Source organism: Phocoena phocoena, chromosome 5 (genome assembly GCF_963924675.1).
Source record: "Phocoena phocoena chromosome 5, mPhoPho1.1, whole genome shotgun sequence".
Classification (NCBI taxonomy): Eukaryota; Metazoa; Chordata; class Mammalia; order Artiodactyla; family Phocoenidae; genus Phocoena; species Phocoena phocoena.
The window spans coordinates 103,668,714-103,812,892 of record NC_089223.1 but is presented as its reverse complement, the minus strand read 5'-3'; the positions used below and the strand labels follow the sequence as shown (position 1 = coordinate 103,812,892).

The window sequence follows — 144,179 nt, the reverse complement described above, 5'->3', positions numbered from 1 at the left end:
TAGCATCTGCCCAGTATCTTTTGACATTGACTCTAAATTACACAATTCTACTCAATATTCACAACCACCCTGTTAGGAAAAATCCTGTGGTCAGTTCAGCAGCTCATTCTAACAGTACGACACAAGCTATTCAGGGCACTAGATTTTGCCTGAGTCCAAGCTCCAGAAACCCAGTAGTCTGTACTGAGAACATATGGGGAACCAGAAGTTCCCATATAACACTGTTGGGATGCAGTGGTACTGAGAACATGATAGAAGTAGGGGCACAAAAGAGTCATTTGTGATTTACACAAAAAGACCACATAGTATAGACCACAGGAACATGGAACCACAGATAGAGTCTGTGCTTGAGTCATGTCCCCCACTTCCAGTCTGACAGAGGCTCATGAAGATTCATTTTAAAATAAATACTTTTCGGGAGTTCCCTGGTGGGCTTAGTAGGCTTCCATTGCCATGGCCTGGGTTCAATCCTTGGTCCAGGAACTGAGAGCCTGCAAGGTACCTGGCATGGCCAAAAAATAAAAGTAAAATAAAATAAATGCTTTTCAATTTCTTCGCACATCTGAGTTCTGGTGTGAAAATATCAATCCCCTCCCAGAAGTATCTTCAAGAATACATACCAAATAGGTTATGGGAGTAGCGTTTCGGAGAGTTGGTATCTGAGGGCTTTTCCTTTTACCACTGCATCCTGCGAGCACCTGCATCCTTACGTCTGCCTTTCTTCCTGAATGTACATGAAACATCTGTGCTCCTTCCATCAGCAACCCTCCTACTTGTGCACCAGACGCCATCCCTTTTCACTTGTTAAAACACATAAAATTTCCCTTCTTGCTCCTATATCACTAATTTTTCTGTCTATTTTGGATCCTTCTTATCAACATACAAAACGCTGTTATTTCTCCTATCTTAAAACAAACATTAAAAAAAACTCTTGTGTGCCCTCTTTTCCCTTCAGCAACTATGCATTCCCCTATGTTCCTTTATAGCAAATCTCCTTGGAGTTGACCATAGTTACTGTTTCCAATGAATCTCTTCCTATGTTCTATTAAATCCACTGCAATCAGGGTACTGCCCATATCACTCCATTAAAACTGCTTTTGTTAAGTTACAAATGACCTCCACGTTACTAAATCCAGAGGTCAATGTTCAGTCCTCATGCGACCTGACCTGTCAGCAGCATTTGTCTTAGGCCAGTCTCTCCTCCTGGAAACACTTTTTTCACTTGACTTTCAAGACATCACCCTAGATTTTCCTTCTCCCTCACTGGCCAACTCCTTCTCAGTCTCCTTTGCTCCTTCTTCCTCATCAACCTCTTGAATGCATTTCCAAAGCTTGGAATGCTTGGAATTCCAATGCTTGGAATGCTCAGTCCTTGCTCCTATTCTCTTCTCAGTCTACACTTACTCCCTAGATCATCTTAGCCAGTGTCATGGCTTTGAATACAATGCCAATTTTACATCTCCAGGCTAAGACTCCTATATTTAAACAATACTCACTATATCCATCTGGATAGCTAATGAGCATCTCAGGCTGAAATTCCTGATCTTTCCCCTAAATCCAGTTTGACTTGCATCTTCCCCACTGCAGTTAATGGCAGCTCTGTACTTCCGCCAAAAATGTTAGAGTCATGCTTGACACCTCACTTTCTCTCACATCTCACATCTAACCTACCCAGAAATCCTATTGGTCGTCTCTTCAAAACACTGGAAGATTCCAAATCCAGACACTTCTCACCACCCTCACTCTTACCACCCTGGTTCTGGCCACTAGCATCTCTTACCTGGATTTTAGCAGTAATATTCTAACCACCCCTTCTGCTTCCACCTGTGCTCTGTATACTCTGTTCTCAGCATAAGCAACCAGAGTACTCCTTTCAATACTTAAGTCAGAACACAGCACATACCTGCTCAAACCCTCCAACGGCTCCATGTTTCTCTCAGAATAAAAAGTCTTGGTCACTGTAAGGACCCCCAAGGCTATCCACCACCTTCCTCTCTCATTCCTGCTGTCACTTCCTCTCCTCTACTTTATCTTCCATTCTCTCTTCTCATTCGCTCCTCTTGCATTTCCCACCAGTATCTGCCTCCTCATATGTTTTGCCCTAGCCATTATCTCTGCTCTTCTCCCTGATAGACACATGAGTCATCCTCATATCTCTTTTAAGTCTTGGCTCACATGTCACTTCATCAATGGGGTAACACTGGACCAACCTGCATTTGATTCCCAATTCCCCTTAGTTTCTTCTATTTTTTTCCAAAACATTTATCAATCCAAACATCTTATATAATTGAGTTATTTACTATTTTATGGTTTATTATCTATCTCCTCCAATTACAATGTAAGCTCTACAAAGATAGGAATTTTTGCTGGCTGTGTTCACTGATTAATATACAGAATCAGAACAGTGCCTAAAATATAGGAGGCACTCAACAAATATTTGCTAACTAAATTAATGATACACTGTACATTAATATATAGGTTGACTTTTTACATCATGTAATGTTTTTATGGTGATTTGTTTTGAACAAGACATTTTCATACTCAATATAGTTAGAAACATTCATGAGAAGGTGGGTAATATACCAGGCATAACTGCATATGGTATTTGTGATCCCTAGCAAATTACATCAACCTCTCTCAGCCTCAATTCCCCCACACTGGAAAAGTGGAAATCATTAATTCTTACTGTGTGCCTTCTCCCACCTAGGGAGAGCAAAAGACAAGAAATAATTCTGTGTAATATACGCCAGAAAGTTAGCTCAGATACTGTTATATTATGAGCTAGGCACTGGTTTACCACACCATGCAGTTATGAGTCAAACAGCTATTAAATTTTGTGTAAATCCTAAGGCATTCTTTGGTCACTTTGCCACCTCCAGCTATTCTAAACTCATAGCAAAAATAAAAACAAAAGAGAATCTTTCTCTGACTTATTTTTGAAAAATCTGTACAGTATTTCTTTCTGAAAAAAATCCTTTTACAATCAATTAGAAAACAATTAGACACAGCATATCAATTTGACACCCAAAGATGCAGACTGTTTTTGCTATTTCTCTCCCTTGTAACATCTAAATGTATGGTAGCCTGTTTTGTTTTCAAAGCATGTTCCGGTCCCCAAGTAGATTTCTCAAGGCCACAACTTCCACATATTTTTGTTTATGACTGCTATTATTTCATCTTGATTTTTATATTACCGTCTCTATAAAAGTATTGTTGCCAAAATGTCAAAAATATCCCTAAATATCCTTAACTCAGAGAAGTCTGAGAAACAATTTCTTGAATTGACCTTCAAAAGTTAGTTCAACACCACAAACGGGAATTATCCATTTAAAGTAAAGCATAAGAGATGTGTGTGTGTGTGTGTGTGTGTGTGTGTGTGTGTGTGTAATACCATAGGTCAGTTTATTGTGTTCTTGATCACATAATTAACACTATAATTACATGGAAATACCTTGCTAAATAAGAGTATTATTGGCACTTTATACCAAAGTGCTGCTTGGGAAAATGTAAGTAAAATATGATTTATATAATAGTTGCCTACATAACCAATGAGAAAAAATAGAAAAAGAAAGTAAAAGAACATGACAAAAAAGAAGCACAACCAGACTAAATAAGTTTATCTTACTTTTACGGAGAACACTAAATTCTGAGAGGTGATGATTATGAACACATATTTCTTTATTAAGTAAACATCTTTTCCAAAATGAAAAAAGCCTTAGCATACAATATCTTTATACTTAAGGCAATAAATCTGTTTATTAAATGTATTCATATTTGATATATTCAATTCCGAATTATTCAACTGTATTAATAAATTTCCCAATATATTTTAAATAGATATGCCACCTACAGAAAATTAAAGGAGGGCTACACACTATACTTCACATTTTAATAAAAACACAGTAACTAATGCTAAAGTTTCCAATAAAATAATATTAAAAAGAGTATTGGGGGGCAAATAAAACTGTTGATTCTAGTATACTTGGAAAAATAAAGACTGAAATCGAATTTTTTTAACATCTTTATTGGAATATAATTGCTTTACAATGGTGTGTTAGTTTCTGCTGTATAACAAAGTGAATCAGTTATACATATACATATGTCCCCACATATCCCCCCCGTCTTGCATCTCCCTCCCCCTCTCCCTATCCCACCCCTCTAGGTGGTCACAAAGCACCGAGCTGATCTCCCCGCTTGATGCGGCTGCTTCCCACTAGCTATCTATTTTACATTTGGTAGTGTATGTATGTCCATGCCACTCTCTCACTTCGTCCCAGCTTACCCTTACCCCTCCCCGTGTCCTCAAGTCCATTCTCTACATCTGCGTCTTTTTATTCCTGTCCTGCCCCTAGGTTCATCAGTGAAATCGAATTTTAAGATCATTTGCTAATCTCAGTGAAGCTTTGATAAACAATTGCCTTTCTAAGGAGATGGAGGGACTGGGAGTTAATTTCTTAGGGACACTTTATTTTGCGCTTTCAAAATAAGTTTAGAAATCATTCTGAACTCGATTTTATGTAAATAAAACATCATAACACGATCTGACGGCAGATTTTTAATTAACATTAATGAAGTAGATTGGATTAGAAACGTCCCTACTGCTTGCTACCCTTGAAGGAAATCCTTTCACTGCATCAGAGCCAGTGAAATCACTTGATAGCCCACCTCAGATGGTACTGCCCTCCTGCTTAGAACCACGCAAAATTTACTCATTCCACTTGTAACACATATCTAAACTCCTAACTGTGTCGGCCCATGAGGCACAACAAGAACTGGATCCCACCCACTGCTCTGAACTCATCTCCCACCACTTCCTGTGCTGCAGCCACAGAAACTTCTTTATGTCCACCAAACATGTCAAGCATGTTCCTGCTCAGGGTATTTATACCTGATCTTCCTTCTTCCAGCTAACTCTATCCTGACATAGCTGTATGTCTGGTTCCTTTGTGCATTTAGGTCTCAATCAAAGCTTCATGAGAGAGATTTCCCTGAACATTAAATCACATAATGCTTTGGGGCACCTGTTATGTCCTGTACCAGGTATTGAGGGCCAGGTACCTGGGGCTCAGCAGTGAATAAGACAGACTAGTTCCCTTACTGATGAATGATGGGACAGATCCACAATAAACAAAGAAATACTAGGCAGTGTCTGAGTAGAACATAAACACCATTAGTCCCTTCCAACAAAACTAATAGAAATCGCTTTCTGTAACAACATTGCACATGGGACATTCTGAAAACATACATTTTCAGATAAAAGATAAAACATGCTAGTAAGTTAGCTCTCTTTTCTATATCCTGTAATTTAAAGAATGGAGAATAATCTCTGAAGCCATACTGCCTGGGTTCAAATTCTCTACCATTTACCTTGTGTGATCTTGAGCAATTACTAAACCTCTCTGTGCCTGTTTTCTCATATACAAAGTAGAATTCTTAATACTACACCTCATAGGGTTGTTATAAGGACTGAATGAGTCAAATATTTCTAAGGCACTTAGAGTGGTGTCTGGCACATAAGAAATACTATGTAAAACTGTGTTCAATAAATAAAACTTGCCCAAGTTCCAAGTTTTCCTTAAAGTTTATCCATTAGTTTCCAGTACAGAGAAAACACCCTGACAAGAGTTGAGAAACCTGGGTTCTGATACCCAAGCTGTCACCAACAAGCTCAGTGATCTTGAGCAAATCACTTCATTGTGGTGGGCCCCAGTCTACTCTTCTGTTCTCAGTCCAATACTCAGTTGTTTGGGATTGAGCAGTCACTAACATGACTATCCTCTCAGACTGCAAATGGGTTAAGAGTATAAAGGACATAGAGAGTGTCAAGAAGCACAGAAAGAGGTTTAAGTTGAAGATGCAAATGGAGTTTTTAATTTTTCTGGGTTAAAATATAATGTAAAAAAAAAAAAAGACCACAGGTGAGCTAGGATGAGTGGCAACAGGTAGCTCTCACATGACTCAGAAAGAAGCATAAATGGCTGCAACCTTTCCGGAAGGCATTCAGGCAACACTGAGCAAAAGTCCTTAAACATGAAACTTCCTTTGACCAAAAAATTCCATCTTTGTAAATTATTTTATTATCACTGTAGACTAGGATACTCATCATGTTATTTTTTCTTTTATTTTTTTTTATGCGGTACGCGGGCCTCTCACCGTTGTGGCCTCTCCCGTTGCGGAGCACAGGCTCTGGATGCGCAGGCTCAGCGGCCATGGCTCAGGGGCCCAGCCTCTCCGCAGCATGTGGGATCTTCCCGGACCAGGGCACAAACCCGTGTCCCCTGCATCGGCAGGCGGACTCTCAACCACTGCGCCACCAGGGAAGCCCCCATCATGTTATTTTTAATAGAAATAGGGAAAAACTAGAAAACTAAATGTTCAAAAATAAGAAATAAATTGGTTAATAAATTCTGGCATGGTCATAAAATGCTTTACTATGTAATCAGTAAATTGTGCTGGAGAAGAATATTTAATGACATGTGGAAACATGGAAAATATAGAATGCCTAAATGAAAATTCTTGTTTGCCAAATAATATATACAATATGAATACAATATGAATTTAATTTTTAAGCATCTTTATAATTAAAGATATTTACCATGATGATTAATTTTATGTGTCAACTCTAGTGAGACATGAGATGCCCAGATTAAACATTATTTCTTTATAATAATGGTGGTGCTTCTGGATGAGGTTAGCATTTTAATCAGTGGACTGAGTAAGGTAGATTGCCCTCCCCAATGTGGGTAGACATCATCCAATCTGTTGAGGGCCCAAATAGAACAAAAAAATGGAGAAAGAGGGAATTCTCTCTCGTCCTGAATGCTTGAGCTGCAACAGTATTCTTCTGTACTCAGATTTCAGACTGGGATGACACCATTGGCTCCCCTGGTTCCCAGGCATTCCAACTTGGACTGGAGCTGTACCGCCAGCTCTCCTGCATTCCCTTGTGGATGGTAGTCCGTGGGACTCCTCAGCCTACACAACCACATGAACCAGTTCCTTATGATAAACATACATAAAGCACACATGCACACACACACACACACACACACACACACACACATATATATAACCTGTTTTCTCAGTTCCTCTGGCAAACCCTGACTAATACATTTACCAAAATGTTCATGGTTATCCGTGCAGGATGGAATCATGGGTCATTTTTACTTGCTCTGAAACTTTTTGGTTTTTATTTTAGTTTTAGAAAGTTTTCATGATAAATATGAAATTATACTTACAATCAGAAAAAAATGATAAATGTAACAGCCATGTAGTGTCCCCTTCAGGTCTTGTTCCAAGTAAGAACCTGTCGTGAGGAGTGCATTCTGCTGATAATAGCTATAACACCTTCAGGAATCGTTACACTATTTGAGCTGAAAGCAATGCCCTCCCCAGCAGTTCCCGGCCAATGACTGGGCCTGGTCGGGGTACTAGGGCCTGTCCCTTTCTTCCCAAATCAGGACTCCTTTATGGATCCTGTGCACTGGAGCTCCCCATAGGGCTGGCTGAGGTTTCTCAGAACTGCTCTATAATTTGAAGCACTTTTTACCCTCTTCTCTTTCCTCCCTTTCTCCCTTCACAGTCTCAGAGCAATAGCATTTTCTGAAGTGTTTCCCTACGTGCACCTGCTTACTCTGCCCTTGTTCTTCCCCAGGCTATTTCTCCAATAAATTTCTGAAACTTCTAACTTCATCTTAACATATGTTTCCTAGAGGACCTGAGCTGACACAATCATGGTCCAAAATTATGGAAGTTAAAAGTCATCAAAGGTAATCTGAACCCAGAAATCTGGACATATAAACGGTACCTCCTTTCTCCAGGTGCCAACACTCTGGATTCCTTCTGCCCGTATCTCTGACTTCAGTGACTAAAGTCTTCACGTCTCTCCTCAAACTTGGCATAAACTAAGTTCACATATATTATTTTTTTTTTTAATTAATTTATTTATTTTTATATTTATTTTTGGCTGTGTTGGGTCTTCGTCTCTGTGCGGGGGCTTTCTCTAGTTGTGGCAAGCGGGGGCCACTCTTCATCACGGTGCACGGGCCTCTCACTATCACGGCCTCTCTTGTTGTGGAGCACAGGCTCCAGACGCGCAGGCTCAGTAGTTGTGGCTCACAGGCCCAGTTGCTCAGCAGCATGTGGGGTCCTCCCAGACCAGGGCTCGAACCCGTGTCTCCTGCATTGGCAGGCAGATTCTCAACCACTGCGCCACCAGGGAAGCCCCACATATATTATTTGATTATACTGTTCATATCAACCACAAATCCAGTTTCCTTACATTGTTTCTAACATGGAAAGAAGAAAATTACAATAGAAGAATTGGTGATACCAGACCCACGCCTAACATATTGTGGAGGCTGGATAAGAGTACAAATGGAGATCTGCAAAACATACAATTAAATATTTAAAATTATACATGAAGCTTACAAACCTCTAAATAAAATATATCCTGCTACTTGAAAAATATACCTTTACCAAAACCTGGAAAGACAGGTTCAAATTTATAATTCTCACAGTCTTCAAAGTTCCACATCAGAACACAAAGACTCTAAGAGAACTGTTCCCTTTTCTCTGCCTCCATCCCATACAGGGCTTCCCCCCACCCCTTCCTTTTCCATCCCTAGCCCATTCCTGCACATTTAGAATAAAGGATCTTGCACATCTGTGTGTGGATACCCCAGCCCACTTGTTCAAGCTCCCCCAGAATCCTCTTACATAGCTATAGCCTGGGTCAAAGGTTACAACTTCTAGTGGACAGATCTGCCTTCATAAGAACGGACAGGGGTAAGAGGCCCACTCAAGCCCTGAAAGGGGACCCAGGCCATTTATTTATAGAATTTCAGGGTCTAGGTCCACATACGTAGTTTAGAAGGCAGGCATAGGTACCGGATGGTCCCATCTCTCAAGTGGGCATGTCCCCTCGGTCCTGCAGACCTCTAGTCCCTTACAAAGATAAATGGCAGGAGAAGAGCCAGAATGAGTCACTCTGAATCATAATACTGATATTATTCTGCTAGGGCTCTCATTACAAAATGTCACAAACTGTGAGGCTTAAACAAACAAAAATTTATTTTTTCACAATTCTAGAGGCTATAAGTCCAAAATCAAGGTGTCACAGGGTTGGTTTCTGCTGAGTTCTCTCTCCTTAGCTTGCAGATGAACACATTTTCACTGTCCCTCTATCTATGTTCTCTGTGTCCTAATCTCTTCTTATAAGAACACCAGTCATATTAGATTCAGGCCTGCCCTAACCCTATTTTACCTTAATTACCTCTTTAAAGGCCCTATCTCCAAATACAGTCACATTCCAAGGTATTAGGGATCAGGACTTCAACATATGAATTTGGGAGTTGGGGAGACACAATTCAGCCCATAACAAAACCCAAAGAAGGGGTCTCTCTTGTCTGAGTTTAAGGGTGGTACTAGATATTACTATATAGCCTGGAGAATTTCAGATAGTACATGATCAACATAGAATAGTTGCTGTGTGTGAGACTGCCTTAAACACTATACATGGAGACTAGCTCCCATGTAGTAATCTTAAACTTCTACAAAATAAGACAGGAAGTTGGGAGTTTGGGTGTAGAGGAAGAAGTTCCACAAGTAAACCCACCCTGAGTATTGAAAGCAGTCATCTTTACCACTAGCCATCTATGGAATTAACATACAGGACAGATACACTAAATATGAAAAACAAAAGAAAAAGTTGAATAACCTTCAACCTTGGAAAATCATATTTAAACCAGTTTCACTTGTTAAACACCAATGCCTGAATTTAGCAATATATGAACCCAAAAGAGCCTTTTGCATAACAGTGTTCAACACCTAAGTGATGCTTTGGTTTAATAGAAAATGTGATTTCTGTAAAACAGACTGGCAACTGAATTATTAAAAGGATTAGTTAATCATAAAATTGTAATATTAACCAAGATCTTAAAATGCTGTTATCCAGTCTCTCTCCAATATCCTCCTTGAATTCCCAGAGAGAGTTTAAACTTCTTTCAATATAGCCTATCAGGAAAGCCCCTCTGAAAATTATAGGATATAATTTCTCACCCCAAATACTATCTCTCAATGACCCCACTTCTACCTTCTCTCTCCTCACCTGACTTCCCCAAAAGCAGATAGAATTTCCTTCTAATATCCTTCTAATATTGAATTACACTCATTGTTGAGGCTTATTCCTTAAAATATATTTCAGTCCTTCAGGTGTAATTCAACATCAATTCTTCTGTCTTTCTTCAGCAGAAAATGGACGATAAACAAACACCACACTCTGCTGAGAAGATTTTCTTACAGTTGAAAACATTATTAAATTGTTCCTCAGTGCTCAGTTTGATAAGAAAAAATGTAGTTTCCAGTAATTGTGTATCAGGAGGTAGAATCACTGAGAAGACCAAGTACTCCTATTCAGCAGCTGTGTTTTAGTATCTTTAATGAATGCACAACTCTACTGGTTTACCATATCAAGGTCATTGTTTACAAAAATCAACAAACTGGATCAAAGATACAAACTTAGAACACACACACCAATAAACATAACACAAATGAAGGTGCATAGCATAATATAACCTTTCTGTGCACATACTTTTTTCTTTATGCTAAATTCCTTAGATGTCATAGTTGAAAGACTCTTTTAAAATAGGACTTGGAATTTTATTGTCTTGAACTGAGAGGAAAGCAAAAGAGTCAAATTTTGAGAGGTAAAATTAAAAAGGAAGTAACTAATACTATGACCTGTAAATGATGCTATGGTGATATTATCTAATCAAACTGATATTGGGTAAATAGAGTCAAGAGAACACCTCTCTGCTAATGCTTGCTATTATTACTACATGTCTGGGCTCTTGAGACAACTACAATTTTATTCTTAACCCACAAAAGAAGAATATTATTAGTACACTTAAAAGTCATCTAAATACATTTTAAAGGTGCATAAAAAGAGCAGAATAAACACTACAAAAATAGCTGAATGTCATGTGAACTCCAGAGTCAGGTTAGAAGAAGCCCTGCTCTCTGGGCCTTCACTACCCAGAGCCAAACCTTCCAAACCAAACCTTGAAGAAGATTGTTTTTACTTTTTTCTTTTTATTATTAATTTTTATTTTGGCTTGGTTTATTGTAGGAATTTTTGGTTTGTTGTCATTGTTTGAGGGGTGAGGAGATTATAAACAATATAGACACAACAAAGAAAAAAAGCAAGAAGCTCACTACTTGGAACCATTTATTACACTAGAATACATTACTAACAAATAACAGAATAGAGAGAACTAGGTCTCTCGTTTTTCTTTCATCTTTGCTTTAAGGAGAATAATCTTTAAACAAAAATGGATAGGATAAACTTTTCAAAAACACACAAAGGCCCCAAAATAGAAAAAGGAATTTTGAGAAAGAAAGCTGGAAGCATAATACTCCCTGAGTTTAAACTCTATTACAAAGCTATAGTAATTAAAACAGTATGGTATTGGCATAAAAACAGACACATAGATCAATGGAATAGAGAGCCAAGAAATAAACCCACACAAATATGATCAATTAATTTACAACAAAGGAGTCAAGAATATACAATAGGGAAAGGATAATCTTTTTAATAAATGGTGTTGGGAAAACTGGACAGCCACATGCAAAAGAATGAAACTGGACCACTAACTTACACCAGTAACAAAAATTAACTCAAAATGGATTAAAGATTTCAATGTAACACCTGACACCAATAAAACCCCTAGAAGAAAATATAGGTGGTAACCTCCATGACATAGGTCTTGATGATGATTTTTTGGATCTGACACCAAAAGTAAAGACAACAGAAGCAAAAATAAACAAGTGGGACTACTTCAAACTAAAAAGCTTCTGCACACCAAAGGAAACCACCAAAAAAATGAAAAGGCAACTTACTGAGTAGGAGGAAATATTTGAAAATCATATATCTGAAAAGGGGTTAACATCCAAAATACATAAAGAACTCATTTAACTCAGTAGCAAAAAACAAAACAAAACAAAACAAAAAAATCCAATTAAAAAATAGTCAGAGGATCTGAACAGACATTTCTCCAAAGAAGACATACAGATGGCCAACAGGTACATGAAAGGTTCTCAACATCATTAGTCATCAGGGAAATGCAAATCAAAACACAATGAGACAACATTTCACACCTGTTAGAATTATCAAAAAGACAAGAAATAACAAGCGTTGGCAAGATATGGAGAAAAGGGAACACTTTTGGTTTGATTTTGCTGGGAATGTAAATTGGTACAGCCACTGTGGAAAGCAGTATGGAGTGTCCTCAAAAAATTAAAAATAGAGCTGCCATACGATCCAGCAATTCCACTTCTGGGTATTTATCTGAAGAAAACGAAAACACTAACTGGAAAAGATATACAAACCTTTATGTTCATTGCAGCATTATTTACAATAGCCAAGATATGGAAGTAACCTATGTGTCCATCAACAGATGAATAAAGAAGATGTGGCGTATGTGTGTGTGTGTATATATATATATATATGAAATATTATTCAGCCATAAAAAAAAGATGAAATCTTGTCATTTGTGACAATATGGGGAGACCTCAAGGGAATTATGGTAAGTGAAATAAGTCAGAAAAGACAAATATGGTACAATCTCTCATATGTAAAATCATTTTTAAAAAAACCTCATAGATGGAGAGAACAGATTGATGGTTGCCCGAAGTGGAGGGGATGGGGTGAGAGAAATGGGTGAAAGGGGTCAAAAGGTAAGATAAATATGTAAATAATTTTTTAAATAATAAAAAATGCAAGAGTTCCAAAGTTTATTTCAAATCTGTTTGAGGAATATAACAGATATGTGATAGCTAGCTTGCTATTATTTCTATCCACTTATTAATTCCTCACATAAGGTCACAAGCACACTGTAGCAAAGAGAGTGAGCTGGTGTCAGGTGGGGTTTAGACTGGCACTCCCCTTCACTCATTGTTTTCTCAGGTCTAAGATGAGAGTAGGAATACATCACCATGAAGACCATGAAGCTCCTTTACCTCTTCAACAAATCTAAGACATCATTTTATAGAAGTATGGGTTTTAATAAGGAGCCTCTGTTAAAAACAAATTCATTTCTGTGTTTTCAGTATCCTTGTAAGTAAAAGGGTCTTTAAATAATTCGAATTTCAAATTCAGAGCTAGACTTAAACATAGTGCCTGAATTTGATAGCTACTCTTCCCTCACAGTGGATGTTAGATAGCATCCAATTTTTCATCTTAACTTACAGACAGACTACTGTCGAGTCTAACAGAGAGTAAGTTTAATGCTTACATGATTAAAGAAAAAGAATTGAAATCAAAAATTGGTGACATGAGAGTTGAAGAGCTTCCATCAGGTTAGTTAGTTTTTTAGGGGTGTGTGTGTGTGTGTGTGTGTGTGTGTGTGTGTGTGTGTGGCGGGGGGGCGGGGAGAGCTTGCTTGCTTTCAGTTCAAGTGGATCTAACCAGGATGAATTTTATCCCTGAATACTAAAAGAATTTTCAAGTGCAATGCAAGATAAACATCAGCATTTGAGACACTGTAGTTAATAAAAGAAAATGGCAGGGCTTCTCTAGTGGCGCAGTGGTTGAGAATCCGCCCGCCGATGCAGGGGACCGGGTTCGTGCCCCGGTTCAGGAGGATCCCACGTGCCGCGCAGCAGCTGGGCCCGTGAGCCATGGCCGCTGAACCTGCGCACCCGGAGCCTGTGCTCCGCAACGGGAGAGGCCACAACAGTGAGAGGCATGCGTACCGCAAAAAAAACAAACAAACAAAAAAAAGAGAATGGCAAAAGACAAGATTATCAAGCCAACGTTCTGTTTTCCAAATATATTTTCTGGAAGCTACAGATTTAGAAAGTTTATTTCAACCACTGGCAAAAAATAACTTGAACAAATCATTAATAGGGTGTGTGAAATTTGTAAGTATTAATGACTAGGAGCCAGCTGGGCCTTAGGAAGAAAAACCCACGCAAGTTAACCTAATATCCTTTCCTAATTGCCAGGCCAGCATAAAATGTTATATTGGGGTTGCAGCAAGACCTTTGAAACTTTTAATTATGTACTTACTAATTCCATGGAGAAATGTGATATGGATAATATTACAAGTGAGTGAATTTAGTAGCTAGATGAATAATGATAACAGAGTGTTGGTTAATTGATCAAATTCAATCTATAATAAATTGTCTATTTTGATGCTTTCACCAATATTTGGATGGAAAAGTTAACTATCTGTTTATAAAATTTACAAATAAACAGAATTGGAGAAGTAATATGTTTGAGAGCACAGTCACGATCCAAAATATGCAACAGCCTACACTAATAATCCTGTTAGGAAGATTTTTTAACTTTTTAAGGAAAAGTCTAAAATACTACCTACAGATTCCAACATTCAAAAACATAAGTGCAAAATTAGGGAAACTAAGTCGTTTTTTACAATTCTGCTGAGATTCTTGCCCACCTCCTCAAGGCAACACCAACTTCCTTTTTACCCAGGGAGGTAAAAAGAGAGTGTGCTAGACCTTTAACAAGATGCATATGAAGGACCAGAGCAAATTACGCTCTTCGTGCTGAGGAGCCAGAAAGCAATTTTGTTGAACTGGAGCAAAAAGCCTGAGGTAATGAGAAATGAGGAAAGAGGAATCTGGCTGGAGGAAAGAACTGATGAGAATAATCTGGGAGTAACAGTTAAGGCAGGAAGCAGGTAAACAGCAAGAGACTTCAGAACAAGGGAAACAATTATATCAATACCATTTAGGGAGATAATCACCTGAATACCGTTCCAAGTTTATGATTCCTCTTGCTGCTGTATGTTTTAGAGACTGCATGGAAGGATGGTGGCATGAATCATGTTAAAAATGCTGTCATTTCGTAGTATATAAGTCCATGCCACTCTCTCACTTCATCCTAGCTTACCCTTCCCCCTCCCCCTCCCCGTGTCCCCTCACATCCATGCTCTATGTCTGCGTCTTTATGTCGTTATTCCCGTCCTGCCCTAGGTTCTTCATAACCATTTTTTTTTTTAGATTCCGCATAGCGCAGGGAGATCAGCTCAGTGCTTTGTGACCACCTAGAGGGGTGGGATAGGGAGGGTGGGAGGGAGATGCAAGAAGGAGGAGATATGGGGATATATGTATACGTATAGCTGATTCACTTTGTTGTAAAGCAGAAACTAACACACCATTGTGAAGCAATTATAGTCTGATAAAGATGTTAAAAAAAAAAATGCTGTCTTTTCCATCCAGGTAGAGACTGGACCATCTCAGTGACAGTGAAAACAAGAGGCAAACACTGGTCGTATCTGAAATGGCATAATTTTTCTTCCTGCTGCTGTCTGGTTGGCCTCTTCAAAAACAAAAACAGAAAACTTTTAATGAAAAAAGTTGAAACAAGGCATAGTGAGAGGCATTTTGGAGGAAACAAATATGAACAAGATACCAACTCTGCCTTAGGAGCTAAAAATTTAATAGAGAGGTTTTCATTCACATTGAATCCAAAGCAGTATCTGTTAGTGTTTAACGACTAGGACAAACACAGTACTAGAGATGTTCAAAAGATAGCAAGGCTCTCTCTGCCTGGGCTTAGGAAGAATCCTTCTTGGAGGAAATGGCACTTAGCAGGGCTAAAGTTAGTAACCCAGGCTTTCCTTGGATATGAGACAGCCTACTACTTGAACCCTCAAAACACAGAAAACTAATGTGGCCATAGGTTGATCTCTTCTGATTTTCTCTCCAGATCCTCTTCCACCCTCTCCACCCTGGTCTCTTCCCTGGGAGACTGGCCTGTGTCGACTGCAGCAAGCTTCCAGTTGGGTTCAGTCAACCTGAGGCACCAGCAGGACCGCTGAAGGCAGGAGGAGAAGGAGGTCAGAGTCTTTCGTGTCCAGCTTCCACCCTGCTGGCCACCCAGATTATCTGTGTCTGTCTCGCAACAGCCAGTTCCTGTCCTAGGACCATCTCCACACAGCTCTCTCACCAGGTTCAGGGTTCACCCTCTTTCCTTGCCCCTTTCAGCCTAGGAGGGCAAAGGCTCCCAGCAAATACTCTAGTGTAGTATAGTGTAGCTCCCAGAGGAGCTGCACTACCCTCTCTGGTCTTCATTAAGCCCTGCCCACACCTTTATAAATTGTTCTTTTATTCAACTTTGGTCAGTTACCCAGTTTGAGTGTGCCATCTCTTTCCTGGTAAGACCCTGGCACATACAGTCCCCTTTGGGATGTCATATTCATATCGTTAAGCTGAAGACTCTTATCAAGCCTTGAAATACAAGTCTTTGCCTATGGAAAATGAGCGATTCAAGACCCCAGTCTGACTGCATAAAGACTCTTAGGAAAGAGAATCCCCAGAAGCAGGCACAAGGGCTTGCCCTTTCCCACATCATTATTAACTTCGCGTGCGCACATTCATAATCAGAAAGACGGATGAAAATGACTACCTCAGTAAGATAAACAGCCCCTCACTTTGCACTCTTAAGCCAAGCTAAAGACAAATTAGGAATCTTCACTCACCCAAGCCTAAGAAATATAACCCTACAACCACTGCCGCTGCCCCGACCACATACCCTGCTGGCTCCCTGCTGCCTCCCTGCTGCCCACTTTCCCAGAGGAAGCCTCCAAAGACCAAACAGCAGTTTAGGCTTCAGATAATAAAAACAAAATAAAGTAGGCTTCTCAATTTGGGGAAATTTGCTGCTTGCTTTAGTAAAATGTTGCAAAGGCAGCCTCAACATTATTGGTAATACTATCCCTTAGTTTAGGTAGATTCATGTGTTTATTTGCTTTTTTTTTTTTTTTTTTTTTTTCCTTTTTCTCACTCCATCTGGCCTCACCCTTTATCTTTCGGCAATCAGACTCAAAGCTGGGCCTGCAGGAGACTCCACAGGAATCTGGAAAGAGCAGATCAGTCTCACAGCACCTTACAGAACTGCCAAAAATTTACAATTAAGGATTAGACCTCCCTTCTGCCACTTCCACCTCAGAGGCATTTTTCAATACTTGCGTCTTCCCAGGCTCCAGTCTCCCAATCATTCTACAGATTCTCCACCTTCCTCCCACCTTTTCTCTCCTCCTCTCTCCTCCCTGGATCCTTCTGCTCCAAACCCCCCAAGTTTCTTGTCTTTCTTAGCCAGAGCAGTTTATCAATCTCTGTTTTACTGTACTCCAGAAGGCTTCATCCTGGTTATGTAGGAGACCCACTAATGTAGGTCTCCAAATAAAGACAGTTCTCTCCTTGAGATAAACACTCTGAATTAGCTTAGAAAGTAATATATACAGCGTTTTCTCTTCACTACACTGTGAACATGCTTTGTAAATGGAATGGATTTTAATGTGCATATTTCACAAAGAACTTCTAATCCCTTTTTGCTTACAGACACCATCAGTGTCTAAACCATAGGTTTAAAGAAAAGATGGATGAAAGACATCTTTGGAGACGTCCTTCCTGCAATAAGGACCTTTAAATTTCAGGGCTTAAAATACCCAATTCATACCTCCATATTTCTGCTCCCTTTCACAGCACAAAGCAAATGTTAGAGTTACTTCACAATATAAACTGACCATGGCTGGCAGGCACAATCAATATTGCAGACTTTATAACGCTTGGTACAGCTTTCTGCACACAGTGGATACTAAATAAATATTGCTGACTGATTGATTCAGGCTCCAGTGGTCCAGAGAGCTCACACAGAAGCCATCAATTTGAAAAAGAAATTTTGTCCAGTTGCAGGCTAATAGGAACTGTGCAAGTAGATTATGTCTAGGGAAAATTTGTTTTAGAACAAATTGAATGCAGTTTTCACTTTTTAATTTTCAAACTAGTGCTCTGTTATGGGCTGAACTGCGTCCTCCCTCCTCCAAAAAATTTATATATTGAAGTCCTAATGCCCAATGTCTCAGAAAGTTGACTGTATTTGGAGATGGAGTCTTTAGAGAGGTAATTAATTAATATGAGGTCATTAGCATGGGCCCAACCCAATATTTTGTACATATTTTGATCTTATTTCATTCATTCATTGAAACATTTACATATGTTTCTATGTTGGAGTTCTGCTTTCAACCCTATTCCTAATGGTTTTGAGGACCAATCTAAAAATCTACTTCAACACTGCATTATAGATTATTATGGTCTTGATATATAACTGTATGTTTAACTTGATTCCTTCTAATTATTTCTGGGTTCTTTTTTTCTCTTGTTCCCCTGGACCCATACTCATATTCTTTCTCACTGTATCCTAAAGTCCAATACTATACTCCAATTCTTATAAGATTAGGAATAAGTGTTTTTCCTATACAGATTTTCTAGTAGAACTAACCCATATAAACAAGCATGCAAAAAACTGTTAAACTCTTGTGCAAACTAAAATTAAAATATCCAGAAAACTCAGAATATGCCCTAGAGAAACCCAAAAACATCATTCAGAGAAAACAGCTAAAGTCCTTCTGTGTAAAAAATTGATACTGTCATCTACCCTAGACAATAACGTTTTATTGGACACGTTGAAAGATGACATATGCTAGCTTTTCTAAAAGGAAGCCTCCAACCTTTTTCTGTTGGTTTGGAAGGTGTATTTTAAGGAAAGAAAATCTTTGATAACCTAGCCTTGGAGGTAGAGGTAGGCAGGAATGTGAGACAAAAGGGGAACAAAAAGAATAATGGGCCAAGTTAATCAGTCATATGAGATTTTTCACACAATGATATAAAACCCAATTACAAAATGACAGGTGTTCTAAATTATCCTGCCTGAGTGCTTTTGATTGCACTCATAATATTTAAATTCATGTCATTGGTATGACTTATGCAAGCTGTGGCTAATATTCACCCTCCATAAATTATGGGGAAACCCAGGCCCATATATGGTGGCAACTGGCAAGAAGGAAAAGGTAAATATATTCATCAAGTCTACAAATCTGAGACAAACAGCAGCAACAGCCATATGTTGAAGCTCACTGAACACAAAGACATATTCTTCAACACCTGTGAACCTTTCAGTCATGTATTTTATCAAATATAGTGTTATGATCTTCCAATTGCTCAGCCCCCAAATTTGAGACTTCTATCTTTGATTTATCTCTTTTTCTCAGACTCCACATCCAATTCACCAGTAAAACCTCCGGTCTCCATTTTCAAATTACATGCTGAATCCACTTCTTACCTGCACCACTACCCATCTCCATCCTAGATTATTGCAAGAACCTCCTTCCTAAATACTCTCTCTATGCTTCTACTCTTATACCCTATAATCTGTTCTCAACCCAGCAATCAGAACAATCCTTTTAAACATAGGAAAGATGATATCCCTTTCTGTTCATAACTTTAACAGCTTCCCATCCCATTCATAGTAACAGCCACAAGACTTACCATGATCCACAGTCTCCTACATAATTCTTCTACCCTCTGCTCTACCACACTTCTCCAACCTCTTATACTACTCTCCTACTCCATCCAGCCACACTGGCCTCCTTGCTATTTCCCCAATATATCAAACTGCTTTCCATCCTTTAGTCAGGATTCTCCAGATAATAGAACCAATAGGATATATACAGATATATAAAAGAGATTATAGTAATTGGCTCATGTGATTATGGAGGTCATGAAGTCTCATGGTCTGCTGTCTGCAGACTGAAGAACCAGGAAAGTCAGTGATGTAATTCAGTCTGAGTCCAAAGGCCTGAGAAGGGGAGTCAATGATGTAAATCTCTGTCAGAGTCTGAAGGTCTGATAACCAGGAACACTGATGTCCAAGGTCAGGCAAAGATGGGCACCCAACCTCAAGCAAAGAGAAAAAATTTGCCCTTCCCTCTGTCTTTCTGTCCTATTCAGGCCCTCAACAGATTGGGTGATGCCCACTGGCATTGCTGAGGGCAAACACCTTTGCTCAGTCTGTTGATTCAAATACTAATCTCTTCCAAAAATACCCTCACAGACACACCCAGAAATAATGTTTTACCAACTATCTGGGCATTTGTTAGCCCAGACAAGTTGACACATAAAGTTAACCATCATGCTACCCAAGAGCATTTGCAGCAGTTGCTGTCCCTACTACAATTTAATTTCCCCAGATACTGTCATGACTCACTCATCCTCACTTCCTTTAAGTCTTGATTAAAATATCAACTAATCAAAGAGGCTGTCTTTGTAAACATCCTTTAAATAATGGCAAGTCACCCCACCCCCCAGTATTTCTTATTCCCTTTATCCTGATTTTTGCTTCTCTATGCACTAATTACCACATGCCTTATTATTTGTATGTATATGTCTCTCTCCCTCCATTATAATATTAACCCCATAAAAGTAGATACTTGCTTTATCCTCAATCCTCTAAACTTGAACCTAGAATCATGCCTAGAACATAGTAGCATCTCAAAAAATATCTGTTGAATTAATGGATAAATGGATTCATTAACAACAGGTATAATTTTAATCATTTATGGCATCTTCTCTATGTGATTTCAGCTAGTATAATTTCTCTTTGAAAAGGAATTCTTGCCATTTAAAAAATTTCTCTCTTGAGGAAATCACTGTATAAACTTTAGCTTTTCTTTATTTATAGCACCTTGAAGTTGTAAGGGATTTGAAAGTTTCTCTAGTTCAACTGCTTCTTTCCAAAACAGCATACCTCATCTTTGAATATGTCTGATTATCAGAGAATTTTTGTTTATGCTGAACCAAAATTTGTCTACTTGTAACATTTATAATGTGACTCTTGTTCAGTTGTGCCTTTATATGTTCAGAAAGAAAATTTTTAAGAAAAAACAAACTTGAAACAAAGGACTTAAAGTAGGATTTGAGAACTTAAAGAAAAATTGCTTCAATTAAGGGAATTATTGCCATGGTAATATGTCACCCATGACTTGTTTAGTATTGAGTGATGATTGCCTTGTTCTCTGAGTAAACACCACCATATTAGAAAGAGGCCATCAGAGCAGGAGACTTACACTCAAAATATTTGCCTTCTTACCAATGGAGCCATATGAAGAATAAGCTAGAATGATACAGTACTCTGAGAAATATCTGACATCTACTAAAAAAGATATTCCTATTAAAAAAACAGGATTAAAAGTGATAGGGAATAGTTTAAGGACAAAGATTTACGTTTATACATAGGTGGTTGTATTTCTATAAATCCTAATATGTCTAATGCGTGTCACTTTATTATAAAGAAGTTTTTTTTTTTTTTTTTTTTTTTGCGGTCCGTGGGCCTCTCACTGTTGTGGCCTCTCCGGTTGTGGAGCACAGGCTCCGGACACGCAGACTCAGCGGCCATGGCTCACGGGCCCAGCCGCTCCGCGGCATGTGGGATCTTCCCGGACCGGGCACGAACCCGTGTCCCCTGCATTGGCAGGTGGACTCTCAACCACTGTGCCACCAGGGAAGCCCCCAAATGTATCTATTCTTATAGGTATGTAGCGATGCCTCACTGTGGTCTTGATTTACATTTCCCTAATGGCTAGTGATGCTGAACATCTTTTCATGTGCTTATCTGCCATCCATATATCCTCTTCAGTGAAATATCACTTCAGGTCTTTTGCCTATTTTCTATACACATTGTTGTTTTTTAATATGAGTTTTCAGAGTTCTTTATGTGTTCTAAAAATGAGCCCTTTGTCAGTTATGTGATTTGCAAATCTTTTTTCCCAGTTTGTAGCTAATCATTTCATCCTCTTAACAAGATCTTTCACAGAAGAAAAAGTCTTTAATTTTGATGACATCTAATTTATTGATTTTTTATCTTTTATGGATTGTGCTTTCTGTGTCATGTCCAAGAACTTTTCACTAAGCCCTAGATCCCAAAGAGTTTACACCTATGCTATCTTCTAAAAGTTGTATATTTTATATTCCACACCTAAATTTATGATGCATTCCAGCTTAATTTTTGCATAAGGTGTGAGATTTAGTTTGAAATTGGCTTTGGTTTTTTGTTTGTTTTTTTTTGGGGGGGTGGATAATATGAATATAAAATTGCTTCAGCACTATGTTGAAAAAATTATCCTTCCACCATTGAATTGCTTTTGCACTCTGTCAAAAGTCAGCCAGCCATACTTGCGTGCGTCTATTTCTTGGTTCTCCATTCTGTTCCACCGATCTACATGTCTATCCCTCTGCCAATACCATGTAGTCATCATTACTGCAGCTAGATAATAAGTCTTGAAATCAGTTCGACTGATTTCTCCCATTTTATTCTTCTTTTTCAAAATCGTTTAAGCTGTTCTAGTTCCTCTAGCTTTCCATATAAATTTTAGAATAGTCTTGTGTATCTCTATAACAAAGTCTTCTTGGGATTTTGAATACTTTATATCAATTACAGAAGAATTGACATCTTTACTATGTTGATTCTTCTAATCCATGAACTTGGTATGTCTCTCCATTTATTTAGATCTTCTTTAATTTCTTTCATCAAAATTATGTCGTTTTCAGAATAAAGTCCTGCAGATGTTTTGCTAAATTTACACCTAAGTATCTGAGTGATGTAAATGGCATTGTATTTTTTATTTCAGCATCAACGTTTATTTATGATAAAAAATCTCAGAAAACTAGGAATAGAGGAAAACTGCCTCAACTTTAAAGAACGTCCACAAAAACCCATAGCTAGCAACATACTTAATAGTGAAAGACTGAAAGCTTTCCCCTAAGAGTGGGTTCAAGGCAAGGATGTCCATTCTCACCACTGCTATTCAACATAGTATGGGAAGTTTTAGCCAGTGCAACAAGCAAGAAAGGGAAACAAGAGACAAACAGATCAGAAAAGAAGAAATAAAACTGTTCTTATTTGCAGATGACATGATGGTCTACATAGAAAATTCCAAGGAATCTACTAATAAAAAAAAAAAACCACCTAAAACTAATAAGCAAGTTAAGCAAGGTGGCAGGATACAAGATTAATATTAAAAAATCAATTGTATTTCTGTATAATAACAACAGACACCCTCTCCTCTCTCTCACTGGAACTACAGTGACTTGAATTGTTGTAGTCCCATATATACCTGAAGCTCTATTTATTTTTTCATCTATTTTTCTATTTGTTCTTCAGACTGGATAATTTCTATTGTTCTATGTTCAATTTCACTGATTATTTTTTCCTTTGTCTTCTCCACTCTTCTATTGAACCTACTCCTTGAGTTTCTTTATTCTGCTTATTGGTCTTTTTAGTTCTAAATTTCCATTTAGTTCTTCTTTATATCTTCTAGTTCTTTGCTGAGAATTTCAACTTTTTGCCCAGACTTTCTATTACTCAGTGGTTTCAAGCATATCTAGGTTTGGGGGTTTTTAATTGAAATATAGTTGATGTACAATATTATGTTAGTTTTAAAGGTACTGAATAGTAATTTGACATTGGTATATACATTATGAAATGATTACCACTATAAGTCTAATAACCATCATCCCCAACAAAACCATTACAATATTATTGATTATATTCCATTTGCTTTATATTACAGCCCCGTGGCTTATTTATTTTATAACTGAAGGTTTGTATGCCTCAATTCCCTTCATCTAGGTATCTCACATCTTCTTTCTCCATTTATCTATCCATAAATACTTAGGTTGCTTCCATATCTTGGCTACTGTACATAACACCTTATTGTAATTATTGTAAATAATGTAAACATAGGTGTGCATATATCTTTTGTAATGGGTGTTTCCTTTTCTTTGAATAACTACCCAAGAGTAGAATTGCTGGACCATATGGTAGTTCTATTTTTAATTTTTTGAGGAATTCTCCATACTGTATTCCATAGTGGCTGGACCAATTTACAGTCCCATCAACAATGCACAAGTGTTCCCTTTTCTCCACATTTTTGCCAACACTTATTTTTTGTATTTTTGATAATAGTCATTCTAACAGGTGTGAGGTGATATGTCATTGTCCTTCGATTTTCATTTCCCTGATGATTTGTGATGTCGAGCATCTTTTCATGTGCCTGTTTGCCCTCTGTATGTCTTCTGTAGAAAAGTATCAATTCAGGTCCTCTGCCCTTTTTTTTTTTTGCGGTACGCGGGCCTCTCACTGTTGTGGCCTCTCCCGTTGCGGAGCACAGGCTCCGGACGCGCAGGCTCAGGGGCCATGGCTCACGGGCCCAGCCGCTCCGCGGCATGTGGGATCTTCCCGGACCGGGGCACGAACCCGTGTCCCCTGCATTGGCAGGCGGACTCTCAACCACTGCGCCACCAGGGAAGCTCTCTCTGCCCATTTTTTAATCAGATTTTTTGTTTTTTGATGTTGAGTTGTATGAATTCTTTGTATATTTTGGATATTGACCCCTTATTGGATATATTGTTTGCAAATATCTTCTGTCATTCAGTAGGCAACCTTTTCATTTTGTTGATAATTTCCTTTGCTGTGCAAGAGCTTTTTAGTTTGATTTAGTCCCATTTGTTTATTTTTTATTTTGTTTCCCTTAGCCAAGGAGACATATCCTGAAAAAGCACTACTAAATCTGATGTCAAAGTACATAATCCCTATGTTTTCTTCTAGAAGTTTTATGGTTTCAGGCCTTACATTTAAGTCTTTAATCCATTTTGAGTTTATTTTTGTACATGGTGTGAGAAAGTGGTCCAGTTTGATTCTTTTGCATGTAGCTGTCCAGTTTCCCAACACCATTTATTAAAGAGGCTGCCTTTTCCCCATTGTTTATTCTTGCCTCCTGTATCATAGATTAATTGCCCATATAAGTATGGATTCATTTCTGGGCTCTCTATTCTGTTCCATTGATCTATATGTCTGTTTTTATGCCACTACCATATTATTTTGATTACTCTAGCTTTGTAGTATAGTTTGAAATCAGGGAGCATAATAACTCCAGCTCTGTTCTTCTTTCTCAAGATTGTGTTGGCTATTCAGGGTTTTTTGTGTTTCCATGCAAATTTTAAAATTATTTGTTCTAGTTCTGTGAAAAAATGCCCTTAATATTTTGATAGGGATTGCACTGAATCTGTAGATTGCCTTGGATAGGTTGGTCATTTTAACAATAGTAATTCTTTCAATCCATGAAAACAGTATATCTTGCCATTTGTTTGTGTTATCTTTAATTTTTTTTTAATCAGTATCTTATAGCTTTCTGAGTACAGGTCTTTTACCTCCTTAGTTAGAGTTATTCCTGGGTATTTTATTCTTTTTGATGCAATTATAAATACAATAGTTTTCTTAATTTCTCCTTCTGTGGCTAGGACTTCCAATACTATGTTAATTTATTTTTATGTGGCTAGGACTTCTAATACTATGTTGAATAAAAGTGGGAGAGTGCGCATCCTTGTCTTGTTCCTGATCTTAGAGGAAATGTTTTCAGCTTTTCATCATTGAGTATGATGTTAGCTATGGGCTTCTCATTTATGGCCTTTTTTATGTTGAGGTATGTTTCCTCTATACCCACTGTGTGGAGAGATTTTATCATAAATGGATGTTGAATTTTGTCACAAGCTTTTTCTGCATCATTTGAGATGATCATGTGATTTTTATTCTTCAGCTTGTTAATGTGCTGTATCTCTCTCTGTGTCTACACAGAGGAAAGGCCATGGGAAGACATAGCAAGAAAGCAGCTATCTATAAGCCAGGAAGAGAATCCTCACCAGAAACCAAATTTTCCAGCACCTTCAGCATGGATTTCTAGCCTCTAGAGCTATAAGAAAACAAGTTTCTGTTGTTTATGCCACCCAGTTTGTGGTAGTCTATCATGGCAGCCTAAGCAGACTAATACAACTTCTAACACATTACACTCTCCTGGTATTTCTCCTACTTCACTGGACACTCAGAATCTATTTCCTTTGGTAACTACTCCTCATCTCTCCATCTTTCTACATTGGAATTCTCCAGGTTTTATTCCTCAGGATCCTTCCCTTTTTAATCTATACTTATTGTTTGGTAATATAATTCAGTATTGTATTCAATATTAAATATATGTTGATGATACCCACATGTACGTCTCCTGCCCAGAACTTTCTCCTGATACCTAATCACATCTCAAACTTAACATATTCAAAACAGATCTCTTGGACTTTCTTCCACAACTTGCTTCTTCCATATTCTTCTCCAGTTCAGTCAGGGGCAAATTCATTGTTCCAGTTGCTCAGACCAAAAACTTTAAAGCCATTCCTTGACTCCTCTCTTTCTCTCATACCTTACAATCAACCTGTCAGGAAATTTTATGCTCAACCTTCAAATTTTATCAAGAACCCAACCACATCTAACTACCTCCTCTGACACTGCTATGGTTCAAGTCACCCTAATTTCTCATCTGGATTACTGCGGGAACCTCCTGCTGGTCTCCCTGCTTCCACAGAGGATTCTCTACAGAGCAGCCAGGGTGACAGTTAAAACAAAAATCCTATCATGCCATGCTTCTGCTCAAAATTCAACTATGACAGAGTAAATTTGATTCTTTAGAGTCACCTATTAGACCAAAAGGATCTGCTTTTCTCACCCCTTTCTAATCTAATCTCTTTCTCCTCTATTTCTTGCTCACTTTTGCTCTACCCATAAAGATTTCTTTGATGTTCTTTAATGTTCTTTAATATATCAAATATTTTTCTATCTCTGGGCGTATGCATTAACTATGTCTTTCTGTTCTATAAAATTAAAATAATATTCACCTTCGTTGGATGTTGTAAGAATTAAAGGTAATGTATATAAACCACCTGGTACATACTAGAGATACCTCTTACTAACATGGAAATTAAATTTCATTATAAGAAGTTCAAAGGTATGGTTGTTCTGTCTGGGAAGCTTTTTACCCAGATGTCTACCTTCCCTTTTTCTAGTCCTTGTCAAGAATCCTCTTGTAATTAGACATTTATTGAGGACTCAATTTAAAATTATAAATACTACTTACTCCCAGGATATCCTGGCGCTCTTTATTGTCCTTGTCTGTTCTTCATCACAGTACTTATTTCCATCTGATATACAGTATATTTTACTTATTTGTTTGCTATCATTATCTACCTACTAGAATATATGTTTCATGAGGGCAGGGATTTTTCTTCTAATTTTTTTCTCTAATTTTTTTATTACTATAATCATAACACCTAGAATAGAGCCTATCACATACTATACACTCAAGAAATATTTACTGAATGAATAAAGATATTTTTGAGATTCCAAAGCCCAATTTTTACTGCAGTTAAATAATCCAAAGTGTTTTTCTATAAAGATTTTCAAAGAGCCTGAGTCATTAGAAATTATATAAGACAAAGCAAAATATGACAAAAAGAAATGTCAGAATTCTTGGTCTTATCAAGACACATAAAGTCAGAAACTATTTCAGATAGAAAGACAAAACAACAAAACACAACTAATCTAACAGCAGCAACTACAATTTCTAACCTAGTGTTCCAGACACATACCACCTTGATTTTATATATCAGGAAAGAGACACTTAGGACATTCATGATATAAAATTTCTAGCTCATTGCCTTTTCTCTCCTTTTCCTTTACTTTATTCAACAGAAAAGACACACCTCTTAGAGAATGAGAGAGATTTTTTTTCCTGAAATCTGTAACTTCTCACCATGGTACAAGTCTGGGAATAGAAATAGACATCACAGACTGCTTCACTTTGGTGTGGGCTTTCAGTCAGCCTGATGTACTGAAAAGAGCACAGGTTTCAAAATCAGACACAACTGCGTCTGAATCCCAGCTCTCATCACATGTGAGGTACTGGACAAGCCAGTAAACCTCTCCAATCTTTGGTTTCCTCATTTGTAAAATCAAGATATGAAATTTGCATGGGTGTTATAATGATTAAAAGTAATGTATATGAACTCTCTGTCACACAGCAGGTACTCAGGAAGGGTCTCTTTTATTACTGTGGTGATAACTTCATCATAACAAGCTCTAAGATGTGGTCTTTTGCTATTAACTTCTATTGTGTTAAATATTACTGGCTTTCATTTGTCATTCTCTATAAAGTAATACTAAAGTAAGGTACATTTTAAAGCTTTTTTCAAAAAATCAATTGTATTGGTATCTTGAGGAGAAAACGCAGCTTGGCAGCAGTTCTTATGAAAAGTACCTAAGGATTTTAGTTGACTTCAAGTTCATATGAGACAAAAGCATAATGAGCTTTGCAAAAGAGCTAATCCAAGCTTAGATGGTATTAATAGAAGTATATTTCGCAGAACTTAGTTGTTAATAGTACGGTCATAGTCTTCACTCAAGAAGCATTGTGTCCAGTTCTGGGTTTCAGGTGACAAGATACATTAATTGTAAAGGAAAGCACTAATACAGGTTAAAGCTAAATTGCTGTCAACAGTACCTTCACAGTTTGTGCTTTAAATGATCTATACAATTATTTTCTTAACACTTATGCTTAAATCAACTAAATCAGCATTTAACTTAAATGTATTTTAAACAGAAACTTTATATCACTGCCATAAAAGGAAATACAGCATCACTTCGCCAAACCAAAAAGTAACCATTAAAAAAGGAATGAAAGGGCTTCCCTGGTGGCGCAGTGGTTGAGAGTCCGCCTGCCGATGCAGGGGACACGGGTTCATGCCCCGGTCCGGGAAGATCCCACATGCCCCGGAGCGGCTGGGCCCGTGAGCCATGGCCGCTGAGCCTGCGCGTCCGGAGCCTGTGCTCCGCAACGGGAGAGGCCACAACAGAGAGAGGCCCACGTACCACAAAAAAAAAAAAAAAAGCTACATTATGTAGTACTAGTTATTAAACATATGCTGCCATCAAACTGAGGTTCTTTCTTCACTAATTCGAGGAATTGTTAAAGTTCAAAAATCTGTGATTTTGATGTTTTCTTAATGCCACGTCCCTCAGGTATACTATCTAAAATTATCTCTTTTACAAGTGGTATGTGCCTTCACTTTGGGGAACTGAATGAAAACTACCTGGTCTACTGGACTATTACAGTGTGGAGATTGTAATCTGGAGATGACTAGAAATACTAGAGAGCTCTTTACTCAAAAATATCTGCCCTGAATAATTAGAAAATCATCTGGATGTAAGTATCTGTTTGGTAGTGGTACTATCCCCTATAGTGATTTCTCTGCTCCTGGCAACATCTATGAGATATGTCTCACTGAACAAAAGAATATATGTCCATAAAAGACAGTGGGCTGAGAGGCGGCGTGGGAAGGAACTAGGTAAGGGGAGGAATAAAAGAACTGAAAAAGATTTCTACTCTTTGGTGAACCTCCTCCCTTAACTCCCTCTCAATTCATTAGTTTATTATGAACATAAGTGTTCTGAAGAGTCTGATATATCTTTGGAACTCAGTGTCCTCAAAATGGCTGAAAACAATTCATTTTCCAATCCAAGTTAATATGTTGGCTCTATTATAACCCCAATAATTGGGATATAAAATTTCTACAGGATAAAATGTTCTAACTTCACAAATCTTTAACAGACTCATTAAGCTCATTAGTCTTTCAGCTTAAGTTCAGTGACCTGAACTTGTTCAAGACTGAATTGTAAATGATCCTAATTGTCTAGTAGTCAATAGGTAAAACAAAGAGCCTAAGATACGTAAAAACAACCCACCTTGATTCTAAGAAAGGGCTTCATTTTCACATCAGACATTCAGCACTAACGCAGTGTCATATACACACTGTGTTTGAGGTGAATTATTAATTTGTGGCATCATCCAAGGAACAAAAATAGTTTGACTACAAGAAGTAGTATAGACTAGGAAGGAAACAAATAACATTTAGTCAATGTCTGTTGTATGGCAAGGACTTTCCCAAAATTCTCTTAATATCCACTCCAGAGTTCTGTAAGTGGAAAAACACACACAGAGAACTGGCACGGCTTAAGTAATTTGCTCAAGGTCACAGAGTTAGTAAGTAGCAGGGTAGAAACTAAACCCAACCTAGAGGTTACCAGGGGCTAGGAGAGTGGGGGAAACAGGGAAATGTTGATCAAACAGTACAAACTTCCAGTTACAAAATGAATACTTCCTAGGGATGTCATGTACAGCGTGGTGACTATAGTTTACAAGACTATTATATACTTGAAAGTTGCTAAGAGAGTAGATATTAAATGTCCTCACCTCCCTGCCCCCCCAAAAAAGGCAATTATATGAGGTGATGGAGGTGTTAACTAACCTTATAAAATGCAATAATCATTTCTCAATGTACACATGTATCAAATCATCACGTGGAACATGTTATTTGTCAACTATATCTCAATAAAGCTAGAAAAAAACACATCTTTAAAAAAAAAGCTGAGAGGCAGCAAAAATCACCTGAGATTCAGCCACAGCACAGTTTATCCCGGCAATAATAAAAATAGTAATAACCATCATCATCCTCAGCATAACTTTCTCATCAGACATCCTCAAATCAGATTCCCAGCTATATCTCAAAACTTGGCAGGCCATGAGTTTTTAAGGATCTAGCACCTAATACGGAGAGCATCAGTGTCCAATAGTTGTCATTTGTATGCATGATTATGGATAAATACAATCCATAATGGGAGAATTGTTGGCAATGTCAACTGAAAATCATGTAAGTTGTAATGGATGTGCAAAAAATATGAAAATGTTATATTAGTATTCCAATTACTCTCAACATTCCATGTCTTCCATAGCAAAACTGGAGCAAGTAAAGAAGATATATAATTAATAAGTATGATATACTTTCTTATACTTGCAAGCTTCTTAACTAATATACACCACAAACCACATACAATATTGAGCCTTTCAAACATTTCAGAGAAACCAGTGGCTATATTTGGGTAAACTATGTGGTACACAAAAAACTAAGTAGAAATCAGGTTGGGTAAAATATAAATTTTCTAAAAGATTAGTTTTTTCCATATGTATAACTGAGACCAGATACTCTCTGCCAGTAATAGAGTTTTAACAAGAAAATAATTTTTTTATTGTAGACAAGACTCATCCTCTATAAACTATGAAGAAAGAAATAGAAGTTTTCTCTCTGGAATGACATTCTGACATAGCCAAGTATAGAAAAAAATGTTAAGCTCTTCTAAATAATAGCCAGGCTTATGTTTTTATGATTTTATTATTTCTGGTATTATATTTATAAAATATTTTAATGAGTCACCCAAGCACAATAAAGAATTTGCTTTGTTCATCCATTCTGCAGTCAAAGAGAAACTGGATGAGAGATTATGTACTATCTCTAAATCTGTCAAATCAGCAGTATTGAAAGCCATTAATAAATATTCATTACAGGCTGCTGAACAGGTTCACAAAAGAAAAGTAAGGAAAACCTGAAACCATCTTCACTTGTAAATCAACAAATATCAGTTATAAATTGAGTAAATCTCAATAAATGCTGTTGAGAATACAAAAACTTCATGTGACACATAACCTCTCTACTCAACAATTTTGAATTTTAGATAAATTTTCAAAAACATAAAAAATGAGTGAGCAATATGGGCATGCAATTATATTAAATGTAAATATTGGGTCAATGACTCTAAGCAGAGGTCAATGAACAAAACAGATTACTAGCTTCCACTCTTCTTGAAAAGTAGAGAATTTTGGTTTATGATACACAAAAGCTGAAAGAATTCTGAAAGAGAGAGAAGTAGAAATCTGTGAGGAATTACTTCAACAGAAGATAGAGTCAGAGGACTGATTTGATTACTACCCGCAGGTGGTAGCCAGGAAGACGTACAGAAGCATTTACCCAGAGTGACTGACAGTCCAGAGGACTGCAGACATCCAAGAGGGGCTTACCACTCCAAGTATTTCAAACGTATTACTAAATGCAGGCCAATTAGAGTCTGTGGATGAAATTGTAGTTGGAATAAGTGAATAACAATAAGAATTAGGGAGGAGAGTGCCAAATACTATAGAAGTTTATGTTTATCCTGTTAAAAACACTGTAAAAAATATTTCCCTTACTATTTAATTTTGCTATGTACCATGGTGTTTTACATTTTTAGATAAAAAGAAAAATTAATCTGCATTTTACGTAAAACACTGAATGAATTAGACTAAAGTACCAACCACCAACTTAAAACAACATGCTTCATTTTAGAAGAACCTTAAAAACTTTAAATGTTAGTACTGCAAAGCAAAATTTAACTACATGTACTACAGAAGCATAAATATCTGAGAATAGATATCACATTTAAACAGTGGCTGACATATTCTGTGTTTTATTTTTACTTACATTTATCAACACAATTTAATCCAACAGAAATTTATTGAGCACCCGTCATGAGCCAGGCATTGTGACAGATACTGGGCAAGAGAGATGAATTAACAAATTAAATGGTGCTTCTAAGTCCTCTACTTCAGCTTTCTTCCAGTGTTTTTTTCCACACTCTCCTTTTCCCATCTCATTCCACCTGAATTTTAACCCAATAAAAATTAACCTAATAAAAAAGTATTTGATTAGTATTTGATTAGTTCTATTAGTTCTACTAGTAGTAGATGCAAACATTACATATAGACTGGATGGACAACAAGGTCTTACTGTATAGCACAGGGAATTATATTCAATGTCCTGGGATAAACCATAATGGAAAAGAATATTAAAAAGAATATATGTGTATATATATATATATATGTAAAAAGAATTTGGAGATGCTCATATTATTTTAGATTTGATCCAAATATTTTTCAATTTCAGTGAAACTTGCAAAGTAACTCAATTATAAAATTCATATTAGATTATGGCATAATTTTACTTCCATTTTGCATTTTACAGAAATAGTCATCCTTTTCAAGTTTCCTTCTCCCTCCCTCCCTCTCTCTCTCTCTCTCTCTCTCTCTCTCTCTCACACACACACACACACACACACACACACACACACACACACATAAACACAACCTTTATCTATACTTAACCTTTCAGACATCAATCATTCTGAGCTGATTAGCTAGCTATTTGAATGATTATCATTTCAACATTTTTATTACTCATGAAAATTGTTTAAAACCTAAAATCATAATACATAAAACAGAGTCTTAGGGATCAACTAGGACAATCCATTGATTTTACAGGTAAAAGATGCCAAGCGATTAGTGCACATTCACACAGCCAGCAGTTAGCAGAGTCAGCGCTTATACCCAACTCCTGTTGCCCTTATTACAATTCTCTTTCTATTAGCTACAATGCTTCTCTGTATACCTCTTGGTGTACTCTCATCATGGGTTCTTTATTCTTAGAAACATTTCTGAGTACAATAGCACATTTGCTATAAGCCACATAAAACATTACTTGATCAATTACTTCATAGTGATTCTTCCTATATTAAACCAAAAGATTTAAAATATCTATGGAGGGCTTCCCTGGTGGCACAGTGGTTAAGAATCCGCCTGCCAATGCCGGGGACACAGGTTCGAGCCCTGGTCCAGGAACATCCCACATGCCACGGAGCAACTAAGCCCAGTGCACCACAACTACTGAGCCTGCGCTCTAGAACCCATGAGCCACAACTACTTAAGCCAGTGAGCCACAACTACTGAAGCCCGAGCGCCTAGAGCCCATGCTCCACAACAAGAGAAGCCACCACAATGAGAAGCCCGCGTGCAGCAATGAAGACCCAATGCAGCCAAATAAATAAATAAATTTATAAAAATAAAATATCTATGGAGAAACCACCAATACCATTAAACTTTAATCATATCATCTGGAAATATGTCCCTGGTGTGGTGGCGCAGTGGTTGAGAGTCCGCCTGCCGATGCAGGGGACATGGGTTCGTGCCCCGGTACGGGAAGATCCCACATGCCGCGGAGCGGCTGGGCCCGTGAGCCGTGGCCGCTGAGCCTGTGCGTCCAGAGCCTGTGCTCCGCAAAGGGAGAGGCCACAACAGTGAGAGGCCCGCGTACCGCAAAAAAAAAAAAAACAACAATAAAACAAAAAAAAAACTAAATAAGTCAATTGTCATCAGAAATAAGAAAAAAATATAAAAGAGCTACCCCAATAAAGAGCACCAGACCCAAATGTTTCTGAAGAGAATTCTACTAGATAGTTTAAGATCATACAATTCCAGTGCTATTTAAACTGTTTCAAAGCATATAAAAGAGAGAAAAACTAAATTTCAATTTAAAAATTAGGGATAATATTGATACCTAAATTTACAAAGTTTATACAGGGAAAAAAAACTACAGACTAATCCCATTTATGATTATCAATGTAAAACTTTTTAAATAATGTATTAGTTAATGGAATCTATTAGTACACTAAAAGGAAAACACAGGATGACCAAGTAAGTTTTATTCCCGGAATGCAAAAATCGTTCAGTATTAGGAAATCCACTAATAGCTTAGAGGAGAGAAAAATCATACAAATATCTTCATAGGTGCTGAAAAGGCATTTAGCAAAATTTAATAGCAATTCGGGATTTTTAAAAAGAAGAAAATAGTTAATAAAACAGGACTTGGGACTTCCCTGGCAGTCCAGTGGTTAGGACTCCGTGCTTCCACTGCAAGGGGCAGGGGCTCAATCCCTGGTCAGGGAACTAAGATCCCGTGTGCAGCGTGGCACAAACAAGAAAAAAAAAAACAGGACTCATTGGATGCTTCTTTAATCTGTCCTGATTCTTAATGGGAGAACATTAGATGAATTTCTGCACAAGTCAGGAATAAGGCCACTTGCTCATCATCATTACTATTTAACATTTCAAGGGAGTTAGATGATCAGATATGCATTCCAAAAAGCACCTATGGGCACTGATGAGGAGAATGAATTGGTGGCAGGACAAAGGATTCTATAGAACAAAAAAAGAGTTAAAAGGCTGTTGCAATAATTCAAGAATAAAAGGGAAAGTGTGCCGGGGACCAGCCCCAGCCGGACAGGTTTCACCCAAAGGGGAGACGGAGTCGGCGTGGACAGAACGCAAGACACCTCAGAGGATGCGAGGATCTGCCAATTTATTGTTACAATTCCGAAGCTTTTTATACTGTGAGGCAATCTCACTTTCAATCTTAACATTCTAGTTCTCATACCAAAGCCACAAAATAAAGGTACACAACAGTAAAACCAAAGGTCATTTACATCAAAAGATTATATCAGCAGGTTAGGCAGGTTTTATGATCAGGTAATCTTCTTATCTCCTGTGGTCTCTTTCATCCCCTGTGGTTAGGTATATCTTGGTCACATCTAGGTCTGGAATTCTGTTTGCGGTTTCTTCACCTTTCTTAAAAGCAGATGTTCTTGTATTTGCACATTCTATTCAATCAGGCCATTAATCAAGGTACAAACTTAAGCACATTCTTCTCTTAACAATTACAAACCCAAAACTTAAGTACATTCTTCTCTTAACAATTACAAACCCAAAACTTAAGCATATTCTTCTCTTAACAATTACAAACCCAAAACTTAAGCACATTCTTCTCTTAACAATTACAAACCCAAAACTTAAGCATATTCTTCTCTTAACAATTACAAACCCAAAACTTAAGCATATTCTTCTCTTAACAATTACAAACCCATACAGTAATAAAAATTCTCTCCCACAGGCTTTACACGTTCACCGTTATCCTTCAGACATCGCACATTTTTCCTTATAATTATTTGGGAGGCTTTGGGGGTGGACATTCTACCTTAAACCTATTAGCAAATTCCTTTGCAAAATACTTACAATATATAATTTGTCCTTTATAAGCATTTCTGCACAAAGAGCAATGTAACTTGTATAAGCTTGCCATGTAGCCTACTTCATCCAGCTTTGAATACACCCAACGTAGCATAAATCCTCCTCGCCACCTTACCCAAATATTTCCCAGCATATCTACTACTCCCCAGGGGGGCCATAGTTCATCTAGCTTTTCTTCTAACGTAAGCTCTTGCCACACAAATGCTACTGTTGTGTTTCCCTGCACCCAATGTCCTGGCCTGGGAGTGGGGATTTCGGGTGTAGTCATTGGGAGAGCCGGAGTCTTTTTTGGTTTTACCCTAAGTTGGGGTTTTTCCTTAAACCCTCCGTCGGCACTGGGGATATTTCCTAACATTAATAGTAATCCTATAAAAATCACTTTAAGCAAAACCAGGGGAAAACAAGGGGAACCACACAGAGGAGAGCTTTGCTTCTCCATTTTTGTACCTGATAGTACCAGCTTTGCTAGGCACTATGGGTCTCGTCCGTGCTGAGACTCAAAGGCACTTCTTATGCGGCTCCCGACAAAAGTGCCTGAACCAAGGCAGTGATAAGAGGAATAGAGAATCACAAGGTTTAAAAAAAATTAAGGAAATCAACCTAATAAGATTTAATCATTGATGAAATATACAGATGAATCTTAGATTTTTGGCTTGGGCTAGTTGGTGCGTCACATGTTATTCATCAAGACAGAGAACACAGTGGGACATCTATGTAAGAAAATGACTTCAATTTTAAAGAACTTGAGTTAGAGGAAATACTGAAAACCAAAGAGGGACTACAGTCATCCCCAGGTCCCTCAAGGATACCAAAATCTGAGGATCCTCCAGTCCCTTATGTAAAATGGTGTAGTATTTGCATAAACCTACATACATCCTCCCATATACTTTAAGTCATCTCTAGATTACTTATAATACCTAATACAAGATAAATGCCATGTAAATAGTTGTAAATACAATGTAAATACTATGTAAATAGTTGTCAATGTGTGGCAAATTCAAGTTTTGCTTTTTCGAACTTTCTGGAATTTTTTTCTAATATTTTCCATCCACAGTTGGTTAAATCTGTGGACATGGAGCCCATGGACATAGAGAGCCGATACATGGGTTCAGGAGAGATTCCAATACAAAAAATCTAGATTGCTTTATCACCTTTCTATTAATCTTCATGACACCCCATGAGAACCTGACAAATGAAATAATCAGTAAATTATAGAACAAAATGAAAACCCAACTTTAGGAGACTGTCTCAGCATCCTGCCTCTAAGGCAGAAGTTTGACCAATAATGAAAGGTCCTGATGGAGATGGTGCTTAATCATGAGCAGGAAGGAAACAATAAAAGAACAACAATGAAAAATTAACCATGGCCTCAAGGACTGATACCTCAATAGTCATAACACCAACTTATAGTTGCATATGTACATAAAATGTCTGCAAATTACTTCTGCATTTATTTTTTTATTTGATATAATAAAACTCTCAAATATCATTCCTACTTTACAGTGTTAGAGAAGCTTAATGGTGTACTAGCAAGTCACACTGCTGGTAAATTCTGGAGCCAGAATGTCAGCATTTATTTTTGACATGCATTTTGGTGTTCTTTCCTTTTTTTTTCTTTTTGGTGCTCTTTCTATTAAAATGTGCTGCCTCCATAATCGTATATGGAATAAAGGCTATTAAAATTTTTAAATTCAAACTGTTGACACAAGAAATTAAAGGGCCTCCATTAGTTAGATCACTGAACTATTACAAAATAATGTTCATGATAGAGATACAATAATTATTTTTTTAAATCTAATAGAGAAGAAATAGTTCTAAAGTAAGTCGGGCAAAATATAAAACCCATGTTGGATGTAGACTCATTTCTGCTGATTCACTGTGAAAAACAACATGGTCAGAGGGTAGTGGAATTCAGCTTGAGCAACCTTGAAACTCTACTTAGAAAATGGAGGGTTTGGGGGCACAGGTGGTACTGCTCCTTCTGCTTCTATTGAAGATCATGATTCTGGAAATGAAAACTGAACAGCAGCTACCCAGATGTCGTACAAGAATAGGGTTTGCTAATTCATAAGCCCTACTATGCCAGTCTAGTTGAGGGCATTTAGATGAAGGAGAAAAAGAAATAATGCCATTACAGATTCTCACATGGAAGAAAGGAGTGACAGGTCCCTAACACAGGTTACAGATCCAGCACAAAGGCAAAAGACAGTAGTGACAGGGTGTTTCCATAATCTGGATATCTGCTAACGTCAAATCCTTCTTTAAAAAAAAATAGTCTGCATCAGAAATTCTCTCTCTCTCTCTCTCTTTCTCTCTCCCATTTCTTGCCTTTCTGATAATATCCTCATGCACAAAATTGAAAACATATGCTAAACTGCTATTAACATTTTATTTTAAACTAGTTTGTCATATATACAAGATAGAAATTTAGGTAGGAAATAACCTCTTCATTTTGGAATAAATAATAGCAAAGGAAGGAAATCCTGGACATAGTCAAATACAGTCAAACTGCAGGTTTTTAAATCTATTGAGAAATGAAAGGATCTCAAAGTTTTAAACACAAACATTACAGAAGTGACATAAAACCTTTAAATAGCTCCAGAAAGGTTTAACCCCAAAATGTCCTGAAATTTTGGGAAACATGAAAACAAGTTGGATGTTTTTACCTAATTCCAGGGGAGCGATAAATAAGGAATGTCTATTTCCCTGCTGGAGATAGATAATAGAATGTTAATGGATAATAAGGAAAGGCAGAAAGATCCATTAAATGGTTTCATTTTTATCTTCTCCAAGGAGTACGATCTTTATGAATATGTTACCCCGACTTGCCTGAGCTGTTCAGATACCAACTACAAATTCTAAACAAATTCTGGGGGGCCAATAAGGCAGGACTAAGTCGTCCTTTCCAATGGAGAGCAAACATCAGACATTTCATTTCACCCATAAATATTTTAATATCTGTGTCTACAAGAAAAGGATTATTTTTTATTTAAAATACCACTGGGACTTCCCTGGTGGTGCAGTGGTTAAGAATCTGCCTGCCAATGCCAGGGACACGGGTTTGATTCCTGGTATGGGAAGATCCTACATGCCGTGTAGCAACTAAGCCCATGCGCCACAACTACTGAGTCTGTGCTCTAGAGCCTGTGAGCCACAACTGCTGAACCCGCATGCCTAGAGCCTGTGCTCCGCAACAGGAGAAGCCACTGCAATGAGAAGCCTGCACACCACAACGAAGAGTAGCCCCCGCTCTCCATAACTAGATAAAGCCTGCGTGCAGCAATGAAGACCCAATGCAGCCAAAAATAAATAAATTTTTAAAAATAATTTAAAAATATTTTTTAAATACCATTATAACTCTCTTTAAATTAACAATAATCCAGGTACCCCCTCCAAAGAAATTAACAATAATATTTTTAATATTATCAAATGTTTAGTCAATGTTAAAATGTCTCCAATTGCTTCATTAGTGTTTTATTTAGAGTTGATTTGTCTCAATCAAGAACCAAGCTAGGTTCAATGTTGCATTTGGTTGACTTTCTTAAATCTCTTTAATTCATACGTTCCTTCTCCCTCATTTATTCCTTGCAATTTTTTTTTTTTTTTAAGAAACAAGACTGCTACTCCTATAGAGTTTTCCACATTCTAGATTTTGCTGATTGTACCCCCATGATGTCAGTTAGTAGTATGCCATTCTGTCTCCTATACTTCCTGTAAATGGGTAGTTAGATATAGAAGACTGTTCACATTCAGGTCGCTATGTTTTCAAGAAAACATCATAGTTGGTGTTATGTACATCTACTAGGAAGTATATAATATTTGCTTGTCCCTCTTTTTGTGAGTTTTGGTGTTGCTGGCCTGATTCTTTCATTAAAATATTTTTTGCATCTACTGCTGGTCTTTGCCTAGATCTATTTCTCATTAGAGATTAGAAAATGAGAATATTCTAATTATTTGATTTTCTTAATTTATTATTTAGAATGCTTCAATAAAGAAAAACATTGCCATATTAACTATATGGCTAATACTCAGGTACTTCATACAGCAAAGACAGATGCATGTTTGAACCTTTTCCCTTTATTTACCAAGTTTCAGACTAATGAGTTGGCTCTGTAACATTCTCCAAAAGTAACCAATGAAGCTTTTAATTTGAGCATCATTATGAAGTCATGAAGTTTAACATATCTGTTGTGCTTTAATCTAACACAGTTATTATTCCTTGTCTGGTGAAGCCTCTTTATTTTGGCTTCTCTGTCATTTTTATCATTGTTCATAGTAGGATTTGGTGCTTCCTCAGTTTCTGGTATGCAAAATCTTTCAGACTCTCTTTGTACATTTTTCTGCCCTGTACCTGGAAACACTCATTTCTGCAAGAAACTCTGGTTCCTTTTTATGAGGAAAGAATTATTTAAAGACCACAGCTTGGGTACTATAAAGTAATGTCTAAGGACTTTTTCAGTAGACAGGGCTAGGAAACACTTGTTTCAAGAGAAAATATATCATGAGCTCATCTTAGTATCTCCAACATAAATTTAGGATAAGATACTTTTACTTAATTTTTTGTTGTACTTTTATATGTCTCTTCTCTTTTGCTAAAAATATTTGGTTCCTAACAGCATTAACATAATTAGTTATTAATTAGTTTTGAACAACAGTATCAATATTATGGCTAACACTGATTACTTAAAAAAGAAAAATTAATGTTTCTTTGCAGTTCTTTTTCTCTTTACAGTACATTCATTAGAGTTGTACAGTAAAATTATTATGTTTTAAAGTCACTTGAAATATCTACTCTCTGTGTGGTTAACCTAGCAACTCAATTTGTTTCATTTTGCTCCCAATTTTTAGGAACTGCTTTTTATTTTGGACTAATTTACTATATAGTTATTATAAAACACATACATGGTTCCAAAGTCAAATCTTAAAAAAAAAGAAGGATATATTCTGAGAAGACCAGCTTCCATTTCTACCCTTCCACTTTGTCTCTTCCACAATCAGTGAAGTTCTCAAGTGAGAAAATAGTGTCCGTTAGGGAACATTTGGCAATGTCTGATTGTCACAACTAGGTAGGAGCTGCTGGCATCAGCAGGTAGAGGCCAGGGATACTGCTAACCATCCTACAATGCACCAGACAATCTTACAACGAAGAATTATTAAGTTCAAAGTTTCAGTAGTGTTGCCGTTGAGAAATCCTACTCTATATAACACTTTTTCCTTTTAGTTTTGGGTTGCTCTTTCATTTTTCTAATAAAAGCCAAAAAAACAATTTACTTCCTTAGATAAACAGTAAGCATAATATACAGTTTTCTCCTTGATTTTTTGACTTAATTATCTGCCCTGGAGCTCATTTCAAAGCAGTGTATAAATATATTCTTTATTCTTCTTTACAGGAGCATAGTACTTTATTATGTGGATGCATAATAGTTTATTCAACTATTTCTCATTCATGGATACTTGACTTGTTTGAATCTTTTTCTATTGAAAATAGTTCTACAATGAAAAGCTCTGTGTATGTGTTCTTTTTTACTTTTGCAATGTCCATACATTAGAGATAAATTCCGAGAACTGGTGTTGCTGGGTCAAAGAAAAAATACAAATACAACTTTGCTACATATTGTCAATTCCCCTCCATAGAGTTTGTATCTTTCTGCATTTCTACCAGTCAATGGAGTATATTGCCAAAATTTTTACTATTGTTTTTCTGATGGTTGAGAAATTGTATGTCAGTGTAATTTTAATTTGCATTTCTCATTATAGGTGAGGTTGAATATATTTTAATTTTATTTAGGACAATTAGCATTTATTATTACTTTTATTAGTTAACTTCTGCCAATTTTTCTTAGGGTTACTGGTCTTCTACTGTCTGTTTAGAAGCTCTTTTTATATTAGAGATATCAACCCTTTATCTGTAATATAATTCATAAATACTTTTCCCAGTTTGTTTTTTATTTTAATTTTCTTACAGCTTTTTTCGTGCAAGAATTCTTTTTTATTTTGGTGCAAACTTATCTGTCATTACCCTATTTCTTCTAGATTTTTAAAATCTTAACCAAGAAAGTCTTCCCATTTACGAATTATAAAGGGATTCTCCCATATTAGTAGTATGATTTCTCTGATATATTTGGAATTCATCTTGGTGTATGCTTTAAGGAAGGATCAAATTTTATCATTTTCCATATAGCTATTCAGCTATGCGAATATCATTTATTAAAATATCCACCATACAGCACTGCTTTAGATATATTATCTTTATCCTATATCAATTTCTGTATGCATTTGGGACTATTTCTGGATTTTTTATTCTATTCTATTAGTCCAATTACATTAGTTTGTCTATTACATTAGCCTGTGGAATTCATGCAGCAATAATATCTGCTGGGACTAGCTTTCCAGTCATTTCTCTTCTTTCTTAGGGTTTTCCTGGCTATTTTTGCTTAGTAATCTTCCAAATAAAATTTTTAATCAACTAGTATAGCTCCAGTTTTCATCTGGATAACATTAAATTTATAAATTAACTTAGGAAAAAGTGTCATATATATGATATTCAGTCTTTCTAGACAAGAATATGGTGTGTCTTTCCATTTGTTCAAATCTAATTTTGTGCATTTTGGAGATGTCGCATAGTTTTCCTCATACAGGTCTGAATATTTCTTGTTAAGTTCATGCCTAGATATTCTACTTAAACTCATTCCATTTTTCATCATAAACAGGATCTTCTTCCTTTCCTATTATGTCCTCTAATAGGTTATTATGTGTAAATATGAATGCTATTGATTTTGCCTGTTGATTACATAACCTACTATTTTACTAAATATCAGATGAATTTGAGTTGGTGTAGCTTTCGCTTATAATGGTTGGAACACTCCTTTATTATGTTTGAGAATTCCTGTTTTTAGCTTAGATTGATGTAGACTAGGGAAACATAGATTACTGTGAATCAGAAGAGTAAAACAAACACCATCAAGAAAGAACTGAACCTACTAAAAAAAAAAAAAAGAAGAAAAAGAAGAATTGAAGCCCTGTCAGAAAAGGAGATAGTAAAAGCATACCTAGGGGAGCCAGTTTTCTGAAGTGATGGAAATGCTCTGTCTTGGTAGATTTGTGTTTATGCAAGTGACATACATTTGTCAAGATCCATGAAATTCTGAACTTAATATTTTTGCATGTCACTGCATATAAATTTTACCTCATAATCTGTTAAAAAAAAAAAAGAGTGTCTAGGTTCTTTTCTAGTTTTTTTTTTTTTTTTTTTTTGGCTGTATGCGGGCCTCTCACTGTTGTGACCTCTCCCGTTGCGGAGCACAGGCTCCGCACGCGCAGGCTCAGCGGCCATGGCTCATGGACCCAGCCGCTCCGCGGCATGTGGGATCTTCCCCGACCGGGGCACAAACCCGTGTCCCCTGCATCGTCAGGTGGACTCTCAACCACTGCGCCACCAGGGAAGCCCTATTTTTTTATTCTAAATAAATAAACAGCCACTGAAAAACATCAAACCAATAAATATAGACAGTTAAAATTTTCCACCTTCTCCCAAACCCTACTCTTCAGAGGAAATCACTGTTAACACTTTGCTTATTGAGAATAATAACTACTTTGCTGATTAGTGTCAACCTGGAGAGTGTTGTCTATTGATTTGCTGGAGAACTCTATTATTGGCTCTACACTGTCCAACATTTTTATTGATAATTTGAATAAAGACATAAAAGTATGCTTCTCAAAACTGTGTTTGACATGACTATAAAAGAGATTGTTAACATAATGGGTGACATAATGAGGATTCAAACTATTCCTCATAAATTTAAGTAAGTTAAAAATCAACATGAAAAAATATGAAAGGAAAACATAAAGTCTGAAACATAAGAATAAAACGTTAATAACTCAGGTACAAGATGAAAAAGAGTAACTAATTCCCATAAAAACAACCAAAAAAGTTTTAAATTACCAAAACTACAACATTAAGAAATAATAACTCATGATATCTAAAATACAATTCTTCATTTGCGTTGACAGGAAGTTAACGTCCAGATCAAAGAGGGTCACAGTACTCAATACTCACTGTAACCTAACAATGAACAGCCACATTGATTGGTTTAATTCTGGGCACCAGACTTTAGGAAGGCTATTGACAAATAACAGTGATAAGGACAATGAAGTGTATGGAAACTACTTTACATAAGGTATTAGTTCATGCGAACTAAATAACTAAAAGTGATTTACCTGTGGAAGCCATAATTAAATATTTCACATGTCTGAAGGGCTGACATGTGAAAGAAAGACAAAAGAGTACAAAAAAAAATGTATCATCTGTGTCAACTTGGTAATATACACCACCTCTCATATGTTCCTTGCGGCAAGTTGTACCCCACTCCTCACCACGTCTTATCATACAGCTGCGGGTTCAGTCTGCCAGACATTTGGTGAAATAGTTTCTATTCTCAGTTGTAACCAAAATTCAATGAGCAAAATCCCGGACCATGTTTGTAGAAGATTTATAGCATGTATGCCCCCCACCAGGAAACCAACTGAGACTCAATGGCGTATAGACAATCAAATTTTTTTTACAAATTTATAAGTAATTTTCTCAGCTCTTTCTTTTCATATGCCATGACTTCCTTTCATTTTACCAAAATGAATTAAAAAATTCATAAGAATGATAATTTATCAGAAGTCTTCAAATTACTAATTCTTTTGTTATCTAAATCTTTTTTCCAAATAAGATGCTGTCAATAGTGATACCTATCATTGGTTAGCTATACCTTCTATTTCCTCTTTCTTCTAGTACATCCAGAGCTAAAATGGCTTGATGGCCCCAGGGTGCTAATCAAACTCTTTTTCAGTAACAGATGGCTCAACAGCTGTTGACATTTGATAAATCCTTTTATTCTTATCCTAGAATATTTTGTTTATTCACATTAAATGCAAAAGGAAGAAATGAAAGAAAACACAAGAGAGAGACCTTGGACAAAACTGTTCTTCAGAAAACTTTCTAGCTTAACCTATGAGCCATGAAATTAGTGACTGTGCTAAATGAACTGGAAATTTTACAATTTAAAGAGCCTCACAGTGTAGCATGCCCATGTATATAAAGAAATACATAAGTTATGGACATAAATTGCAATTCATATGAACACTGCAAACAGACCTCCTTCAACAGGGGCTGTCAAACTGAGGCCCACAGGCCAAATCCAGCCTGCCACCCATTTTTGTATGGCCCAGGAACTAAGAATGGTTTTTACATTTTTGAATGGTTAAAAACAAAATAGGAATAATATTTTATGATACATAAAAATTAAATGAATTTGTTTTATTGTCTATAAATAAAGTTTTATTAGAATACCACCACACCTATTCGTTTACAAATTGTCTATAACTGCTTTCACACTGATGGCAGAGTTGAGTAATTGCAACAGAGGCCATATGGCCCACAAAGCCTAAATTATATGGCCATCGTCTTTCAGAGAAAAAGTAAAGGGTAAAGAGTGTCAAAAAAAAAAGTTTAAAACGGTACTAGTGGTACAGAAGCACTGGACCTGCATTCCACTTCTGGTTCAATGGCAAATAACACAATATTTTAAGTTTAGCTTGGTCAACTGTGAAACAAATGAGAATATTTAACTCACCTTTTAAAAAATAAACTATGTAACTGAAGTATAATATACATAATATACAAACTACAAGGGTCAGCTCAGTGCACATTCACAGAGTGAATGTACATTGAGATTTTGCAATCTCCACAAATATCAAGAGAAAGAATATTACCAGCACTCTGGAAGTCCCCATCAAGCCCCCTTCCAATTTTAATGCGCCTCTTCCCCAAAAGAAAAAACTGTCCTGATTTCTAACACTATTGATTTGTTTTACCTATTTCTGAATTTTATTTAAAATAGATCAAACAGTGTGTATTCTTTTGTGTCCAGCTTTTTGTGTTCATCATCGAATTTGTTTCACCCACCTCACTGTAAGTAGCAGTACCTCATTCATTTTCATTAGGTATTTCATTGTATGAAAATAAAATTATTTATTTATTCATTCTACTGGTGGTAAGCATTTGGTTGTTTCTACTTTTTTGGCCATTGAAAATACTTCTGCTATGAACATTTTTATATGTCTCTTTTGATGGACACATGTACACATTTCTGTGTGGTATATACATAACTTTGTCTAATTTATTTATTTGTACCCCAAACTGTTTCCAAAAGTATTATAGGCAGTTTTTAAAATTCCAGTAGTCAGGCTGGAAGTATTATAATAGGCGGCACTCAAGCTCCACTGATGGAGGAATCAGCTTTGTTGGAAATGAAAGGTGAAACTGTGGACGGATAAGTTGGAGAAAGACAATGAAATCAAGAAATGGCTCTGCATTTTTTTAATGCAGAAATTTATGGGCAAGAAGGAATATAAAAGAGAGAAGAGTAAACAGTATGAAGAGAAAGGGATAAGATAACATGGAAGAAGGCTAAAGACTACAAAAATAACTGGCCTATGAGAGAAGTCACCAAAGAACTTTTAAAAAGAGAAAATTTAAATATTCAATATTAAGTTGCATATGTCATGTAAACCATCTTCATTTATTCCCACCTAAAAAGTTAGTTGCCCACACAAATGCCTTTGGTAGTAAATTGGTCAAATTGTTTTTTCATGAGCATCAAGGAAGAGGGGAGTTGTTATACAGCTGGAGTAATACAGCGCAGAACAGGGCAGCAAAATTAAGAAATCAGCAAATATGTTGATTATCTGAAATGATTAACGTGTTTTGTTTGTTACTGCCTGTGGAAGCAAACAAAGATTAATAAGACACAGTCCCACCTTGAAGTCCTACATAACTGGCAATCTTTAAAAATTAAATAAATTATTTTTCCTAAAGCAATGTGGCTTTATTTAAACGAGCAAAAAAACCACCTTTTTTTAAGAAAATCATTTATGACTGTGTTACCTAGAGCATGAAGAGTCCACCGTCTACATTTATGAAAACTTATCTTGTTAAATATTGATTCAGGGCTGCTTTCAAAATTTTTAGCACAAAGGTTAGGATAATCATTGTGAAACTGCTAAACATTGAGTAAATCGCTTTTTTAACTTTTAATTTTGAAATAATTGTAGATTCACCTGAAATTGTAAAAAAAAAAAAAAAAAAATGTAAAGGGAGCTACCTTGTACTGTACCCTTTATCCAGTTTCTCCCAATGATAACATCTTTCATAACTTATAGTACAGTACCAAAACCAGGAAAATTACATTGGTACAATCTAAAGAGCTCATTCAGATTTCACTAGTTTATATGTACTCATACGTGGATGGAGTTCCATGCAATTTTATCATGTGTGTAGATTTGTATGGTCACCACCATCAAGATGCAGAACTGTTCCATCACCACAAGTCTCCCCCTCACCTCTGTATATAGCACACCCACTCTACTCCTACCTCCCATTTCTAACACCTGGCAACCACCAATCTGTTTTTTGTCTCTATAATTGTATTCCACTATAAAGAGAATTATACATAAATGGAATCATAAGGTATGTAACCTTTTGAGATTGGCTTTTTTTAACTCAGCATAATTACTCTGAGATCCATTCAAATGATTGCATGTATCACTGGTTCCTTTTTATTGCTGAGTAGTACCGAATGGTATGACTGTATCACAATTTGTTTATTCATTTACCTGTTGAAGGACCTTTGAGTTTTTCCCAGCTTTTGGCTATTATGAACAAAGCTGCTAAGCACATTCATGTACAGGAGTTTGTGTGAACTTGTTTTCATCTCCCTGTGATAAATGCTCAAAAGTGCAATTGCTGAGACATATGGTAAGTACACATTTAATTTTTTTAAGGAACTGCCCAACTATTGTCCAGAGTTCGTGAACCATTTTACATTCCCACCAGCTATGTATGAGTGATTCAGTTTCTTTGATCCTCACCAACATTTGGTGTTATCATTATTTTTAACTTTAGCCATTCTGGTAAATGTATATACCTCTTTGAGGCACACAGTTTCTTTAAAAAATACCACTCATTACCTCTGATAGCTAAAACATTAACAATGATAGAATAGTCTTTATAACCTAAATAATAGAAAATGTTTTGTCCCTTGAATTAGAAACCATGCATATAAAAAATATTGTTTTAAGTGAGAAAGTGTATATTAAGCACATGCTTCTTTACATACAGTAAGTGCTAACGGCTAATGTTAATTCAGCACTTACTGTATGTAAAGCATATGCCTGATATATATTTTCTCATTCAGAAGAACAGAACAATATTTTACTATTTGCCCCTTCACGCACTTGTCATTTCTTCCATTCCACTTCTTCCCTCTAGAACACATGCTCTAGTAGTTTTCTCAGTGAATATCTGTAGGTATATAAATTCTCTTATTATCTCTGTATCTGCAGATATCTATATTTTTACCCTTAATCTTGTCATAGATTAACTAGGTATGAAATTCTACATGGTAGCCATTTTACCCCAGCATTTTGAGGATACTCTAATATCTTCAGTCGTATACTATTGCTAGTGAGAAGTCTGTTCTCAGTCTAATTGTTAATCCTCTTCTTCCTTTCTGGAAGATTCTAAGACTTTTCTCTTTATTCATGATATTCCCCCATTTCACAATTTATGGCTAGGTACAGAGTTACTTTTAATTACTTTACTCGCCCTTTGGGGTATATTTTCTTTTTTTTTCTTTTTTAAAAATTTTTATTGGAGTATAGTTGATTTACAACGTTGTATTAGTTTCTGCTCTACAGCAAAGTGAAGCTGTTATACACATACATATATCCACTCTTTTTTAGATTCTTTTCCCATATAGGCCATTACAGAGTATTGAGTAGAGTTCCCTGTGCTATACAGTAGGTCCTAATTAGTTATCTATTTTATATATAGTAGTGTGTATATATCAATCCCAATCTTCCAATTTATCCCTCCCTCCCACCTGATGGGGTATATTTTCAATCTAATGAATTCCACCTTTTTCAATTTTTGAAAATTCCTCAGCCATTGTCTCTTTGGATATTTCTTCTTATTTCCTCTATTCACTTCTTCTGGAATTCTTGTTAGATTTCAGTATGAATGTTGGAGCCTCTTTAGCTCCATTTCCTCCACTTCCTTTAATTAATCATATTTTTAAAATTACTTTATCTATCTAGACTGAATTCTGAGAAAATTCCTGAGTATGATCTTGCAGTTCAATGATTCTCTCTTTGACTTTGACCTGTCTAGGGTTTATCCTATGTGCTCATAAGGGTTTTATTTCATTTATTTTGATTTTTCATATACTCATATAACTTGACATACATAGGATTGAACATAATCCTTTCCTCCTTCTACATCACCAGCCTATCCCCATTTCCACTATACTTCCACCATACAGGCCTTCCACCAGTTCCTATAGTTCTTTTCCTGTTTCCCCAAGACTAAATTTTTTTTAATTCGATTACTGTGTTTTCCATTTCCAAAATTTCTATTTTTTTTTCATATCCACATGTTCTTACTTCATTTCTTCCTGTATTTTTCCTTTTTCTTGTTCTGCATTATTCCTTTATTTGTATCTTTAAGGATCGTAAACATACTTATTTTGAGTGACTTTTTGGATTATTCGGGGTTTTTTGCGGTACGCGGGCCTCTCACTGTTGTGGCCTCTCCCGTTGCGGAGCACAGGCTCCGGACGCACAGGCTCAGCGGCCACGGCTCACGGGCCCAGCCGCTCCGCGGCATGTGGGATCTTCTCAGACCTGGGCACGAACCCGCATCCCCTGCATCAGCAGGCAGACTCTCAACCACTGCACCACCAGGGAAGCCCATTGGATTATTCTTTTATTTTCATGCATCTAGGATGAATTCATCTTCCACTTATTGATTTTGATAGATGTGTTTCCTAAAATTAATTTTCCAAATGTTTTGTAATTTGGATTTTGGAGATTTGTCTCTAGTTGGAGGTTCTTGTTGACACTCTGTTTTCTCTGCTCACCTCTCTTTTGCCCAATAGTTTGGCAGTCTAGAACCAAAGAGCATACTGGCTGCTCAGAGCTCCTGCCACCTAATAATATTGGGCATACTGAAAATCAATTTGCTGCATAAGAGGGAAGCTTGGCTCCAGACCTTAATAAACATCACAGAAGGAAGATAGCTAACTCTGCCACTCATATGCCTGGTGCAAATAACAAAACAATTCAGAATTTGATTAAGTTATTTTAGTAACAGTTTCACTAGAGGGAGTAAAACTAAATTCACTCATATTTACTAGTCTCTTAGTTTTCTATCAGAAAAGAGTTTTAGAAACAATAGTCTTTAAATCAAATCATGCGAACCCTAAAGAATACGATATCAGAGCCTCCAAATTTACTCGGCTCCTTCATAGAAAACATGATTGCAGAGTTCTCAATTTAATACATTCCCTTTAAGTGAACAACACCTCTTTCAGGATTCTGTATATAACAATGCCAATAAACAATTTAGCATGAGATTACAAACAAACAAACAACAACAAAAAAAAAACATGTACCCGGAAACCTCCTCAGACTCAGGCTTTGCATAAGTCACAACCTCAGGCAGGAATCCTAGTAAATATTCGGTTTCCTCTGCTGCTGTTTTAGTTCCTGGATTGAAACCAAACCTGGCTTGGTTTTTTGCTCTCTTCCCTTTACCTCGTAAGAGCTGAACTCCCAGCAGATCCTTGGCTTCATTCTTTTCATTCGTGTATACTGCTGTGTCACTTCTGGTTTATAGAAATTCTTATTTTATTTTAATTTTCTCTTATGGTGTATTCATCACAAATAATACGCTTGGATGCAGTGGAGTGAAGTAAGGGAATGCCCAAAAGCATAAATTTATAATCCCTCTATTTATATTTATTAGATAATACTTCTTATAGAATAAGGGAACCATCTTCGTTACTATATAAGACAAAATCCATCTTTATTAATCACTATTAAAAGAAATAAAATGGAGTGTACATAATGCTTCAAAAGCAAAAACATCTTGCTTAAGAGACATAAAATCAAAATCTTATAAATGATCATTTAATTTTTGCTATCTAGTAGCTAAGAACATCTCCTAGAATATAACATCTTAGCTCAAATAAAAATGATAAACAAACCTAACAAAAATTCAAAAAGAATATACTTGATGGCCTTTACCAGAAAAAAGTAGGAGTGATAGGAAACAATCAACTTAAAAATATATTTGTATTTCAACATTTACCATGAAATAGTTTAAATTTTAAATAGTGTGTGCATGTGGGGGGCAGGGAGAAGAAAAATAGGTCTACAGGCAATGGAAATGTAGTTGGAATTTCAAATCTCTTGAATTTCAAATCTATTTTTATCTATTTTGATCAAGATGTATCCTAAGTTCTTAGTTCCTGGCATAAAGAGATACTCAATTACTGAGGATCAGTCTGGAATACGTGATTGATATAATGTTTCTTGACCTCATCAGTACAGTTGACAAGCAGTCTCCCAAGGCAATAGAAATAAAAACAAAAATAAACAAATGGGACCTAATCAAGTTTACAAGCTTTAGCACAGCAAAGGAAACCACAAACAAAACGAAAAGACAGCCTACAGAATGGGAGAAAATATTTGCAAACAATGCAGCGGGCAAAGGCTTAATTTCCAAAATATACAAACAGCTCATACAACACATAACAAAAAAAGCCCAATCCAAAAATGGGCAGAAGACCTAAACAGACATTTCTCCAAAGAAGACATACAGATGGCCAAAAAGCACATGAAAAGATGCACAACATCGCTAATCATCAGAGAAATGCAAATCAAAGCTACAATGCAGCACCACCTCACACCAGTCAGAATGGCCGTCATTAAAAAACCTACAAATAACAAATGCTGGAGACAGTGTGGAGGAAAGGGAACCCTCCTGCACTGTTGGAGGGAATGTAAGTTGGTACAGCCACTGTGGAAAACTGAGGTTCCTCAGAAAACTAAAAACAGAATTACCATATGATCCAGCAATCCCAATCCTGGGCATACACCTGGACAAAACTATAATTCAAAAAGATACATGTACCCCTATGTTCATAGCAGCACTATTCACAATTTCTAAGACATGGAAACAATCTAAATGTCCATCAACAGATGAATGGATAAAGAAGATGTGGTACACATATACAATGGAATACTACTCAGCCATAAAAAAGAATGAAATAATGCCATTTGCAGCAACCTGGATGCAACTAGAAATTATCATACTAAGTGAAGTAAGTCAGAAAAAGACAAATACCATGTGATATCACTTATATATGGAATCTAAAATATGAGACAAATGAACCTATCTATGAAACAGAAACATAATCACGGACATAGAGAACAGACTGGTGGTTGCCAAGGGGGAGGGGTTTGGGGGAAGGGTGGAGTGGAAAGTTGGGGTTAGCAGATGTAAGCTTTTATATATAAAATAGATAAACAACGAGGTTCTACTGTATAGCAGAGAGAACAATATTCAATATCCTATAATAAAACATAACGGGAAAGAATATTTAAAAAAGAATATATATATATGTATAACTGAATCACTTTGCTGTACAGCAGTAATTAACACAACACTGTAAATCAACTATACTTTAAAAAATAAAAATTAAAATACATTTTTAAAAAGAATTTTGGAAGAGAATGAAATATTCTCATGGAAATCAAAGGAGGAGCATATTAGAGCAGGAAGAGTCATTTTGGAAAAAGATCCTCAACTTTATTGCCCTCAATTTTGTATACGAAAAGAGGAAGTGAGGATATTCAATGGTGTCAGGAAAGCTCAATCAGGAATCAGCTGGTATGTACTCTGAACCATTTAAAATGGCAAAAAGGAAGGAAGAGTTTTCTGACAATGGTTTCTGACCAGTTTGAATTTGTAGCACACTTGGTAAGCTTGGCTCTAATACTTGCTTTGTGAGCTCTTTGCTGAAGGAAGCCCAAAGACAGAATTCACTGATACTTCTTTCGAGATAATGATCACTATGTATGTACCTATTCATGAAGAGGAAAATTAGTCAATGTCCATAATGATCACTATGTATGTACCTATTCATGAAGAGGAAAATTAGTCAATGTCCATAATGATCACTACGTATGTACCTATTCATGAAGAGGAAAATTAGTCAATGTCCATTTTGACATGGTGTATTGAGATAGAGCTGGTAATCTTATGTCAATGTGAGCATTATATATAATGTACACTTGTGAGCATTGTATACAATGTACAATATATATTTATACATTTGGTAAAAAAACTTTCTGATTAAATTTGTTTAGGCTCTTGACATTTATTTTTAAAGCTTGATACTCTTTGACAGTAAAACAGAATAATGTCACTTAAAAAAATACAGTTGACAAGGCTCATGTTACTTTGGGAACGATTAAAGAAATAAAACTGACTAACAAGTACAATTAGGTAAACTAATCATTAGCTCCTGATCTTTCTCAATATTCACTTATTAGTAGGTTGAAGTCATCCTGAATGAAAATGAAAATAAAATAGCTTCAGACAATCTAATTCCAGAGAATACTATCCACAGTCATCATCTGGAAAAGGTGATATAACCCATCTAGAGGCACCTGCTCTAACAGAGGGTCATTAGATCCATGACTTGCCTTCTGTCTTAACAGCTTGCTCCCCACATAATCCAGAGAAGCCAGCAAATGTTCTATCTTTCTTTTCCCTTTTACTCTACCTGGAGACTTCCTCTGAGTTGTCTGGCTACCCAAATGGATCTCACTGATGAGAACCCAGAGCTCAACGCCTCCAAAGGCAGTGGGCTCATAGCACGCCACACCCAGAAGGTAGGCAAAGGAGGGGGAATTTTATCCTTGTCTCCATTTTTCCCGGCTCTCGTCATAAATCATGAATTCATTCTGGCAACTTTGTCCCCAGCATCGATCATGCTAAGCTGAATGACAAAATCTGGTCAAGGGGCAAAGATTAGTAAGAATGGTAATTTGACCCAGCTAGAGTTATTTTCATTTTATTTTACTATTTCTTCAATTATCAAGCAAAGGAGATCAAGGACATGGATGATGCAAGTGGATTCTTCTCTAATGTTTCTCAGAGTAGAGACAGGGTTTTATGAAGGATACACATGTCTGAAAATCCCAGAAATAGTGTTTTTCTAGTTTCATTCCCCTTTTAGACAGGAAACATCAGTCCATCATACTGGCTTTTGGAAGCAGAGTGGAAAGGACTACATTGGGAAGAACTCTTTCTCTTTGTGGGTGTTTGAGGAATCTCTCACCTGTGGTTCCCTTGATACAAGTAATGACTCCCCCCAGCTGTTTGCTCATGACTGACTCCTGCCCCAGCCACTGATATCCAGGAGGGGCTTTGAGAGAAGCCCCACTCAAGGAGAACCACTCCAGCTTTCTTTCAATGGGTGTATATCTAGTGTATAAGAAAACACAGGAACTAATGCCCAGGTTTGGGGTTGATAATTTCTTTTTATAAATTTTCTTGTTCTACGTTAAGTTTTATTTTTATTGAAATACTGTGCGCACCGAGTTTACAAATCAAATCGTGTGAAAAAGCTTAAAACAGAAACAGCAGTTTCTACTCCTTATCTATTACCCACTCCTGTTCCTCTGAGGCAGCTGCTTTCAAATATCTTACCTAGGTAATGTGCGCATTGAACTCTGTTTCCAAATAATAGATGCATAAATTCCTACAGGATTGGGGTGTTATCAGTGGGTTTATTTGGGGCTTTTTTTCAGTCTGAAGAAGCCAGGTAAAGGGGGTGAGCTATTTTTTAGGGATTCCTTGTGATTTGCTTCCACTTTCAGTTAACTCTCCAATAGTTTCTCACAAGATGACAGGTTATCTCACAAACAGAAAATTCTAATTACAAACTTGTTTAGAAGAAATTGAAAAATAAACAATCAAGGGTACACTCTAGCAAAGAGGTCAGTGTTTTGCTGTAACGAGCACTACTATTAGGTTTTCAAATAAACATTACTATTCTGTGCACTAAGAAAATTCAGGCTGTTCTCACACATACATTTGCAAAAGAACTTCAAAAATAAATTTTCAAAAACCAAACTAAACAGTTTTTCTCAAAATACTTAGAGAAACATATGAACAATAAAGCGAAACCAGGGCGTTTTACTGTTGAGCAGATCTTACACTTCACCAAATTAAATGAGTGTTTTATTATAAAAATTCAGTGTATCCTCTTGTACTGGGATGTATACGTTAATGACTGTAAAAGTCAAAGAAGCAAAAAAACTGATACATGGAAATCATAATCAAAACAATCACGCTTACCCACCGTGCAAATGTTAATGTATGTGCCCCACTTGTCAATTTGTTCTGCTAATTACATATGCAATGCCCTTCATAGATTCTGGAATAAAATGATGTGGTTCTCAATATTACCGATATATACTCATTTCAGAGATTGCATTTCAGAGATGGCTCTAAGTGTTAAAAAATTATGTATTACGGGACTTCCCTGGCGATCCAGTGGTTGAGACTTTGCCTTCCAATGCAGCAGGTGCAGGTTCGATCCCTGGTCAGGGAGCTAAGATCCCACATGCCTCGCAGCCAAAAAAACAAAACATAAAACAGAAGCAATATCGTAACAAATTCAATAAAAGGCTTTAAAAATGGTCCACATCAAAAAAATCTTTAAAAAAATTATTTATTATGGCCCATTCTAGTTGTAGTGTATCAATTAACATTTTTAGGAAGAAACTTACTTCATGGGTATTTTCATGCTTCTCTCAGAACAGAAATAACTTCTTTGGGGGCAATAATTTTTTACAAGTATTAAAGTATCTGTATTCCACTTCTTATAATATCATGAAGATGTTGAGGGCGTAATAACTGTCATCAACTGATGCTTCAAAAAGATATACATCAAGCATTTAAATAATTTAAAAACTAGGATATAAGGAAAATGAGACTGAGCCCAGCTCTCAAAGAGCTTACTGCCTGTTGGGAAGTCATATGATGCTCCAAGTTATAAGTAATACCTATGGTACTACAGGAACACAGAGGATAAGAAACCAGAGGCTTCTTAGAAAACGGTGTTTGAACTGATTCTGGAAAAAAAAATAGGAGTTAGTCACAAAAGGAAGGGGATGCTGAAATATATCAGTGGTATTAGTGATGCACAAGAAGGCAAGGGTTCAAAAAATACTTAGGAAAAAAACCCATAGGACTTGTTGATTTGTTAGCTGTGGGCTCGAAGCAAGAGTAGGAGTTAAAAGTGACTTTCAATTTTTTTCTCTTAGATAACTGGGTTGTTGTAAACCAATTGAAAATTACAACAAAGGAGACAGACTAGTTTAATGAAAAGTATGAGGCTAGTTTGGGAAATTTTGAGATGTTCATGTGATGTCCAGTAAAGAGTCAGATGTATATTTCTAAAGCTTAGAAAAGATTTTGGTTTAGACATATAGATTTGGGAGTTATCTGCCTACAAATGGTAACTAAAACAATGATGGGGACAGAGAATAAAAACAGCAGAGGACTTTGAATGAAGCCACAGGGAACCGTAACATCTAAGAATAAGGCAAAGATAAGGAGCTTACCAAGGAGACCAAAGAGCATTAGCCAGAAAGAAGGGAACCAGGGAAGGGACATATGTTAGACTCGAAGGGATCAGAGCTATACTGTCCAACAAAGTATCCACCAGTCCCATGTGGCTACTGAGGGCTTGAAATTTCCTAGTGCACCTGAGGAATTAAATTTTTAATTTAATTTAAAAACTGATAATTGATTCAGTTTTTTAAAAACTTTTAAGTATGTTTAAGATAACTTGAGTATGTGAATCTATTTTTTAATGATAAATTTTATAAACTCTCAACAAGATTAAGTGTTCTGATCAAAATTTAGCATCAGAATTTTGACATACAGTGAATATAAAATACACTCATTTTGAAGATTTTTGTATGAAGAACAAAGTGTAAAAATATTTCATTAAAGCTTCTGTATACTGATTACATGTTGAAACGATAATATTTTGGATATATTTGGTTAACTAAAATGTTATTCAAGTTAATTTCACTTGATTTTCTTTTTAACTTTTGAAAGTGGCTAGTAGGTATCATGGCTTTCATTTTGTTTCTATTGGACATACAATATTTCAGGAAAGAAGTAACATGAATGTAGGGAGACAATTCTACATAGATCTCATGTTTCTGTAGATCTTGTAAGTAAAGAACTGTGTACCCTTTATTCCAACATATCTTTTCAAGGATATTTGTATAAGAAAAAGCCTTGGAAAATGAAGATGTCTCACTGCAGAACAAAGAAAAGGCACACTTACTTACTACCCATTATAAAAGATATAGATTTCTTAAGCTCAGGGTTCCTCTTTTGTGATTAAATCCACTGTGTGTGCAAGGGTCACTTGACCCTCTTTGCAATGTCTTGTGGGAACTGGGGTTTAAAAAAACAGTACAGGGGCTTCCCTGGTGGCGCAGTGCTTAAGAATCTGCCTGCCAATGCAGAGGACACGGGTTCGAGTCCTGGTCCAGGAAGATACCACATGCCACGGAGCAACTAAGCCTGTGAGCCACAACTACTGAGCTCGCGTGCCACAACTACTGAAGCCTGCGTGCTTAGAGCCCGTGCACCACAACTACTGAAGCCCTTGCACCTAGAGCCCGTGCTCTGCAACAAGAGAAGCCACCACAATGAGAATCCCACACACTGTAACGGAGAGTGGCCCCCGCTCGCCACAACTAGAGAAAGCCCAAGCGCAGCAACGAAGACCCAATGCAGCCAAAAATAAATAAATAAGATAAATAAAAATTTTTTAAAAACTACAAAAATGCTGATATTCTGGCTACTGTTATTGCAGTAATAAGTAATAAATTTTTGATTTTTATAAGTAATAAACTTTTCCTCATCCCTGACCCAGAAGTCTTGGGTCTTCTACCAGCATCCATGAAATTGTGGCAGGGTAACTTGTTAGAAGGGTAAAATCTCAGACATTTCACCGTTCTCGACAGTGACTCTGTCAGGTATATATTGCTGTATAACAAACTGCCCTAAAATTTAGTAGCTTAAAACAATAACAATTAAAGATAGACATATATATCAATGGAATGAAATAGAGAGTCCAGGAATAGACATAAACAAAAAGATCAAATGATTTTTTTAGAAAGGTACAATGGCGATTCAATGTAGTATAGAGAATATTTTCAATGAATGGTGCTGGCACAAATGACTATGCATATGCCAAAAATGAACATAAATCCATACCTCACATCTTATATAAAAATTAACTCAAAATAGACCATAGACATAATTTAAAATCTAAACCTGTAAAACTTTAAAAGTAAACATAGGAGAAAACCTTTGTGACCCTGGGTTAGGCCAACAGTTCCTAGATATGACACCAAAAGTGCAATACATAAAAGAAAAAAATGATAAATTGGGCTTCATAAAAATTACAAACATTTGTTGTGTGAAAGACATTGTTAAGACAAATCATAAACTGGGAGCATATATATGTAAATAACATCTGATAAAGGACTTGTATCTAGGATATATAAATAACTCCTAAGACTCAAAAGTAAGAAAACAAACAGCCAAATTTTAAAAAGTAAGCAAAGTATCTGAATAGATATACAATCCATATTTTTAAAAAATGGGCACAGAAGCAAAGGACTATTTAATCCAAATAGAGAATTTAAAAAGTAAGATATAAATATTACTAATAAGCAATAAAAGAACATTCAATCCTATTTGCAGTCAGGGAACTGCAAATTAAAACAATAAAATATCCTTTTTCCCCATAAAACTGAAAAAATTTTATCAGTATCAGAAATACTGATAATATCAAGTGATGGTGAAGGAATGGAGAAATGAACACTCACATACTCTTGGCTGTAATATAAATTATTTAGGAAGCAATTTGGTAGTACTTATTATAATTCAAAACAAGCATATCATTTGGGTCAATATTTCAACTTCTAGCGATCTATTCTATGAAAATAAAATCATGAAAGTGTAAAGATGTAACAATACATAGATGGATTTCGTATTATAAGCTATAATGAAAAAATTGGCAACGATCTAAATTTCCATAAAAGATTGGCTAAATAAACTACAATGTAACCATACAATTGAATATTAGGCAGACAAAAATAAGGAAGATCTACATGCTGGTTTGTTAGTGTAAAAAGCAAACTGCACACCAATAAGTAGAGAATGATTCCATTCTTGAAAATATAAATGTGGCTGCTTCTCTATATAGATTTCTTGCATCTATTTAAAATAAGATTGGAAAGGAACTTAATTAACATAAGTCACTTTAGGGAAGATGAAATTTGATGGGTGGGTGGTAAGGAATATTCACTTGACAGCCCTAGATAATTTTTTAGAGTACTGGAATTACAGATGATTCTTATTTTTGTTGTTTTCTAGCATTTTTCTGAAATAAAGAATAATTGCTGAAGCAAAGTCCTGGGAGACTGAGAGGAAAGAATTGAGGGCATAAATGGAAGGATCCATCTCAGAAATGGCAGACACCTCATTCTCAGGAAGGGCATGAAAAGTGGCAAGAATTGGTGGAGATATAGATCAGTTGGAGTCCAGGCTGTAGGGGTGGGAGGGCTGGGAGATGAGACGTGGCTTGCCTGACAGCTGTGATTTCTCAGTAAGGTTGAGGATGGGACCCAGGGTTGAGGACAGTGGTCAAGGTTTGGAACAGTCAATGAGGGAAAGAGGAGGGATATTCACCAAGGACAAGGGAGGAAAAGTGCACCTACCTGTGAAGTTTTTATTATCTAGTCCTAGAAGTAGCAGACAAGGTGTAAGACAGGCTGGGAGGGTAGTCTTACTTTCCGGACAGGAAGAGGGGAATGGATTTTGGTGGACTGCCATCAGTCTCTGTGGCACTACTATGACTACCTTAGATTTTGTCTGTAACCTAGATCGCTTTTCCCACCCCCTCACAGGTCCATATTCTACCTGACATTCATCCATACTCGATTTTAACAAGTTTCTTTTTTTATGAAGACATTATACACTTACTGAAGCTGAAAGGAACCTTAGAAATACCAATTTCCCCATTTTGTGGATGAGAAAATGGTGAATCACAGAGATCATTGATTTTCTAGTGAGGCAACAGTTTATAAATGGTGGAATTAGACTGACCCAGGTCAGGGCAGTTTCCAAAATGCCACACAAACCCTGTGTAACCATGATTAAAAAGAAAATGATACTATGTCTGCGATCATCACAAATAGTTCTCACAAAACTAAAACAAGGCTTGTGCTTTGGAAATTAAACATAGTATCTATTAAACAACAATTACTCCTGTTGAAGGTGACGGCATAATACAAATATACTGCAATTAATTTTATATGAGATGCATAAAAGAACTGAGTACAAGTAAGTAATTTGAAATGATGCAGGATCTTCTCCAAATCCTAAAATTTACACCACATTCAAGAACTGCAAAGCATTATCCAAGGCTACTTCATGCTTTCGGAAGGATTACAGTGCCCTCTGCAGCTTCAGCATAAATAAGCCCAAATTTGATTTAAAAACAAAACAAAACAAAACAAACAAACAAAAAAAAAAACCCAGTAATTTAAATGTCAACATGGAAGTGTATGTAATTAACACGCCTCAGAAATTCACTTTACTTTTAAACTGAGTTAAAATACATATGTAAAGATCACATTTTAAGCAAAATGCACTACAGCATGTATAGCAGGTATCTATTTGTGTAAAAGATATGCAATATAGAAGATACATATATGTGTGTATCTATAGATTAATTTGAGGATAATACTCTAGAACATGGCACAGTTGCCTTTGGGGAGATAAACTAGCACCCTGGGGATCATAGGTGGGAAGAAGATTTCTTTTCACTGTGACTCTTCTGGTACTACTTAAATTTTTCATCACATGTATGTATTAATCTTCCAGGTAAGAAGAAAAGTTAATCAATAAAAATTTTGATTACCTTTTAAAGAAACGGTATGCATCCAAACTTTAAGCATCTCTCTCCAGAAGTTCCTGAACTTCAGACAAGTTCTTTAATCTGTTAAAAACAAAACAACATGCCCAAAATGGAGTTACTTATGCTAAGCCCCATATCCACCAACTGAGATTGAACTTAATTACAGTTTTAGCTCACCCAGAAATGGAATCGTAAGCCAGTCAATCAGGAATGGACTAATCAGGTAATCTGACTGATAGAACCTGGCCATCCCCTAAAGGAAAGTAACTTTTCAATTACCAACCCCCTTTTTTGCCCAGTGTAACTTCCTGTGCCCTTGTGCCTATAAAAGTCTTTCATTTTATACTGGTCCTTGGAGCCCCTTTCTGTTAGACTGGATGCTGCCTGATTCAAATCAGCTTTTGATCAAATAGACTCTTAAAATTTTTAATATGCCCTTGTTTATCTTTAACGAATTTCTTTGCCCTCCCTAACCACTTAATTTAAATGAAAACTTAGCTTCTTTAACTCTGTGTTATCTTATTAGATATACCCAGCATCTTCACAATTTAGCTGTGAGAAAAGTAGTCTATACTAGCTCACATTTGCTTAACCAAAGCACTATTGAATAGACTACAAAAGAGTAGACTATTTTATCTACTAACTAATCTCTTAAATTTGGGAGAAAGTAATCAATATTCACTAAGATATTAATAATTATGAAATAGTATACAATGAAAGGTAGGTTTGTTTTCTAACTCAGTGCTCCCCTCCAAAGGAAATTAAGTGTATTCCATGTATCTTTTCAGAAATTATGTCAATATTATTGAGCAATTGAATATTTTAATTTATAAGCAATATTATTGAGTAATAAATATATGAATTTATTGAGTAATTGAATGAGCAATTTTTTAAATTGAATGTTTACTAAACTGCAAGTATCTTTCTAGGTCAGGGTATAAGGAGTAAATAAAAACAAAGTTGCTAGGCTTCCCTGGTGGCGCAGTGGTTAAGAATCCAGCTGCCAATGCTGAGGACACGGGTTCGAGCCCTGGTGCGGGAAGATCCCACATGCCGCGGAGCAACTAAACCCGTGAGCCACAACTACTGAGCCTGTGCTCTAGAGCCCGAAGCCACCGCAATGAGAAGCCCACGCACCGCAATGAAGAGTAGCCCCCCCACTCACCCCAACTAGAGAAAGCCCGCGCACAGCAATGAAGACCCAACGCAGCCAAAAATAAATAAATAAAATAAATTTATTAAAGAAAACAAAAAAACTAAGTTGCTAACCTCACAGAGATGACACTCTGGTGGGAGAAGACATAAATTAATACATATATATTATATCAGAAAGACATAAGGAATATTTCAAAAGAAGAGTAAAGAAACAGAAGTAGTAGACAAGAGAGTTGTTATTTTATCCAGACAGAGTTCTGAGAAGGTGACATCTGAGCAGATGCCAGAATTAAATGGAAGAAGAAAACATTGAAATCTGGGGTAAGAGCCCACCAGGCAGAGTAGCCAGTGCAAAGGCCTTAAGAGGAGCCAGTCCAGTGTCCAATAAACTACAAAGAGGCTGCTGTGGCTAGAGGGGAGAGAGCAAAAGGGAGAGTGGCAGCAGGGAAGGCCAGAGGGGCAACAAGGGGCAAGATCACATAAGGCTTGGGAGACAGCTGAGACTATAGGTTTTATTCTGAAAAAAATCCCGGTGGGGTGGCACTGGGGGTCTTGAGAGAGGATTAACATGACCTAACTTACATTTTTAAAAGACCACTCGATTTGCTAGGTTGAGAATAAACCAGCGTTGGGGGGTAGCAGGGGGCAACACAAACGTAGAACGTGAAGACCAGGAAGAGATGGCATTTTGGGCCAGGCAGATAGCAGAAGTTGTGATAAATGCTCACATTCTGGAATATTCTCTAGGTAGCCCCAACAGACATTCAGACACATTGAATGTAAACTCTGAGAGAAAAGAAGTCAAGCATGATGAGTCCATAGTTTATGACCTGGGTAAGAGTGGATTTCCCGCAAACTAACCTGCAGAGAAAACTGTGGAGCAAGCAGGTTTTGAGGGGAAAATTTGATATGAGAAAGTTCTGATATTAGCACGTTTTGATATTAGAAAGTTTGTAGTATTTATTAAATATCCAAGATGGGAGAAATAAAGGTATGTGTTTGCTGATGAGACCGGTTTATTAAAGCAGGGGAAATGACTATGCGAGACAGACAAGAGTAAGAGGGAAGGGGTAGGATCTAGTGCACACGTGGAGAGACTTCCAGAGTGGAGGACAGACTCTTCATCTATTTAAAATCTGGAAGACGAGGTAAATGGGCACAGACGTTACGTGGGTAGACAGGTTGGCAGGAATCAGTGCAAGGTTTCTTCTGGCTGCTTCTATTTTCATAATGAAATAGAAAAGAAAATCTTGTTTGAAGGAATTAGTGAATCCCTTTTCACTCCCTTGCATAAAACCTTCTATAGGCTTCCCCTCACCATTTGAATAACATTTTAACATGACAAGATCCCACAGGACCTTTCTCCATTGCCCCAAATGCTCAAGCCACGGGGGCCTTCCCTCTGTGCCTCAGACACATGACAAACTTACACAAGCCTTGGGTCCTTTGACTTACTTGTCACTCCATCTGGTAAGCCCTCTCTCCCACCCTCCCAAGTCTGGCTAATTCTTAACATACAAGGCCTCAACCATCCCCCCTAGGCCTTTCTTGAGTACCCTACTTACAGTGGCCCATGCTCTCCTCATAAGTTACTTACACATTTATTATGCATTGTTTGCTTCTTCCCACAAGAACGTTTCACAGAGAATAATAGCTCTACGAAAGCAGGTACTTTTCTAGTCTATTCACTTTGTGCCTCATAAGCCTAGAACCACATCTGGCATATAGTAGGTGCTCAATGAAAATTTCTTAATGACATATTTGAAAAAGTAAATGAAAAGAATGCATGTAGAGCATATAACAGAGCCCCTGGCAATAGTAAATCTTCAATAAACGTCAGCTGTTATGATGGTAACAAAAACAGCCATGGCATCAATCATGAGCACAAATATGAAAAGCTAATCCTCCTCTGTGCTCTTGAATCAATTCCCCTTTTGTTGTTAGAGACTTTTTCATTAATTATATGTCCCTTCCTCATCTTCACAGGCTCCTTCCCTTTAGCTAAAAATGTGTAATATTTGCCCACCGTTTTTTAAAAATCAGTTAAAACACACTTTTCTTAACTCTATATTATCTTATTAGATACAGCCAAGTATTTTCACAGTTCAGCCGCAAAAAAAGGGTAGTATTTTGGTTAGGTTACTCTTGGTTAACCAGAACAAATCTTGAATGAACAAACTCATTTTTATTTACTTTTTTCTACCAGCTAGTTTCTTTAAGTTGAATGAAACTACTTAATATTTGCATGCTTAAAATATTAATAATTACAGAATAGTATACAATGAAAAATAGGTATTTTATCTTAGTCCTCCTTCTCTAAGGAAACTAGGTATATTCTGTGTATCTTTCCAGAAATTATGTATGCATATGCAGACATATAAATATCCTTTGAAAATATCAAATAGCACCATACTGTGCACACAATTCTGCATCTTGGGTTTCTTCCAGCTAATGAAACATCTTGGATGACTTTCTAAAGTACACATAAAGAGCTGTATCATTCTTTATAGTCGCCACATAATGTTTCATTGTAGTGATAAAAATGTCATCCATTTCCTATTAATTGACACAATATGTTTCCTGTCATTTGCTAACTATATGTGATGCTGCAACTATAGTAATAGCTATATGGCTATAAAGCAAGACTCTTCATATATCTATAAATAAATCCTTAAAAGCAGAATTGCTGGCATAAAGGACAGCAATTCAGTTTTTTATTGATATTGCCAGATTACCTTGCAAAATAGTTTTACTAAATCAGTAGTTTTCTAATTCTGTAAATAATGAACAACTATTAGTAACTGCAGGTCATATTTTTGGTGAGGGAAAAGGGGATAATTCTTGATCCTTCTTAAATCAACTAAAACTGAAACTACTCCTAAAGAAAATGTTAATACCTTACTATGACACGTATTTAAAACAAAGGAAACCAAGTATTATTTCTGGGAAAGAATTATTTAGAATCACTTTCCCATTTCTGCTAAAAAAAAGTTTCACCTCACTACTAAACGAGTTTTTCCAGTCTTCAATAATTCTTTTCCTAAGTCAACCTTAGGAACTCACAGAAAAAAGAAAAAAGGAGTTTAAAGAAAAAGAGAGGGGGCTTCCTTGGGCTTCCCTGGTGGCGCAGTGGTTGAGCGTCTACCTGCTGACACAGAGGGCACGGGTTCGTGTCCCGGTCCGAGAAGATCCCACATGCCACGGAGTGGCTGGGCCCGTGAGCCATGGCCGCTGAGTCTGCGCGTCTGGAGCCTGTGCTCCGCAACGGAAGAGACCACAACAGTGAGAGGCCCGCGTACCGCAAAAAGAGAGGAAAAGGAAAAACTTAAACTCAAGAGTTTCCAAGGAGCACAAGATTCTTCTGTTTCTGGGCTGGGCAGTAACTTTCAACTCTTGGCATTTGAGTTATCTTTTTGTTTTGTTTGCGGTACGCGGGCCTCTCACTGTTGTGGCCTCTCCCGTTGCGGGGCACAGGCTCCAGACGCGCAGGCTCAGAGGCCATGGCTCACGGGCCCAGCAGCTCCGCGGCATGTGGGATCTTCCCGGACCGGGGCACGAACCCGTGTCCCCTGCATTGGCAGGCGGACTCTCAACCACTGCGCCACCAGGAAAGCCCTGTTTTGTTTTAAATTTAAAAAACAAACAAACAAACAGTGTAATTCTTTAAAGGTCCTAATTCTCTTTTGTTAGTGAAGAAAAAATTTTCGGCTTTGTTTTTCCACAGTTTGCAAACCCTTTAAGGGTGGGGTGGAGGATTGCGTTTGTAAACGGCTGCCAGCATTTCAACGGCGTTTAGCAAACAATAGTTATCGCTGCTATTACCTTGAGAGCCTCTCGCCACAGGCTATCCGGACCCTCTCTCTGCGAGCCCCAAGCTTCCTTTTCCTCCAGACCCTTATAACTGCTCCCCCAACCCTTATCCGTGGACACGCCGCCGGCCTGGCGTCCCCCGCGCCGCGACGCAAATGGAACGGCCTATGACGTCACGAGGCCGCGGCTCAATCAGACGCGGCGTTTGGGAAATTTTAAATTTAAAGGCGGGGTGGATCTTACGCTCAGAAGCGCCGGGCGCGGAGGTTTTCGTACGGTTTCCTGGGATCCAGCCCGGCAGGATGGCCGATGAAGGAGCCGTCGCCGTCGCCGTCTGCGTGCGGGTTCGGCCGCTTAACAGCAGGTAGGTGGGCCAGACCTTGCCCAGGTTCCCGTTGCGGCCTCCGGCCCGGGCCCGAGCCGCAGGAGTGAGTCCTCGCTGCTCCTTCCTGCTCCGCTGCCTAGAAACTCGGCCATTGACCCGCTTTGTGCCGTGGTTTCTTATGTGTAAAGTGACGGGCCAGGATCGGAGGATCTAGAGGATACTTTCCAGCTGTGGGATTCTCTTAAGTCTGTAACTCCGGCTCGCCGACATTAAAAACCCTACTCCCTGCGCTGCTCTGCCGTCCCCCCATCTGCGCTCTCCATCCCTCCCCCAGGAAAGTCGCATAGGAAAAATCCTTACTGGCACTCTTCACAGCTAGTCATTTTACATTTAACTGACGCTCTCTCCCCCTTTACTGTATACTCCTTGAGCGCAAGAACTAGTCAGTCTTCTTCCATTGTATTCGGTAGACCCTCAACACTTCAGTGACTGAACTCCACGTTCAGAAGGTTTAATGACCGATATTCATCAAAATTGATTTTTTTTTTTAGTTCGGTGTACTGTACTAAACACACACTACCATCGTTGCCCAGTGGATCTTACATTCTAAAGGGGTAGACAGAAAATAAAGTGAAAAATATAGAATATTAAGTGATGATACTGGAGTAATAAATGCTATAGAGAAAAAACAGGAAAGGGCAGAAATGAAAATGAAGTCTGCTTTGCCTGTCTCGGGCCTTTGCCCCAGAATGCTGACACATTTTGTTTTAGAAACATTTGTTAACCATTAATGGGTGTTTAATAAATAAGAATATCAAAATGAGGAATTTCCTATTTTTAAGAAGCTCATTAATGCATTAGAAGAAAGCTACATAAAGCATTATAATACATCATGACAGGTGTTATGATAGACAGGTGGAGAATGTTTGCTAGAGGAGTCTTTAGTCCTAAAGTGAGATAGTTTAGGGGAGGGACAGGGCTGTGTAGGAAACTCCTGATACTCTTCATGAATGAAAGAACAGTTAAGTTAGTTAATGGAAACAAAAGTCAGGGTATTCCAGGCAGAGAGGGGTCGAATCTTATTTTGGAGTGACCTTCAGCAGTTTATTTGTATGGAGTTAGGGTGTATATAGGAATTTAGAGGAAGATATGGGTCAAAGAGAGAAATTAAATGATCCAGGTGTCATGTGCCAAATTAAGGATTTCAGATGGTTTTTAAAGGCTTTAAGCAAGAGGGACATAACCAGAGTTGCATTTTCAACGTATCTTTTCAGCCGCCAGTACTGGGTTGGAAGGTGGAAGTGAAGAGCTTCACAAAGAAACTCCCATGAAAGTGCAGGAGGTCACAAAGCCCCATTTAAAATCCACCTTTGACCCCTCAAAGGTGGATTTTCCACATTTATCCTATTTATGGTATATGTCATTACCATCTTTTAAAATATCCATCAGAAGATGAGGTCTTTTCAGTTATCTTTCATGTAACACAACTTCTGTGACTAGTTATTCTAAAATGCAGTTTTTTTATTCTTTTAGAGAAGAGGCGCTTGGAAAAGATACTCAAGTTTACTGGAAAACTGACAATAATACAATTTATCAAGTTGATGGGAGTAAATCCTTCAATTTTGGTAAGTTTATAACAGCATCAAAAGTTAACCTGGTATCATTTTTCTATTATGAGTACAAAAGCCTTATGAATAACACTGGATTTGTCACTAAAGATCAAACTAAGCCTTCAGTAAACTGCTTCAGTGGAAACTTTGAAAAATTGTTCATCCATTCATGTACGCTAAGTAAGATAATAAACTGACACTTAAAACATAGCAATAATAAAAGATAATAAGTAAATAAAAAATTAAACACAGTTATAGTGCCTTTTAACTGAAATTAACATTTTTCCTCTTATTCGTCAACGTACTTGTGGCGTAAAACTCTGTAAGCCCAAAATATGTCAAGTCATCTTTAAGATCTTCCAGTTTGGTTTCTTTGTTGTTGTTTCTTTTTTTGTTGTTTCTTTTCCTTTTTTTTTTTTTTTTTTTCAGTTGTTTTTCAAAACTTTTTAAAGAATAAATAGTGAAGATATTCCTTCTTTGTCTGCTAGAATACAGCAGGGACCTATCTCTGCTTTTGTGGATCTTATTTGGTGGAAAGAAAAGCTTTATTTAAACAAGTAGTTAGGGCTTCCCTGGTGGCGCAGTGGTTGGGGGTCCGCCTGCCGATGCAGGGGACTCGGGTTCGTGCCCTGGTCCGGGAAGATCCCACATGCCGCGGAGCGGCTGGGCCTGTGAGCCATGGCCGCTGGGCCTGCGCGTCCGGAGCCTGTGCTCTGCGGCGGGAGAGGCCACAGCGGTGAGAGGCCCGCGTACCGCAAAAAAAAAAAAAAAAGTATTTGCACTTATGATGACATAAGCTTTGTGGGAGTTTATAGCAGGGATCTAACTAATCTAGGTGTCTGAAATGGTACCACTTACACTGGGACCTGCAGGATGAGTGAGAGTTAGCTAGGACGAAGGGACTTGGAGGACCTAACGGTTAACTAGGTTGATTTGTGTATTGATTTAGCATGTATATAGTGCTGACAATGTGCCAGGCGCTGTTCTAAGCACTTCATATATATTAACTCATTTAATCCTCCTAATAAGCTTATATATATTTGGTACCTTCCCATTTTAATGAGGAATCAGAGAGGCCTGGAGTCACACAGGCAGCAAATGAAAGCGTCAGGCTCCAGATCTGTGTTCCAGACACACTACCATGCTGCCACTTAGGCACCATAGAGCAACAGTGACGGCCTGTCACCAACCTCAGGAGTAAGTGATTAAGTTGTCCAATTAGTGTTTAACTAGAAAGCCACAAAGATACGCAGAAGAGAAAATGATTCCTGGTAAAGGCATGTTTGGTGGTATTAACATAATTTTTAAAAGGTAATATGTGCCAGAGATTATAAAACCTAAGTACCACAGATTCTCAGTAGCCATATACGCCCATGAAGGTTTTGGACTCATCCAGCTGTCTGAAACAGATAACATTAAAGTTTGAATCATCCTGCCATTTCTCCTTGCTCTAAAATCATGACCCTTAAGCAGCCTTCAGATGGCACTTTAGTTTTCCATATTGTTCTGCCCATAGGGCAGATGTGTGGTCATGGTGCAAGCAGTGTGATCACTGAATTTCTCATTGTAGGTCAGTACATTACCCTCCTGATTTACAAATCCATTTCTTGTGAGCTTTTTAATGTGAGGGCACTGCTAAAAGAGTGGTCTATTTTTAATGTACTAACAAAAGCAGAGAACCACATCCTGGACTTGTGAAATTATCAGTGCAAATGCTACTCTAAACCCAGCCTTTAGCAGCACTTCAGCTTTGGTCAGTACTTTGCTTCCAAATATCTGTGTTTTTTGGTTTCGTTTGAGCTAGACCTTCTTGCTAGGTATGTTAAAAACATTAACATTTCTCAAAGAATAGTAATAGTTTATATTTCCTAAGTATTAACATATGTTCACAATAATTCTATGAGGAAGATAATATATATCCATTTTACACATTAGGGAACTGAGGCACGGAGACATCAACCACTTTGGCCAAAATCACACTGTAAATGGCAGAACCAAGATTTGCAGGCGGTCTGATTCTGGACCCCCATATTCAGCCACCATGCCCTACTGCCTCTTGAAAGCACATAGGGTAACAGACTTGTATTTTTTCTGTGTGAGGACCAACACATTTTACCTAAAGAGAAGAGTATTTTCAGAGGACCAATAAGTTGAAGGAAATATTGTGTCTTAAATCTTTTATCATACCATATCCTGACAATTTTATTTCTGTGGGCAACTACTAATTCAGAATGAAAACAGTTAATTTGTTTGATTTAACTTTTATGTTTTGTTTTTTAGATCGTGTCTTTCATAGTAATGAAACTACTAAAAATGTGTATGAAGAAATAGCAGTACCAATCATAGATTCTGCCATACAAGGCTACAATGGTGTGTATTCACTGCAAAAACATTTCAGTCTTGGGTGTCTGTTTAGCAAGTATTGATAGTTTTATACACTATAGATTCATTTTTAATCTTTGCATGTGTGTGTTTTGTTTTTGCAGGTACTATATTTGCCTATGGGCAGACTGCATCAGGAAAAACATATACTATGTTGGGGTCACAAGATTATTTGGGAGTAATACCCAGGGCAATTCATGACATTTTCCAAAAAATTAAGAAGGTAAATAATTTAGCTAAATTTCTAGTACATGCAGGTAAAAGTGGTGATAATAGGATAGCAACCTTAGTGTTCTCTTGTAATGATGAAGTATATTTATAGTTATCTCTTGATTATCCATGAGGAAAGAAGGAAGGCATAGCATAGATTCATTTTTTTCCCACAAACTTACTAACTACAAAGCTTAAAGTTCTTTCATTCTTTCCTTTGAATCATGAAACAGTACTCCCACCAAAAAGTGGGCATTAAGGAACAGGAAAATCTTATCACAATGATTAGGTCCTCATTGCCTTTGTTTAGCTACCAGTGATTATTAAGGAGCAGTAAAAAGTAGACTAGATAAAAGACAAGGGAATCAGAAGGTCAGAATAGGCAAGCTAATTAGTTGAGTTGGTTTTAAATTAGTTTTTTCATCATTATTTTATTTTTAATTTCTTGAATATATGTAGTTTTTATTTTGAGGTTAGAGAATTGGACTGGGTATTTTCCTGTTAAAATTCTATGATACTATACTTTTCATTATTTCTGAAACAATGCTTTACTGTTGTTGTTGCTTGTTATCAATATAGAAGCACAGGGGAAGTTTTGTTTTTTGTTTGTTTTACAAAGATAATTTCCTGAAAGGCAAATACCACATGACTTCACTTATATGTGGAATCTAAAAAACAAAACAAATGAACAAACAAAACAGAAACAGACTCATAGATACAGAGAACAAACAGGTGGTTGTCAGAGGGGAGGGAAGTTGGAGGAATGAGAGAAATAGGTGAGGGAGATTAAAGGGTACAGATGTCCAGTTAGAAAATAAATGAGTCACAGGGATGAAATGTGCAGCATGGGGAATATTGTCAATAATATTGTAACATCTTTGTATGGTGACAGATGGTAACTAGGCTTATCATGTGATCATTTTGACATGTATGGAAATATTGAATCACTATGTTGTGTACCAGGAGCTAACACAGTGGAATAGGTCAACTATACATCAACTAAAAAATAAATAAATATTTTTAGGGCTTCCCTGGTGGCGCAGTGGTTGAGAGTCCGCCTGCCGATGCAGGGGACGCGGAATCGTGCCCCGGTCTGGGAAGATCCCACATGCCACAGAGCGGCTAGGCCCGTGAGCCGTGGCCACTGAGCCTGCGCGTCCGGAGCCTGTGCTCTGCAGCGGGAGAGGCCACAACAGTGAGAGGCCCGCGTACCGCAAAAAATAAATAAATAAATAAAAAGTTTTAAAAGGTAGTTTCTCAAAGAATATTTTAATATTAGCACATAAGCATTCATTATTAGATTTTCATAATTGGATGATCTCTGATGTTTTCTGATATATTTTCACATATCTTTTTCTTCTAGTTTCCTGATAGGGAATTTCTTTTACGTGTGTCTTACATGGAGATATACAATGAAACCATTACAGACTTACTCTGTGACACTGAAAAAATGAAGCCTTTAATAATTCGGGAAGACTTCAATGTAAGTAACAGAGTTAACAGAGTGGCTCAAAAAAGAGTTACTCGTTGGGATTATTTTTCTTGAACATTTGCCTTTAATTTCTATATATTTTAAAGTGTCTCCTGTTACTATGGTTTGGTTTTTATTTTCTTTCTTAAACATTTATAGAGATTATCTCTTAAGTAACATGTATTGTTTTTAAATATTGACAGCTATAATATTGTGGCATAAGTGCCTAAAAAGAGCAAGCTGGAAGTATCAGGTTAGAATTCGGTGTATTTTGGTACAGGAAATAAATTGTAAATAGCATAGATTTAGTTGTTATTTTTGTACAGAATAAAAGTGCCCATTTTCTACTCTTAACTTCCACAAATGAATTCTATAATACTTTGCACTTTCTTTTTGAAATGCAAAATTTTAAGTGACTTATAGTTCTCTACTTTTCCCATAATTAAACTTGTTTCAGAGGAATGTGTATGTGGCTGATCTCACAGAAGAAGTTGTTTATACATCAGAAATGGCTTTGAAGTGGATCACAAAAGGAGAGAGTAAGACTTTATACTGTATTTCTTCAAAACACGTGTAAAAACTATTTAATTGAATGTATTTAGGCTTTAAATCACACTTTTTACTTCTAAACTTAAATACAAGTTAGTGTTTTTCTTTGGATTGTAATATACACAGCTGAAATATGATTCTTTTACAGAGAACAGGCATTATGGAATTACAAAAATGAATCAAAGAAGTAGTCGTTCTCATACCATTTTTAGGATGGTAGGTAATTCTCTATATTTGGTCTTTCCAATTAAAAATACACTAATTTTTCTACAAGTTGCCTTTTCTTTCTAGATTTTGGAAAGTAGAGAGAAAGGTGAACCTTCTAATTTTGAAGGATCTGTCAAGGTGTCCCATTTGGTGAGTATTGATGAACCGTGATAATGTACTAAATGAGCCGAACCAAAATTTAATTTAGCTGCTGTATGTTTGGCTTCATGAGAACTGTTAACTAATTGGCAAAAGCATCTATAAATTGGTAGTTTAGTCTCATCACTAACATGAGATTACTAGTGGAAATGTAGGAAGAGTTCAGAGAATCTTACTTCCTGTGATCTTATAGCTGCCATTTCCTGAACTTTAGATGTAAGAACTGTAGGGAGTTGAGGCTTTCCCTAACTAGTAATTGAGGAAGGGTTGATTCTGTGCACATTTAAGAGTTAAAGTAATCTTGGAATTTGGTGATTTTTTTTGTGTTTGGGGTTTTGAGGGTTTTTTTGGTCTCTGCCAATGGTATTGAGACTTATGAGATGAACAAAAACCTGGGTGAGAGTTAAAAAATAAATCAGATTATTCAAGTTCATAGTTAAGTACAATAAGAAAATAAGCTTTGTATTATAAACAGTGTTTTAGACTATAAATCCCTTGAAAGGAAGAGTGATATCTCCTTCATCTTTGTAACTCCAAAACATTGTACATAGTTTATATTCAATACCTGTTTGTTGATAAGTGAATATAAGCATGACGCAAACATTCCTCCTTGCTGCACTGTGTCATTTCTCTTTTTTTGTGCTTCCTTTCTATTCCTTACCATTATTGCTTTATTCTGTCTTCAAGGCCTAAATTCTTTAGTTTGATGTGGGAGATGATGTAAGATTTCTCGATTTGATTTGAAAACTTCAGGGGAAAAAGTAATAAATCTATAATATGTTTGTTTTTCAGATTTTGAAAAATCAGAGTGTTAAGTATCTAATTCTAGTTCACCTGAGTTATTTTACTATCCAAGTATATCATTTATTTTAGTAGATTAGTCTTTAACAACAACGAAAAACATAAAACCTAACTTCTGTTTTGTTTTCCAAACCTAGCCTGTGATATATCACTACAATTTAAACTTTTCTCTCATAGTTTAGCTTTAATTATAAATTAAGTTTAATTATAATTAAATTTAATTATAATTTAGCTTGACATATTCAGTGATCTATTTGGTGTCTTTTCTTATATTATTTGATGCTCCATCATCTGGGGACCATAGAAACCATCTGGTCCAACACTCCAGACTTCCCACTTACTCTAAGTATCTTCTTGGAAAGAAGTCTTCCCCAAAGAGTCTTTTTCTGGCTCTTTGGAGGTGGTGTTTTTATGAGTGTCTCCAGGCCTTTCTGGAATAATAACATCCAGGTGCTCTTAGCTCTGCTCCTTTATTCCCTTTTGTGGCTTCTTTCCTACTACGCTCCTAATCAAAGCACAGGAGTGTTCTGTGGCTTTTCTTCCCTTGTTTGCCCTTGTTACCATTTCTGTGTTGACGATGGTCAAATGTTTATTGTTTCTAAAGTCGCTGAGTTCTATTTTATTTATTTTTTTATACAGCAGGTTCTTATTAGTTATCCATTTTATACATATTAGTGTATACATGTCAATCCCAATCTCCCAATTCATCCCACCACCACCACTTTCCCCCCTTTGTGTCCATACGTTTGTTCTCTACATCTGTATCTCAATTTCTGCCCTACAAACCAGTTCATCGGTACCATTTTTCTAGGTTCCACAAATATGCGTTAATATACGATATTTGTTTTTCTCTTTCTGACTTAACTTCACTCTGTATGACAGTCTCTAGATCCATCCACGTCTCTACAAATGACCCAATTTCATTCCTTTTTATGGCTGAGTAATATTCCATTGTATATACGTACCACATCTTCTTTATCCATTTGTGTGTTGATGGGCATTTAGGTTTCTTCCATGTCCTGTCTATTGTAAATAGTGCTGCAATGAACATCGGGGTGCATGTGTCTTTTTGAGTTATGGTTTTCTCTGGGTATATGCCCAGTAGTGGGATTGCTGGATCATACGGTAATTCTATTTTTAGTTTTTTAAGGAACCTCCATCCTGTTCTTCATAGTGGCTGTATCAATTTACATTCCCACCAACAGTGCAAGAGAGTTCCCTTTTCTCCACACCCTCTCCAGCATTTGTTGTATGTAGATTTTCTGATGATGCCCATTCTAACTGGTGTGAGGTGATACCTCATTGTAGTTTTGATTTGCATTTTTCTAATAATTAGTGATGTTGAGCAGCTTTTCATGTGCTTCTTGGCCAACTACATGTCTTCTTTGGAGAAATGTCTATTTAGGTCTTCTGCCCATTTTTGGATTGGGTTGTTTGTTTTTTGGATATTGAGCTGCATGAGCTGTTTACATATTTTGGAGATTAATCCTTTGTTCGTTGATTCGTTTGCAAATATTTTCTCCCATTCTGAGGGTTGTCTTTTCGTCTTGTTTATAGTTTCCTTTGCTGTGCAAAAACTTTTATGTTTCATTAAGTCCCATTTGTTTATTTTTGTTTTTATTTCCATTACTCTAAGAGGTGGATCAAAAAAGATCTCGCTGTGATTTGTGTCAGTGTTCTTCCTATGTTTTCCTCTAAGAGTTTTACAGTGTCCGGTCTTACATTTAGGTCTCTAATCCATTTTGAGTTTATTTTTGTGTATGGAGTTAGGGAGTGTTCTAATTTTATTCTTTTTACATGTAGCAGTCTAGTTTTCCCAGCACCACTTATTGAAGAGGCTCTCTTTTCTCCGTTGTATATCCTTGCCTCCTTTGTCATAGATTAGTTGACCATAGGTACATGGGTTTATCTCTGGGCTTTCTATCCTGTTCCATTGATCTATATTTCTCTTTTTGTGCCAGTACCATATTGTCTTGATTACTGTAGCTTTGTAATATAGTCTGAAGTCAGGGAGTCTGATTCCTCTAGCTCTGTTTTTTTCCCTCCAGACTGCTTTGGCTATTCGGGGTCTTTTGTGTCTCCATACAGATTTTAAGATTTTTTATTCTAGTTCTGTAAAAAAAACTGCCATTGGTAATTTCATAGGGATTGCATTGAATCTGTAGATTGCTTTGGGTAGTATAGTCATTTTCACAATATTGATTCTTCCAATCCAAGGACACGGTATATCTCTCCATCTGTTTGTATCATCTTTAATTTCTTTCATCAGTGTCTTACAGTTGTCTGCATACAGGTCTTTTGTCTCCCTAGGTAGGTTTATTCCTAGGTATTTTATTCTTATTGTTGCAGTGGTAAATGGGAGTGTTTCCTTAATTTCTCCTTCAGATTTTTCATCATTAGTGTATAGGAATGCAAGAGATTTCTGTGCATTAATTTTGTATCCTGAAACTTTACCAGATTCATTGATTAGCTCTAGTAGTTTTCTGGTGGCATCTTTAGGATTCTCTGTGTATAGTATCATGTCATCTGCAAACAGTGACCATTTTACTTCTTCTTTTCCAATTTGTATTTCTTTTTCTTCTCTGATTGCCGTGGCTAGGACTTCCAAAACAATGTTGAATAGTAGTGGTGAGAGTGTTCATCCTTGTCTTGTTCCTGATCTTAGGGGAAATGCTTTCAGTTTTTCACCATTGAGTTTGAGTTCTAATTCATGTCTTTCTAAAGATTGTCCCACTGTTATCTCAAACTTCAGTGGTTCTAAAACCAAATTAATTTCTTCCTATTCTAATGAATATTCCTTTTTCCAGTAATACTAGCATTATCCTGGTCACCTAGGCTGGAAACCCAAGTCTATTTTGGCTCATTTTTTCCTGGTTTCCCTTTTCTCCAGTCATCACCATTTCTTCCTGATCCTACCTGTCATCATTCCATTGGGTGTCATACTCATTTAGGTTCTCATCTGTCTTGAATTACTCTGTCATTCTCCTGAGCCTGGCCTCTAGGACTCTAGTCTTCCTTTCTTTCATCTGTTATGCAGATTTCTAATGTTACTAAGCACTACTTTTGCTGTGGCATTTCCTTGGACAAGATCTGGCTTAACTAGTCTTACTTTGCTTCCTTCTGGTCCACATAAGCTCCTCTCTTATAGATAGACTGAGCTTCTTAGTGCCTTTGAACACTAATGCTTGTCCTCATCTTTTTACCTTAATTCAGGCTTTCATCACCACTTCTCCCCTTTATTATGTATCTAGGTCACTTGTACTAGATACTATATAACAACGATTAGACTTTGCGTATTTTAGAGAAAGCAGTATCTGAGACAGGACTGTAAAGCAGGAGTACATAATTACCCGCCTACTCCTCAAAGAGAGAGATAACTTAAACCTCTGACTTTCTTTTAATGCATTAATAATATTTACTGGGCTCTCAGATTAAAAAACAAAAAGGACATCCCTCCACTACTTACTGTCTCCACTACGACATCCCTAGCCCAAGCCACCATCATCTCTCACTTAGATTCCTGCACTAGCCTCCTAACTGCTGCCACTTCTGCCCCTCTCCAGTTCATTCTCCATCTAGGGTGCCACGGTTGATCTTTCAGAAAGTTAAATCAAGATACGTCACTCTTTTGATTAAAGCCTTCTCTTGGCTTCCCATTGCGCTTGGAGAATCCAACGTTCTTACCCCTACTTACAAAGCTCTGCATAATCTGACTCCTACCTCCCTCTCTTACGCTATGTGTTCCATCGCGACTTCACCAACTCTGCCATGTTGCCCGTTTTATTTTTTGAGCATACCAAGCTCACTTCGGTTTTGTGACTGAGTGTACTGGCTGCTCTTTTAATCTGCACTGTGCTTCCCTTGGTTTTACATGGCTGCCTCCCTCTGTCATTCCAGATCTGAGCTTAATGGGAAGTCTACCCCTACCACTCAGTCCAGAGAACCTACTCTGTCCCTTCTTTCCTCTTCCAGGACTCTCTTTAAATTATCTGTATTACATTTACCAGGTTATGTTTCCTATCTGTCTTCTTCTGTCTTCTCACCAACTTCCTCCTCTCCTCTTACCACTCCATATAGAATATAAGCTCTATCAGGACAGGGACCTTACTTGTCGAATTCATTGCCATATCCCTAGCACCTAACATACTGCCTGAAGCATGACAGTCACTTTTTTCCAACAATATTTGTGAAATGAAAGAGGTCCTCGCTTTTAAAGATGCTACAGTAGAGTCAGAGACAAATAACTAGCTCCACACAATAAGTGCTGTTAAGAATAAGTCATATCTATAATGACCTCTGGGTACAGTCAAAAGAGCAACTCATTCAAGGTATGGGAGGAGAAAGGATAAAATCAGCAAAGCCACGTTGAGCAGGTAACATTTGCCTTTGGTCCTGAATAAAGACTAGGGGCGGTCTAGAACTTTAGAAGTAACAAAGAGAATGGCAAAAGGTAGCACTTAGGAGTGTAGAAGTACATGAGGCGTTTAGGGTGTAGTGAGTAGTTCAGCTAGAGTTAGGAGTAAGTAATGAATAGATATAATGCTGGGGCCACACAAGTGCCAGATTGCAAAGAATCACATTCATATGATAAGGTTTTGAACTTTGTGTAGTAAATAGAAAACCTATTCTGGCGGCATTATGGAGGATGTATATAACAAAGAAGGAACAAGGGTTATAGATCGGTTTGACAAGGGAAGGCCTGAACAGTGGGGTGAAAGATGAGGGTACAGATGGGGTGTTCAAGTAAGCTCTGTGTTTTAAATGTTCTTTCAGTAGTTTGGGTTTTATCTCATTATGCTTCCTAAAGGTTTATCATCATCTGTCTTACAGAATTTGGTTGATCTTGCTGGCAGTGAAAGAGCTGCTCAAACAGGTGCTGAAGGTAATGAAAACTTATGAAATATGTTGGTCTGAGTGTCTTCCTGTTCTTTCACAGAATAAAAGTGCTACCATGCATTTTAGAAACTAATAATGACAATAATAATTTTGTGATAGAAGTCCTTCATGTAAAAAGCAGCTTATGTATGTGGCTAATTATCTAATTTGGGCTATTATAGCATCAATTAAAAAACTAGAACTGTACAGTTGATAGGATTGTATAGCTGAAAAGCACGTGAGAGTACCATGAAAACCATCTAAATTTCCATATCAGGTAAGAAAATTCAGAAGGGAAGTGGGGCACAAAACTAATATACAGACATTAATAATTCTATAATACAAATAACCAGTTAGAATATTTAGTGTGCAAAAAGACTCAATTTACAATGATGGCTTAAAAGGTGTAATACCTAGGAAGAAACTCAACAAAAATTGCACAGGGCCAAAATAAAGAAAACTTCAAAACAGACCTGAAGGACATAACCAAATACTTAAACAAATGGCAAAGCATACTTAGATGGAAAGGTGCAAAATCATAAAGATGTCAAGCCTCTCTCTGTGTTCATTTCCTGCAGCCTGACATAAAGACACCCAGCTGAGCATGGCCTGTATCCACCAAACTTGACCCATGAACGGGAAATAAATGCTTGTTGTTTTAAGGTGGCTTGTTAAGCTGCAATATTACAGCAATAGCTGAATAATGCACCTGTGAAATAACAGCTATTCAGAGTTAGTTATTGCAGTATTTTTTGTATACATGGTAGATTGAAAACCTACATATCCCTCAACAGGGTTCTAGGTAAATAATTTCTGATACATCCATGCAATGGAATTCTATGCTATGAAAAAGAATGAAAAAGACCAGTGTTTACTGATGTGATGCACAATACTCGCCAAGTGAAAAAAGCAAAGTGCAAAATAGTGTGTATAGTATGCTACTATTTGTCTGAAAAAGAAAGGGGAGAAATGAACATATATGAACTTGTATTTCTAAAAATCTAGAAGAATAAATAATAAACATGGTTTACTGGTGGAGGGAACAGGAACTGGTTGGGGCATAAAACTGGAATAGAGCTTTTTCCAGGTACTTTTTTTTAATGTTAGAGTCGTGAGCATACTCACAATATTAAAATGAGAACTTTTTTTGGTTTTGAGCCTATAGTTGCCTATATTTGAAGGTTTGGAAAAAATAGATTTGAATGGAGGAATTAGAGGAGCTCTTTTAGACAATGGGCTTTCCCTCCCTCTTATTCTTTTCTTAGTCATCTTTTTCATTTTGCCATTTCTCCCAGGTGATAACCTTTCTGATTCACCTAATTGGGGGAGGGTTAGGGAGAGAGCTCCTCCACCATTGGTATTAAAAGTGGGCTCAGATCTAGTCCAAAGCATAGACTTCAACATCTGTCCCTTTAACTTCTACTTTCTCTCATAATTTACTGATAAGTTCATCATCCAGTACAGGGCTCGATTTGAATTTTTATATTTGTTTAATAAATGCAGGTTTGCGACTCAAAGAAGGCTGTAATATAAATCGAAGCTTATTTATTTTGGGACAAGTGATCAAGAAACTTAGTGATGGACAAGTTGGGTATGTTTATTCCACTGTACTCTATCTGTTAATGCTTATGTTTTCATTAGGTCGAGAATTGTAATATTTTAGTGACACTCAAATAAATGTTCTTATTTCATATATTCAAAAGCTTTCATGACTCTGTGATCATGCTTGGCTTCTTATACATATGATTGTGTCCTACTAAATTTACTTTCTGTATTTTAAATATTTTTTAGTTAGTAGTTTTGATCTGCCTCATGTAATCTGTAAATAATTAATTTTTTTAACTGTAGCTATTTTAAGGTTCTACATTAAGAACCAACCACTTTTGTTATATAAAAATTCTTACTCTTTTTCTTCCCAAATTCATTTCTCACTAAGTGGTTTCATAAATTATCGAGATAGCAAATTAACACGAATTCTCCAGAATTCCTTGGGAGGAAATGCAAAAACACGTATTATCTGCACAATTACTCCAGTGTCTTTTGATGAAACTCTTACTACTCTCCAGGTGAGTGTGATTTTTATCTCAACTTAATAGGAGGGGATATCATCTTTAAGAAGGAAAAATTACCTACTAAAAATAGGTAGAGTTTTTTAAATTCACATAACTACCTGTTAAAATAAAATTACGTGTTGTCTGCTAAATAGCATTTCTTAATTTTCCCAAAATTCAATCATTCATATCCCACCTCCACAATTTTTGCCACATCCAACACTATTTTACTGAAATTGACTTGATATTTTTCTTTTACAAACTCACTTTTTTACTTAATTGATTATGAAAGGAAACGTTATATCAGTTCTGTAAATGAAAAACTAGTATCACTTGCAACAAATAGAAGGTGACCCAAAAAACATGTGTATGTGATTATAATAAAATAATTCCTAAATTCCTACTAGCTAATTGTTGCCTGCCTTTGCACTGAGCCTAAGGCCTGCATTTTATGTTTAAAAAAGGAGAGGGGTGAGTAGGGGGGAATTGAATTGTCAGTAGAATAGCTGTCTCAATGAAGGATTCAATGTTTTATATAATGGATACCTTCATGTACCCACTTAAAGTAACTTCTGATACTCATACTCTAAGAAACATTGCTTTAAATAGCTACTGAGCACTGGGTTGAGGTACTGTCAGAGAAAAAAGATAGAAAATAGAGTCCCTGGCTTCACAGAATGTAGTCTTATAGGGAAGATAAGACCTGTCTTCCAACATGATTGCCTTGGATTAATACTTAAGTAGCTAGTAAGTAGGATAGCGTTCAAAGGAAGGAGAGAGGCTTTTGACTGGAGCATTACAGACATTGTTACAGAGACATAAAATGCACTCTGTACTCAAAAGTATTAAACTACCTGGGAAGAATACTGATTTTTCTTTACAAAACTTAATTACAAGAAGACCAAATATTATTAATTTACTTAATTTTTGTGTGTGGAGCACATAACACTCTTGTATTTTTTCCCAGTTTGCCAGCACTGCTAAATATATGAAGAATACTCCTTACGTTAACGAGGTATCAAATGATGAAGCTCTCCTGAAAAGATACAGAAAAGAAATAATGGATCTTAAAAAGCAATTAGAGGAGGTATGTGTGAACCATGTATTTCAATAAAGAGTAGGGACAGATTTAGAATTGAGATCTACCTAATCGCCCAGAGATTCTTAAGTCATCAATATCTGAGTTTTGCAACCTAAATTTAAAACAGCTTTCAACTAAGAAGAAATCAACTCATAAAAATTTTAGTTTAGTGTACTATAAACTGAAAGATTTGGTTTCTTGAAGTTATTTTAGATTTTGTTTTTCATTTTCAAAGGGGAAAATTTGATATTTTCAAATGGGCCAAGTGGAGATAATTTTTTTTTAATTGTCACAAATTATACATAGGGAATTAGGTTAAAAAAGAGAGATTATGTATAGGTGCCTAAAACTACTTTCTCTGGTTTCACGTTAACTTGAATTTTTCTTCCAACCCTGAGATAGCAATCTAATAAGATAGCATAATCACTTGTCATTGTTTGTTTTAACTATTATGGTCCTCTATTTTATATAAATCTTGCATTTTAGTGATCTTTTTAGGAATAAGCTAAAATATCAAATGGTAGTCTTATGAAAACATCTCTTCCTTTGCTGTAGGTATTCAAATCTCTGCTTTTGACTTCTCTGCCTACTATTTATATATTTTTAGGCAACTAATAGAATTGCTTTAACAGCATTGTAATGGCATATAGAATAGTGGCATGAGAAGAAATGTATATTTGACTTTATTTTTAGTTTGAGAAATTACTGATTATGGTAACTGTATTGGTGTTCTGCAGGTAGGGTATATTTTATTTCAATAAAATTAAAATTCTCTTAGTTCACATACAAATTTCTATTCTGTTCTTTTAAGCTACTTTCGAAGTTTTAAAATCTAGCTACGTTTGTTATTAACATAACCCAATATTACATTCTGTAGGTTTCCTTAGAGACTCGAGCCCAGGCAATGGAAAAAGACCAAATGGCACAACTTTTGGAAGAAAAAGATTTACTTCAAAAAGTGCAGATTGAGAAAATTCAAAACTTAACACGGATGCTGGTGACCTCTTCTTCCCTCACATCACAACAGGAATTAAAGGTAAAATTTAAAAGATGACAACTTAAACTTGGTATACAGAGAATAGAACGGGTATTCCTATGTGTTTATTACATAGTTATGCATTTCTTATCTTTTGATACAGTGTATTCAAGAAACCCAGAACTTTTGTGTTGCTATTTACCTATATAGCAACAAAACACCTAAGAGAAGAGGTTTATTAAAAAATACTGATCCCTAATGTAGAGGTCCTAATTCAAGGATTCAAGCGTACCACCTATATTTTCTTCTAGGAGTTTTATGGTTTCAGGTGTTAACATTCACGTCTTTAATCAGTTTGAGTTGATTTTTGTGTATAGTGTAAGATAGTGGCCCAGTTTCATTCTTTTGCATATGGCTGTCCAGTTTTTCCAACATCATTTACTGAACAGACTGTCCTTTCCCTATTGTATCTTCCTGGTTCCTTTGTTGTAAATTAATTGATCATATATGTGTAGGGTTTATTTCTGAGCTCTCTATTCTGTTTCATTTGTCTATGTGTCTGTTTTTATGGCACTATCATACATATTGTTTTGATTGCTATAGCTTTGTAATACAGTTTGAAATCAGGAAGCGTGATGCCTCCAGCTTTGCTCTTCTTTCTCAAGATTGTTTTGGCTATTTGGAGTCTTTCATGGTTTAGAGTCTAGAGTATATTCAAGGAATCTATTTGCAATATGCTTCTTAAGAACTTCAAATAAAATTAATTAGAGATTGGAAACCACAGATGTCTAGAGTATGTGGGAATATTTTCTGTTTAAAGAAACAGAAATATTAGTATCAGGAAATTGATCTAGAATATAGATCAACATACTGATCAAAATTCTGGCTTCCAGTTTTTGTGGTTTTTGTTTTTACTAGAGTAGGGATTTATTTATCCAACAGATATTTTCTTAAGAGGACAGCCTCTGGATTTGAACTACCTGGGTTTGAATCCCTGTTCTGTCAGTTCCTAACACTTGACCTTGGGCAATTTCTCAAATACGCTTTGCTGCAGTTTCCTTATCTGTGATCTATAGCTTGATCCCCACCTCATGGGATTGTTGTGAGAATTAAGTGAGGTAACATACAGTACATGCTTAACACTATACTTTCTGCTCAGCAAATCCTCAATAAATATATACTATTAAGATAATTATTAATAGACATTATGTTCAGGTCACCATTCTAAGTATTTAGAAGATGCTCTAGATCAATTTGTTGACTGAGTGATGAGTAGGAAATAGCCCAGTGGAAGGCGTAAGGAATGGTGTTTCAGGAAGACACTTAAATGTACAGAAGCTTAAAATTGTGGGAAAACAGTATATTTCTTGGACTTTCTGGTGGCAGGAGCATTTTAAAACCTCAGTGAAGGACTTGAATGTTGCATTAGGCTAAGGACAAGGAAAAGCCTTGTATGGGACATAATCGGAATTGCATTTTGGGAAGGTGAGGCTGTTATGTGCATCAGATAGAGTGGGCCTCTGCAATGATTGTGGCTCTGGAGGTGGAAGAAATTGGATAAACTGGAGAGCTATTTGGGAGGTAGACTCAACAGGATTTTGTGATTATGTAGACACAAGAGGCAGGGAAAGGGAGAAGGAGGTATCCATAATGACTTGCTGGCATTACTAGGCTTTCTGGGTAGCTGGTAGCATATTCACTGAGTTGAGGAACACTGAATGAAGAGCAGTGGAGCTGCTCAGTGTTTGATTCAGGACGTCTCCATTTTAAGATGTCAGGCAGTCGAAAATGTGAAAGGTCTGACATGGAGGTATCAATTTGGCATTAACTACTGCAGATCCAATTTAGAGTCCTGGGAATGGGTGAGCTTGCTCTGGAAGCATGTCGAAAATGGAAAAAACAGAGGGTCAAACACAAAACCCCATGAAACAACAACTTTTTAGGTAAAGGCAGTAAAGAAGAATCCCTGAAGGAACCCATGTTTAGCTCAGAATTTAGAAGGAAACCAGCTGAATGTGGTAACCAAGGGAACAGAGTATTTCAGAGAGGTAGTGGTCAGCAGTGTCACATTCTGCTGAGAAGTTAAATAAGATACACATAGATAAAAATGCTTTGGATTTAGAAATAAGAAGCTCATTTGCAAAAGCAATTTTGAGTTATGTGTTGGTAGTGAAAGCCACCTTGCAGTGGGTTGAGATGACCCAAAGGGATGGGATCTTGAATACAGTAGAAAGGTCTGGCCTTAGAAGGAGAAACATCTATTCATGATAACAAGGACAGAGGAAAGGATAGGCATCAGTTCAGGTAATGCTTTTGTAAGTTTAGGCTTTTATTGTCTTTCTGAAGTAGGAAGTTTAATTTTTCTGCTGTGATAGCAGGAGATGGTGGAGACACAAGTTCATAGACAATGCTAAGAGTTTGAAATAGTATAGCCTTTATAGGGAATAGAAAAGAAAGCCAACGAGGAGGAAAGGAGTCTTACTGGGAAGCATTAAGGCCCCAGGTGATGGTGGCAGCCAGTCTTCTGACTGTATGCCCTGGCAGTGTTCAGGAGGCTGATAAAGTCTTAAAAGACAGTGTAATTCATCTGTGTGTACACTGTGTTGGAACAGGTTTGGGCAACAGAGATTGGGTCAAATAATTTGAGGCTGTTGACCCAAAAACGTGGTTGAAGTGATGATCTATGGAATCTATGATAGGAAGAGAAAAACAGCAATAAAGTAAGGTACCTTGTAAGCTAAGTAACTATAATGGGATTAACTGGATCAAGAAAGTGGAGGATAGCCACTGTACTAAGAGCAGGTCTGGGTTTATGAGTTTGAGATAATGACAAGGTCCAGGAGTGGCTTCGGGAGCACGTGGAGTTGAGGTGAAGGTCTTTGGAGTCAAACATGTATATACAACTAGGTTTTTGCAGAGCAGGCTGTGGAAAGGGCTGGCTATTTCAAGCAAAAGGGTAGTATGTGGTAGAGGCATGAAAGCGTGCAGAATATTCTGGGGACAGCAGATAATGTTGACAGGCAATGCAGTAGAATGGTTGGTGGATAGGCTCTGAAGTTAACAGGCATGGGCTCAGCTTCCAGTTGGCTGTATGACTCTACTCAGCTTCTCCAAACTTTCTGGACACCCAGCTCAACTATAAAATGGATGTAGTAATAGAGGATTGTTGAGAGGATCAAATAAGATGAGATAATGCTTGTACTAGTAGAGACACAAGAGAAGAATGCTAGCTGTGAAATATGGAAAGACACAAACACTTAGGAAGTGGGCAGGGGAAGAGAAACCAGCAAAGCAGAATGAGAGATGAAGACAGCTAGCTGGGTGGGATAAGAATCAGGAGACAGAAATGCCCCTGAAGGGATGAGGAAGAAGTAGATAGATGATGAGGAAGAAGACAATGTAGAAACTAAAAGAAAATGGTAGCTAGAGAGAAGTGAGGAGGCAAGGGATTGTTTTTTTTAAAACTCAAAAGCAGATAAATAGGCTTGAGCATTCGTACAGCTAAGAGGAAGGAGCTAGGGAAGATGACAGATGAACAGATAACTGAGGGAAACAGAACTGGGCACCCAAATGTGCTTTTGGTAGCTCTAAGGGGGCAGCAACAGCTGTCCCTTCCGTATACCCGCAGGTTACTTGAAGAGTTGAGAGTCAACCGATTCCTTTCAGTTACATTCCAGAAAAGCTTATAAGTAAACCTTCTAATAAAATATGTAATTTAAATAGTAGTTTCATCAAATTTATTATGGGGTTAAATACTGATTTGAAAAGTTTGAATATGTTTTCTTATCTCAGGTTATCCTTAAACTGGTAAGATATTAAAGTAGATTTAGTAAACATTCTGCCAAGTTGATGGGGTTTTTTGTTTGTTTGTTTTTGGTTTGTTTGTTTATTTGTTTTTATTTATTTATTTTGGCTGCATCCGACACACAGGATCTTCACGGAGGCATGCAGGATCTTTTGTTGCCGCTCGTGGGCTCTTTGTTGCAGTGCTTCTATCTAGTGGCCACAGGTTTTCTCTCTCTAGTTGTGGCGTGTGGGCTCCAGAACACGTGGGCTCTGTAGTTTGCAGCGTGGGAGCTCTATAGTTGAAGCGCAGGAGCTCAGTAGTTGTAGCACAGGCTTAGTTGCCCTGCGGCATGTGGGATCTTAGTTTCGCAACCAGCGATCGAACCTGCGTCCCCTGCATTGGAAGGTGGATTCTTTACCACTGGACCACCAGGAAAGTCCCAATGGTTTTTTAAAATGGAAACTAGTTCCCTTGTTTTAAGATGTTGAGCCCAGATCTGTGTGAGGTAATTTTGATTTCTTTCTCTTCAGGCTAAAAAAAAACGAAGAGTTACTTGGTGCCTTGGCAAAATTAACAAAATGAAGGACTCAAACTATGTAAATGAATTCAATATGCCAGTGAATGTAACAACAAAAACACATAAGGCTGCTGTAACTTTAGGAGAAATTGATGAATGTGAGTACTTTTTCAATTACTTTTAATTATAAAAACATCCCTATAAAGAGAGACTTTATTTATAACTCAATTAATGTGATAAACACATTTAAATAAAATGTATGTATTTTAGGTGTAATTACAATGGAGATAATGATAAAAATAAGTAATTTTAAGAAAGTGAAAGTTCATGACTTTCTCTATTTCTAGATTTCTTAAGAATAATGCATTATAATTGAAACACATGTTTTTAATCTAATCATTATCCAGTTAAATTAGTATCCATATAACAAACATCAGCCTTAAACTCTGCTAACCTTGAAAGGATGGCGTTTACACAGGAATCCGTTTCAAAATTATGTCTCCAACATAGTTATAAATATTTTGGGGGGCATTTTTAAATCTACTTAAAGTAATCAAATCTCAAATTTAGAATTTGTCCTTTTTACCTATATTGTATTAAGGACCCCGTATGTTATCACTCATTCTAACCAGTAATCTTAATTGACATAATAATTTAAATGATCACATTTATTGTTAATGTATTCTTGGCTATGATCATACTGTGAGCACATATTAGCTAATTTGAGTTTATTACCTCTGATCAGATTTTTTTTTTATCTTTGAGTTTTAAGAAACTTAATAACAAGTTTATGGATAAATTTCTTTTCCCTCTAATTATAGCTGTCTGTTCAGAGTCTGATATTTTCAGTAACACTCTTGATACATTAACTGAGATAGAGTGGAATCCAGCAACAAAGCTACTAAGTCAGGTAACTTAAATGTATTTTACAGAGTATTATCCTTTTACTCTTTTTTAAATTCATTTGTTATCGGGGTTTATTGTTGTTGTAACACATTTCTAGCTCTGACTTAATTTCAGTAACAGTTTTGCTTCTAATTAAGGCCACTAGAGTTTTAAAGGTCAATAAATAATCCCTCAGTTTCATTTCCTAGATTCAGAGCTACCTGAGAAATAATATAGTAGTCAGACAGGTGGAGAGTTAAATTATCAGCTTTATTACTAAGGAGCTTAAGGATCTGTATCCCATTATGAGCGCTACCTCCTACTTCTGACTCAACTTTTCTAGTCAGACACAGACAGAGCATTTGTTTATGATTTTTTTTAAAATTTTTAACCCTTTCAAAATAGTCGTCTTCTATTCTAAGTTAGCTAATTTACCAAAATGCAGATCCTTTATCTTACTCTGGATCAAGCTAGACCATTAAAAAGTTATTGAAGAAGAAAATGGCCTAAACCAACAAACGATTCAAGGTTAAATTAATTATTTGGTTAATCCAAATTTTGTTAAGGAAACAAACAATATATGATTGGAATTCTCTCTGACTTGAAAATTTGGTTTTGTTTGCAATAGGAAAACTTAGAAAGTGAATTGAGTTCACTTCGTGCAAACTATGATAATCTGGTGTTAGACTATGAACAACTAAGAAGAGAAAATGAAGAAATGGAATTGAAATTAAAAGAAAAGAATGATTTGGATGAATTTGAGGCTCTAGAAAGAAAAGCAGAGAAAGATCACGAGGTAAAGGATGTGGAAATATGAAACTAAACTAAAACCACACATTGAAATGAAGTATCATTCTCTTAAAGGTATTTCTAAGGTTGAGATATTGGGGATCCAACCATTTTCCATATGTATACACAATTTAGAGAATTTGAGAAATAATTTATTTCTATTTTAAAAGAGTTGTATCATATTTGTTTCACTTGTGCTTATGCACAAGAAGAAGAAATTAAGAACATCTTTAGGAAGGTTTGGTGAATGTGCCTATTGATGGATTTGTCTTGAAGAAGTTATTTCCTTATAATTTGTGTATTAAAATATTTAATTTATTAACATATCAGAAGTCCTGCCTAGAACGTAGCCATTTCCTACTGAGACCGACATGAATTTTAATATGTTGCTGAATGTTTTATATATGGATACTACCTATTAATGGATTTTGTTTTCTTTAGAAAATATTTTCCTAAATAGCTAGAACATTAGAATAGCTAGGGAAGCTAATTTTGCACATTTCTTTTTCCATATAAGAAAGTTACTGTGAAAATTAGTATAATTAATACTAAATAATTTTAATGGAATTTTTAGAAATGAAATGGATCACTTAAATTTTTCAAGTGTGTAGTATTAGGCTACATGTTAAGAGAATGTAATCCATAAACCATCAGACTTTGGGGACTTGGTAACTGTCCAGAAGAATTCAAGCAATTTCTTAGTGTGGAGAGTCTATAACCTAGAGTTCATAGACCCTATGAAATTATTCTATAGAATTTTGGAGTGCATATTCAGTTTTGTGGAGTAAGAATCCATAGCTGTTATCAGACTTGTGATGTGATCCACGAATCCCCTCAAAAATAAGAGCTGATGTTTTGATGTAGGTAAAACATGAGTTAATTTGCAGCTACTTATTTCTGTATGGAGAGCCCAAAGGGACACAGTTCCTTTTCCTCAGTATCAAAGTTTCTCACCTACTTTTCTTTTTTAAAAAGAAAAAAAAATTCTGTGCCAAAACTATTATTTCTGTTCTACCTACAAATTACATTTACTCCTACATTTCATAGGTATTATATCCTGAGAGGCAAAAGTCTATAACTTCTCTACAGACTTTCGTTTAATTTGTTTTAAAATTTGTGAATTCACAGAATGTAAAACTTCATGAAAAGAACAGTAGACTTCATAAACGGTTTTATTGAGAGGGGATGCTCTAGTGTTGTGGTTAAGAGCACGGTCTCTGGAGCAAACTACCTGGAATGAAGCCCTAGTTCTGCTGTTTATTAGCTCACCACAGATTTGAGCCTGTCACGAATTATTGGCAAGCCTTTGAGCAAGTCATCACATCTCTCAGGGCTTACGTTTTTGTGTATCTTCCTCTTTGAAGTTAGATCGGGAGTTTGCCAAGTCCCCTTCTAACTCCAAAATCTCACCTAATTTTTTTGTATATATCTTATAAAAAATACGGTATAAAATTACCTTTGGGCATATGTGTAGCAGTAATTTCTCTAATTTTTCTTACATCACTTATACATTCAATTAATTATTAAAATCAAAGCTCACTGAATTGACTCACATGAAAAGATTACAAAATAACACAGAATATATACCTTGAATCTCACATCTCGATTTTTTTTTTTTCTTTTTACAGTTAAGGGGGAAAATAATCCTATTCTCTTTACTTTTACTTGGACACACATTGAAATTCTAGGTTCTGTGAGGTAACCTAAAAGTTTAAGTAATATAAACTTACTCTGTTCAAAGACAGTTTTACAATATGTATTTCATGTTAAACTACAAATACAAGTGTAGGTGTATGTAACAAAATATATTCTGAAACCTACATTTTGGGGAAAAGTTTAACCAAAACGGAGTAAAGGTCATATTACGGCCTTAGAACATGTGGCCATTGCCCTATTTTCCTAAGGGTTTTGTCAAAAATCACTAAAGCTGTGGATAATTTTCAAGTGGGGATACAGTAATATAAGATGTTTAAATAGTAATTTTAGAGAAAGGAATAAACAAGGTCAAGTATTATCACGATCAGGGAACAAGAGAAATTTCATCTCTCTACCTATTTTAACTTGATTTAATTTTATAATTTTCACAACTTGGAGATGTTTAAGAAGTTAATTATTTCATTTCACCTGCTAAAAATTACAGTTGAAATATGCAATATTTTCTTTGTAACAGTGGATTAACCCTATCATATCGTGTACTTTCTCTATGCTCTGCATCTTAAACATCATTGGGAGAGTGTACTCAGCTCTTTTCAAAAGTGACTTAATCTTTTTCTGTGTGAACCAGTACTTAAAATGAAGAGTGATTGCAAATGAGAAGTGGGGGAACTTTCCTTTCTAGATGTTTTCAAAGATTAAGGTTGATTATTTAGTTCTTCATTTCTGACAAATGTGGTTTTCTTGCACAAAAGTTAGAAACAGAAGAAAAGGTAAAAGATAGAGCCAATTTAAATTATAATCAATACAGATGTCTAAAACTTTGCGGAACAATGGTAACCACTCATCACATATGGCAACTGAGCACTTGGAATGGGGCTGGTCTCAAGTGAATTAAGTATGAAAAAAAGAATATACAATATTACATTAATTTTTTAATACTGATGAAGAAATAATATTTTGCATATATTAGGTTGGATAAATTATATTAAAGTTAATTCTGCCTGCTTCTTTTTACTTTTTTTCAAGGTGGCTCTTAGAAAAATTTTAATTATAAATTTGGCTCACATTATATTTCTGTTGACTCATGCCGACCTAAAATACGAATGTCAAACCAGCACTAGTCTAAAATCTAAAACTAGTCAGGACTGAATTAGACATCCAGAAAATATTATTTAAACAAGGTGCTATTTTTGTAAGTCCCTTACATTTGGCTAGAATTTCCTTTTACTCTTTAAGGACTCATCTGATAATGATTAAATAATTCTCAGGGTAATTATGTTTATCTTTGTTAAGCTGTAGTTTACTCCTTTTGAACACAGAAGTTTCTGGTACTCAAATATTTAATGCTACAGATATTTTGATAAAAAGGAAACTTTAATAGAAGTACTTGTATCTTTAAGTATTCTTTATACTTTTAGACAGTTGAACAATATAAAGCAATAACATCATCTTTCCAGTATTTCCTGTAGAATAAACCAGCAAGGTAATAGTTGATAATGCCATACATATCTCTTTAGCTTTGGTGAAGAAAATATTACTATTTTCTTATAATAATATTAGAAAGGTACCACATGAAACTGTCATAATCCAAACCTAAATTCCAAGTCACAACTCATTAAAAAGTATGCCAGTATAAAGCTAGGTGGATAATTTATGGGAAGAGAAAAAAATCTTATAGAATAAATACATTTCTGCACTTAGCTTACCCAAAACAAAAATCTATTTAAAGTATGTTTTTTATAAAGGTTTGATTACCACTCTATCTTATACAGTGGTGGGTACTAACTTGCTTTTGACCTTATTGTAGCTTTATTAACATGACATAACTGTTTTGGGGGTCATGCTTAGGCTTTTTTCTTATTTGCTTGTTTTGTGGGGTTTGGGGATTTTTTTTGTTTGGTCGGTTGAGTTTGGGTTTTAGTTATTTATTTATTTTTAAATAATGAGGTGCTTCATTGCAGTAGCTTGAACGGTTGATCTCTGGTAGTTGAACTAGACTGATCTCCCAGTCTTTCTTATTGTGTTGGGTAATTCTAAAGCGGTGAATGAATGCTATCTTTTTTTTTTTTTTTTTTTGCTTTATTAACTATTGGTTTGCTCTGTTGCCTGTTCACATGCTCTTACAGATGCAACTAATTCATGAAATTTCCAACTTAAAGAATTTAGTTAAGCATGCAGAAGTGTATAATCAAGATCTTGAGGTGAGCATTTATGTTGGTATTTCTATTGATAAGGAACAAAAACTATAAAACATATATCATATGTAATTGAGCATATTTCAGAAAATAGAAGGAATTATATTCTTTAAATATCAAAGTTTTGAATTTTACTATCTATCAATTTAAACTATTAAATATAATTTCTTTTTAATTCCTTAGAATTAAAACCCAATTAAATTGTTTCATTCTCCTTTAATTGTTTTAGGATGTACTAAGTTCAAAAGTAGAGCTGCTTAGAGAAAAGGAAGACCAGATTAAGAAGCTACAGAAATACATAGACTCTCAGAAGTCAGAAAGTATGGAAATGGACTTGCCATACTCATCGGTAAAAATCAGGTTTATTTTGTTATGTCATCATTTTGGCATTTGTAGTATACTGTCATCGTCATCATCGCAAATGTTTATATTGAGCCTACTGTGTGCCAGGCATTGTTCTAATTGTTCTAAATATAGTATTTTATTTAATCCTGTCAGTAACCCTATGAGAGAGGCACTATTAGTATCATTGCCATTTTATGGATAAAGAATCATAGAGAGTTAAGGATATTATCCTTTGATTGAATGTAAGTAAGTTAGAGATGAGCTTCCATTAAAAATCAGTAATTCAAAAAATTTTAATGTTTTGCAATTGTTTTATACAAGTGCAGAAGTGTATAGTCAATATCTTCAGGTAAGCACTTACCGTTGATTAGTAACTAGAACTGTAAAACATGTAATTGAGCATGATTTCATAAATTTCATTAATTTCATTAATAGATATTAATGCATTCTCATTATAATTATGTAACTGTTTTAACAGTTTGATATTTTTCAGAGCTATAGCTGTAGGTGATTTTAGTTGGTATAAGATCATGGCATTAAATAGTATTGAATCTCATGGTGAAATTAACTTTTTTTTCCTATTTGCTTTCAATCCACCTGATTACTTCAGAAACTATCAGTTGGATTCTAGTTTTTAACTTTTTTAAAAAGGCAACAGTTACTAGCTGGAAAGTTTAGAATACTAGTTTCTATTTTTCTTCTTTTGTTTTCATTTGAATTTTTCAGAGTACTTTTTCTTACCTTCTATTAGTACTCTTTTGCTACCTTCTATTAATGACAAGTGATTCTTTTTAAAAGTGTTCTCATTGTTCTGAGGCCCTGGGAAGAAAGGCACTTTCATATCATCCTGGAGTATCTGTTGATAGAATGGCAAATAGAATTGCCCATTTTTTTTAATTGTTGTTTATTTCTTTCTCTTTATTCATCCAATTTATTTATTCATTCATGCAGGCATGTTTGCATTAATATTTTGCCAAGTACATATGGTTGAATTCATGTAAGTGCAAGTCATGTTGAAATGCCACTTCTTTCTAAAAATGAGACTGTGGATTTTTTTTTTTTTTTTTTTCGTTACACGGGCCTTTCTCTGTTGTGGCCCCTCCCGTTGCTCCGGACGCGCAGGCCCAGCAGCCATGGCTCACGGGCCCAGCCACTCCGCGGCATGTGGCATCCTCCCGGACCGGGGCACAAACCCGCGTCCCCTGCATCGGCAGGCGGACTCTCAACCAGTGCGCCACCAGGGAAGCCCGACTGTGGATTTTTTTTCATGTATTTATCAGTCATTTGCATTTTCTTCTCTGTGAGTTGCCTGTTCATATCTTTTCTCTAGTTTTCTATTGGATTATTTATCTTTTTCTTTTCAATTTGTGATTTAACATCCTTAATTTTAACTATTAGCTATTCATCTGTCATATTTTGCAGAGAGTAACTTAAAATAAAAATACATATCAAATTTTAAGAGGCTAGCTGAGCAACAATTGTGTTAACCTTTTTAAACAATAACAGAGTTATAGTACTTCTATACAATGCTTTTATCCTTTTGAAAAATATAGCCAGAATTTTTTAAATATTTTTTTTTTGGTCACTCTGTGCCACTTGCAGGATCTTAGTTCCCTGACCAGGGATCGAACGCAGGCCCCAGCGGTGAAAGCACCGAGTCCTAACCACTAGAATGCAGGGAATTCCCTAAAATATTTTTACTATTTGAAATGTTAATTTTTTAATCTATTCCAAAAATACATTTGGCAATTCGCATATTTTAACCATTTTTGATTTGTTAGGAATAACATACATGTACGTGTTAAGTCTTTTCCAATTCTAACAAAGTTAGATTTCACAAAATCCTTTTTGTCACGTGTATAGGAAAACACTGAAGACTTAAAACAAATGAAACAGACTCTGCTTGATGCTGAAACTGTAGCTCTTGATGCCAAGAGAGAATCAGCCTTTCTCAGAAGTGAAAATCTAAAGGTGAAAGAAAAAATGGTAAGTTATTTTTGTAATATTTGTAAAAACAGTTGCAATGATCAGTACATTTCTGTGAATCTGCAGCATTTCTCTCAATAGGAAGAACTTGCAAGTACATGCAAGCAAATGGAAAATGATATTGAGTTATATCAAAGCCAGTTGGAGGCGAAAAAGAAAATGCAAGTTGATCTGGAGAAAGAATTACAATCTTCTTTTAATGAAATAACAAAACTCACCTCCCTTATAGATGGCAAAGTTCCAAAAGGTATTTCATCATTTCAGACTTATCTCTTTGCAAATCTGACTTTATACAGAAATGTACCTAAAAGATTTTGCAACTATATTGCAGTAATTAAAAATCCATTATTCTCTGGTGTTTTTAATAGCTTAATGTGAAGTTTTAATGTCATTTGGTATCTGTATTTATAAATGTTTCCTTGGACCTCAAACCATAAGGGTTTAAAAGTTATTTTTCAAATAAATTGAACCCAATCTTGGACAAGGTGATTAACAATTGGATGAGTTGTTTACCAACACTGGCTCTTTCTTTAATAAATTTTATATAATCTGGTTAAATAATCTAACTATGTATGTAATTTAGATTTACCCAACTGCAAGCTGTTTTATTTAACTTACTAAAAATTTCCTAGATTTACTGTCTAATATGGAATTGGAAAGGAAAATTACCCATCTCCAGAAAGCACTGAATAAGGAAGTCGAAGAAAATGAAGCTTTGCACAAAGAAGTTAATTTGCTCTCAGAATTGAAATCTTTACCTTCAGAAGTAGAAATGCTAAGGAAGGAGGTAAACACTTTTTTAAGCCAAGAACTCTTACCTTAAAATAAAAACCTTTGCAATAGTGCCTTAAATATTTTGCCATATTTTATTTTAAAGTACCAGCCAAGAGACTGTAAATGCCTGACTCAATTTGTTAGCAATAGAAATATAAGTCAAATTCTAAGAAAAACCATGAAATGCCTGCTACACCAGAAAGTTAGAAAACACTTTAAAATGATAGGTGAGGAATTAAAGGCACATGCTGATTGTGTTTCTACTGTCCTTCTCCATGCAATCCTTACTAGAACCAGAGATTAGAAATCAAAACTTGGAAGGTAAAGTTAAACAGGATAATATATTGTTAAAGAGATGTCACAGTAAAAATATTGCCTTTCCTCAGTCAAACCTTTGCTTAATTTCAATGTCTTGAAATTGAGGTCAGGCAGAGAAAGTTTTTTCCTGAAAATTGCTTAAGTAGATCATATATTGCTAACATAGCTAAGTTTGCTTTCTTTTCCATAGATACATGATAAATCTGAAGAGCTCTGTATAATAACATCGGAAAAAGATAAATTGTTTTCTGAAGTAGCTCATAAGGAAAGTAGAATTCAAGATTTACTTGAAGAAATTGGGAAAACTAAAAATGACCTAGCAACTTCCCAGTTGAATTATGAAAGCACTGATCAAGAATTCCAAGATGTTAAAAATCATCATATTGAATTTGAGCAAAAGTATAAGATGGTCCTTGAAGAGAATGCAAAATTGAAACAGGAAATAGGAAATCTCTCTAAAGAAGCTCAAGAACTTGGTTTAAATTTGGATGCTTTGAAGACAGAGGTTGGTACAAGACACCCTCTAGGGAAATGATCTTTAGTCTTAATGGGGTTTGGCTTCCATGTGTATGTTGCAGAATGCTCTGCTTTTCACATTTACTTTTTCTTATCTTAAAGCTCTCTCACAAAACCCAAGAACTTCAGCAGAAAACAACTGAGAATCAAAAAAGGTTAAAAGAAGTGGAAGAGCTGAAGCAACAATTAGAAAGTAGAGATTCTAGGCTGCATACTGTAGAAAAGGAGAAAACGCTGCTTACTGAGAAACTTCAACAAACCTTAGTAGAAGTAAAAACCTTAACCCAAGAAAAGGATGGTCAAAAACAACTCCAAGAGAGCCTGCAAATTGAGAGGGACCAACTCAAAACTGACATTCAGGATACTATAAACATGGTAAGGTTTTGACTGATTAAACTTTGAAATCTCAGAGCCTCTTTAAAAACATTACAGGAGCCATCATTTATTATTTATGATCAAGCAATAGCTATAAAATTATTTTCATTGTTTCACATTCTAATGGAAATTATTTTCCATTTCTCTGACAAAGAATATAGACACCCAGGAACAACTACGAAATGCTCTTGAGTCTTTGAGACAACACCAAGAAACGATTAACACACTAAAAATGAAAATTTCTGAGGAAACTTCCAAGAATTTGCATATAGAGGACAACTTAGGAGAAACTGAGGATGAATTTCAGGAGAAGGTAAGGGGTGTTTCTGTTCAAAGTTTTTATATGCTTGTATATGAGCTTTCTCCTTAACCTCAAACACTTAAGTGCAGAACAGTAATCTCAATCTTACTTATTATTCACAGTGGTAATAGCTCAGAATAATTTACACGCGTAAGTCTCATGTCTTTGAAATAACTTCAAATATAACTGCTTACAATCAATTTGAAAAGGAAAAAACAAAAAAATACTAGTTTGGACTTTGAGCTGATACTTTTCTAAGGCCTATTGTAATTTACACATCTTTAAAAGCCCCTCTGAATCCTAAGAATGTAAGAAAGATTCAGTGCTTATTATTAATTATGGCTAAAATATTTGTTTTATGTTGGATTTTGTATACTATATTTGTTTAGAGTTTGCTATAGAATCAATGTATGTATCGTATTTGTGTCTATTTTTAGGGTTTGGACCATAATTTTACTATTAGGTGCTTAAATCTTGCCTTAATAATTCATTCTAGGTAAAATGGTTCATTTTGTCCTGAGACCTTAGGAGAAAAACTACTTAACTAGTTATTCAATTATATATAAGAAAAACTAGGATGCTAATGGTGACTTTTTAAAGGGAGGTATATTAGTCTGCTAAGGCTGCCATAACAAAATATCACAGACTGCTTGTAAGCTATATGTTTATCTTCTTTGCAGAAATGTCTGTTCAAGTTTTTCCCATTTTTAAATTGGTTTATTGTTGTTGTTGAGTTGTAAGAGTTCTTTGTATTTTTCTGGTTGTTAACCCTTTATCAGTTACACGATTTGCCAGTATTTCCTCCCATTTCATAGGTTGCCTTTTCATTCTGCTGATTTTGTCCTTTTTTGCACAGAAGCTTTAAATTTTGATATAGTCTAATTAGCTTCTTTTTTCCCCCTTTACCCAGGCACACAATATTCCTGCCTTGGAAAATGAGCTTTCTCTTCTCTCTCCCTATTATTGAGTCCTTCTCTCCTAGAAAAGCATTTTCACTTCCACTATTATCTTGTGTTCTCAGCTTATCTATAATTTGGATCAACCATGGGCCAAAGGTTCTTGACCTTGATTTGAAATTTATAACTTCTACTTTCACAGGGGGAAGGTTTTTTGAACATTTTTTTTTTAGAATAAGATACAACAATGTATAGTTGCTTTTAAACAAATGAAAAATGCAATCATAGGGCCCCATGAGAAGGAAGCAGTAGAGGAGAAGTGAGGGAAAGGAAGAGTTATACTCACTGGGACCAACTGGCTCCTGTAGTATTATGTTCATGCTAGAAGTGTCCATGGTGATAAAAGAGTCTGATGGGATTCTCTGGGGCCATTCTGTTCATTAGAGATCTTGAAACCTGGGCTGGAAGTCTGAGATCACCTTGTTCTTGTGATAACCTTGCTCATGCTGGAATCACCCATGTAGATAAAAGAGTGGGTCTGGGAATTTCCTGGGGCCCTCTGTTCATCTGGGTACCACAGAACTCCATTAAGTAGGTCTATCAGGAATCCCTTGGAGTACCCGTTTTCAGTCCTGCTTGATGTGTCTCTTTGGAAATGCAATTTCTCTAGTGTGTCTCAACAGAAATTAGATTTTACTCATAACCATGGTAGCTGAAATACTTCCTAGGCTGAGTTCAGTTTTGAAATGTACCTTGGGCATCATTATAGAATACTTCCTCTCCATCTGCTTTGTCTTTGTGTATATTCCTTTGTTTAGGAGTAAAGATGCAGGCTTCTGAATTATAATATCTGACAAACTGCTCCCAAAGCCTATATGTTCCCCACCTCGTGTATTGGGTTGGCCAAAAAGTTCATTTGATTTTAAGTAAAAATAAAAGACACATTTTTCATTTTCACCAAGAAATGTATTGAACAATGTATTCATTGACCAAACGAACTTTTTGGCCAACCCAGTAGTTAGCTCTGTGTGCACCATTGTCAGAAGCTCATGAATATTGCCAACACTAAGAGGTTAACTAAACAAAATATGGTTTGTCCATATCCACTTTAGAGAATAGAGCAACTACTAAAAATACTAATTTGAAGATTACATAGCAGTATGGGAAACTGCATATGATCTAAGTGAAAAAGATAAAGATGTTAAAAAAAAAAAAAGATAAGCTAAATTGAATCCTATATATGTAAATTAATTATGATGGCTATGTTTTAAAAAAAGTTAATGGAAAAAACTGGAATGAAATATTTTAGAACTCTAATAGTGGTTGTGTTGGTGACACTGGATGACATTTTTTTCTCTTTATTTTTCAAATTTTTTTCTAATGTTACTTATAGATTACTATAAAAACTTTTTAAAACATATGTGGCCAGTATGGAACTGAATGTATTTATTGGGCTGCTATAAGGTTATATAGTGACACTCTAATTTCATGCCAACAATTGTAATGTCAGTCTTTATCTCCTTTTACCAAGGAGTTCACATTTTAAGTTACCTTTGGTTAAGACTTATTTATGGATAAATGAATTTATATAACATGCTTTTCTTAAGCAGTAAATTAAAATTGTATATTAAGAAAAGATGAATTATTCTATTATAATGTGAGATATATTTCTACCAAAATTATTTTGCCCTCTACATGTAATAAAGCTCCAGCTTTGGTGAGTATGACTACCTCTGAAAATAAAGATTAATTGGGAATAGGGGCTAGGGAATGATTTCCAGCTTTTAAGGAAAAAAATAAAGTGATAGAGTTCAAGGCGGCTTACTTTTTCATAAAGTCAGGTTAACCCATCATACGTGAAGATAATTGTTAATTATCTATAGCTGTCCAGGTGGTTCTTATCAGTGAACAGGCACAAGAGCACACACTCTGGAGCCAGACTATTGGATTCAAAATCTGGTTATTCTTCCCTGGGTGACCTGGGGCAAGTGACCTATCCTCCCTGGTATTGTTTCCTCATCCGTCAAATGGAGATAATACTAGTACCTACCTCATATGGTTATAGTGATGATTAAACGTGTCAATATATCAAAAGAGTGCCTAGTACATAATAAGTAATATATGTTGGCTATTTTTATTATTATTAAAATTATTATTAACTAAGAAATTCTTTAATGTATTTATATTTTAGATGGTTGGCATAGATAAAAAACAAAATTTGGAAGCCAGAAAAACCCAAGCACTGATTGCAGATGTTGAGGATAATGAGCTAATTGAGCAACAGAGAAAGATATCTTCTTTAATACAGGAGAAAAATGAACTGCAACAAATGTTAGAGAGTATTACAGCAGAAAAGGAACAACTGAAGACTGACCTAAGGGAAAGCATTGAAATGGTAGGATTTAGCACTGTATACTTAGCAATACAGTTTTGTCTTTGTACATTTTAGATTTTTCCAACTTTATTGAGGTATAATTTACATGCAATAAATGTATCTGATGCAAGAGCACAGTCTGATGACTTTTGACAAATGTCTCTACTTGTGTACCTTCCACCTCAGTCAAGATATGGAATATTTCCATCACCCCAAAAAGTTCCCTTGAGTTCTGATCTATTTGATCCTAATCTTACTCTCTGCCCCATATAGTCACTGTCCTTTTTTTTTTTTACCTTAATCACTTAATCACATTGTTTTCACTTGCCTTTCCCTTCTAGAATGTCATACAAATAGAATCACACAGCATAGACTCTTTTGTGTCTTCTTTCTTCTCTCCTGCTTATCGCTGGGTAGTGTTCCATCATATGAACAGGCCACAATTTGTTTAGACTTTATCCTATTGGTAGAAATTTAAGTTATCTCCACTATTTGGCTATTTTGAATAAAGATGCTATAAACATTCATATACAGATCTTTCTGTGAACATTTTTTTTTTTTTTTATTTCTCTAGGGTAACTATCTAAATGGAATAGCTGGCTCATAGGTAGATGTATATTTAACTTGATGAAAATTTCCTAGACTGATTTCCAAAGTAGTTTGTACCATTTTACATTCCCATCAGCAAATTAAGAGAATACTGAGGGCTCCACATCCTCACCAACACTTCATAGTATCAGTGTTTTTAATTTTGGCCATTCTATTGGGTGTGTACCTTATTGTTTTCACTTGCCTTTCCCTAATGACTAAAGATATTGAGCATCTGTTCATGCTTATTAGCATGAAATGGCTTATTGGCCATTGTGTATCTTTCTATAAATTATCTGTTGTCTCAGTGATGTGTTATAGATTTCAGTGCACAGGTCTTTTCCATATTTTGTTAAAGTTGTTCCTAAATGTTTCTCTTCTATTTACGCTGTTGTAATTTTTTTATTTCACTTTTAGTTATTTGTTGTTAATGTTTGCCAATATTTTCAAACCTACTTTATTTTTTGTTTCTAAATTTAGGGACAATATAATGTGTCTAGATTGAAATTAATATTTTGAGAAGTTTGCTATGGATCACAGTAGAACCTGACCTTTTGTGCAGTTTTCCATGTTCCTTGGGATTGTCTGTTTGGTTAAAATTGCTGAATGTAAATAAGAATACAGACAAAAGTCATATTTGTTTCTCAGTCTCTGGCTTGTGATGTTTTTGTGATATTGATACTTGAGAAAGTCACTGTTTAAGCTTAATAACTAGGATTAACCCACTTTATGCTAGCAAAGGATGCTGCCATTTTGAGCTTGCTATTAAGCAATGTATAAAACCAAAGTCATGGGCTTCCCTAGTGGTGCAGTGGTTGAGAGTCCTCCTGCCGATGCAGGGGACACGGGTTCATGCCCCGGTCTGGGAAGATCCCACATGCCGCGGAGCGGCTGGGCCCGTGAGCCATGGCCGCTGAGCCTGCGCCTCTGGAGCCTATGCTCCACAACAGTGAGAGGCCCGCGTACCGCAAAAAAAAAAAAAAACAAAGTCATTCCAGCATATGAAAAGCCCATAACCATATATACACACATATATATATATATGTCTCATATATCATCTGTTGTCAACAAAAGCTTAGAAAGTCTCTTTTGGCTTAGGGGTAGAAAATGAGCAAACCTCTCATGACAGAATACAAAATCCAGTTCTAATTCTCATGATAAGAATGTAAGATGAGCAATAAAGAAACAGTATTAAAAAAGCAGATTCTTGACCTTTATATGATTAAGTTAAGACTCTTTTTTTAATTAGTCTTTTCCAACGTAGTTTGCCATGATTTCTTCTTCATTTTCAGGCTAAGGCAAATGCTGATTTTTACCTGATTTCATAAATGTAAGCTAGTATTTTAATCTCAGCTTTTTTTTAAATTCTAGACCATTGAAAACCAGGAAGAATTAAGAATTCTTGGAAATGAACTTAAAAAGCAACAAGAGATAGTTGCACAAGAAAAGAGCCATAGCATAAAGAAAGAAGAAGAGCTTTCTAGGACCTGTGAAAAACTGGCAGAAGTTGAAGAAAAGCTGAAGGAAAAGGTGATTTTTTAAGTTATATTCCTGGTCATTTTTTCTGACTAAACTTTTTTTTTTTTTTTTTGTAATAAATTTGGTTCCAGCAGACCTAAATTCCAGAAATAATACATACCTTGCCAATGAACAGATCTTAGTGCTAATATTTTGGACAATTTCAACTCCTACTGAGATGTTAACTAACATCCTTTGTGAGGATTATATTTTTTTAGTCTTTAAATGAGAGAGGGGGCCTTCATTCATCTAAACGAATCATTTGATATATTCATTCATCAAGTACTATACATTCATACAGTACCACCATGGGCCAGGCACTGTTCTGGGCTCTTGAGATACATTAGTCAACAAAACAAAGATTATGCCCTTATAGAGATATATTAGTTATTCTCTAAAATGTAAAATTTATCTCTACAGTTGGCCCTCCATATCTGCACATTCTGCATCCATGGATTCAACCAACCACTGATCAAAAATATTCAGGGGGAAAAAATTCCAGAAAATTCCAAAATGTATAACGTGAATTTTGCCACACACAGGCAACTATTTACATAGTATTTACAACTACTTACGTAGCATTTATATTGTATTCAGTATTATAAGTAATCTAGAGATGAGTTAAAGTATACTGGAGGGTGTGCTTAGGTTATATGCAGATACTATGTCATTTTATATAAGGGACTTGAACATCCACCAATTCTGGTATCCACAGGGATTCATGGATACCAGGGGATGACTGTATTACCATCTCTTAGATATTTACAATAAGGTGCTATTGTAAAATTTATAGAAGAGCTAAGACCCTTGTAACAATTGTACTCCCCAAGTAATTCTAAAATGCACCCACCAAGATCTTTCTGTATATTCTAGTAGTAGTGCCACATGCATTATAGATAATATATTGTGATTTCCATTGTGCTTCTGTATTTTTTTTTCCTAATGTGGGTTCTCTTAATTCTTATCCTTTTTACTATAACTTAACTGAATATATTAAAACCTTACATCTATTTCATATTCCTCCTAAATAAGTGAAATCAGTAAATTTATGTAAAAGTTAATGCCTCATTGTTTGTTTGGGCCACCCCATATGGACCTTATTGGGAATGAAAGTAAATTATTCAAGTTTTTAGGAGAAGTGGAATTATCGTTACTTGGCAGTTATATCTGCATATTTAGTCTCTTTTTAAATTTTTCTCATTTTCACTTTACTTCTTTGATTAACCTAGTGACACTCTGTTAGTTTCCTAGGGCTTCTGTATCAAATTACCATAAACTTGATGGCTTTAAACAACAGAAATTTATTTTTTCACAATTCTGGCTCTTAGAAGTTCAAAATCAAGATGCTGGTGACCAAGCTCCCTCTGAAGGCTCTAAGGAAGAATCCTTTCTTGCCTCTTCCTGTCCTTGACTCCCAGCTGTCCGTGGTACCCTTGGCTTGTAGCTGCATCTCTCCAATCTCTGACTCCATCTACCTATGACCTTCTCTGTGTCTCTGTGTATCATTTTCTGTCTCTTATAAGGACCCTCTCATTGGATTTAGGGCCCACCTTAACCCAGGAATATTTCTTCTCAGTCCTTAAGTAATTACATCTGCAAAAACCCTATTTTCAAAGAAGATCACATTCTCAGAGTATGGACAGACTTGAATTTGGGGTGGGACCCTATTTGACCCACTGTAAGCACTATCTAAAAGGTTACTTTACTTTTAGTGTTACTTGTCTGTTTATACTGGAGTAGTAGGCAGGGCTATGATAATGATTATTTCAGTTTGGCAAAGTACATTTTACATAAGAATTTTAGGAGGATATAGACAAAATGGTAATTATAAAAACTATATTTCTTAAGAGCCAACAACTCCAAGAAAAACAGCAACAACTTCTTAGTGTACAAGAAGAGATGACCGAGATTCAGAAAAAGATGAATGAGATGGAAAATTTAAAGAATGAACTAAAGAACCAAGAATTAACATTGGAACATATAAAAATTGAGAGGCTAGAGTTGGTTCAGAAACTTCATGAAAATTCTGAGGAAATGAAATTCATAACCAAAGAAAGAAATGATCTAAAGGAATTACAGGAGTCATTTGAAATAGAAAGAAATAAGCTTAAAGGACACATAAGAGAAATTGAAGCTACAGTAAGTCATACCCTTTTCTTTCATCTATTAAATGTTTCTTTAAAAACTGAGTCAGTTGGAAAGGGGGAGGCAATGTTGGGATGATGTTATTACAATTATTCTTTAAATTTAACTTGCTAATAAAGCGTCTAGAAACAAAAGAAGAACTAAAAGTGGCCCACATGCTTCTAAAAGAGCACCAAGAAACTGTTGAAGAACTAAGAAGGAACATTTGTGAGAAGACAGCTCAAATAATAAATATTCAGAAGAACTTAGAAAAATCCAATACTGAATTGCAAGAAAAGGTTTGTCTTTTCTTCCTTTGCTCCTTGTCCCCTCTTCCTTTCTTTCTCTGAAAGAAAAATAAGCAGTAGGTAGTGACTGAGTTATGGTTCATTCATTTATTGGGTAGTAGTTGTTGAGTGTCTAATGTAGCAGGTACAGTCCTGGATTATAGAAATAAAATGGGAACAAGGTGGACAAAAATCTCTGTGATCATAGAACTTACTTTGTAGTGGAAAGAGTTCTCAATAAATAAGCAATCAAATGAACAGGATAATTTTAGATAATAGCAAATGCTATGAAGAAAATGAAACATTGGGGTAACTGGACCAACCTATGTTAAAAGCCTACTATGTGCCAAGCATTGAGACTGTGGATATGAATAAGACATGGTTCTTTTTCCCCAATATAGGCATATAAAAAAATCTCTCAATTCCAGTATGATAAATGCAGAAATATGCTATGCAAAGCTACGTGGTACCACTAGTGATCATGGAAAGGGGGAATCAATCTGTACACATAACAAATTTGTGAAGTAGCATTAGAATTCATCTGAGAATGAGGGCCATTCATTTATTGAGATCGAATCTGCTCAATTCTGATTTTTCTCCTGTTGCATTTGGGAACTGGTATAGAAATGAAGCATGCAACTGACCAGATTGATAATTTGTTGGTAAAGTGTACTGTGGATGTAAGCTGGAGATAAAAAACAATTATGACAGACTATTACTAGCAGAAAAGTCATGAATAATAGCTTGAGTAGGAATCAAGAGAAAATGAACAAATAGGAGTTTGTGGTCCATGGTAGGCCATGAAGGTTCAAAATCACTTTCATTGCTACAGAAAGTAGCCTCATCTTTTCCCTTTAAAAAATTATGATAACACTCTCTAGATAGTAACCTTGGTATTTTATGAATATCATAAGGTCCCAGTGCTTCATGAGGAACAGGAGCTACTTGCTAATGTGAAAGAAGTCAGTGATATTCAGGAAACAATGGATGAACCAGAGCTATTGAAAGAACAATCCAAAACCAAGGATTCAAAAACACTGGCAAGTGTAGAAATGGAAAGTCTCAGGTTGACTGAAAAACTTCAAGAAAGTCACGAAGAAATAAAATCTCTCACTAAGGAAAGAGACGATCTTAAAATGACAAAAGAAGCACTTCAGGTTGAATGTGACCAACTGAAAGAAGAAATTAGAGAAACTTTGACTAAAGTAAGTTTCATCCTTTCCTCCCATTTTAATAAGTGTTTAATAAATAACTCTTTGGGAAAAATGACATTTGTAATGTTCCTACCAACTTTCTTTAAATGTCACTTAATTATGAAGTGATTGGAAACAGAACAACTAAAAATTGCTCATAAATACTAAGAAACTATGGGAAATGAGTTGTTTTCTTAAATATTCAAAATGATTTAGAAAAAGCAGTGTTAAATTACAGGAAAGGAAAAAGTCAAAAACACTGTTTTCTTCCCTTGTTTAAACCTATTTCCCCAGCATCCCATAACGCATTACCATCTTCCTCACTGATCCAGTCAGAAATCTGGGAATCATTCCTACTACTATCCCTCCCTCCCCACTCACTGTAATACAAGAACAAAACCTTGTTGATTTTAAGGTGTGTACCTGTGTGTGAAATCCTCCCACTCTTTTCTCCATATTGCTGATACCCTAATCCAAGTCACAATTACCTCTCTCTGGCTTTGTGCAATAGCGTCCTACCTGGTCTCCCCATTCATATCATACTTCTCTAATTCATTCCCCTTTCTGGCCCAAGTGATCTTTTCTTCTTAAAACCTTTTAATAACTTCTCATTGCTCTTGAAATACACACCAGCGTGCTTCTTCACGTGACCTTTGAGACCCTAGATCCCAGACCTTGCGGGTTTCTAGCCCTGTTTCATCTCACTCTTCCTCCTGCTTATTGTGCTCCAGCAACTCTAGTCTGTTGCTCTTCTGCATCTCATGGCTTTCAGATGTTCTGGTCTCCCTTCCTGTAGTATTTCCATAGTCCTCTTTGCCTAACAAGTGCTCTCATCTTTTAGATCTCCACTGAAGCTTTCCATCCCCTAGGAAGCCCTTCCTAAGCACTCACAATAGGTTAGGTTTGCCACTGGTAGCCTGAAAGAACCCAGCACCTCTGTTTGGTAAGATCTGGTATAATATGTATCTTTCCTTCTAAAGTGCGTAAGTCTCAAAAAGGCAGATCGTGTAAAGTGTCATTTCCCATTTCATCTCCAATCTCTAATAGGATACTGACAACACAATGAGTACTCAATAAATGTGTTAAATATCTGAACAATGGAAGAGTGGGTGAGTGGAAATATTGTTCTGTAAATGAGCTGTTGAATCCCTGACTTAATTGTTTTAGAAAGTATCCTTGTTTCTTTTCCCCTAAAATAAAATAAAGTATCTCTGGGCACCAAATGTATTGTTTTATGATCCTCTTAAGATTCAAGCATCTCAAGAGGAACAGTCCTTCCATATGAAAGAAAAAGACAATGAGACTAAGAAAATAATGAGTGAGATGGAGCAATTGAAGGAGCAATTCAAAGTCAAAGACTCAGCACTACTAAGACTAGAAATGGAAAAGCTTGAGTGGTCTGAGAGACTTCAAGAAAGTCATGATGAAGTGAAATCTATAGCTAAGGAGAGAGATGACCTACAGAGGCTACAAGAAGTTCTTCAATCTGAAAGGAACCAACTCCAAGAAAACATAAGAGAAATGGCAGCTAAAGTAGGTTTCATCCTTTTTCGTGTGTGTGTGCTTAGTATTCTGTAAGCAAATATCTTGGTAAAAACTAAACCTTTGGGGAAAGGAATTAGTTACAGTGTAATGGTTATAACGTTTTCATAAATTTCTTGCAATTTCCTTTAATAATGAAGCACCTAGAAACCAAAGAGGAACTTGAAGTTGCTCATTGTCACCTAAGAGAACAGGAGGAAACTATTGGTAAATTGAGAGTGGATCTTTCAGAGAGGGAAACTGAAATATCAAGCATTCAACAGGAATTAGAAACAACAAATGATGAATTACAGAAAAAGGTAAATTGGGAGTAAAGGAACAGTGGGAGAAAACTTAAGGGAGGTAGCTAACTGGATTACAAAGACTACTGTTTACCTCCTAAATTGTTTTAGAAAGCATACTGGATTTTTTTCCTTAAAAAATATACATACACATATATATATACATATATAAACACACGTTTTTATGTGTGCGCGCACATAAGTATATTTTTGGCTATTATCTTATTTTATTATTATTTTTAAGACCCAAGAGCTTCATGAGAAACAGAAACAATTGATTACCATAAAAGAAAGCAGTGAAACTCAGGAAAAAATGAGTGAACTGGAACAGTTAAAGGAACATCTCAAAGCCAAAGATTCATCACTACAAAGAATAGAAAGCGAGAGGCTCAAGTTGACTGAGAAACTTCAGGCAAGTCAAGAAGAAATAAAAACCATAATTAAGGAAAGAGATGATCTGGAAAGGGTGCAGGAAGTCCTTCAAAAGGAAAGAGACCAACTCAAAGAAAACATTAAAGAAATTGTAGCTGAAGTAAGTTTCCCTCTTATAATGTTTTTGGATATAAAAATAGTGTTAAAGTGATGATGATGTTCACTACTAAGTTTGATTAATTTTCCTCCAATCATAAAGGGACAGAAAATCAAAGAGGAACTAAAAGCTACTTACATTCTTCTGAAGGAGTACCAAGAAACCATTAATACAAGGAATAGTTCAGAGAAGACAGATCAGGGAGCAAATATTCAGAGAGACTTAGAAATTTCAGATACTGAATTACAGGCAAAGGTAGGTCTTGTTAAGTTGAAAAATGACATCTGATTATTGTGTTCGTCATATCCCTTACGGAAGAAAATAATACATATGTTAGACTAAAATGTAAAGATGATTACCTTAATTTTAGAGACAGTTCTTTTTCCTAAAATTTTCCGTCTATGTCATAACTTGTTTTATGATTTTCTCAGATTCAAGAACTTCAAGAAGAAGAACATCAACTTCTTAAGATGAAAGATGTCAGTGAGACTCAGGAAAAAATATGTGAAATGGGAAACTTGAAGAAGCAACTTGAGGCCCAAAAGTCAACCCTGGAACATACAGAATTGGAGAACATAAGGTTAACTCAGAGACTCCATGAAAATCTTGAAGAAGTAAGATCTGTTACAAAAGAAAGAGATGACCTTAGGAGTGTGGAGGAGACTCTCAAAGTAGAGATAGACCAGCTCAAGGAAAACCTAAGAGAAACCACAATTAGAGTGAGTTACCATCTTTCCCCCAACTAGTAAATACAACATCGTGTCCTAAAAGAGCCATGATTGATAGAGTTGGTGAGGTTGTAAAATTGGTCCAATCTTGGGGAAGGCTGGAGGGATAGATATATGATAATATCTTCCAAAGTTTTCAATAAGTGTATGCATTGACCCAAAAAGTCCAGTTATTGCTGTTTATCCCACACACATTAGCACAACTGTGCAGATATTTGTACAAGTTGCAATAACAAAATAAAGCAAACCCCAAAACAGGAAAAATTCTAACTGTCCATTAGTAGAGACTGGTTGAATCAATACAGCACATTCAGACCATAGAATACCAACCCACAGGTAAAGAATAAGACAGAGCTGATTTGGAAGTATCCTGACAGAGAGAAGCGTTACGTTATACAGAGTAGTGTATCTAGAATATATTGACATCTAAAAGTCATTTAGAGGGTGAGAACTGGGAGGCCTAAGGAGGGGGGAATTTTTACTTCTTACCCTGTACCTTTCTACACACGGTTGAATTGTATTATTCTGAACGTACTATTTTTCTTTCTCTAATGATAAAGGACTTGGAAAATCAAGAGGAACTAAGAATTGCCCAAATGAATCTGAAAGAGCACCAAGAAACCATCGATAAACTCAGAGGAATTGTTTCAGAGAAGACAGATGAAATATCAAATATTCAAAAGGCTTTAGAAAACACAAATACTGCCTTAAAAGCACAGGTATTTCTACTAATATCTAAGTAACTGAGAGTTTGAATCAAGTCTTTTGTGTTATGAAACAGGATATCAGTTAGCCTAATATACATAGAGACTTACGTATTCAATTTAGAAACTATTAGCTTTTTCTCTATATCTATATCCTAACTTATTGTATGATTATCTCAAGATCCAAGAACTTCAGGAGAAGGAACGTCAACTTCTTAAGGTAAAAAATGATCTCAGGGAAAATGCATATCAAACAGAGCAGTTGAAGAAGCAATTAGAGGCCCAGAATTCATCCCTGGAAAGCATAGAAACAGAGAAGTTAAGGTTGACTCAGAAACTTCAAGAAAACCTCGAAGAAATAAAATCTGTTACTAAGGAAAGAGACGACCTAAGAAGAATGGAGCGAACCCTCAAAATGGAGCAAGACCAGCTCAGTGAAATCCTCAGAGAAACAAAAGCTAAAGTAAGTTATGCTCGTTCCTCTTCCCAGCGAGTTAATGTGATGTTTTCCTTACATCAGTGAACCCTTCTTTGAAATGAGTGGTACTTTTGGTGAGAAGTAACAGGATACAGCCTTTTAGGCAGGCAATTTGGTATTATTTTTGAAAATTTTAAATTCTGTAACCAGCATTTTCTTCATGGACTTTACATGTACACTTACTCAATTTTTAAGGTAAAGAAAAATATGTATGTGTGTGTATATTCATAACACACACACACATATACCATAAGGTTGTTCATTATAGCAATTTGTGATAAAAAATAGGAAATAACCTAAATGTCTATCACAAGGAAACTGGGTAGATATAAGCAATATGTCAGGATACGTGCAACCCTTAAAAAAATGAAATAGATTTGAATGTTCTAATTTGGAAGCTCAAAATAACTCTTAGGGGAAAATGCAAGTTGTAGAATAGTATGTGTATAGCATGTTTACCTCTGCAAAATAGGAGTACATTGTGGGGAGGTGAGGACAGGGGAAGGGGAAGCCGATAACTTAGAAAGAAATAAGAAATGTATTATTTTTACTAAGAAAATGTATCACTTTCATTAAAAAGAAAATACTAGTTAACATTAAGCTGTGTCATTGGTTTTTAATTTTTTCTAATAATAAAGGACCTTGGAAAACAAGAGGAACTAAGAATTGCTCACGTGCATCTGAAAGATCACCAGGAAATTATTGATAAACTCAGAAGGATTGTTTGTGAGAAGACAGAAGAAATATCAAATATGCAAATGGATTTAGAAAATTCAAATGCTAAATTACAAGAAAAGGTATTGAGGGGGTCGTGGCGCTTATATGTTTGGATACCTGATTTCTTCCTAGAATAAAAAGTAATGCCTAAAATCCCTGAGGGATGTAATATGCTTTAGCCACGTTAGAAAACAGCTTGGTAGCTTTTACTAGCACTGAACCATATACCTGCCTGTGGCCCAGCATTTCCACTCCTTGGCTATGTACCTAAGAGAAGAAAGTGCACACTTCCACGTAAAGACATACAAGAGTGTTCACAGCAACTTCAGTCATAATTGCAAAAAACTGAAAACAACCCAAATGCCTATCAACAGGAGAACGGATAAATACATTGTGATTTATAAGTTTAAAAGCAGGCAAACTGATCTGGGATGAAAAAGGTCAGAATAGTGGTTTGTTCTAGGAAGGGGCACATAGGAACCTTATGGTAAGGTAAGTAAGTGTTCTGTATTAATTCTGAGTTGTATTTTAATCTGAGTTGTAGTTACATAGCTGTATGCATATGTCAAGAGTAGTTGAGCCATATACACATAAGATTGGTGTGTAGTTATGTAAATTACACCACAAAAAAAAAGTAAATCCTGTATGGAATTACAAAGAATATTAATGAGTGACATAGGAAAACTGTCTTAATCGGCTTAGAAACTATTCTTTATCCTTCCCTAAGAAGCCATCTAATCCTAACGTTACAATTATCTTAAGGTCCAAGAACTTAAAGCAAATGAACATCAACTTTTTAAGTTAAAAGAAGAGGTTAGTGAGACACAGAAAAAAATGTGTGGCCTAGAGCGACTGAAGAAAGAATTCAAGGCCCAAAGTTTAACTCTGGATAAAATAGAAATGGAGAACTTAAATTTGGCTCAGAAACTTCATGAAAACCTTGAAGAAATGAAATCTGTAATGAAAGAAAGAGATAACCTAAGGAGAGTAGAAGAGACTCTGAAACTGGAGAGAGACCTACTCAAGGCAGACCTGCAAGAAGCCATAGCTAGAGTGAGTTGTGCTCTTTCTTCCTGTCAAGTAAACATATTTTTACTGTAAGAAGTTTGAAAATAAGTGATACTGTTGGTGAAAATTTGAATGTTATAACCTTTTAGGGAAGCAGTTTGACAATAGCATTTTAAAAATTATCAACATATACATTTGCTACAGCACTTTTGTAGAAATTCATCCTACCAATATATTCACATATCTGGACAGAAATACAGCAGCATTCACTACAACATTGTGATGAACAAAATCAGAAACAATCCAAGTATCTACCAGTAAGGCACTGGCTAAGTGGTGTTCGTCTGTAGAGTAGAAAACTAAGCATAAGAATGGGACACTCTTTATGTGATACTGATTTAGAAAGATGTCCAAGTGGTATGAAATTTGAAAAATAAGTGGCAGAGTTCAGCATGTGACAGGACTGCGATGGGTGAGGCTAGGGACAGGCACTTGGACTTTATGTCCTTCTGTACTGTTCTAATTTGGGGGTGGCATGGAGGTTGTTTTTAACTATGAACATGTGTTTTTTAAGATTTTGTTTAACTAGTTCATTGTTAAGAAAAGGTAATGTGCCTTTATATCTTATTTCTCAATTTCTTCTAATAACAAAGGATCTGGAAACACAAGAGCAACTAAAAATTGCCCATATGCATTTGAAAGAACACCAAGAAACTATTGATAAATTCAGAGAGAGAGTTTCAGAAAAGGCACCTCAGATTTCAAATATTCAGAAGGATTTAAATAAATCAAAAGACGAATTACCGAGAAAGGTATGTGTTGTTCTGTTCTTTGGGGGAATAACTGTGCCCAAAATTACTTATGGAATGAGAAAGGACATAGATACAGATATGTCAATATAGATATATATGTACATGCACTATACTATATGTACATATACATATAGACACTATTTTCCTTTCTTTAAGGAATTCTGTTCGCATTCTAACTTGTTTTGTAATTATGTCAAGATACCAGAACTTCAGAGAAAAGAGCTTCAACTTGTTAGAATGGAAGAAGATGTCAATAAAACTCATAAAAAAGTGAATGAAATGGAACAATTGAAGAAGCAATTTTACGCCCAAAATTTATCTGTGCAAAACGTGGCAATGGATAACTTACACTTGACCAAGAAACTGTATGAAAGCCTTGAAGAAATAAGAATTGTAGCTAAGGAAAGAGATGAGCTAAAGAGAATAAAAGAGTCTCTCAAAATGGAAAGAGACCAATTCAGAGAAACATTGAGAGAAATGATAGCTAGAGAGAGTTCAGAATCTTCCCCTATCTAGTAGCTATTTGTAAGAATCAAGCTTTCTTGGAAAGGGTAACAGTGTTTTGTTTTATATTTCCTGGAAACGTCTACAAACAGTAAAGAATAATGAGGGAAACTATTAATTATAATTTTTCACACAAATAGAAAATACAGTTTTAAAAGAAGCCAAAATGATGTTATTCAGATACTACCACTTTTTTTTTTTTTGGTAAGAACATTTTTTTTAATTGAAGTATAGTTGATGTACAATATTATACGTTACAGGTGTACAATATAGTGATCCACGATTTTTAAAGGTTATACTCCATTTATAGTTATTATAAAATATTGCCTATTCCCCATGTCATGCAGTATATCTGGGTAGCTTATTTCATACGTAATAGTTTGGTACCTCTTAATCCCCTACCCCTATATTGTCCCTTCCCCCTTCCCTCTCCCCACTGGTAACCACTGGCTTGTTCTCTATATCTGTGAGTCTGCTGCTTTTTTGTTACATTCACTCGTTTGTTATATTTTTTAGATTCTACATGTAAGTGATATCATACAATATTTGTCTTTCTCTGTCTGACTTATTTCACTTAGCATATTACCCTAGAAGTCCATCCATGTTGTTGCAAATGGGAAATTTTCATTCTTTTCTATGGCTGAGTAGTATTCCATTGTGTATGTGTATGTGTATATATATATACACCACATCTTCTTTACCCGTTCATCTGTTGATGGACACTTGGGTTGCTTCGATATCTGGGCAATTGTAAATAATGTTGCTATAAACATTAGGGTGCATGTATCTTTTCGAATTAATGTTTTTGTTTTTCAGAAAATACCTTTTTTTTTTTTTAACTTTTTATTTTCTATTGGAGTATAGCCGATTAACAATGTTGTGATACTTTCAGGTGCACAGCAAAGGGACTCAGCCATACATGTGCATGTATCCATTCTCCCCCAAACTCCCCTCCCAATTCTTTAATTTTAAGAAAAAAATTATTAAATAAAGCAGACAATTTTCTTCAGTGTATTTTTTAAAAGGGTTTTTAAACCAGGAAATAACATTATTCTCAGTGGAGAAATATTTGTAAAAGATTAAATATCTCATTTCTCTACCTCTACACGATAGAGTTTTAAACATAGGCTCTTGTTAGTGAAGTTAGAAGGAAGAAAAGCAAGATGAGTATAAAAAAGGAAGTTCTACTAATATGTCTATTTATAGATATTCAGAATCATATATCTTAAAGAACTGAACTGAATCCCTCTATAAAATTCAGACAAATAAGAAATTGTATGAAATCTATAAAAATCTTATTTTCATATTCCATTCTCATGTTCATCATTATCTCATAGTAAAGAAATAATAAAATGGAAAGCAATACCATTTGTAATCTCAGTAGAAATTTCAGACAGTTGGAAATCATCTTTATGTGGGCTCTAACTAAATTTATAGACTTAATTCATTCAACAAATATTTATTGAACAATGTTTTATTTTGCACTTTTAATCAGAAATACAAAATATAAACAGGATATGAATTTTCTGTTCCAAGGTGCTGGAAAGAATATATGAACAGGGCTTGGAACACCATAGGTAGTATACTTGGTTTTGCTAGCATATATGAGTTGGCAGCAGTGATTCTAAGACAGAGATTTGGAAGAATAGGAACCAGAGATATATCTAAAATCCAATGTGCAACTATAGATAGTAAAGCAACAAATCCTATCTTCAAAAAATATGTGAAGGTTTTCCAATGAGTTGAGATCACTTTTTCCAGTGAGTTGAGGTCACTCAGCATAAGACTTAGTGTTACTGTTATTCATTTTCTGAGCATTTTTAACATTGCTTTTGAGTTACATGTGTGATATTTAATTCCATTATTGAAAAGATATAAAAATGTAATCAAAGTATATGATTAGACATTGTATGTTAACATAGTTACAGCTGAAGCCTTGCTTATTTCTTTGTATCAAAGCAGAATCAACAGAACCACGAAGAGGTAGTAAAATATGAAAAAAAATTACTGTGTGATGGAAACCAACACCTTATAGAAAGCCTGAGAGAAAAGTGCTTCAGGATAAAAGTAAGTGCTCTCCTGTTAATATTACAAATGATTATTTGTAATACCCTTCCAAAGGCCTAATGTGGAATGAATAGATAATGCTCAATATTTTTCTCAACTTTATAATCTAGTACAAGTATGTATATGTGTACATATATACGTGCATACACCACACACAGAAAACAGAGGAGTTTGTAATTTTCAGGCCTCACTGGAAAGGTGATATTTGAGCAAATACCTGAAAAAGGTAAAGGATCAAGCCACACAGGTATACAGGGAAAGAGCAGTATAAGCAGAGGGAACAGCAAGTAGAAAGCTTCTGAGACAGAAGCCTGCCTGGTGGGTTCCAGGAACATCAAGAAGGAGGATAGCCAGTTAGAAGTGAGGTCAGGAGTTAATGGGGAAGAGGCAGGCTGTGGGGCCTTAAGCGGACTTTGGGTTTTACTGTGAGTAAGATGGAGAATCCCTTGGACAATTTTGAGTACAGAGAGACATGATCTGAGTTACATTTTAAAGGAATGTTATTGAAAATGAGTGGAAGCAGGAGGACCATTTGAAAGACTAATTTCAGTAATCCAGGCAAAGGTGATGGTGGCTCAGCCCAAAGAGGTAGCAGCGGAACTGGTGAGAACTGTTTGGATTCTGAATACATATTGAGGGTAAAGCCAACAGGATTTACTCTCACCCCTATTAGAATGCAAAGTCCCTAAAAACTTTTTTGTGTTGGTTATGGCTATATCACTTAGAAAACTTCCTGACAGGAATCAGCATTCAGTATGTGTTTCTTAAAAGTACAAATGAATGACCATACAGTGCTGCTCCATGCCATAATGTGATTCATTCTAAGACTAAAGGAAGAATCCCCCCTCCAACATCCCACATTACTGAACATCTATCTAGCTTTTCCTTAAATTCTAAAAAAGAGAGCTCGTTTTTGTCAGAAGCCCCTTTTATAATTTAACACCCTAAACTAAACATGTTATTTATTACATGACTGTAGCAACTTGAACTTAATGTGTTCTTCCACCTGTACTCTGACCAAGGGGTCACTTGCCTGGCCTCTCGTCATTTGTGTTGGTGGGCCTAGGCTCATTGAGTGTCTTCCACATGCAGGCACTGTACTGGGTGCTTTACCTCATGAGATGGGTTTTATTGTTCCATTTATAAGCAAACAAACTGAGGCTCAGAGAGGAAGTTTTGTGGTTACCCAAGGTCACATAGGTAGTAAATTAGTAGAATCAGGGTTTGAAACCAGGTCTGACAAAGTGAAACTTGGGCATAGAAGCATTTTTACAAATATAATTTTATTTCCTTTAAACTATAATGTCTATATATTTTATAGATTGCATAGATATAGATATTATTTAATATTTGATCCCCTAGGAAACTTTGTGGCAATTATTGTAGTCTTCATTTTGTAGTGGTGAAAATGACTCAGTGTTTCCTCAGTCAGCCAGTAGCAGAGCTAGAACCTGAACACAAACTCTGATAAAAGGTTAGAAAACTTGGATTCTAGGCAGATGATAGAAATATGTGAAGAGGCTCCACCAAGTTGACATATATAACTAGTTTGATTCTTAGTCACATATCTGCTCACTTACACTGCCTTCTGTACATAGAGGCCAGCATTCAGCCTTGAGCTACAATACATACTAGATTGAATTCACTCACATTTCTCTTCAGACTTTGTAAATAAATGCTCCTTCAAATCATGGATGTTCAAAAGACCAAAAGAAAATGCAGCAAAATGATAACAATGGTTGCTTCTAGTTTTCTTTGTTATATTTGTTTAAATTCTTTTAAATTTCCACAATAATTTCTATAATCCAAAATCAACAATAAGAGTTCGCTTTTGTTTATAAACACAAAGGTCAAAATTTATTTTTCTCCTACAAAAAGTATTAAAGAATTAAGTTTTGTTGCAATTCTAGGGCTGAGACTATTTCTTGTTAAATTAGAATGAATTGGTAAATTGAATAAATTCTAATTTTCTTTAGGAGCTTCTTAAGAGATACTCAGAGATGGATGATCATTATGAGTGCTTAAATAGATTGTCTCTTGACTTGAAGAAGGAAATCGAAACACAAAAAGAGCTTTCAATTAGAGTAAAAGCAAACCTCGCACTTCCATGTCCACAAAGCAAGCAAATTCAAAAACTTCTCACTGCAAACCAAAGATGTTCCATGGAATTTCATAGAGTCATGAAGAAACTTCAGGTACCATCTTTTTTAGTAATATCTTTGTAAATATCACTATAAATTTCCATTACAAACTTCAGTGTTTCAGTCCTGCTTTGAGAGTTGACATATTTGTTATTTAGTGTATTTACTCCTGAATTAAAGATTATGTGGGGCTAAGAACAGTGTTTGCAAGATCCTGAGTGCACCTAGGACCTGTTTATTCAACAAAACCTGAGCTTTGCCTATGGGCCTAGGCACCGTCCAGGTGTTCAGGAGACAAGCATGAATAACACCTCAGGGATCTCATAGTGAGTGAGGCAGACATATAAACAGGTAATAAGTGTAGCGACCGAAGTACGTTTAGATTATATGACATACCAGATAAAAAGTTAAAGAACATAAGACTGTAGTAGAAGACAGACTCAAACGATAAAGCTTGGAGTTCATTTTGTAAATGAGGCAGAGCCATTGGACACTTATTTTAAGGTGGTGGCTGTAGCATGATCAGATTATCATTTTAGATACTTCACTGCAGACAAAGAAGAAATGAGTTTGTGGAGGATAAGCCTAGTGGCAGAGAGAAGAGATAAGAGACAGTTACAGTGGTCCAGATGAGCTATTCTGAGCGACTCCTGCTAGGGAAGGATTCATAGGAATGGAGAGCACAGACGAGGTTAAAGAAACATTTGGCAGCTTAACACAGTAGTTGGTGTGATCGGTGGTGGAGGTACAGGAGGGAAGTTTAGATTGAGTCCCAGAATTTGGGTTTAGCCAGGTTAGTGGGGAGTGGTACCATTAACTGAGATAGAGAGGGAAAAGAGATTAGGTGTTTAGTTTGAGATGTTTTGAGGTAGAGAGAGATACCTAAGACAGAACGTCTAAGAAGGGAGACCAAGCAGGCATTTAGTCAAGAGTCTGAGGCTTGTCAGGAGAAAAGTCAGGACTAAAGATAAAGATTTGGGATTCATATAGGTGATAGATCGCACAACATGTGTAAGGTCGCCCAGAAAACATAATAGAGGAATAAGAGTTTGGGGATAAGTTCGGATAAGATCCAAACTCCAGAAAAGATAGTTCTCCAAGAGACAGTAGCAGAAAAGAGCAACTCATGGGTTCAAGGTTAGGAAAGTCAAAGTGACAGAAAAGAACCAGGCAACAGTGCTATTACTTAAGTCAGTGGAGGAGAGTACGTCAAAGATTAAGTAGTCAAGAGTGGCAGATGCTTCAGTCAGCTAGAATGTGGACTGAAGAGATCTCCTCAATTTGTTGATAATAGAGCTCACTGGTGACATCTGTCAGAGCAGTTTTAGTTGAGTAGTTAAGGAAAAGGCCAAATTATAAGGGTTAAGGAATGGTGGATGTTAAGGAAGTAGGGAGCTGGTATCTTCCCTTCCTAGGTAAATTGCCCCTTACGCCCTGATATTCTTCCATAAACCCTGGCAATCAGATATCCAGAACTTATTGAGGAGATCCGTGAAGCATATGGCATTCAAATTATTGTCACCTTGGGCTTCCCTGGTGGCGCAGTGGTTGAGAGTCTGCCTGCCGATGCAGGGGACACGGGTTCATGCCCTGGCCCGGGAGGATCCCACATGCCGCGGAGCGGCTGGGCCCATGAACCATGGCCGCTGAGCCTCAGTGTCCAGAGCCTGTGCTCTACAATGGGAGAGGCCCACGTACCGCAAAAAAAAAAAAAAAAAAATATTGTCACCTTAAAGCCAAACATCTAAATATGCTTGACAAGTAAATCTTGGGACATGTCATACCCGTTTTGGTTACCCAATCAAGGTAGGCAGAAGATGTTGAAAATGAATCTCAGGTATCTAGCTGGGAACTGGGTGATTGATGACACAATTAACCAAAAGGGGGGTAAATAGGCAAAGGTGGGTTTCTAGGGAAAGGAATCATGTGCATTTTATTTATTTATTTTTTTTTTTCATTTTAAATCTATTGAATTTGAGGTAACTGTAGGACATCCATGAGGTATATCCAGGGGCAAGTCAGAAATATGGAACTAGATGGAGGCCTGGAAGTTATTCTCCCAAGTTGCTGGGAAGAGAATATTGGGAATAGAGAGAGGCTCTTTCCTTCTCCCTCACTTACCAGAGGATATAGATAATAAGAGATACCATCCTGCCTCATAGTCTCAGGGGTTTAAAACTTCATCTAAATGTGGTACAAGTTTCATTTCCCAATTTGTTTAATGTTTTTCTGCAAGTATGTGTTAAGCCATGTTACAAAGATAAAGGAAGAACAACATGAATCCATCAATAAACTTGAAGTGGCTTTTATTGATGAAGTGGAAAAGCAAAATGAACTGCTAATTAAAATACAGCACCTTCAACAAGATTATGATGTACCGCCCACAGAATCAAGGGACCTCAAATTGAGCCAGAGTATGGATCTGCATATTGAGGTACAATTTGTTTAAAATGGGTTTAATTAGATTTCAAGCCTTTTTATCAAGTAGAAAAGTACCTTTTCATACGTTTAGAGTCATTTTTATTTACCAAAAATTAAAAATCAGTTGCAGAATGACAGCTGGCCAGTTGTAAAGAGTGCCAAGTAATAGTCTAGCCTCCTTTCAGAACCCCAAAGATACAGAAAATAGATGTAATAGCATCAAGTGGGAATTCACGGAACCCCAGAATAAGTTTCCGAATGCCTTCTAAAACTTCCTAGATCTGTGACTGGGAGTCAGAAACATTTTTCTTACAACTCTGCATGAAGTGTCCTGCTCCCTCTCAGCAGTAGGAGGCTGGCATTCAATTCCCAAAACCATGTACAGCCTGTTTTATGCACAGAAAACTACATCCAGAAACAATTCATATTTTGTGATTATTAGTCACAGTTTTACAGTTTTGAGGGATTTTAATTCTAACATGCAGATTTGTAGACGTGACTCCATTATAGGCTATACACCAAAATTTTATCAAATAACTAAAGTTTTAAATTAAAATTATATTTACAGTACTTCAAAATATTAAGAATAAGAGTTCAATAAGGTGTTTTCCCCTTTTTATGATACTTAGATTAAAGCTTTTCTAATGTTCATGTGATTCAATGCTTATTTTTCTCAGGAAATTCTCAAGGATTTTTCAGAAAGTGATTGCCATAGCATAGAGACTGAATTTCAGCAAGTACTAAGTAATAGAAAAGAAATGACCCGGTTTTTGGAAGAGTGGTTGAATGCTCATTTTGATATAGAAAAGCTTAAAAATGGCATCCAGAAAGAAACTGATAGTATTTTTCAAGTGAATAACTTCTATAATAACAAAATAATTGTAAGTAGTAATTTTCTTGTGCTACCTCATTCTTTTTGTTGTTGTCTGCTTTAATTTTTATACCTCATTTGTAAAAAGACTTAGAGCAACTTAATTTTAAGTATTTTCTTAAAATTTATTTGTATAGGCTTTGTGAAAAAAAATTGTGTAAAACATCTTCTGCCTCTAATGTATTATGCTTCCTTAGGATAATTAAATATATATTTATACTTGTAAAGAAGATAACAAAGTCTTGGTGTGTAGTAATCAGTTTGTTACACACAGATGTGGAATCCGGAATCCTCTTCCAATTCTCTTTCTTTTCTCACTTCTCACTGCTTCTGTAGGAATTGAGCCTTTTCCCCAGGTAGGCTCAGACAAGGTGAGACATGAACCTGTTTCAGGGCTACAGGCAACAACTGTAGGAAAGCCCTGGACAAGCCTAGCCAGCTGCTTTATTAATAAGGCCTCACATGCTTTTTGTCTCAGTGGTGTCACTGTCACATGCCCTGATCCTTCAACTTTGATGTTCAAAAATGTGGTTTGTAATCATTGTTCCCAAGGTGATCAGCCCTAGTGGACAGATTCATAAGAACCAACATGGCTTACTACCAGTTTATTGATTTGTTTTACTTTCCACTGCTCAGAATATTCATTCTACTTTCTGAAGTAATCCCTATCTCATATACCTAGTAAAATATGCAGTAATCAGAAAGTTGCTTGTTATATGTAATTGGAACAAAGGGACCTGGATTAATATTACAACTTTTAATATTAGTTTTATATTCCTGTGTTTGGGTAGTTATTTCCAGATAAAGACTTTAACTTCATCTGGAAACTAAAATCACATTGAAATATAGATAATGTTTTAAAAAAAATGTTTTCCTGTGGCTGGATTGTTCATCCATTTGTTGGATACCCCAAGCAAAATAGTAAATGAGCTGTTTTAAAAAAAAAGTCCACAGTCAATGGAGAAAAGCATAATTGATGTTTGGATAAGATAATTTCCATATAATTCTGAGTTGTTCTGTAATGTTGAGGGCCCGTTTGTGATTAGAAAGTAGGGATTCCTTCAGCAAGGTCCTACTGTTTAGCACAGAGAACTATACTCAATATTTTGTAATAACCTATAAGGGAAAAGAATATGAAAAAAAAGATACATATGTATGTATAACTGAATCACTTTGCTGTACACCTGAAACTAACACAACTTTGTAAATCAATTATACTTCAATAAAAAGGAAAAGAAAAGAAAATAGGGATTCCTGCTGTGGGGATCAGCATGGATCAGCATGGATATGTGGCTTCTTCCAGCACCCTGAAAGAAGGAACTGGTAATTCTGTATGGTGGGAGGTCCATAGTCTAGAGCCATGGAGGGTCCAGGATGCCAGCAAGAACACAGCTAATTTAGGATCCAAGTCTGACAGAATTGCCATAAAACCACAAAGAAATTTATAGGTAAGACTAATAAGGCGTCCATGATGAGAGCAAAAAAGTACATCCCTTAGGAATTAGGAAGTAAAAAGATGATATGAGTAATTTCAGAGTTAGTTAGGCTTTGATGTAAAAGAAGGCATTGGTTGATCATTATTCCCTGCACAGAAATACAAGGTTTTCAGATTAATTACCAAAAGTCAGTGAATGATTTTCCCTGGAACCACTGAGGTTTGGAATGAAAATAGCTTGTTGTTAAGTTTATTGGTTATGCTCTGCTATTAGATGTCAGTTAATGTTTATATATGACATGATATGTGTCATAACATACATAATAACTTTAACCTTCACAATTCTTTGGATTCTTCTTCATACATTAGTACTGATCTAATAAGGTAAGATTATCATCTTGCAAATCAACACGAATGCTCTCCAGCCTTTATTCTTTTATTCTCATCACCAACATCCAACATCGTTTGAAATTTCAGGAACTGATGCAAACCACAAAGAATGTTCACATCCTTTTAAAGTGCTGTTCTGGAATATTCTGAATAATTTTGGCCTATGCCTTGACCTAGAAATCTATTATTTTCATAGTGGATTTTTTTTTTTAATGTAATTCATCTTAGAGCTATAATGGTGTTTTTACTATCCTATAGGCTATAATGAATGAATCAACAGAATTCGAAGAAAGAAATGCCACCATAGCCAAGGAATGGGGACGTGATCTGAAATCAATGAAAGAGAACAATGAAAAACTGTTTAAAAGCTACCAAACTTTGAAGATCTCCCTGAACTCTGGTGCCCTTGTTAATCCTACTACACAAGACAATAAGAATCTTCATGTTACATCAAGAACTACACAACAAGCCACAGAGGTATGTACTTTCTTATGTTTTTCAATTTGCAGCTTCATCAAAGACTTAAAAATGCATTTAACATCTTATATAACATTTATATATAACAAGTCTTATATAACATTTCAGAGCAAAATTATAGTATTGAATGTGTTAAGGAACATGGACCATCTTTGTGCCCATGTGATGGGCTTGTTTTTTAAATATAGTTCTATCGTGGCTATCACTCAACTAATTATGAAGCTAGACATTATATAAGAACTTCCCTTTGGATTATAAAACAGAAGTAACTCATAGCTTAATTTGATTACTAGATACAGACACTTAAAGTATTATTACCATACAGTGTAAGTTTCCTAAATCATGTGACTTTCTATTAAAATATAATCTGTGTCTATATACAGAACTAGTTTAGGGGGAAAGAGCAATTTAGTTTTTCTCTAATTATCATCAGTGTCTTTCATACTGGTTAATGTTATAATCAAGATCAAAATGGAAGAGGCCAAAAATATAACAGATTTCTTAAGCAGATTAACCTGTATCCAAGAATCAGTATGTTATTTGAATAATTCAGTTACTTTATTAACTACCCTTACGTGGGACTCTGTAAAGCGAACATGCTATTTTATTTTGTTAGCGCACAAAATGACTTAGTAGGGTACCCAAGAGTGTATATAAGTTATACACTTATACACTTATATAACTTATAATCATTTTTTTTTTTTTTTTTTTTTTTTTGTGGTACGTGGGCCTCTCACTGCTGTGGCCTCTCCCGCTGTGGAGCACAGGCTCCGGACGCGCAGGCTCAGTGGCCATGGCTCACGGGCCCAGCCGCTCTGCGGCATGTGGGATCTTCCCGGACCGGGGCACGAACCTGCGCCCCCTGCATCGGCAGGCAGACTCTCAACCACTGCACCACCAGGGAAGCCCTAACTTATAATCATTTTTACCAAAGTAAATACTTATAATAAAACATCAACCACTAGTTTAATCGCTACCAGTGGAAGCTAGAAGGTCAGTAGTATACAATTGATTGATTTGCTGCACTTCACTACCTCAGTCAGCTGGCAGAGATAAAACAGCAGAAATTTGAAACCCATCTACCAAAGCAATAAGATAAAGAAGCAGAGGGAGATTACGTCTTTAGTGACCCAGGAAGTGCCCTATCGGATAAGAAATAATATGCCACTAGTTTGGTAATTATGCCAAATTAGAGTAGTTTGGTAATGATACAGGAATAGATAACTAGAGTAGTTTGGTAATGATACAGGAATAGATAACTAGAGTAGTTTGGTAATGATGCAGGAATAGGTAACTAGAGTAGTTTGGTAATGATGCAGGAATAGATAACTAGAGTAGTTTGGTAATGATACAGGAATAGATAACTAGAGTAGTTTGGTAATGATACAGGAATAGATAACTAGAGTAGTTTGGTAATGATACAGGAATAGATAACTAGAGTAGTTTGGTAATGATGCAGAAATAGGTAACTAGAGTAGTTTGGTAATGATGCAGGAATAGGTAAGCAGAGCATTGGAACAGAGCAGAGTTCAGCAGCACACTCAGATACGTATGAGGATTTAGTGTATGATAATGGTAACAGTCGGCTCAGTGGGGAAAAGACGATTTACTTAATGTTTGATTCAGAGCAACCACCTAGCTATCTGGGAAAAAAGTCTGGATTTCTACCCCACTCACAAAGCAAAAATAAATTCTGAGTAGGTCAAAAAACACATTTTCCAGGAAAGCCTGCATATATATGTATGTGAATAATCTTATAAATATGAACAAATTCAGGTATTTAAATTCCAGTATTTTTGTACTTGGAAAAAACTGGAAATAACCTAAGTGTTCATTAGTGGATGGTCTCCACTAATGGATGGATGTATGTATCCATGAAAACAAATATGAGAGATCTACGTGTATCGATAATGGAAAGGTCTGAAAAATATATTATTAGATTTTTTTTTAAATGCAGAACTATATATTTAGTATACTATATATTTAGTAACTATATATTTATTTCCTACTGTGTGTATGACTGTTTTTATGAACTGAATATTCACTTATGCTTAGATACACATAGGAAACTTCTGGAAGGATACACCTGAAAGAGTTTAGTCATTACTTCATTCAGGGTCAGCTAGGGTTCTGAGGTGGAGAAACTTACTCTTCATCAAATGCCTCTGAATTTTTCCATATGCTTGTATTTTTCAAGTTAAAAAGTAGGTAATAAAAATAAAGGAAAAGACATGTATTACTTTAAAGAGCTAATTATCAAATGTACTTTCTCTAAGTGGTGTTAATTTAAAATGTAAGTACCTATTTTAATATGCTTGGCACCATGCTAACTAGTAAATAAACGCTAAACCTTATAATGTAAAATGTGGGCATTTTTTAATCCAAAAGACATCAGCTTATAAATAAAAAGAAATACATGTGTAAATTGAGTGACATTGGCTTCTTTTCTATCCTTTGTTAGTGAAATCTGTGAAAATTAATTCCTATATATGATTATTTTTGTCTTAAACTTATGTACTATGACTCTGTCTATATGGCAGACCTTAAGCATGTGTACTTTTTCTAATAGAAAACTCAAGAGCTGGAAACGTCACTCCATGAAGCTAAAGAAAGCGCTATGCATGAGGAAGGCAAGATTATAAAGATGCAGAAAGAACTTGAGATGACTAATGACATAATAGCAAAACTTCAAGGGCAAGTTAATGAATCAAATGATTGCCTTGAAAAAACAAAAGAAATGATCCAAATACTTCAGGTAATTTAACAAACTCATTTTATAAATAAAAGGGTTTGTTTGTTTGTTTGTTTTTCTTTTACTGTTGAATTTGGCAGATAATCTAGGACTCAGATTTTACTTCAACTTCCTATTATCTGTGAATATCTGAAGTTCAGTACTCAAACTTTTAAGAAGCAAGTGACAACTTAGAAATGAAATACAGGAGTATATTTTCATTCAAGATAATGATTTTTATCTTCCTAGAAAAATTATTTTTAAGAGATATAAATATTATTCTTTATAGTTTAAAATGTCTATTTTTTTATTTTTCAAAAAAAGGCTTCCTATCTAAATATTTAACATTCTTTATTAGATAAGTGCATTTTAAAATTCTCTTTTCTTCTGCTTAATCCCTTGTTATTGAGTCCCAGCCTTTCGGCTGACTCTGACCTATTTTCTTTATAAAGAGCAGTAATATAAATCTTTTTGACCATGAATGCCCTTACACAGTTTGCACCCTCATTCATCATATCCTTACCACTCCCTTTTTTTTTTAGCCCAGCCACTTCTCACACTTGTGCTACTTGAGTCCAGCCCTAATAAGTATTTGTGCTATTCTTGCTCCAGTGTCTCTTCATTGCAGTTAAAATTAGGAATAAGTAAAGGATGTCTGTTCTTTCCATTATTTAACATTGTTCTAAAAATTCTGATTCATTCAGTGAGACATGAAACAGAGAGGCAAGAGAAAATAATCTCAGTTTTGTTTTTCAACAATTGTTTGTATAGCTAAAAACCAAGAAAATCAACTGTGAGGCTTTAGAATTTTTGATAGTAGTTTTTTAATATTTCAAATAATTAAATGACCACATTTTTATTCTTTCAACAAATATTTTTGGTTACCTGCTGTGTGTTGGTCATTGTTCTAGATACCATGTATACAGCAGTGGGAAAAAAAAATAGAAGTTTCTCCCTTCCTTCAAGGAGTTTATGTTCTTGTTCAGGAAGACAGAAAATAATGAAGTATATACATGTGTCAAATGGTGAAAAGTGCAATGGAAAAAAGTTAAGCCAGACAAGGGTACATGGATACTGAGTGAGGGTTGGGGTATAAAGGAAAGAGATGTGACTTTATAAAAGGGCATTGAGGAGAGCCACACCTTTGAGGTGACATGAAGTGATGGAGTGAGTGATGTAGTAGGGAAAGGGCCTTCTAGGCAAAGGAAATAGCAAACACAAAGCCTTCAACACAGAAACAGTCTAGACGTGTTTAAGAAACCACAAGAAAGCCATTGTCTCCTGAGCAGAGTGAGCAAGAGAATAGAGGTGGGAAGTAAGGTGAGAAGTAGCAGAGAATCAACCCATAAAGTGTCTTGCAGACTACTTTGGTTTTTATTCTGGGTGAGATGGGAAATCATCAGAGGATTTTGGCTAAAGGCTATTACGGTCTTAATGTTTTAAAAGTTGCCCTCTGAAGATAGAATACAGAAGGGTGCGTTAGTGTGACATGCTAGCTGCTACAGCAAAGGGAACCAAAAATGCAATGGCTCAAATAAGATGGAAGGTTATTTCTCTAATTCATATAAAAGCCTGAATTCCAGGTTGGGGGATGGCTTTGTTCACATGATCAATCAGAGGCCCACATTTCTCCCATCTTGTTTCTCTGCCACACCCGTGGGTGCTGTTTTCATCTTAGTGATTAAAGCCAGGTTTTAAGCTGTCCATGCTTGGGCTCACAGGAAAGGGACAAGATGGAGAAACTAAAATATCTTAAAATCTCTACTCTCAAAGGCTCTAGCCCAGAAGTGGCACACATCTCTTCCTCTCATATTTCTTGGAGTCAGAGATGATTTCCCTAGTTTTTGACCTGAGCAACTGGAAAAAGGACTTGCCATTTATGGAGATAGAAAAGGCTGCCAGAAGAGCAAGTTTGAGAACATGGGAGCAGACTCAGAGTTCAGTTTTGAGCACGTTGAATTTGAAATGCCTACTGGGGACACCCAAGCTGAGATATGTCTTAGGCAGTTGGATATGTGAGTCTGAGAGAGAGAGAGAGAGATCTAAACTTGAGGTGTAAGTTTGGGGAATTGTCAGCATATAAAAGTCATGAGACTAGATGGGAGCGTGAACATATGGAGAAGAGATGCAGAGTAATTAAAAGATACTGAGATGGAGCAGGCGTGAGTAAAAGAGAAAGAGGGGCAGGTGGGGAGCAAGAGAGAGTGGTTCTAATTTCCTCATATAAGTGAAGAAAGGGCATAAAGAAAGAGGGAGTGAGCAGCAAACTTCACATTCAGTATAGATTGAACCTGTGTTATGGAGAGACACGTATCTTTCCTGCATACCAGAAGTAACCATTTAGATAATATAGCAGAGTCTGGGGGGTCTTGTACAGCACTCTTGGGGAAAGAAAGCAAAATACAGGGTATCCATAAAAATCTTTGTACAGTTTGAATTTTTGAAATATTTGTTTCTGTGTATTATATAAATATTCTATAAAATACAGTCTTTTGCATGTAACTCAAGAGTTGGCATAATAAAAAAATAAAAACCTATTTACCACTATTTGAAAATACCTATCCAATATAATGTAGGGTTTATTAATGGAGTATGGAAGAAAGTAGTTTGGACAAATGAAACATTAACAATTTCATTTAAGTCTTTATATTTTTCCTCTGTTGTATCTTTACAAATTATGTCAAATAGCAGTGAATTTGTTAAAAATTTAAGCTCACTAGAACTTTATGGACATCCTACACAATAGGAAAAAAATCTTGTAATGGCCACAGAATCTAAAATAAAGTGTTTGAAGACTAAACAAAAGATGAGGAAAACATATATGAAAGGAACAATAGAACTTCAAAGAGTAATGCGGGAGAAAATGTGGTTTAAGATTTGAAGCCTGCCATTTCCTGTTTTGGAACCTAAATACTGTACATCCATCAGTTTTTCCCAAATTAATTTCTAAATTTGATGTAATTTAATTCATACTCAAAGGAATTCTTTTTCTGGTAGAACAAGGAAAGTTTATTAACAGAATCCATCTAAAATATAGACGATAAATAGATCATGTTAACTAAAAATTGTACTTTCAGTTCATTAGAAAAACTGTTTAAGGTGATCAGTATGTCTTGAGTTCAGCTTTCATCACATGCCAAACGTTTGAAATATGGAATTCTTATTGTCTTTCATTTTAAGTCAGTATTTCCAATTTTGATTTTTTTTATGTAAGAATTATTTTAAACAATGTTATATATGACTAATTTATTTCATTATATTGTGGTAAAAAGTTACTGTAACTTCTGCGCTTATAGAATATATTTTTAAATTTTTGATATCATAAATGGATAATTGTTTTTGGAGTTCTTTGAATTTTTAAAACAGTATATAGACAAATAGATCAATGGAATAGAATAGAGGGCACAGAAATAGACCCACACAAATATATTCAACTGATCTTTGACAAAAGAGCAAAGGCAATTCAGTGGTTCAGTGGAAAAGGATAATCTTATCAACTAATGGTGCTGGACCAATTGCACATTCACAAGCAAAAAAACAAGGCTTGACACAGACCTTACACCTTTCACAAAAATTAACTCAATTGATCATAAACGTAAATATAAAACACAGAACTAGGAAACTCCTAGAAAATGACATAGGAGAAAAACTAGCAGACCTTGGGTTGGGCGATGACTTTTTTAGACACAACACCAAGAACACGATACGTGAAAGAAAAAATTGATAAGTTGGACTTCATTTAAATTAAAAACGTTTGCCCTGTGAAAGTCAAACCACAGATTGGGAGAAAAATGTTTGCAAAACATATCTGATAAAGGACTGTTATCCAAAATATACAAAGAACTCTTAAAACTAAATATAAGAGAACAAACAACCCGATTAAAAAACAGGCCACAGGGCTTCCCTGGTGACGCAGTGGTTGAGAGTCCGCCTGCCGATGCAGGGGACACGGGTTCGTGCCCCGGTCCGGGAAGATCCCACATGCCGCGGAGCGGCTGGGCCTGTGAGCCATGGCCGCTGAGCCTGCGCGTCCGGAGCCTGTGCTCCGCAACGGGAGAGGCCGCGACAGTGAGAGGCCTGCGTACCACAAAAAAACAAAACAAAACAAAACAAAAACAAACAGACAAAAAACAGGCCACAAATCTGAATAGACACCCCACCAAAGAAGACAGACACATGGCAAATAAACATAAGAAAAGATGCTCAACATCATGTTATTACAGAATTGAAAATCAAAATGACAAGAATAACACTACACACCTATGGTATCTCAAAATACCGTAACAGCCAAAATTCAGAACACTGACAACACTTATTGCTGGTGAGGATGTAGAGCAACAGGAACACTCAGTCATCATGGCAGGATGCCAATAGTACAGCTACTTCGGAGGAAAGTTTGGCAGTTTCTTGGGAAACTGACACCACTTCAGCCAGACACATGCCCAGGGAGTCCCTGATGTCAGTGTCTGGTCCAGAAGGCCTGGGTATTGAACTGGTGCTCTGACTGAGCAAACAGTGGCTTCATCTGACCCAGTCATCAACCTCCTTAAGCTGAGCATCTGTCATTTTTAGAAGCTTTGCATCTTTTTAGTCTTTGCTAGTCATTGTGTGTGTACAGATGTTTTGATGGGGGTTGGAGTGGGAAAGCCTAGAGGAATAGAGAGCTCTCTGGGTTCCTAATTTAGATGGGTTTATTTTTGTATTCAATATCTAATAGTATTCCACTGTGTGGCTGTGGTACAGCAATAAAAAGAGCAATTAATTCAGCAGTAATAAGAAGTGAGCTCTCAAGCCACAGAAAGACGTGGAGGAATCTTAAATACATATTGTTCATTAAAATAAACCAATCCGAAAAGGCTACATACTGGATGATTCCAGCCATATGACATTCTGGAAAAGGCAAAACTAGGGAAACAGTAAAAAGTTCAGGAATTGCCAACAGTTTAAGGGGAGGGAGGGAAGGATGGATAGGTGGAGTGCAGGGGGTTTTTAGGGCAGTGAAACTATTCTGTATGATAGAGTAATGATGAACACATGTCATTATACAAGTGTTAAAACCCATAGAATATACAACACAAACAATAAACCCTGATGTAAACTATGAACTTTAGTTAATAGTAATGTATCAATATTGGCTCATCATTTGTAACAACTATACCACATTAATATGTTTTATAACAGGAGAATTGGGGCAGGGGGAGGGCACAGTTTATGGGAACTCTGTGTACTCTCTGCTCAATTTTTCCATAAGCCTAAAATTACTTTGAAAATGAAATCTATTCATTTAAAGAAAAGATTTATATATGGATTTTTTTTTCTCTGAGTAGAAAGTAGATATATCACTGGATTGAACCATCTTTGACTACAAAATATGCTCAACTATGCTACATACTACTTTGTGCCTTAAATTCAGTTCCAGTTTGATATTTATATTACTGTTCTGACATCGTTTTCTTTCATTTTCCTGATTAACCTTCGTCTGCCCATTTCATTGTTTTCAACCTTTGTTTCATTTGTTTAGGTAGATTGTTTTTAAATTGGGAAAAAAATTGTTCTAAGAAACAAAAGTCATATGTTCTCTAAGTATGTATTAGCTTCCAAGAGCTTCAGATTATACTTCACATCATATATCTATTTGTTATTCATTTCAGTGTTAATTTGTGCCTTCCCTGCTTTTTATATATTTGAAGATTGCTGTTTTAAAATGTTTCTACCAGATCAAGGCAGTTAACAACTCTTCAGAACTGCTCTAAAATTATTTCATTTTTCTTTTCTCTAAAAAATTTAGGACAAAGTTGCTTTAGGAGCTAAGCCCTATAAAGAAGAAATTGAAGAGCTCAAAACAAAGCTGGTGAAAATAGACCTAGAGAAGATGAAAAATGCCAAGGATTTTGAAAAGGAGTATGTCTTTGCCTTAATTGAACATGACTTTAAAAGCTTAAATTTCCTTTCAAAACTATGTAACTTCTTTTGCATTAGTTAACTTTTTTAAATATATGAAAATATTGTTATTGCTTTTTAAAAAAATAAATGCAAACATTCACAGACTTTAAATCTATTAAATTCTCATTACATATGCAAAGTTTTTAAAATAAGCACAATTCTGATTACTAACACACTATGTCTTTGGATGCTTCTTGCTCAATCATATTTAAATAGCTTTAAAATATCCTTTTTATGCTTGAAAGTAAATGTTAAGAACCTGTGGTGTATTTAGCAGTTTGACTAAGGTCTCTGTTGGTTCTCTTAATTTTATTTGTTCTTCCCATTGTATTTTTATGAAAAAGTTGTATTTCCTTTTAAATTATAATACCTAATGCCCAAGAGCATATCCTCTTTTTATTGATTTATTTATATATAGTACTATATATGTAATAACGTGCCTCAAGTTCTTTGTGGTATAGCATAATGAAAAGAACATTAGCCAGTGTCGGGGAAACTAAATTAGAAATATGTTGCCTCTAATGAATATATCACCTTACACAAGCTGTTTAATCTCTCTGGGCCTCACATTCATAATCAATAAAAGGATAGGTTTATATTAAAGGATTTCTTAAGATCCCTTCTGGCTCCTAACACTTTTAATTCTTCCTATAAATATTTAATGATGATATCTAATTTTGCCTAAAATGTAGCACTCTGAATCTTCATTCGTTCTAACCAGGCTTCTGGTGATAAGAAGTGAAACTTAGGTCTATTAAGATCTTCATTATAAAAAGCAATTTTACTTATAGAATCGAATCAGCAGATACTGTCAGCCTCTAAGAAAAGCAGAGTATCATTGCTGATTTATCATTGCTGATTTATCATTGCTGATTAATGCTTAAGCAAACAGTTCACAAAATGTCTCTACCAGGGAACAATGAGTAGAATTTGACCTTTGACTGTATCACCTTAGACCAGAGCTGCAGCCAGGGTTTGCTTTCCTGACAATGTTAGAAAGGAAGCTGCTTTTTGCTTTCATGCTCTGGTAATTGTTGTACCTTCAAGGTATTTCTAGGACCTCATGGTAACAGACCAATTATTTATTTTATGGTGCCCCCAGATATAATTTTACACAATATCTGGTTAATAGCTATTGGGCTTCCAGAAATTTTAAAAGAATTGATTTCTCAATGTTAAAAAAAATTGCTGCTGCAACCAAACAGAATACTTCCAATTTGGTGGTGTTATAGCTGTGAGGTGCATGATACCAGGAGGGTGTCATGAGGGCTCATCTACTGCTACCAGGACATTGTGTTTATGTGATGTGTCCTATTAGAAAATTCTTGACAGCAGTTGTGTTTATTCCTTCATTAAAAATTAGTTTCTGGGCTTTTACATATTTCTATTGTTCTTAATAGAATCGCTTCGACAAAAGCCACTGTGGAATATCAAAAAGAAGTTATAAGGCTATTGAGAGAAAATCTTAGAAGAAATCAACAGGCCCAAGATACCTCAAGTAAGTAGAAAATGCTGATACTTCCCAATCTTTCCATTTTACTTCAATACACTTACATATTTTGAAGACTGCTATTACAGGTATGATAGTCAAAAATAAAGCTAAGTTAATCACTGATTTAGAAAGAACTTTTTATTTTTTTAGTTTTTTGGCTGCGTTGGGTCTTTGTTGCTGCATGCGGGTTTTTCTGTGGTTGCAGTGTGCGGGCTACACATTGCGGTGGTTTCTCTTGTGGAGCACAGGCTCTAGGCACACGGGCTTCAGTAGTTGTGGTACGTGGGCTCAGTAGCTGTGGCTCACAGGCTCTAGAGCGCAGGCTCAGTAGTTGTGGTGCACAGGCTTAGTTGCTCCGCGGCATGTGGGATCTTCCCAGACGAGGTCTCGAACCCGTGTCCCCTGCATTGGCAGGCGGGTTCTTAACCACTGCACCACCAGGGAAGCCCCAAGAAAAAACTATTTTTAAAATGAATTCATTGGGCTCATATTTATCCTGTGACATCTCCTTAGTTTACTGTAATCTTAACTGTCTGTCCATTATAGATTTTTAGAAAATACAAATTTTACTTCTGCATAATCAGATCTTTACCTATTGGTGAAGATATCTTCAGCACTGTAAAAGAATGACTTAACTATCAGGGTAGAAGTACACTTCCCAATAAAAATACAAGCACATGTCTTAATAGATTGTAACCATGTGCACGGTAAAAATATTATCAGTTCACAGTAAAAATAACTAAATATTATCCTACTTGTTCTTGATACTGAAAATATAGAGTTGATGCATACTTGCAAACTTTTTGAAATTTATCTTAGGAACAGTCTTCTCTCAAACTATACCTTTTTCTGTATTTCTATCTCTTATATTTCATTTGAAAAGAGAAAATGCTGAACAGTACTTGGGGCAGCTTTGTATAGTAAGACAAGCATTGAACTAGCAGTCAGGGACAGGCCTCTGAACTGATTGCTCTCACTTAAGGGCTGTGTGAAATCCTGAAGACAATGTATATAATAAGGATCAAACTAAAAGTTGTGTGTGCAAAGCACACTGAAAATTCTAAAGGTCAAGCAAGTGTAAGATGATATTTGTGTGTATTATTGTCCACTCATTTAAAAAAAAGAATTAGAGATAGTGTTAAAGATGATCATAGCTACTATCTGGAAAACTTCAAGGGATAAAAATAGAACTGAGGATTCCTTGTTGTTACAGAAGGGTCAAGATAATTACTCTTGATTTGTAAGTGACTTTCAGGTACATATTGTCCCTGAATTCAGAATAATTCAAAAGGAAATGGACATTGAGTATCTTCCCCACACACACCTTATCCCCCTTTTATAAATCATCAGTGACCCAGTGGATTATTCTATTTCATAAGCACCTCACACTCGTATGCAGTTGTATCTAAAATTTACAGAACAGTTCCTTACGTTACTTTTACACACACAGTGTAGAATACTTAATAATATATGCTCTAATATCATTCTAAGGTTTATCTTGTGAACAGGTATGTGTTGAATACTCGTGATGCACTGAATGACAGGGGTGGACCCCACACACACTGTAGGAAGAAGCCCGCCAGGTGATTCTACTGCTCTAGAAGATAGATCAATGGAGGACAGCTCTGGGGAGGATTGTTACTACCACAGTGATGGTGAACGATCTCAGCAGGATTATGAGAGTGGAATTGGTGGGTGGAGAGAAGCAGGAGGACTCGAGAGCTGTTTAGAATTGATGACCAAATAGCCGTGTGAGGTTAAGGGAGAAGGAGGTGGGCAAGGATGACTTCCAGGGAGATGGTGGTATATTGGTTTTTATAGTGACTTACTACCTTTCATAATGTTTTCTTTATTTCTTTATTTGGAACTACTAAAATTATCACCTGTCTGTATTTTTGCCTCCCACAGTGGTATCAGAACATGCTGATCCTCAGCCTTCAAATAAACCCTTCACCTGTGGAGGTGGCAGTGGCATTGTACAAAGCACGAAAGCTCTTATCCTGAAGAGTGAGTATATACGGCTGGAAAAGGAAGTTTCCAAGTTAAAGCAGCAAAATGAACAGCTAATAAAGCAAAAGAATGAGCTGTTAAGGTAGGATCTGCTCACACGATATAGAAATTATACTTACGTCTTACGTGTCGGGGAGGATGATATAGACACATACATAAATAGTTTTTGCGGTTGGCAATCCTTCACACATACGGAGAAAGTAATTTTTAAGTTACATAAAATATGTCTTTTTTAAAAGGCATAAGAATATGGTAGCACCATTCCAGATGTTGGTTATCTGTCAATTGACCTATTTTTAACTAAGCCAAGAACTAGGAAGTAAAGAAGGATCTTTGAGGGAACAGCTTAAATATACCACAAGTCCATATACCCAAGTCAATGAGGCTCTTACTCAAGGAGGAACCCCTTAGGTCCATTATCGTAGCCTACTTAGTTTTACTTTAAAAACAGTTCTGACAAATTTAATTATTTGGCTTCTACCAATGACTAGAATCTTGTGCTAACCTCTACCAATGAGATGAGGGAAAAAAATAGGCATTAAACAAATAATTCCACAAATAACTAATCCTTTGTAATGAGTGCTATCAAGCAAACAGCAACAACAAAAAATAGGACATTATGAAAGGGTATAACACAGAGGGATCAAACCTTCCCTAGGTATGGGGAGGGGTGGTGATCAAGAGACTGACCTTTAAGACTGGATGTGAAAAATGAGTAGAAATTAGGCCAGGTGAAAGGAGAGGTGGGTAAGCCTTCTAGGCTGAGGGAGCAGCACGTGCACAGGCTTTGAGTCAGGAAGGGCGACCAGCTGGTGGAACTGAAAGACATCCACTGTGGCCAGGGCATAGAGACTGAGACAGTGAAGTGCAAGATGAGATGCCAGAGGTAACTGGTCCAGGTTACACAGGCCCCAAAGGTCACTGGGAGGACGTTTGGGTGGTATCCTAAAACGTAAGGGAAGGATTAATTCCACTGGAGGATTTTAAGCCAAGGCCTGCTGAGATCAGATAGCATCACAGTATAGGAGGCCCCAATTTAGGAATCTGTTTATTGTTGTCCAAGCAAAAGATAATTTTGGCATGGACTGGAATGGTGCCAATGCAGATAAAAATAAGGAAATGAATTTGAGAAGTAAGTATGAGGTTGTATCAACAGACTTGGCTCACGTAAAGGAGAGAAAGGCCCCTAGGATGGTTGCCCAGGTTTCTGTCTGGAGAAACTGGATAAATGCTGGTGGCATTTCCTATGAGAAGCAAGACTGTAACTAATCCAGAAAAGTGCCGTGAATTATTTCTTTTAAAATAACAAAGGTACATTAGAATCATCTACCCAGACTGATTTATCGAATTATGGCCACAAATTATCAACAGATAAACCTCTGGACGATATCACTGATTTGTTTAAAAACCTGATGTCATGCTCTGAGCTTTCTTTTCAAAACTCCATGATTTCGGAGGTTATTACAATTACTTAAACTATACTGACCTCATTTCATTTTCTGAACTGTGGAAACAGTCCAAACAGGAAACATTAGGTTGAAACTTAACTATAAATATGATTAAATGGTAAATTATAGGTTATGTATATTTTACCACAATTTAAAGCAGTTTTTTTTTTCTTAACTTAAACATGAGTACGTTGCAGGAATTGCAGTCTTATGTTCTTTTTTCTCCACCTCCACCCCACCCGCCCCGCCCTGACCCCTCACATTTAAGCAATAATCATCATCTTTACAATGAGGTCAAAACGTGGAAGGAGAGAACCCTTAAAAGAGAGGCTCACAAAGAAGTAACTTGTGAGAATTCTCCAAAGTCTCCTAAAGTGACTGGAACAGCCTCTAAAAAGAGACAACATATGTCATCTCAGTGCAAGGAAAGGAATTTACAAGATCCTGTGCCAAAGGAATCGCCAAAATCTTGGTTTTTTGATAGCCGATCAAAGTCTTTGCCAGTACCTTCTCCAGTTCACTATTTTGATAACTCAGGTTTAGGCCTTTGCCCAGGTATGTAAATATACTGGTTGCTTGGAAATGGGGCGGGGATGGGGGGCGGATAACAGTCGGAACCTCTCTTTAATGTGTGATCCCCACAGGGCAAGTGTAGACAAGAGAGGATGGCGTTGATCAGGCTCACAGTGCACAGACTCCATTGCTGTTTCTGTGGGAGAAAGTTTCTCCAAAGCACAGCTCTGAAGTGCAGTAGTCACTTTTTACCCCAAGTGAAGCCTTTTTTTTTTTTTTTTCTTTCCTTTGGTATGTAAAAATTCTACTTGTGAGTCATTGCTTAGCAAATCAAATCTGAAAATAAGATATTATTTCTTTAGAAATGCAAGAAAACAACCCCAAGTGAAGGTTGCCTCTTAAACCCTCAGCTTTCCCCTGGAATGGACAAGCAACTCTCCCAAGGCCATAAAGATACTACCTTATAAACAAAACCAGTTTTACTGAAAAAGATTTTCCTATCGATTCAATGGGCCAGTATTTCCAATAGTATTATATTCATTTTACACAAGCCAGATCATAGACTTGTATCATTTACTTATTCATTTAATCAATCAGAATTTTTTTATTTCAACTCTGTGTCACACATTAGACCCTAATGGTACATTAATAAGCAAAACCAGATATGGTCCCTGCCCTCTTAGAGCTTACAGTCTAACAGGTATAGACAGGAATCAAGTGACAAAAAAAAAAGTAAAATTCTAGAGTGCAAAAGGCTATGAGACTTATAATATAGGTTGTTGTTTTTTAAATATTACAGAAGTCTTCCTTGAAAAAGGGAACTGAGATCTAGGAGGTTAATGTGAGTTAGCTTAACAAAGAGGGGAGGGAAAAGCATTTCAGGCAGATGGGACAGTGACAGCCGCCGTCAGGGTAGGAGGAACCACAGTCAGGGGAAGGATTGAAAGAAATATGCTGTGACCAGAGCACAAGGAACACAGGCTTCTGTGGATGTAGTCAGTGAAGCCAAAGAGAGAGCTCAGAGCCAGACATGCAGGACTTTGTAGATAGTGTGAAGGAATTTAAACTTGATCCTGTAGGCATATAGAGGAAGCTGTTGGAAGACTTTAAACAATATCAGGGGAACGTGATGACTTGTAAATTTTGAAAACATTACCTCAGATGTTAGGTAACCAACAAATCGTAGGAGCAAGAGTTTGACAGTTGCCTGGGCAAGGGTGACAGCATGAACCTGGGCAGGTGCAATGGAGATGGAGAGACGTGGACAGATGGGAGAGATTTGGGGGCAAAATGAGCAGTGCTAGGTGCCTGATCGGATGGACTGGGGTGGAGTCGGGGATCGCCCCCAGCTCTGCGGAGGTGCTATACACAGAGGTGGGGAACATGTCCAGAGAAGCTCTGTAATATGGCGTTTCTCAGTCTTTGTCACCACATAGCATTTATCATGTACCCACGTGTGTATGGCCACGGCCCTTTGTGACAGTGTATCTGCCTCTCAGAAACACCCTTTTATGCACTTGTAGAAACCTAAAGCAACAAAACTGTACATTAAGAGAGGAAGCTGCCAGAGATCATTTAAAGCTCTGAGCAAAGGTTACCAGGGTTTACGAGAACTCTGCTTTGTGACAAAGAGGGAATCAGTCTGTTCTCGTCAACTACACGTCAAAATTGGATCACGTCAGCGCTCTGACAGTGCTGTTAGAGATATAGGAAGGAACAACGCAATTTGGGAAAAATTTTGAACTATTCACTTCATTGAACAGTATGTAACAAACATTTGAGGACCTTCCATTAGCTAACGCTTCTAAGGAACTTTTGCTGTATACACACACACACACACACACACACACACCATTTTAGAAGGGTCTATTCAAACACTGATAAAGTTTTATAATCACCTATTGATTTTTATCTGACAGTGCCAAAGGCACATGCATAATATGAAGTAATCCAACCTCAAATAAAAATGCTTAAGTTTTTTAATCAATACATGGGTCTCTCTGGTACAGTTTTTAAGTAAAATAAAAGAGTAGTCTGGAGGGATATATAAATCAAAAACTGACCAATTCAGAATTAAAGGACATAGTCTCAGCTTGAATTAGTAAAATGTCAGTCTAAAATAATTTTAATTATAAAAGTAAATTTATATTATCTCAACACCTAAGATAATTTCTAAGACCCGTTGTTCTAGATTTACCTTCATGAATATAATAATTTGAAAATAGATATTGTTTATAAACAAATAGATGCAGTTGAAGTGCTTTTTAAAGGCTCAAAGAAAACTTTTTAAAGATGGCTAAATATTCTCTAAAATACATAGTATTTGTACAGCTCGCCATTTTTTTTTTTCCCCCTAAAAATAGGACAAAAGAAAATCTAACTGAGTTAATCTGTGTTTGGTTCACTTTGAATCTCAAATTGATGAATTCCAAATAAGACTTTATTACTTCTTGGTTTTATGTACAATATGGTTTTTCTAACAATTCATCTTATGAGAAAAGGGAGAATAAACTTCTTCAACTCTGAAGCTAACACACGATTGTGAAGCAATCATACTCCAATAAAGTTCTATTAAAAAAAAAACTTCAACTCTGCCGAAGTGAAATATAGTTTTTTAACAAGCAAACTAATGAACCATGTTTAAGTGCCGTGTTCCATTCTTCTTACATCTCTTCTTATATCTCTACTCCAAACATCCTTTTCACTTTAGTTGTATTTGAGATTTGTGTATGTTTTTACTAAGATTACTTTTGTTGTTGATTTTTTTTTTTTTTCCTCTCAGAAGAACAAATTGCTGGAGCAGAGACTGTGGATCCCCAGCCAGGTCCTTGGCATGCATCCTCTGGAAAAGATGTGCCCGAGTGCAAGACTCAGTAGATTACTCTGTCACTTTTCTGGGGGCCCAGCGTTCCATGTTTGGAAATGCCTGCATTTATCCCTGGCGATGATGTCACAGTCCAACTTAATTTCACTTCAGTTTTCACTTTGCCAGTAGAATTGGAAGGTGAAGAAACGGGATTCATTCCCGTTATTTAGAATGGTGATAGCAATCAATACCTTCTTCTTGAATGTGGTAATCCTTTAGAAGTTGAATAGTTTTATTTATTTATATGTTTTGTAAAGAATAAAGTTATTGAAGGAAATTTCCAATCTTTCCACGTATACATAAAATGTATACTTTTTCATTAATGTAAAGTTATCCACATGTGACTTAGAGAATTCCAAAGCATGATTCATAAATTAATATGAAACATCATTTAATTCACAAAATTACAGACTCCCTTTTTAGTACCTTGAACATTCAATAAACGTTTGCTTAGTTCTGAATGACGGCACCATGTAATATTAACTGATGGTTTCTCGGTGGGGTACTCAGGGTATATTTGGCTCTCTTCTCTTCTTGTTTGTTGACTTTCAGAATTTTGCTGTAAAAATACACACATGCATTCCACACTTAGGTTGTTAAGGAATAGCAAGTGATACGACCTCTTCATTTTCTAGTTTTAATCTTCCTTTTGCTGTGATAAGCTACAAAAGTTGTTTCTCACTTTTCAGTGTTTTACCAACTACCCCACTCCCTATACAAGCACTCTAAATTGGTTGGTTTGTTATTAGACTTTGTACCCGATTGCACATTTATTCCCAAGTAGAAGATCCACATAGATTTATTTTACCCTTTCACTTTAGACATGGGGAAACAGCAACCAGAGTTTCCATCAAAGTTTTCTAAACCTGGGGTCCTCACAGATACGTAAGACATTCTAAGGTGGGCTTCTTCATGTAGGCTGTAAAACCTCTGAAATTTAATGTTAACTTGTGTGTGTGGATTCATTTTTCTAGGGTACTAAGGTCCATACTTGCTTTTATCATACTCCCAGAGCGGTCTCTGACCCTACAAGAGGTTATGAACTACGTTTTAGAGAGTATTTGATATTTTATAGCATATAACTTTGAAAAACCACATAGAACAGCAAGATGCTTAAGGTTCAGAACAGAGTTAGTGATTTCAAGGCATTCTTGGCTCTTTGGTAAGAATATTATTCAAAGGAAGAGACTATGAATTACATCATAGCCATCATTCTAAAGTCTGGATTGGATATTTTCCCTTATCTTAACATACTGTCACAGGGATTCACTAGGGCTGAGGGGAAAGTGTCCCCTCCTATAATCTCTCCTGGGCCTGTTTCTCCTTTTCACCCTTACCCAAACAGAACACTATAACAGCACTGCAGGTTTGATTCTTTACGACGTCTAGTAGGTACGTTCACCTGAATAATAAAACTAGTTTAAAGGCCATTAAAAATATAATCAGTCATAAGGTTTCCAGTCTAGCAGAATGTTGCTTAACTCTGAATTTGGATGTCCATTTCCTTCCTTGGATTTGGGAAATTTGGGGCCATTATTGATTTCTTCAGATCAGCTCTTCGTCCCCGTCTCTCTTCTGGTCTACTTGCTAGTGTCCCATAAGTACCTTAGGCTCCCTTCACTTTTTTCTTTCTTTTTGCTTCTCTGACTGGATAATTTCAAATGACCTGTCTTCCACTTTGTTGATTCTTCTGCTTGATCAAGTCTGCTGTTGAACCCCTCTAGTGAATTTTTCTATTTGGTTATTATATTCTTCAGTGCCAGAATTTGTTTGGTTCTTTTTTATAGTTTCTATTTATTTGTTAATATTTTCATTTTGCTCGTGCATCCTTTTCCTGATTTCATTTAGTTGTCTGCATTCTCTTGTAGATCATTGAGCTTGTTTAAAACTATTATTTTTAATTCTTTGATAGGTAATTCTTAGATTGCCATTTCTTTGGAGTTGGTTTCTGGAGATTTATTTTGTTCCTTTGAATGTGCCATGTTTCTTTGTGTGCCTTCTGACTTTTTGCTGGGTTTTATGCGTTTGAGAAAACATCCACCTCACCTCATCTAGCTTCGTACAGGGGAGCACCATCAATGAGCTCATTTATAGATGCTGGGGTCCTCCGAATCAACCTTTTGGTGGGATTGCAACTTCTCTGGGCTTGTGTGTGTGATTTGCCAACTCGAGAGGGTTGCCAGTGCCTTTTTCAGGAGCTCATAACCTCTTCCTCCTTCTGGTGTCTGTCTGCAGTACTGCAGGTTCTTTGTTGCTACAGCAGGAAGCCACCCCACTGCCCATTTTTCTCATTGGCCCCCAGGCAGCCAAAGTACATCAGCACCCCAAGTCAGGCGAAACACAAACCAGTCACTTGTGCAGCCATCCAAGAAGCTGGAACACCAGACACACACTCTACTCTTCTTCCCCCCTCTCAAGGATGAAGCTTCAAGCTGGGCATGTTGTCCTGACTGTGCAGAGCCACACCAGCCTCTGATGGCACGGCAGGCTCTCTGGTGCCAAACCATGCCGGTTCCATCAGCACTCCAAGTAGGGGAGCGTGACCAGTCACTCAAGCAGCCCTCGAAAAGCTGGAACTTTGGGTGAATCTTCCACTCTCCTCTTTCCCCCTAGTCCCCATGATGGGGAAACTGAGCCAGGGGCTAAGCTGTGCTAGCCTGGGAGAGGGGTAGTAGCAGGTAAGAAATGGCTCTTCTCACCCGCTTCAGTGTGGCTGTCCTCAGCTTTGCCCTCACCCAGGGTACTGCAATTTCTTAATGGGCTTCTGAAGTTCTCACAAAAGTATTTCGGTCCATATATGGTTGTTAAGTCGGTGTCTGTCGGGGAAAGAGAGCTGGCACTTATGTTGCTCCATCAATGTTGGAATGTTGCTAACCTCTAACGATCTGAGTTTCAATATTGTGATGAGTGTTTGTGAAGGACTGGTAGTGAAAATCAGCGATGGAAACTTGCAAGAAGGTTAAAAAGCAGTAATATGGTCAGACAATACTAAAATGATCTGAAAAGCAAAATTAGGACCAGAGAAGACAAAATATATTTACTGTTCATAAGAAACATGTTCTTGAGCCTGGAAGAATTATTACTGAGAGCCTACCATTCATATTCAGTGAATATTAAAAGACCATCTACTATGAACTCATTGGTCTAGGCCCCAAAAGGTACTTTTGGGTTGTTTTTTTTTTTAATTTTTAAAGGGCAATGTTTGCTATCCATTATAACTGAATATATACTAATCATTAAGTACAAGTGTAACATTGTACTGATGGTTTTACATGCCAAGTCCTTCCTCACAACATCCCTGAGGTAAGTGCTATGACTATTTTAAAGATGAGAAAACTGAGATTTATAGTTAAGTGACTTAGCTAGTGAGGGAAAGACATGGGGCTTACCTTTATCCTTCTGACTTAACAGTCTTTGTTCTGAGCCACTGTGACTATTATAAATACACTTAGCTCCAAGAGCAAAAAAGTGATCGAAAGAAGTTTATTTTTCTCACATAAGAAATCCAGAGGAGTTAGTCTAGGGCTGTTGTCTTGAGGCTGTCTTCAAGGAACCAGGTCCCTTCTCTCACCCTGCTGTCTTTATGCGTCTGACCTCACACCAAGTCACAACATGGCTGCCATGTCCCTATGCATCACAGATGCATTCCAGGAGAAAAGAAGGGAAGGAGCAAAAGTCAAAAGCCTTTCAGAGAGGCATCATCTTTTTATCCAAGAAGGAAGCCCTCAGAGATTGCAGCCTATGTTTCATTGGCCAGCTCTAGTAGCAAAGAAGGCTAGGAATTTGATAGTTGTTTTCCAGCCTTTCCAAAGTAAAAGGCAGGGGAAGTCAGTTGGGTGGGCGTTGAGCGAGCCCTACTTAAATACACATGCACAAAATAGCCTAAACAGTCTCGGCTCAGCTACACACCTGATAAAGTGATGAGTTACTAAGCCTCTAGAGAGGGCTCACAGGATCTAAATCCATTCTTTTTGATCTGATATTTCTGTTCTCTTCAGCCAAACCTGATTTTTTGCTCTTACCCAACAATGCACTTTGAAGTTCCCCAGACTCAACCCCCTCAGTGTACTCAGGATGCCTGCATTCTGCCACTAAGTATAAGTGTTAGAATAGACTGCGTGTGCCAAAATAACTGTACTTATACCTTAAAAAGCACAAGAGAATTTTTATTTCCCTCCCTCTGAACTATCTAGGTCAGGGTCCAGAAAGGAAGGCTCCAGTATCTTCAGTGACCTGCATTCCTTCTATTTTGTTGCTAACTTCCACATGCAATTCCTGGCTCATTCCATCTTTGAGTGCTCCCAGAGCAGCACATAGTAGGTGCTAATAAAAGAGAAGGGGGAGCTTCCCTGGTGGCGCACTGGTTGAGAGTCCGCCTGCCGATGCAGGGGACACGGCTTCGTGCCCCGGTCTGGGAAGATCCCACATGCCGCAGAGCGGCTGGGCCCGTGAGCCATGGCCGCTGAGCCTGCGCGTCCGGAGCCTGTGCTCCGCAACGGGAGAGGCCGCGGCGGTGAGAGACCCGCGTACCGGAACAAAAAAA

At 36.3% G+C, this 144,179-nt stretch overlaps 1 protein-coding gene across 2 annotated transcripts; it reads left to right on the top strand.

Annotated features, from left to right (window-relative positions):
• The first annotated feature begins 65,660 nt into the window (after positions 1-65,660).
• CENPE (centromere protein E) lies at positions 65,661-139,647 on the top strand. 2 transcript variants are annotated; one of them, XM_065877401.1, is made up of 49 exons: positions 65,661-65,771; positions 67,266-67,357; positions 69,623-69,712; positions 69,829-69,947; positions 71,298-71,417; positions 71,863-71,944; positions 72,103-72,170; positions 72,246-72,311; positions 77,952-78,003; positions 79,500-79,587; positions 79,933-80,062; positions 81,015-81,134; positions 82,006-82,164; positions 86,422-86,566; positions 87,230-87,318; positions 87,922-88,089; positions 91,865-91,939; positions 92,163-92,282; positions 94,142-94,264; positions 94,346-94,511; positions 94,897-95,051; positions 95,547-95,861; positions 95,975-96,247; positions 96,402-96,560; positions 99,636-99,839; positions 101,778-101,936; positions 103,773-104,063; positions 104,189-104,347; positions 105,250-105,540; positions 106,777-107,061; positions 107,211-107,369; positions 107,596-107,883; positions 108,312-108,599; positions 109,169-109,327; positions 110,429-110,587; positions 111,270-111,560; positions 112,169-112,327; positions 112,526-112,817; positions 114,795-114,898; positions 116,875-117,093; positions 119,276-119,473; positions 120,138-120,341; positions 122,415-122,633; positions 125,203-125,388; positions 131,153-131,265; positions 132,708-132,805; positions 134,708-134,891; positions 136,526-136,812; positions 139,553-139,647. In XM_065877401.1, exons 1-49 carry the CDS (start codon positions 65,710-65,712, stop codon positions 139,645-139,647), a joined length of 8,127 nt encoding a protein of 2,708 aa, XP_065733473.1. In that variant the 5' UTR covers positions 65,661-65,709. The 2 variants fall into 2 exon arrangements, with proteins under 2 accessions (XP_065733473.1, XP_065733474.1); XM_065877402.1 differs by lacking the exons at positions 91,865-91,939; positions 112,526-112,817 and having other exon boundaries at positions 114,791-114,898.
• The last annotated feature ends 4,532 nt before the right edge of the window (positions 139,648-144,179 follow it).

Coding starts and splice junctions, on each gene's coding strand:
- CENPE (XM_065877401.1), top strand. CDS start 65,710: ATGGCCGATGAAGGAGCCGTCGCCGTCGCCGTCTGCGTGCGGGTTCGG. Junction 122,634..125,202: donor CTACACAACAAGCCACAGAG/GTATGTACTTTC, acceptor TTTTTCTAATAG/AAAACTCAAGAGCTGGAAAC. Junction 132,806..134,707: donor ACAGGCCCAAGATACCTCAA/GTAAGTAGAAAA, acceptor TGCCTCCCACAG/TGGTATCAGAACATGCTGAT.